Raw genomic sequence first — 144,179 nt, forward strand, 5'->3', positions numbered from 1 at the left:
CTCGCGCAAGAGGGGGGGGGGGAGGAAACACGTCACCGACTCGAGCTTAAAGGGGAACGGTCAAGCTTTAACCAGTTAGATAGCCCTATAGCCCATTAAAAACTAAAATTTATGGCGAAAACCGCCTCAAAAAATATTGAGTGGTTAATTTTTAATAAAATAAAGACATTTCGGGAAATCAAAAAGCGCGCGTTGGCTGCGACATCTGGTGAGAAGTCGGTGAGACAGAAAAACAACGTAAAAGCGCGCGCTGCTGAAGACGCGAAAAATTTGTTTTGCACGCGCGGCGCGTTCCAGTTATAAGAGACTTAAGCCTAAATTGCGCGATTTTAAAAGTTAGGATAGTCCGCAAATCGCTCATACGAGGTTAGGGGCGCTGGCGGTAGCCCCTAAGATGGCCGCGAAAATTCAAACCCAAACACTTGGCGTTATTTTTCGGTTCAACTTTTTGGGTCAAAAGCTATTTTTTCAAGACAAAAAAAGGTACGTGTTAGTATATTGAACGTCTTGTTAATCTTTTGATACGGAAATAAGGCCATATTTGGAAAAGCTTGGCCGTCCCCCTTTAAATCGCGTTGGGATACGTCAGATTTAGGGAACCAATGAGAAACCGGATTGATTTGATTGACTTTAGGAGGGAGGAGCTTACTTTTAGAGCATGCGGGGAATTTGCCAGTTTCCATAACATTACCGCCATCTATCGGTTCCAAGAATTTAGCACTGAATAAGGCAGCGCGTTCTTTAAATTCGTCTCGCGCTAAAGTACTGTCTGGGCCAATTGCGATAAAATAAAAGCGCCTATAAAAACTATTGAAGTTGACTGTACTTGTAGTATTGGAAAATTCGTCTCAACATTAATTATCTCTAAGAATAAATCCTTTTTGTGTTTAAAGTTTTGAGATTTCTAAAGACAACACAATTGTCATGGTCATTGTCTTGCCAGCAATGTTTCGGACGCGTCAAGCTATTTAAATAAAAAATATTCACGTGGAATATTATCACAAACTTGACGCACCCTACTCTGTCAAACAAAAAGGCTTAAAATTGGAAAATATTAAAATGTCAGTCTTCTAGAGTCGTGTACATTTCCATCTTCATTGTCACCAGTGACGTGTAACTACTAAAATGTCACAGTCTTCTCGACCCCTCTCAGGTATTTTACATAGTTTGAACCCTTCCCTCGAAGGATTTCTGGCTACGCCACTGATTGTGACGAAATGTATTTGTGTGTTTTGAAAGCGTTTGTTCTTCCAATTAACCACAGTGAACAATTTTGTTTTGCTCAATACCTAAATACTTTTACATTTCTCATCGGCAAACTTGTTATTTTATTTTAATTTTTTTGAAAAGTTTCAAAATAATTTTTAACTACGTCGTTTTAATATTTATATGTTTGTAAAATAAAATAAATGTGAATAAAATGTATATTTGATTCTTTTATTTTTCCTCATTTTCTCATATAGTTTATTTCTCAACAAATTCCAGTAAGTTTTTCAATTGAAGTTTAAATTATAGTAATTCTTAACAATTTATTTTATATGGAATATATAATTTAGGTTAAAGTCCGTTAATGGTTCTCTGATCTTGGATTAGGAAGGGGCCAACCGATCGCGCGATGGATCGAGCTTGTACTGCCCATCGGGCCGGTCGTTCACGAACGTCTACCACTCGCGGCGCCCTTGGTTTAGGACAACATCTTTGGCTCTGGCTTTCAAGGCAGCCTTAGTGTGTGGTAAGAAACCTTTTACAATCGGGGGACGAATTAATTCGCCCACATTTGCACAGCGGTCGGCGGATTCGTTGCCCGGATTGCCGACATGGGCCGGGCACCGCAGCAACTTTACCGACCCGGGATAGTCATCATAGTCGCGACAGAGACTCCGAAAGGGAAACACTCGGGGATCAGCACAGTTGACGGCGCGGATCATAGTTAATGTTGTCTTAGAGTCCGAGCAGATGAGGATGTCACCAAGACTATGAGTTCGCGCGTACAAAACCACCTGATTAATCGCGAACAATTCGACCGTGCTGATGGGTTGAAGTAGTTCGACATCGAAAGCGTCGCGTTTAGTAGTAGGGGTTCAAACATCTAAAACTAGTAGTCGCCATGTTAATTTGTTCAACTGGGAGCAAAAATTTGGCCATTTGATTTTTTTTAAATCATTTGGACAAATATTGCCACTTTTGTAAATACTTTTGATATAAACATAGAAATCGGATAACAAACTAGAACGATTTTTGAAATTTTGTCGCGGGTTCCGATTAGAACTTTTAAAAAAGCCTGCCTTTGGCCCATGCTTTTCATTTGGCTGCCAACGAAAGTTACGCCATCGGTGCCAAACTGGTGAACTAACACTCTATTTCGCCTAAAATTAAATGGCCGACTTTAGCTCGACGCTAACGCGGTTTTTTTTCCATCTTTAAAGTAACTTATGTTTAATTAAAGTAATCAAATCGTGTAAGAGTACATACTCTAAAGAAAACATATCTTTTCACAGGCTAGTGTTAGAAATAGTTTTCTTTTTACCATAATTTCCAATCACTAAGAACGCACTAGAAAACGCGTTTCTTTCAAATCATAGAAAGATAGTTTTTTAAATAAAAAATGAAGAATGGCTCAAAATTCCGTAACTAAATATTTAAGGAGTAATTACTCAAACAAAAACATATCTTTTCACAGGTTACTGTTAGAAATAGTTGTTTTACGAGCAATGGTTATGGGGAAAACCGGTGCACAGTAATGGTTTATCGCGAATATCTACGTTAGTATTGTATGAACGGCTATAAACCCAAGTATGAACATTAGGGTCCGGCTATTTCCTACAAAAAATGTTCTATGAACATTTTACATACGAGCAATCATTGTGTCGTATTCGCGGTTTTAACGTTGTACCCGAAACGCGTCTTACAATTTTGCGCCTTCGTTGACTTAAAACGCAACCGCCGCTCTTCATGTAACCGCGTTTAAAATTTACCACCCAGCTAACTCTTGTTATTTTTGCAATAAATCGCTTGAAAATGAAGCTATTGTGAAGGATGTGTGAGACAAAATGATGGGAAAGTCGGAATAATGGGTCACTTCAATTTAAGTTCATATTGACTGCCGTAAGGAATAAATCCAAAAGACCAGTATCAATGCTTTGAAAAGAAAACACGACAGCGATGAGACTGTTCGACATGTAGAACGGGAGCGAATCAACCTACCAAATGATATAAGAAATATTCAACATACAAATTTTCCCGTTTATATGAACTTAAATGTAATATAAAATCGTCTTGAAAAACCGTTTATTGCTTTATAACATTCAAAAATAATATTAAAATTATTAACATGAATAATATAATAAGTTTGCGTTGTCAACGCGCGTATTTTGAAACGAAAAAAAACCCGATTACTATTGTTAAATCTTGGATTAATAATATGATATTTTTAATACGAAACAAATAACGAAATACGTGGAATTTTTGGCGTTAAATAAGCTTAGAACGTATTTCGTTATTTGTTTCTTATTACAAGGAGCGTTCGCCATCATTTAACCAAGATTTAACGATAGTAATCGGGTTTTTCCGTTTCAAAATACGCAGTAGATTAAACCGAGGCTTAAGACTGGGCAAGATTCCGCGCCTTAAAATGTTCGTCTACTTTAAAGATACATTCTGAACGAACCAATGGATGAAAAGTTATGAAACTAGCTTTTAAATAAACCTTGAAACTTATTTCAAGTCATATTTATAATTCACCGATGTCAAAATTCGTGAAAAGTATTAATATCGTTCCGAATTACAACCTACTTTCTAAAATCTCATTTTTATTTCTAATACGCGCGTTGACAACACAAACTTTACCTAGACGAGCAGATACTCGGTTATCTACATGGTGCGGGAAAAACATTATTTTTTAATGTTATAAAGCGATAAACGATTTTTCAAGACGATTTTATATTACATTTAAGTTCATATAAACGGGAAAAATTGTCAGTGGAATATTTCTTATATCATTTGGTAGGTTAATTAACGTTTAATTATCGCCAACTTTACATTAATTTCAATGGGGTGGGGGAAAACTTTTAACCAAGTTACACGCGAGCGCGCCTCTTTAGGCAGCGCAGATGGCGTTACTGTCGTTTTAACCAAGAATCTAATCGGTACCTTGTCAGCCATTCGATTAAGCGTTCTAGTTTGTTATCCGATTTCTATGGATAGAAATGAAGATTCAAATGTCAGTGTTGCCACAATATTTTCAGATCGAAATTCCTTGACCACCTAGAGAGGTTTTCCTGCCCTTTTTCAGGCAAAAACTAAACAATTTTTAACTTCATACACTACTTTGATCAGAAATTAATTAATTTACTGATATTTTTATATTATTATAAGTAGAGGTTGGAGTGGATTGTCGAATTTCTGGACGTCTGGACCGCTGAATTTTGAAGGATTCCTCCTACATAGAACTTAGCTACTATCTTATAAACCGTCTGGACAAAATTGATTAATTTGCTGAAGTGCTCAAATTCTGGACCCGAAAATTTTACTTTATTTTCAAACCGTCTGGACAAAATTGACTAATTTGCTGAAGTGCTGAATTTCTGAACCGGAAAATTTATTTTCGGACTTTTTAATTTTTTTAAACCGTCTGGACAAAATTGACTAATTTGCTGAAGTGCTGAATTTCTGGACCCGAAAATTTTACTTATTTTCAGAATTGTTTCTTTAATTTTCCAACCGTCGGGATAAAATTGACTAATTTGCTAAAGTGCTGAATTTCTGGACCAAAAATTTTTCTTTGTTTTCGAATGGTTTCTTTAACTTTCAAACCATCTGGATAAAATTGACTAATTTGCTGAAGTGCTGAATTTCTGGACCAAATTTTTTTCTTTATTTTCGAATGGTTTCTTTAACTTTCAAACCGTCTGGATAAAATTGACTAATTTGCTGAAGTGCTAAATTTCTGGACCGAAAAACTTTACTTTATTTTCGAATAGTTTCTTTAATTTTGAAACCGTCTAGACCAAATTGACTAACCACAACAAGTTTTAATGGAAGGGGAAACCGAAGATCTCGTGGGAAAACCCCTTAAACCAGTTGGAAGAGAACTTGTAAACTCAACGCAAAAGGAGTTATTCCGAGTTTTCACCCAGTGCCACAAGTTGGAATCGAACTCGGCTCCTCTTGTTGCCAGGCGAAAGTGCTAACCACTCCGCCACCCCACAGTTGAAGCTAAATAACAGTTGTACAAAAATCCGCCAAAAATACAATAAGACACAGGTATTATCTAATATGCACAGCACAAAGTAGAGTAGTGAGTACAAAGGTCCGTGATGACAGGGAGTTCACCTTGCTGAACAGCCGTCTTTAAAGCAACTGTCGGCTCTATCATTGCCACCTGTATTATGATTTATGAAAAGGCCCCTGTTATTAGAGATGGCCATGAATCTATCCGATTCTTCGGAAAAAAAGCGACTTTAGTAGAGACCGTGGTGCCATCTATTAATGGTCAAGGAAGTTAAATACCAAATAGCCAAATGATAACGTCGTCAGAGAGCCATTGTAGAGTATTATATTTAAACAACTTATACTCTATTTAGTGGGCTTTAACCTCAATTATATATCCCATGTAAAAATATTGTTTATAATTGCTATAATGCATGTTATTGAACAATTTACGAACGATCCAATCAACGCGAGGGGTACCTATAAGTACCCGAATTAAGGGTCAAAATGTATCTTAAATATCTTGTTTTGATGTCGATGATAGCGACATCTGTTGAACAAATAGATACTTCACGTCGAGCCGACACTGTCTTGCTTTAACTATCTTGTTTTGATGTCAACGATCTATTGAAAAAAGAGGTACTTGACGTCGAGCCATGGAACCAATTAACTTTGTGACCTTTCACTCTGCCGAAAAATGAAAAATAACCGTTCCCCACGACACCTCTCGGAAAAATTGGCTAAACGGAAATTGTAGAATTTGTTTGGATTAACAAATCCACGTGCGAATTCGCGGCGTCGTGCTGTGTGTTTTTAAGAGAAATGTGATAAGGCTTAGGAAACTAGACCATTAATATTAATATTATCAATAACTTACGAATTTGATAAGGTTATTAGTCAAAAAAATTTACCAAAGTAATTAAACTAAATAATGATTAGAAGTAATCTTATGAAAATCAGTTAATTCTATTAAAAACCTTTAACTTATGAGCTTGAATCGATGAGTGATATTCAAATAAAACGACCGTTTAAACATAGCCTACTGTGCCTACATTAGTAGATAGGTCGCATCATATTGTCAAAACCCGTAGCGCAATAGAAATACGAATGGTGGCGCTGTAATCTATTTCCTAATGGGGGAGTAACTGGGGGAAGACAACCTGAAAATTCGAAACACCGGATGAAGCCGCGTTTTGTACGGGTGTTTACTGACTTCAGCGAAGCGTCCCTAAGTTAATTGGTTCCATGGTCGAGCCGACACTTGCTTTAATCCCGACACAAGGTTCGTAATATGTCAGAAGTAAACCCGCCACGAAGAAACCATGAGATGTAGATGGCGACACTACATTTATTAATTTTATTTTTTTTTAAATAGCAAAAAATTGCTTAAGCTACCTTTCAAGCAATCAAATGAATAGTTATTAACAAATACCAGATTATGACGAAACGTTATAGTGTACCAGAAGAAACATAGATGGCGAAAGTGTCGCAGCTTTAAAGCAAGTGTCGGCTCATCGACAAATGGTCGGCTCGACGTCAAGTAGCTCTATTTTCTACCCAAAATGGTGGAAGTGACGGGTTCTGAAACTAGTCGTGTCGTTTATTTTAAATAAAATATTGTTTTTTCACTGTGTAACAGTGGTTTTTAAATTAGATAGTTATAATCATTTTGCTATTTAAAATTTTAGTTTCCTTTGCCATTAATAGATGGCACCACGCTCTCCACTAAAGTCACTTTTTTTCCGAAGAATTGGATAAATTCATGGCCAATGAAAAATGTACACAAGAAAATCCACGACTTTTGACGGGTTGCGTTCTCCTTGTGTGGGCAGTGCTGTGTTTGCTGCTCGTAGGTTTCAGCTAGGAATATAATACTGGAATGGAAAATTGTATACTCCCAACCAGGACTCCGTATTGAAGGCTTTGACATACTTATGTAACGACCATGCTAGGATGGTTATAGCAACTAGATAGGGTGTGCATTAAAATGAGCCAGAACTAATAATTGAAAAGCTATTTTTCCTAGGAAATTGATATTTTCATATCGCACTGCACGAGCAGGGGAGTCATTAATTGATACAAAACTCAATGACTTTGAACCATGTCTTCAAGGTCATTCAACATCTAACTCGAGAGCCGTTGAGCTTAGAGACTGGATTCCAATGGGAAAGGTGTGTGCCATCACATTTTATGTCCGAGTGGCTTTAAAGCGATGTAAATAGGAAGCCAAAAAAATAAACACCAAAAATAAGAAAGTTATAAATAAAAATGTACAAGTGATCATGCTTAGGTGTTAATAATTTAGAAAGTACTTGTTCTACGGAATCGACATTTTCAGGACAAATCCACTCTGGTAAGGTATCTTATAGGCTTTAAAATTCGCTTTGAACTCCCAACCCACCACCCTGTGCAGGTCTGCCATTGTGGAAGGATAAGAAAGGTCAATAATGAAACGGTACAAAATTACCAAACCATAGTTATATTTAGTTAAGTGTAGGTAAAGAATAAATATTTATAATTTCTATTTGCAACCGAAACGAGTCTAGGTGGCGTAGCGCGTACTTTCTATTATTTTAACAAGCACTATATAAACAGTAACTTGCGGGTCCTGGCTCTCGAAAATATTACTTCTTTGCGATTTCCTTCAAGATGTTTTATTTATAGAAAGAGTCTGAACGACAATAATTGCTCACACGAGGGCTACCGATTTGGTTTTCTCCAATGGGATTATTGGTATGTTTTATTGTCGTCTGCTATAATGTTTCCAGTATGGAATTTAGAAATTAAGCTTAGCCCGTCAAAATTATTCATGGCTGCGTTCAACAACCTTCTGATTCATTCCCGATTATGCATCAGGAAAACCGTAACAGACGTTGAACGATTTTAGCTTTTTCCGCTTGTGACGTCACGATAGGTATCGGAAGGGTATCAAATTAACCTATTTCTACGAGCAGGTTTTACTGATACGCTTAATCATAAGACTATCAGGGCCCCCTAAGTTTGAATTGGGCGTAAGGACCCATGTATTCAGCACAGGCGCGTGAGAAATCAAAATAACGATCTACGCTACCTGGCGGAGAAAAAGAGCAAACCCCCTTAACCCGTACCACCTATACTACCTTTTTTCCTCTATCAACCTTGCCTTTTGCCATCTACGAAGCAGTTTCCGGTAGCATGAATTGGGGATTTGTGCATAACTTTCGGTTATTCACCACCAGATGGATTTATGTAGCCAATTTGGCAGTGCTGCCAGATTGTGGGAAATTTCCCATATTGTGGAAATTTTTGGGGTCCATTTTGGCTCTTTGGGAAAACGGAATTTTTTTCAAAAACGTTGATTTTGTGGGAATTTTCATGTCTGCGGGTATTTATCCTATGTTTTCTTTTTAAATTTGACTAGAAAGCTCAAAATTTTTAGAGCAGTGTATTTTCGTGAATCTTGGGATTTGAGAAATAATATAAAGGAGGCGCCTCCTAATACTTCAATCAATCACGGCTAGTAGAGGCAGTTTTAAATGTACAAAGAGCGAACAAGTAGAATAGGCTTCGAGCTTAGGAAATATAGCGCCATCTGTCTTAATATCCGTGAACTAAATATGTGAAGAAATGGCAGACGACTTTTGAATTTCGATTGCAACTTTCAGCTGTTGCGGTGCTTGCGCAGAGATAATTTTAAACGAGCAGACCGCTTTCATATAATCAATTTAAAACTTGGTCGGTATACGCCGATACTTGTGACCAAAATTTAAACTTCGCGCGAAGCTTATAGTCCATAATGAAACCCTTAGGGTTGGTTTTCACTAGCGCAAAACCGTCGTGACGGCGGGCGTGAACGCAAAAATTTTCTATTAGGCCTAACGAGGATTTCAAAAGTTAGCACCCGCCGTCACGGCGGTTTTGCTTTAGTGTAAACCAGCCTTTAAGCTGGTTTCACACTCGACGGAAAATATGCCGGAAAGATGATAATAAACGCCGAGCTGAAAATTGATTCCCATTCGATATACCGCTAACGTTCAACTTTACGCTGCTCATTTTCCGTCGAGTGTGAAACCAGCTTTAACATATTTGAAGAAATTTAAAAACTTACAAATATCTCGTACCAATAGGTATACGAGTAAACATAAAGACGCGAATCTCGGACCAAATAGATCTTCGAGTGAAAAACTAAATTAAATTAAATAAAATAGCCATAAATTCCAAAGGTAGACCGGTTTCGCCCTATTTGGGACTCGTCAGTACCGTCACTACCGTGCGGGAAATCTGGCTCCATTACACCAAAAAGAGAAACTAAGCCTAAACATTAAAAATTTCAAAATGCGTTGCGTAGGAACGGAAAGCCGAAATGGGGAAGAGTGGTGGATAATAAAATGTACGAAATGTTAAGTTAAGAGGAACCACCTACGGACTGCTAGCTCGCGCACGACCTTTGTATTTTTATTTCGTAAATTAAAGAATTTTCATGTGCAATTTTCTGTTTGCTGTAAAATAAAAGCCGCATCACTTTTGAGACACCTTTTTTCCAGGTTGATGCAAGTCCTTCTTGAGGTAAGTGGTCTGTGGATGGACATAGTAAATAAAAGGGCTTAAAGTTTTATTTAAACATTATATTTTTATTAAACAAAGGCAAATATATTTAGCACCGAAATTATGATTGGGATTTTAAAATAAATTTGAAGCTACGCCCAAAATAAATTTGATCGATTAATACTAAGTACATTGACAACCACGATAATGTTTTTAAAAAGCATTCGTAAATTAAGCGTATTAAAATATGATTATGTGAAGTTGAAAATACTCTTATGTACATGTACATTGATATATATTTTCATTTACTTTTAAACATAGAATAAACGTTAATTTTAAAGAATATTTGCAAAGTTAAATATTACAAATATGTTTTCTTTTGAAAAAATTTCCCAAGTTATATACGCACACAACAAATAGATAAATTTATAAAATAGACAATATTATGCCACATTTAAATAATAACGTGATGAATAAAATTATCATTTTCGGAAAACAAAATATTTAAACATTGCATTGATTGTTACCACATTGTTTTCTTTTGGAATAGTTTGCATTTAAACTAATGGCTAACTTTTTGTTTAAATTTACACATTTATTTTTACACCTTTACAAATACTACGTAAACTTTTAATATTTTAATAAAAATAAAAAATAAAAATAAATTTAGCACTTAGTGACCTATTAAATTAATTAATTAAGGTTAACAATTAACCCGATTAAATTTAAATTTAGTTAATTCTATATATTTCCTCTTTAACAAATATATATTTTTGATAATTTTTCTCTTTGACATTTTGGTCTAAAATATTCTTTTTAATGCACTATGTATCCAGTGCTAGGGGTGTTCTTTTGCAAAGAATTCATTTGTTTAACGGCTAAACTCGGTCTATTTATTGTCTATCAGAGTTTGAATTTGAAGAACTAAATCGCGAGCGATTTTCAAAACCGATTTGGCATCGTGACGTTCGGCCATTTCTGAAAAAAAAAACAAACAAAACACGTTTTTGAAAACATTATAATGATAGGATGAGGGTTATTTTGGTTGTCATTCAAATATTAGATAGCCTAAGTAACGTAATATCTCTAAGTATGACACATGCAACCTTGCGTGCATTTTTACTTACTACATCCTTTCTTCGCGAAAGATCAGTAAAACGACTAGCAACTTTGTAACCCGGAAGTTTAACACTCTTCGTTATTTGATTTTTTGAAAGGAGTCAGAGTTCAAATTGAGCCCACCAGCGGTGTGTCAAAATTCTAAGAAGGAATTCTTAAAATAATTTTGATAATTCTAATATTAATTGTTAACGAGATATAAGGTCCTAACTAAAGGGTAGTTTGTGAACTTACCCAACTTGTTTAGCTCCGGGGGCCCGAATTAAAACGTAATAACTTAATTACTTTTAAATTTAAATTTGTCAAAATTATTTTAAGCACTAAACAAGAGGCTTTTCTACACGTAAATATTAATTTTATAAGTTAAAATACAAAATTAAAAGAGTTCAGCTTGAAATGGCGCGAAAGTAGACAATGGCCACTGTAGTCTTCCCCCTTAACTAACCATTCTGTTTTCGTCCACAAATATATCGTAATGTTTATTTTCTTCGGCATCGAATAAACTGACTAGAATATTAGCTGACATTTTTATTTATAATTTCCCCTTTTTGGCCAAGTGAGAATGTTCGGATGCATTCTCAATTTCTCACTCTCCTCAAGCACGGCCAACTCGCGCCATAGCGGCCAGCCCATTCGTTGACGTTTCTATGTTAACCAAAAATATCTCTTGGCGTCGAGCGCCCCTAGCGGAAAATTATTTTTAGAATAGTTTTTGCATTGAAGCCAATACATGTAAAAAAAGAGCGTGGCGCTGAACGCCGATAGTTAATAGCTAGGTTTATAGCGGGAAAATGCTTGTTCATGGAATTTCGACGAATGGGTTGGCCGCTATTGCGCGAGTGTCAAAGTTGGCCGTGTCTCAAGAGAACTCGTGATGACGTCACTTCCTGCGAGAAGGTACGTCAAATTTTGAGAAGTGAGAATTCTCACCATCAACGGAAGAATTCTTAGAATTTTGACGCGCCCCATTTAGTGGCCCAAAAAAATTCGTCTGTCGCGTAACCACAGTGCGGCTAAATACGCATTAAGCCTAAAAATGGCGGTATGGACAATAGACCCATGTTGAAAGTTGGGGGGTCGAAAATTAACATTTTTACCTGGCAGCTCAGCATTTGGACGGAACATCCGTTTCCTTACTTCCGCCTGTATATTTCAATGGCGGTCACGTGGTTCAAAACGTCACAAACCGGATGTTCCGTCCAGAGGTCTCACTTAAGCCTCGTCTGCGACCCCTCTTTTGTTATGGGTCTATTGTTTGCCAAATTCCCGGAATATCACGTTAAAGGCCGACTACATAAATCTTCGGTTTACTCTGTCTTTCACTGGAAGTAGGCTGACTGCATGGCACAGGTGTATTGCAGTAAGCCTACTTCCAGTGAAAGACAGAGTAAACCGAAGATTTATGTAGTCGGCCTTTAACGGAAGTTGGGTTAGATTAGTTCAAGGCGCCGCTACCGAGGGGCGCTATTTAGAAACAAAATCGCGTCACTGTGAAGAAAGGATGCATTAAAAAAATTCCTAATGTCATACTTAGAGATATTAGTTTACTTATGTAAATAGTAGATGTAAAAGTTTTTTTTAGATAAATTAAGTTTGGAAAATTTCAAACATTTTTCAAAAACTATCAAAGTACTCAGATCCTATTCTGAGGCATCAGGAATAGGGATTTTATAGGCCCAAATTATTTAAAGACAGTTTGAAGAATAAATAGTTTTTAAACAATTTTAAAATTTGAGAAGAAAATATGTCTTCTTAGGTGACATGAGTATAATTTTCCAAATGCCTTCCAATTATGGAAAAATATAAGTGAATGAGGAAACACGATAAACAATAAATGTTAAAACAAAGCAATTTAGTGGATTTTAGTTATTGATTAGTAAAGCAGGGTACACGAGAACCATGACCGAGTAACTGTTTGGACAGTAGGGTAAGAAGAGTAAGGGTATGACGTCATTTTACTCCGATTCTGTGGTGGCGAATAGTTCGAGTCGGAGTAAAAACGTTCTTCCAAAATGGCTGCCTGTGGCCTTTTTAGCAGATAAATTTTGGCTAGTAGCCGGAGTAATTATCATCCCCGGAACAGGCGAATAAAACGTTTCAGGGTAAAAAGAGTACACTTTTAGTCCGAGAACATGCATCAGATTTATAGCCCGGTGTACCAGTAAGATTGAAACCACACCACCGGAGGTCCATCAAAACAGTCCGAGAACAGGGGAAAAGATAAATTCTGGCTAGCAGACGACAAAATCCGATTAACTCTCTTTACACCTCCTTTTCAGAAGGAGTAAAAAGAGTAGCCCTAATACTCCAGAGCAAGCGAATAGTTTATGGGCCGGAGTAATTCTCATCCCCGGAACAGGCGAATAAAACGTTTTAGGGTAAAAAAAAGTACACTTTTAGTCCGAAAACAGGCGAAAATAAACCACCTATTGAGAAAGATAAAAAATACTTGCCATTAAAAAATTTGATGATATCGGTAAAATCCATGTTGTTTTCTAAAATGATGTTTCGGTAGTACTCGACCAACGCCAGAGCGATGAAGAGTACGAAGTGCGAGCTGGCAATGTGCTGCGCCGCCCAGATCGTCTCCCACACGCTGAACACGTCGTCGTACACCAGTTCTGTGGACAATAAAGCCATTTAACGCTCGCGCACATATCGGTTTGGACTCGGAAGGGCGTACCTCTCTTAAAGTCCAACAAGAACCAACGGTAGCAGAAGTAGAAATGCGTGTAGTCCCCGTTTTGATGCATTAACTCGAACATTTCCGCATCCAAAATCTTAAATTGGGTATTTTGATATTAATTACCATTAAAAGCCGTAATCGAATAAATAGGGTTACGATTAATGCAATCGACTATACTGTTGTCGTTAAATGGGCTTAAGATGAATTTAATCGACTAAATGAGTACCTTTAAATAATCGAATAAATGGGCTTATGATTATATAATCGCCTAAATGAAGTTAACAAGCTATGGGGTTATGATGAATTTAATCGACTATATGAGTGTCTTTACGTAATCGAATAAATGGGCTTATGATGAATTTAATCGACTATATGAGGGTCTTTATATAATCGAATAAATGGGTCTATGATGTATGTAATCGACTATATGAGTGTCTTTTTATAATCGAATAAATGGGTCTATGATGAATTTAATCGACCATATGAGTGTCTTTATGTAATCGAATAAATGGGTCTATGATGAATTTAATCGACTATATGAGTGTCTTTATGTAATCGAATAAATGGGCTTATGATTATCGTAATCGACTAAATGTGGTTATGATGAATTTAATCGACTATATGGGTGTCTTTGTGTCATCGACGATATGGGGTCATTTAAACAATAATTCCTCATAAAACTCTTAAAAAAGGTGATTTAACATATAAAATTGTAGTCAAATAATTAATTTAAAATGTGTAAGTTTTTTGATCATATAAGTGTTTATCTAATTGAATACTCGGGATCTTTAGTCAATCGATTATATAGGGTCTTTCGTTAAGCGATCATATGGACTGTATATTTAATCGATCATATGTTAATTTATGTAATCGAATACTTGGGAACTTATGTAACCGACTTTATAAGTTACATCGGTACGGCTTTTAATCGATTAATCAAACTAACCTGTATCAAAGAGCGCATATTGGCGAAGTGTGTGTCCATAGCGCCCCCGTGCGGAAAGTTTGCGGCCATTCTTTTCATTAGCTCACAGAAACAACTGTAAGTTAGGACTTCTGCAAATAAACAATATGTTAGAGTTCATTCTAAACTTGCGAGTAAGATCTATGAATGCAATTGCTTAGCGAGATGTATTTGACTTTTGGATATTCTAACTTTAGGCTGCTTACCGTCGTCGAAAACGACCAGTAGGGGCGCCACTAGATCGCACATGCCCTGGACGTAGCCAATGTCCAAGTGCTCCCAGACGTAAGTGCACATGACGTTGCGTAGCTTCTCCAGATTTTCGTTGGTGAAGTAGCAGTAGTTGCGGTCGCAGCGTTGGACGTCCTTGTCGATTCGGTGCAGGTTCAACGAAAACAGGTCTAAGAGCTCCAGCTATAAGCGGAATGTTTCATAAGTGAAACCAAATTTAAGGATTAATCTAACAAAAGAATGATATACGATTAATGAACTCGTCTTGATCGCTTAATTTATTAGAAATTATTTGAAACTAACGTAATTTTGATATGATTGTTATAATAATAATTTATCAACTTAATCTATTAAGCTTTTTAGTATAAACGATTAATGGTTCCAGTATAGCCGGCTAATTATTTCAGCATATTCGATTGGTTATTGTTAAGTATAATCGTATCAATATTTTCACATAACTGATGAAATATAGCAGTTTTCAATCGATTAAATATTTAAGGATGTAAACGATTAAATATTGTAGTTTGCAATCGATTAAATATTTAAGGATGTATACGATTAAATATTGCAGTTTGCAATCGATTAAATATTGCAGTTTGCGATCGATTAAATATTGCAGTTTGCAATCGATTAAATATTTCAGGGTGTATACGATTATATATTTCAGTGTGTATACGATTAAATATTTTAGTGTGTATACGATTAAATATTTCAGTGTGTATACGACTAAATATTTCAGTGTATACGATTAAATATTTCAGTGTGTATACGATTAAATATTTCAATACGTAAATCGATTAAATATTTAACTACGTAAATCGATTAAATATTTCAGTGTGTATACGATTAAATATTTCACTACGTAAATCAATTAAATATTTCAATGTTATCGATTAAATATTTCAATGTATTCGATTAAATATTTCAATGTATTCGATTAAATATTTCAATGTTATCGATCAAATATTTCGGTATGTATACGATTAATCGGTTCATTACAATTGAATAATTATTTCGGTATAATCTATTAAAAATAGCAAAGTATATTAGTTGGTAATTATTCGATAATTTTAAAATAATTATTCGATAAAAATTGACAATTTACGAATATAAATCATTTAATTAATCAATTAAAATCGAGTGAAAATAGTTCTGACCGAATAGACGCCGCCGCTGGACGACGCGGGGCTGATGCAGGACGATCTGGAACTGGCCGACAGCTGGCTGCCCATTTCAATTTCCCTCGGATCCAGTTCCGATTTCTTCGACTCTTTCACTTCCGTTTCCGAGTCCTTCCGTTCCGATTGGACGACGAGCTCGTCCTTGCCATTCATCTCGTTTACCGCCTCCACGTCTTTTTTAACCTCTTTGTTGTTTAAATCCTCCTTGGCTTTAACTCGATCTTTCGTCGATACGTCCTCTTTGTCCTTGGCGTTAAGCTCCGCCCCCTCTTCCGTGACGTCATCCAAAGCGGGATTTTTGGCGTCGCCTGGCGTGTGACAGACAGGAAGGTCCAACGAAGGGTTTGTGACTATGATGCTTTGGCTGTTAACTGGGAGGATAATAATAATAATAAGCTAGGATAATACCCCAAATACCACCTTAGGCCTCAGCCATCTAGTGACGTTTCCCTGACTTTTTGGGGTCATTTTCAAACTCCCTAACTTTTCCCTGACTTTTTGGAACCGTTTTGAAACTCTCTGACTTTTTGGAATCGTTTTGAAATTCCCTGACTTTGGGAACCGTTTAGAAATTCCCTGACGTTTGGTACAGTTTCCAAAATTCCCTGACTTAGGGTACAGTTTAGAAATTCCCTGACTTTTCCATGTTTTCCAGGTCGTGTTCGAACCCTACCAGGGCTTGAAGAACCTTACCATTGTGTAGCCTTAATAATGGTCCTCGCACCGCAGAATCTTTCTCGTTTTGCTGAAATTAAATTAAGGTTAGCGTCGGTGTTGGTTAGGCAAACTGGTAAAGTTACGTACTTCCGTTTCCTTTTCGTTAACTTCCTCTTCCGGAAGTTCCGGGATGTCGTCTTCCGGTTGGTCGAAGGATTCTTCGGTGCTCAGGTCCTCGAAGACGTCGTTGCTGAAGTTGACGTCTTTGGGACCTGCGCGGATTTAAGGTTTTAGGGAATATAATAATTATAATCGATTTAACCAAATATTGATCGCCTAGTTTATTAGAAATCAATTTAAACTACCCCGATTCGTTTTTTTTTAATAATAATCAGCTAGGCTAATACCCAAGGCACCACCTTAGGCCTAAGTCGTCAAGCGACTTTTGAAGCCATTAATTCGGGTGGCCGGGTTACAACGCGTAGGAGGGTGGTGGCAAGCCCTGCATGCCACGCGATCGAGCCAACAGCTCCCTACACTAACTATTACCGTTAACCTCAACAAGTTTTTATGGAAGGGGAAACCGAAGAGCTCGGGGGAAAACCCCTTAAACCAGTGGGGAGAGAACTGGCAAACTCTACGCGGAAGGAGTTGTTCCGAGTTTTCCCCCAGTGCCACAAGCTGGGATCGAACCCGGCTCCTCTTGCTGCGAGGCCAAAGTGCTAACCACTCCGCCACCCCAGTATAATCGATTATATGTTCAGTATAGTCAATTAATCGTTTCACTATCATCGATAAATTGTTCGGTATAGCCGACTAATCGCTTTACATTCATCGATTAATTGTTCAATATAACCGACTTATCGTTACACTATAATCAGTTTAACCGACTAAATGTTTCACCATAATCGATTGTTCAGTATAGCCCACTAAATGTTTCACCATAATCGATTAATTGTTCAGTATTCCGACTAATCGTTTCGATACAAACGATTAATTGTTTCAGCCTAAACGATTAATTATTTTAGTTGTTTTAGCTCTTTTTTTCAACAGATAGTTGAACAAGATAGTTAATCTACATTTTGACCCAAAATGCGATAATTATAGGTACCCCTTGCTTTGATTGGATCGTTTGTAAATTGGTCAATAACATAAATTAAAGTAATTTTAAACAATATTTTTACATGGGATATGTAATTTCGGTTAAAGTGCACTAAATAGAGTTAAGGTTGTCTAACTATAATACTCTACAATGGCTCTCTGGCGACGTTATCATTTCGCAATTTTAATTTTAGCTTCCTTTTCCATAAATAGATGGCACCACGCTCTCCAGTAAAGTCGTGTTTTTCGAAGAATCTGATAGAGTCATGGCCATCTCTAATAACAGGGGCCTTTTCATAATACAGGTGGCCATGATAGGGCCGACAGTTGCTTTAATACTGTAGGGTTCGAAATTTCTCGAGGACGGTTAACAGAATGTAGAAAGGTTGGAGACACCCACCTACTAATGGTATCTCGCTGTTGGTGCTCTCGGAGGACAGTTTGGCGATGTTGGCGGCCATGATCTCTTTGTCTCTTTGCCGGACGATGGCTTCTACGGCCAACCACTCGGACATCGTAGTCTCGTAGCTCGTGTGCAGTTGCTTGTCGTGTTCAGCCCTCTCTTCGACCGTGCTGCCGAACTGGTAATGACCCAGAAGGTACGGCCAAATCTGACAGACATTCAAACGATATCAGCTCAAAACTATTCGCCTGTCCGGAGTTGGTATAGAGTAGTAGCACTCCGTAGCTTTGGCCATGGCCATGGACGTATATAAAGGGGGGGGGGGGTTTGGGGGTTCAAACCCCCCTTAGGACTCGATTCCTTTCTTACGAAAGGAGCGCAACATTAAGAAATAAACAGTAAGACGTAAAAATGAATTGAAATATCCGCAACGCAGCACAGTAAAATATATTAATATATTAAATATATTAATAGGATCATTAATATTATCATTTTCTCGCAAATGTATTAAAAAACTTCGTTTGATACACGTGCGGACCATGGCCACCATTGTGGGCGCGAATTTTTTATGAATAGGAAAAAGCATGGGTGACGTCGTGCAAAGAATATAAAGTCCCAGGAATGGAAGGATTGATATTATTGGCCGCGTGTTTTGGCTGAGTTAGAAACTTCCGGCAAAGCAAATCAGAGTAACCGGAAACGGTTATCGCAACCCGGTCTCTCTTTAAAAGCGAGAGGCGCCAAAGTCCAACTAGACGGAACTACCCCTTCCATTCCTGGGGCTTTATATTCTTTGCGTCTTGTGACGTAGCACTGCCATTACTCTATACTATCTCGTGACTGTGGTTTTCAACGGTTACGGTCGGCAAAACAACTTTAATTCATGGAATTAATTTAAAAAATTGCCATATTTCCCCGGGAAACACTTTGACCTTAGCCAAAAAAGTTTCTTAGTTCTTTAAGCATACACACGAAAAATGCTTCAATTATTGCAAATTTTTCCCCGGCATTGTGGCCAAGTTAGGAGATTTCCTCCTATTTCTAGGAGAAAGTTAGGAACGTTGGTGGAAAAACAGGAGGTAGACTCTCATAGGAGTTTTCGATAGTTGAAAGCAAATATTAAATAGGAAGTCGCAAAATTTTAACGTCAGATACAGTCAGACTCTCTGACCACCGTACAAAAGCTGATATATAACGGTCAGTTTACTTAGATGGCGCCACGTGCTCCATGAAGAATCATAATTTAGTTGTATATTTCTCAGTGATAGGCGCGCATGCTCAAATACCAACCAATCCGGTGTTCCCTCCCTAGCTAGCGTCCAGTTTTTCTAGTAATTTTTCGATAAGTATAGCGTAGGAGGATTTCTCTATCAGTTTAGGAGGAATTAGGAGGATTTCTCTATCAGTTTAGGAGGAATTAGGAGGATTTCTCTATCAGTTTAGGAGGAATTAGGAGGATTTCTCTATCAGTTTAGGAGGAATTAGGAGGATTTCTCTATCAGTTTAGGAGGAATTAGGAGGATTTCTCTATCAGTTTAGGAGGAATTAGGAGGATTTCTCTATCAGTTTAGGAGGAATTAGGAGGATTTCTCTATCAGTTTAGGAGGAATTAGGAGGATTTCTCTATCAGTTTAGGAGGAATTAGGAGGATTTCTCTATCAGTTTAGGAGAAATTAGGAGGATTTCTCTATCAGTTTAGGAGGAATTAGGAGGATTTCTCTATCAGTTTAGGAGAAATTAGGAGGATTTCTCTATCAGTTTAGGAGGAATTAGGAGGATTTCTCTATCAGTTTAGGAGGAATTAGGAGGATTTCTCTATCAGTTTAGGAGGAATTAGGAGGATTTCTCTATCAGTTTAGGAGGAATTAGGAGGATTTCTCTATCAGTTTAGGAGGAATTAGGAGGATTTCTCTATCAGTTTAGGAGAAATTAGGAGGATTTCTCTATCAGTTTAGGAGGAATTAGGAGGATTTCTCTATCAGTTTAGGAGGAAATAGGAGTATTTTTCTCTCAAGTATGGAGGTTTTTAAGTATGGAGGCGAAAGTACTAACCACTCATCCACCCCAAAATAATTGAACCAAAAATGTTGTCTCAGGTGTCGTAGGGTTGTGCAATACCTCTTTCCTGATGGCGTGCTCGACTCCCCCGAAGTAGGTGAGCCTGTAGAGTTCCATCGTGTACTCGGCCACGTTGCTTTGACCACTGGCCTCCTTGTGCTCGGAATGCGCCGCCTGCATCGACCGCCAGATGTCGGACGTCAAACCCGACGAGGCGTCCGTCGGTTCCGTGGCTGATATGATATTCTGGTGCACCAAACCGGACAAGTGCGTTCGCACTGTTTGTAAATGTCTGCAGTGCGCCAACCCTGATGTTATACGGTAAATAAGTTGGATTAGAGTTCCTTTAAGCGTGACGTCAAAGATAAATTCGACTTTGTTTGTTTACTATCCCTTTAACAATAGCAAATAAAGTTATCAGTGTTTTCCTATCCCTTTAAAAAGTTAAGTTATCAGTGTTTTCCTATCCCTTTAAAAAGTTAAGTTATCAGTGTTTTCCTATCCCTTTAAAAAGTTAAGTTATCAGTGTTTTCCTATCCCTTTAAAAAGTTGAGTTATCAGTGTTTTCCTATCCCTTTAAAAAGTTAAGTTATCAGTGTTTTCCTATCCCTTTAAAAAGTTAAGTTATCAGTGTTTTCCTATCCCTTTAAAAAGTTAAGTTATCAGTGTTTTCCTATCCCTTTAAAAAGTTGAGTTATCAGTGTTTTCCTATCCCTTTAAAAAGTTAAGTTATCAGTGTTTTCCTATCCCTTTAAAAAGTTAAGTTATCAGTGTTTTCCTATCCCTTTAAAAAGTTAAGTTATCAGTGTTTTCCTATCCCTTTAAAAAGTTGAGTTATCAGTGTTTTCCTATCCCTTTAAAAAGTTAAGTTATCAGTGTTTTCCTATCCCTTTAAAAAGTTAAGTTATCAGTGTTTTCCTATCCCTTTAAAAAGTTAAGTTATCAGTGTTTTCCTATCCCTTTAAAAAGTTGAGTTATCAGTGTTTTCCTATCCCTTTAAAAAGTTGAGTTATCAGTGTTTTCCTATCCCTTTAAAAAGTTGAGTTATCAGTGTTTTCCTATCCCTTTAAAAAGTTGAGTTATCATTGTTTTCCTATCCCTTTAAAAAGTTAAGTTATCAGTGTTTTCTATCCCTTTAAAAAGTTAAGTTATCAGTGTTTTTCTATCCCTTTAAAAAGTTAAGTTATCAGTGTTTTTCTATCAGTGTTTTTCTATCCCTTTAAAAAGTTAAGTTATCAGTGTTTTTCTATCGCTTTAAAAGGTTAAGTTATCAGTGTTGTTCTATCCCTTTAAAAAGTTAAGTTAGTGTTTTCTATCCCTTTAAAAAGTTAAGTTATCAATGTTTTTCTATCCCTTTAAAAAGTTAAGTTACCAGTATTTTTCTATCGCTTTAAAAAGTTAAGTTATCAGTGTTTTCTATCCCTTTAAAAAGTTAAGTTATCAGTGTTTTCTATCCCTTTAAAAAGTTAAGTTATCAGTGTTTTCTATCAATTTAAAAAGTTAAGTTATCAATGTTTTTCTATCCCTTTAAAAAGTTAAGTTATGAGTATTTTTATATCGCTTTAAAAAGTTAAGTTATCAGTGTTTTCTATCCCTTTAAAAAGTTAAGTTATCAGTGTTTTCTATCCCTTTAAAAAGTTAAGTTATCAGTGTTTTCTATCAATTTAAAAAGTTAAGTTATCAATGTTTTTCTATCCCTTTAAAAAGTTAAGTTACCAGTATTTTTCTATCGCTTTAAAAAGTTAAGTTATCAGTGTTTTCTATCCCTTTAAAAAGTTAAGTTATCAGTGTTTTCTATCCCTTTAAAAAGTTAAGTTATCAGTGTTTTCTATCAATTTAAAAAGTTAAGTTATCAATGTTTTTCTATCCCTTTAAAAAGTTAAGTTACCAGTATTTTTATATCGCTTTAAAAAGTTAAGTTATCAATGTTTTTCTATCCCTTTAAAAAGTTAAGTTACCAGTATTTTTATATCGCTTTAAAAAGTTAAGTTATCAGTGTTTTCTATCCCTTTAAAAAGTTAAGTTATCAGTGTTTTCTATCCCTTTAAAAAGTTAAGTTATCAGTGTTTTCTATCAATTTAAAAAGTTAAGTTATCAATGTTTTTCTATCCCTTTAAAAAGTTAAGTTATGAGTATTTTTATATCGCTTTAAAAGGTTAAGTTATCAGTGTTTTCTATCCCTTTAAAAAGTTAAGTTATCAGTGTTTTCTATCCCTTTAAAAAGTTAAGTTATCAGTGTTTTCTATCAATTTAAAAAGTTAAGTTATCAATGTTTTTCTATCCCTTTAAAAAGTTAAGTTACCAGTATTTTTCTATCGCTTTAAAAAGTTAAGTTATCAATGTTTTTCTATCCCTTTAAAAAGTTAAGTTACCAGTATTTTTATATCGCTTTAAAAAGTTAAGTTATCAGTGTTTTCTATCCCTTTAAAAAGTTAAGTTATCAGTGTTTTCTATCCCTTTAAAAAGTTAAGTTATCAGTGTTTTCTATCAATTTAAAAAGTTAAGTTATCAATGTTTTTCTATCCCTTTAAAAAGTTAAGTTACCAGTATTTTTCTATCGCTTTAAAAAGTTAAGTTATCAATGTTTTTCTATCCCTTTAAAAAGTTAAGTTACCAGTATTTTTATATCGCTTTAAAAAGTTAAGTTATCAGTGTTTTCTATCCCTTTAAAAAGTTAAGTTATCAGTGTTTTCTATCCCTTTAAAAAGTTAAGTTATCAGTGTTTTCTATCAATTTAAAAAGTTAAGTTATCAATGTTTTTCTATCCCTTTAAAAAGTTAAGTTATGAGTATTTTTATATCGCTTTAAAAGGTTAAGTTATCAGTGTTTTCTATCCCTTTAAAAAGTTAAGTTATCAGTGTTTTCCTATCCCTTTAAAAAGTTAAGTTATCAGTGTTTTCCTATCCCTTTAAAAAGTTAAGTTATGAGTATTTTTATATCGCTTTAAAAAGTTAAGTTATCAGTGTTTTCTATCCCTTTAAAAAGTTAAGTTATCAGTATTTTTCTATCCCTTTAAAAAGTTAAGTTATCAGTGTTTTCTATCCCTTTAAAAAGTTAAGTTATCAGTGTTTTCTATCAATTTAAAAAGTTAAGTTATCAATGTTTTTCTATCCCTTTAAAAAGTTAAGTTATGAGTATTTTTATATCGCTTTAAAAGGTTAAGTTATCAGTGTTTTCTATCCCTTTAAAAAGTTAAGTTATCAGTGTTTTCCTATCCCTTTAAAAAGTTAAGTTATGAGTATTTTTATATCGCTTTAAAAAGTTAAGTTATCAGTGTTTTCTATCCCTTTAAAAAGTTAAGTTATCAGTGTTTTCTATCAATTTAAAAAGTTAAGTTATCAATGTTTTTCTATCCCTTTAAAAAGTTAAGTTACCAGTATTTTTCTATCGCTTTAAAAAGTTAAGTTATCAGTGTTTTCTATCCCTTTAAAAAGTTAAGTTATCAGTGTTTTCTATCCCTTTAAAAAGTTAAGTTATCAGTGTTTTCTATCAATTTAAAAAGTTAAGTTATCAATGTTTTTCTATCCCTTTAAAAAGTTAAGTTACCAGTATTTTTCTATCGCTTTAAAAAGTTAAGTTATCAATGTTTTTCTATCCCTTTAAAAAGTTAAGTTACCAGTATTTTTATATCGCTTTAAAAAGTTAAGTTATCAGTGTTTTCTATCCCTTTAAAAAGTTAAGTTATCAGTGTTTTCTATCCCTTTAAAAAGTTAAGTTATCAGTGTTTTCTATCAATTTAAAAAGTTAAGTTATCAATGTTTTTCTATCCCTTTAAAAAGTTAAGTTATGAGTATTTTTATATCGCTTTAAAAGGTTAAGTTATCAGTGTTTTCTATCCCTTTAAAAAGTTAAGTTATCAGTGTTTTCCTATCCCTTTAAAAAGTTAAGTTATCAGTGTTTTCCTATCCCTTTAAAAAGTTAAGTTATCAGTGTTTTCCTATCCCTTTAAAAAGTTAAGTTATCAGTGTTTTCTATCCCTTTAAAAAGTTAAGTTATCAGTGTTTTCCTATCCCTTTAAAAAGTTGAGTTATCAGTGTTTTCCTATCCCTTTAAAAAGTTAAGTTATCAGTGTTTTCCTATCCCTTTAAAAAGTTAAGTTATCAGTGTTTTCTATCCCTTTAAAAAGTTAAGTTATCAGTGTTTTCCTATCCCTTTAAAAAGTTGAGTTATCAGTGTTTTCCTATCCCTTTAAAAAGTTGAGTTATCAGTGTTTTCCTATCCCTTTAAAAAGTTGAGTTATCAGTGTTTTCCTATCCCTTTAAAAAGTTGAGTTATCATTGTTTTCCTATCCCTTTAAAAAGTTAAGTTATCAGTGTTTTCTATCCCTTTAAAAAGTTAAGTTATCAGTGTTTTTCTATCCCTTTAAAAAGTTAAGTTATCAGTGTTTTCCTATCCCTTTAAAAAGTTGAGTTATCAGTGTTTTCCTATCCCTTTAAAAGGTTAAGTTATCAGTGTTGTTCTATCCCTTTAAAAAGTTAAGTTATCAGTGTTTTCTATCCCTTTAAAAAGTTAAGTTATCAGTGTTTTCTATCCCTTTAAAAAGTTAAGTTATCAGTGTTTTCTATCAATTTAAAAAGTTAAGTTATCAGTGTTTTCTATCAATTTATAAAGTTAAGTTATCAATGTTTTCTATCAATTTAAAAAGTTAAGTTATCAATGTTTTTCTATCCCTTTAAAAAGTTAAGTTACCAGTATTTTTCTATCGCTTTAAAAAGTTAAGTTATCAGTGTTTTCTATCCCTTTAAAAAGTTAAGTTATCAGTGTTTTCTATCCCTTTAAAAAGTTAAGTTATCAGTGTTTTCTATCAATTTAAAAAGTTAAGTTATCAATGTTTTTCTATCCCTTTAAAAAGTTAAGTTACCAGTATTTTTCTATCGCTTTAAAAAGTTAAGTTATCAGTGTTTTCTATCCCTTTAAAAAGTTAAGTTATCAGTGTTTTCTATCCCTTTAAAAAGTTAAGTTATCAGTGTTTTCTATCCCTTTAAAAAGTTAAGTTATCAGTGTTTTCTATCAATTTAAAAAGTTAAGTTATCAATGTTTTCTATCAATTTAAAAAGTTAAGTTATCAATGTTTTTCTATCCCTTTAAAAAGTTAAGTTACCAGTATTTTTCTATCGCTTTAAAAAGTTAAGTAATCAGTGTTTTCTATCCCTTTAAAAAGTTAAGTTATCAGTGTTTTCTATCCCTTTAAAAAGTTAAGTTATCAGTGTTTTCTATCCCTTTAAAAAGCTCAGTTATCAGTGTTTTCTATCCCTTTAAAAAGTTAAGTTATCAGTGTTTTCTATCAATTTAAAAAGTTAAGTTATCAGTGTTTTCTATCCCTTTAAAAAGTTAAGTTATCAGTGTTTTCTATCAATTTAAAAAGTTAAGTTATCAATGTTTTTCTATCCCTTTAAAAAGTTAAGTTATGAGTATTTTTATATCGCTTTAAAAGGTTAAGTTATCAGTGTTTTCTATCCCTTTAAAAAGTTAAGTTATCAGTGTTTTCCTATCCCTTTAAAAAGTTAAGTTATGAGTATTTTTATATCGCTTTAAAAAGTTAAGTTATCAGTGTTTTCTATCCCTTTAAAAAGTTAAGTTATCAGTGTTTTCTATCAATTTAAAAAGTTAAGTTATCAATGTTTTTCTATCCCTTTAAAAAGTTAAGTTACCAGTATTTTTCTATCGCTTTAAAAAGTTAAGTTATCAGTGTTTTCTATCCCTTTAAAAAGTTAAGTTATCAGTGTTTTCTATCCCTTTAAAAAGTTAAGTTATCAGTGTTTTCTATCAATTTAAAAAGTTAAGTTATCAATGTTTTTCTATCCCTTTAAAAAGTTAAGTTATCAGTGTTTTCTATCAATTTAAAAAGTTAAGTTATCAATGTTTTTCTATCCCTTTAAAAAGTTAAGTTACCAGTATTTTTCTATCGCTTTAAAAAGTTAAGTTATCAGTGTTTTCTATCCCTTTAAAAAGTTAAGTTATCAGTGTTTTCTATCCCTTTAAAAAGTTAAGTTATCAGTGTTTTCTATCAATTTAAAAAGTTAAGTTATCAATGTTTTTCTATCCCTTTAAAAAGTTAAGTTACCAGTATTTTTCTATCGCTTTAAAAAGTTAAGTTATCAATGTTTTTCTATCCCTTTAAAAAGTTAAGTTACCAGTATTTTTATATCGCTTTAAAAAGTTAAGTTATCAGTGTTTTCTATCCCTTTAAAAAGTTAAGTTATCAGTGTTTTCTATCCCTTTAAAAAGTTAAGTTATCAGTGTTTTCTATCAATTTAAAAAGTTAAGTTATCAATGTTTTTCTATCCCTTTAAAAAGTTAAGTTATGAGTATTTTTATATCGCTTTAAAAGGTTAAGTTATCAGTGTTTTCTATCCCTTTAAAAAGTTAAGTTATCAGTGTTTTCCTATCCCTTTAAAAAGTTAAGTTATCAGTGTTTTCCTATCCCTTTAAAAAGTTAAGTTATCAGTGTTTTCCTATCCCTTTAAAAAGTTAAGTTATCAGTATTTTACTATCCCTGGAGGTTAGAAGTGTCGTTAGGCCGTTTACAATCTCTATAATAAATGAAGTTACTCATTAGCAGCATTTGCTATTCCTTTAAATATGACATCAACACTATTTCACTGAGCTGGAAAAAGAAATGAAGAAATGGAATGAGCACTTACATCCGTAAAACGCCCGGGAAATGATCTGTCGTTTCATCGTATCACAGAGCATTTGAATCGACTGCCTGCTAAAGCCACACCAACATTGTTTGAAAATTGCGATTTGCATTTACCCGCTATCGGAAGTAAATGAACCCAGGTATATGCCTTATCATTGGTACCGAGAACGTATTTATATTTTCTGAACCGCCGCCGTTAAGTCATTTACTTTTTGGCGCGCCGCCGATAAATTTTGATCCCTCAACCGAATTGTTTTAGAGATTTTCTACCTAACCTTTTTTTTCATCAAAAAATTCCCAAATTTTCAAAAGGGGGGAGAAACTTTTACACCCTCACGCCGCCGCCGCCGAAAAAAAATAAACACACCGCGCCGCCCCCCATCAAATCGGCGCTATGCTCTAATCATGGTCTAAGTTTCCCCTGGAGCACGAGAGGGGGTGACCGAGCTGATTTGATTTCGATTTAAAGGGATGGATATTACTGTTAGCTAGGAGCAACAAACCCACACAAAGAGAACGCAACCCGTCAAAAGTCGTGGATTTTCTCGCGTACATTTTTCATTGGTTCGACGCTTTAGCGCCTGCTGCCGTCGGAAGCGGAAAATTCGGAAATTGTTTTCCCCCCGCCCGTAAAACGTTCAGCGTAAAGGCTCGTCCAATGAAATTTGTACACAACACTGCGTTAGAGTGTTTAAAAGTCGCATGATGACTTAGGCCTAAGGTGGTGCCTTGGGTATTAGCCTAGCTGATTATTATTATTATTATTATTAAAGGCTAGCTGCGTTCTCCTTGTGTTTGTTGCTCCTAGCTGTTAGTGTAGGGATCTGTAGGGTCGCGTGACATGAAGAGCTTACCACCACCCTCCTACGAGTTGTAACCCGGCCACCCGAATTAAAGGCATTAAAGGGAATATGACCCACAAAGCAATCTTTATGGAAGACCCCTTAAATTTTTTCAAATTTCCCTGTATAGTGGCGCCAAAGATTTTTAAAGCCAAAGGCAAGAGCGGCCATAGCTGCAAACGTTGGTGTTCCATACCAAATACCTGAGGTTATGTTCCCTTAAAAAGTCGATAGCTAAGGTCATGCCTTGGGTTAATTAGCATAGGCCTATCTTAAGGTCTACCATAGGGGCCCATGTTAACGGCGTTGTCCTGGAGAGAAGAAAATTAACGTACGACGATAGGGCAGTGTGTCAGAATTTATAGCCCGGTGTACCGGTAAGATTCACACCACACCACCGGAGTGCTATCATCATAGTGCCCTACGCCAGCGTGCACAGGGCAGTAATTTTCATCTAATTTCTCCATCTAAAATATTATCTTAGTTGGTAGAGCAGCCACAAAACGCGCGTCTAAATCTCAAATTTGAAAAATAAATACCTTCAGAAACACAATTCTTATTGAAAGTTTTTGAGCGATAAAATTGCGAATAAGGCGCTAAGGGCTCGCGCGGAGATTTATCCCGCGTGGTTCTTATAGTTTAAAAACGTTCGCGCACGGCTTGCGCGCATTCATCATGCATTTCGCGAAATTTATTTCAGAAATGCATAGTTGAGCCACTAGGATGTGCAGATTTTGAATACATACCTCAGAGATAAGTGGGTGTGTATACCGATAAGGGGCACCTGCGGGCGGGGGAAACGGGCCCCTATAGGGGCCCCCTTTTGCGGCAATATTCGGCGGGGTCAAAAGGTTAGCTGATTTACGAGGTCAATAGGTTATCTGCCCCTATGGACACGATGCAAACAATAAATAGGTGTGAAACGGACCCCCCTATAGGGGCCCCCTTTTTGCGGCAATAGTCGACAGGTCAAAAGGTCAATAGCTGGGGGCACCCCATTTTAGGGTCAATAGATGATTTACGATGTTACCCTCATAAAACCTGGGTCAATAGGTTATCTGCCCCTATGGACACGATGCAAACAGCCGTTAAATAAGGGTGAAACAGGCCCCTGTAGGGTCCCCCCATTTTGCGTACATTTTCGGCGGGGTCAAAAGGTTAGGTCAATAGGTTAGATGATTTACGATAGGTTATCTGCCCCTATTCCGCAGGTGGTGTGGACTGACACGATGTTATGCAAACAGCCGGCCAGTCATAGTTAATAGCTGGAGGCACCCCATTTTAGGTCAAAAGGTTAGCTGATTTACGATGTTATAACCCATAAAACCCAAGGTGTTAACCCATTTTAGGTCAATAGGTTATCTATGGCGGTGACACGATGTTATGCAAACAGCCTACCCGTCATAGTGAATGTCGAGTTGGTTGGTTTTCGCCGACAAACACTTTCGGCCCCCTAAGCGTACCGTAAAATAGCGGGCGGTCATCGGTAAAAGTGTTTTGGGAAAAAAGAGCAGAGTGTATACAAATTATAAGGTTTTATTAAGATATTTTTCGAGTACAGGCTGTATAATACGATTTACATTGAAAATACGTCTTTGGAAATGTATTTTATTTATATCATGGTAATTACGTCGATCTTCGTAGGGTATATACCAAAGTTCACTCAAAGGGTTGAAACGAACCATCTGAAATTAGCGTTTTTACGAGCATTTTCATTAAATGTTCTACCTCGAGGCGTTTGATGGTAAGAGTTACGTTGTCGCCGGGTCCCTCGGGGGTGGTTGTAGGTCCGCCGGAGATGTATTTTTCGGATGGCGGGATATCTTGGCCCTCCAAAGCGGCGGGTGACGGACAGTTGGGATAAAATTTGTCGTGTTCCGTTTGGGGTACGTCGCCGGTTTCCCAACTGCCTAACTGTCCGTGGCAGAGGTAGCATTCGACTATGCCGTCCGAGTCTACGGCGAAAAGTCCTGCGTGGGCCAAGTCTTCCTTGTTCACGTGTACGTTGTCCCATTGCTTGAACGTTTCTAGCCGACCGGTTACGGTGCTGAGATCCTCGTGACTAGCCATCCCGATTCTCTTTGAGCTACGGAATAATATTTCTGGGTCTAACCCCCAAAATGACGTAATCTATAAAAATGACTCACTAAAGATGACGTAATCTATAAAAATGACTCACTAAAGATGACGTAATCTACACCATGAAACGTAAAGATTACGTAGATGCGTTGTGGTTTTCATAAGCCAGCCGCTATGGGAAAGAGGAAGATGTCTCCGCTTAGGCTACCAAAGAAATGCGGGATATGCTCGGAAATATACCGGTCCGTGAGAGGTTTCAAACAACATTTAATGACACATTTATCGTGTAACACAATGAAAGAAGATTCGGATCTGGCGTGTGATTGTGATGAGAGTGAATCGCTCCATTACACGGAGGCCGAGGAAATGTCAGATGATAAAATTATCGATTATCTTAACGAACTTATTGGGACATGTAAAAAGCGCGGTGCCACAATGGAATCAACCGAACCAACTACATCTAACCTGCCAGCCGAATTAAAAATGCCGACTGAAAAGGAAATGGCTGCTCTGATTTATTTTCAAGAATATTGTAAAACTAATCAAATTCATAATATTAAAACCGCTGTAAAGAAAATGTGAATAAACGTTTTTATATTGAATACATTGTTATTTTTAAAGGTGACCGTATAAAATAATTTTTACATTGATAAATTGACACTTAATATTTTTAAAATAAGTTTATAATATTTTTCTACCGTGGGCGAATGAATGGACACAATGAACTATTAATTACGTAATCTAAAAAAAATGACGCGAGCAATGAGAAATAACGAGTCGGATTTATAAGATAATAAAAAATATTTATTTTATAAGATGATATATTACAAAAATTATTTTTCTTTTACGAGTCAAAAAAATATTATAGTGTGATACAAAAAAAAATTAAAATGGACATCGTAATTGACTGTCTATTTCAGCGCGGTTCTGGGTAATCCATTCGGCGAAAAGTAGACTTCGTTCCAAAGAACACGGTTGTCGGGTGTTTAGAGTTTGATGTCGGAATAGACATTTTACTGGCGGGGGCGTATCAAAAGTCGCAGCTCGGGGACAGTCAAAAGTTTCCAAATCGTATATGGCGGTCTCAGTATAATCGGCTAAAAATTTACACTTTACGTCTCCTTTTGTAAAAATCATATCCGCACTCGATACCGCTGATATAAGGCAGGCGGGTAGTTTATAATAGGGGAGATACCCCGCGGTCCAGCAAATACCGTGAAGGTTCCTAGACACCCAGCCGTTTTGTCTTTTAATGGCGTTCGGAAGTTGTTGTACTGGATAGGGTTGTTCGAAAGTCCAAGCTTGAACGGCGGGAGGGGTCGATACTGTTGATATAGCTAGTTCCTTCACGACAATGTCGGGGGGCTCTCCGCCGGAGCGCGAGGCGGATTTTCCTAGTAGAAAGTCAAATTCGACAACGGCCATTCTCGCCATGCCACCGACACGATACTGAGGGTTTAGTTAGGAATAAAAACGGGGTATAGTCGCGCGACGGGAATTTATACTCCGTTTATGATGACGTAACAGGTTGTTAAATTTTCTCGTGGCCATTATATCATTGTTGACGTCTCTTCGTGAAAAACCCTTAAAGAAGCTTTGGTGACTTCTACGTTTTGATCGGTGACGTATATAAATCACGCAATAATGTCCGCAAATGACGCTCGTTGTCGATTGAAGTCGCCGCTTGGTGGGCGTGATTTTTCTCGAATTTTGTTTTAAAAAAAGTTTAATGGCTGGCAAAATGGGCCGTAGCGCCAAAGAGTCAAAATACCAAGCCCGTTTTAATTTATCAAGGTAAATCGCGACCCAATGGCTGCCGGGTTCATCGTGGGGGTCCAGATTTACAACCAGTGACGCTGGAAAACTATTAATCTTATAGGGTAGACAATCGGAAGCGAATACGCCCATAAAATTGCGCGTACGTCTCAAAATGTTTAAAATCTCGGATCCGCGCATAATTACACGTTTTCAATAGAAACGTTACGATCTTTGTCTACGCTAAAGCTGGCTTGAAATTCGGCGAAAACTACGCAGCTTAACGTTTGCGGGACTGGTTTAGCGAACGAAAGCTCCAAACGCATCTGTCCCTGTCTGGAGGGGTTCCAATAATGACTCTCACCCGCGCTATGGTCGTTTGAAATGTCGAAGACGTAAAAAGCGTAGCCCCCGGCATAATCTCCCCGGGAAATATCGATCCCGGTGTTTCTATAATGAATTCCGCTACCCGTGAATAAAGTATGATAGGCTTGAATATATTGTCCCGCGTCGTAGTTTGGCGTAATAGGTTTCGAATCCACACCGTCAGAATCCACGTAAAGAGCTAAACTCGATAAATCTTGATGTTCGAAAGCGTACGGGTTTTTTGCCAGGGTTCCATTGTAGGCTTCGTGATCCACCAGCGCGACAATCAAGCGAACCGGGAGGGTACCCAAATATACGTTGGGAATAACGGTGTTTCGGATATTCGAGTTGATGGTGAATATTTTAGTTTCGGTGCGAGTAAAAGCGTACTTTGCTGCTGCTCGTGACAAGGCGTTTTCGTGAGCGATAAGTATTTTGGGTGCAATTTGTACACGACGTACCAACAAGCTCGCGTCCGTAATGATAATTTTATAGTCAACCCCGGGCTTCGGCGTACCCATTAACGCAAAACTCGCTTTACTTCGCGATAGTTTAATACGTAAATCTACGCCATTAATTAAATATTTTTCGACATTGAGCGCGTCAAGAAACAGCGGACCAATTAAATCTATTTCTTTCGACTGATCCGTGAATCCTTTCCGCTGTTTAAAACCCTCGTTGGCAGTGACCGAATTCATTTCGCCGGGGGTATCCTTGTACCACAGCGCGCCTGTTAAATGGGACGCTTTGGCACCCTTGTCAAAATTTAACAAAGTTTCAATGTACGCCCTATAAGCGTACGAACAAGCTGACGGAGACAGTAAGGTTCCGTTAAGGTAAACTTCCGCGTGATTAAATAGCGTGTGCAAAAAATTGTTACACCCCCCTACAACATCCGACGGTAATAAACTTTTGCCCGCGTCATCGGCGACGATTTTAGCTTTAACAAGTAGGTACGTAAGCGGTAAATCAATATACTCGTGCCCGCTTCCAGGAATATTAAACTCGACGGTATCGCCTCGCAGCGACGAGATGGGTTTGAAGGTGGTCCATTTTCCTCCCTCAATTGACGTTTGGATAGGCGCGGATTGAAAAATATCAAGTTCACTTTTTAACGCTTCGCAATGACCCATAATTTTAGGAGAAAATATCAACGACCTTTCTAGCTCGTTTCCTGCCTACTAATGATTTTTTTCCACCGCGTTTTGGTCTTTTCTTAATTGTTTTAGTTTTGCGTTTACGTTTCCCAGTCCCGTATTGTTGTTTGAGATCATCGTACTTTTCTGTAAGCCTCCGTTTGGTAGCTTCACGTATGGATGACCCCGTCGAGACATCAGCCAAAACTTGTTTTCCCGTGGAGAGGGCTTGGCCCCCCAAAAATTTCGCCCCCCGTAAAAGAAACGGTTTCGCTAGCTTGTACAAGCCGGAGAAGAAACTCCCAAACCCGCTTCCGAATTGCCCGTGCCCCCGCTGATACGGCGATCCCACGTATACGTCGGGAATAGCGCCACCCGCCTGAGTGGCATAATATTGAGCGTACGGGCACGCTACGCAGCGTCTTTTTTCAAGAACGTGTCTTAAGGGCATCTTGGACGCAAATGAAGTTTTACTGTTAGATTGCCAAACTCAAAAGGAGCTGGTTTCCCATAAACATCGCGTAGATCTATTTGGATAGTATCAAAGTATTTCTTCTCAATGGGCACGTAATGCGGCGAAATGTATGTTTTCTCGATATGAGTACCAAATCGGGCTGATTCGTCAACCGCTATTATTCTTAACAATTTGACGAGCGACGAGCCCACCACTTGATCAGCGACGATATCGGAATAAACGAAGATTTGGGGCGGAATGTGGAAATTTAAGCGAGCCGGGTTCTCGCTTCTGCCCGCGATAGTTTTAGTTCTTTCAAATCCTAGCGTGTTGCTCAGTCCGTCACTCATAAATACGCCATAGGGGGTAATATTTTTTCCAACCAGCGCCACGTGTCCGTTCAGCGGATCGTGGGTAAGACACACATTAGCGGCGGTGCATAGCGCGGTGTCGTTTACTACTTTAAGTAAATGGTCTATACTCAAGTAATGCCCCGGAGGGATTTCTCGCATCGTCCCGACCATTTTAGGGTCAGCCTGTCCCCCATGTTGGGCGGGATTAACTCGGAAATAGACGTAATTGTCATAGGGCAACACGTTGTAAAACGAAAAGGGATACAATATTTCCACCAACGCAACTTCCCACCCCCCCTTTAATTCGATAGGTTCGGGTAATTTTATCGTGAAACAGGCTACCGTATTATTCGGAAATATCTCGAGATTTGAATTACTGGGTATCGTTAGGTAAAAGGCTTCGGACATCTTTAGCAGAAACCCAAGAATTGAATGTAGCCGGATACCCTAACCAAGAAACGAAATATTCGACTTTACCCTTTGAGCGTCGCTTCTTTAATACTTTGTCAATTGTATATTCTTCCGGTTTTATAACTCGTTGAATTTCTTTGAAATAAAAATATCCCGTGATGGGTTCGTCAGCCAAATCAACGAGCTTAAATTGAAGAGGTCTTTTAGTATTCTTGAAAATAACTTTAAATATTTCGGCGCTCCAATTTTGATCGCTGTATCCTTTTAAAAACGGTCTGGCAGTTCGGGTAATCCTTACGTAATCGCCGACTTTGATACGGCATTTTCGGGGCTTGAGAGCGGCTGGCTGGGACTGCCCTGGTTTGTAAATATTTCGATAAACTTGAAGAATATTTTTGTCGTTTACATCGAAGGGAGCCATTTTAATTGTCGTATGATAACTGGCGTTATACGAATGAATTAAATTGGGCAGCTCGTCGAGATAGCGTCGCGTGTTTTTATGAGTAAAAAAACGATACATGCGCTGTTTCAGGGTCCTATTAAAACGCTCTACCATCGCGGCTTTAACGTCGCTATTTTCGGAATGGTAATGTCTAATGCCCTCCTCTTTTAGGAGTTTTAAAACAGTCGAATTAACGTACTCCAACCCACGGTCGAACTGTATAGCGCGGGGCTTGCCCCGCTCTTTAAAAATTATTTTCAGGGCGCGGGCAACCTCAGCGCCGGTCTTACGTTTTAGGGGGACGGCAAATGCCACTCTCGAAAAGCAATCTATACAAGTAAGAATAAATGTGTATCCGGAATTGTCGCTCGCTAAAGAGCGCATATCTGCCAAATCAGTCTGATAGAGGTCTAGTCTGTTACCTACACGAATCTTTCGTCTTTGGAATTTTCGAATAACGGGTCTATGTAACGTATAGGCGTCGTGAGTTTGCAAAAACGTTTCAACATTCTCCCGAGATATTCCGAGCTCTTTGACAGAATCGTATAATTTTTCAACACCCCCGTAGCTAGCTGGATTACGAGAATCGAAATATATTTTTTCAAGTCTAGTCGTTACGTTTATCGGTAACTCTCCCATTTCAAAATTTTGGCACTCGGCGTTTTTTTTTTACGTAAACGGTTCTTAATAGTAGGCGACCAAAGTTTCGGTGACTGTCGAGGTGTCGCGAAAGAATTGGGCCCGACCGCTGACGGCAAAGTTTTCTTTCGTTTGGAGGAGGCGAGCGAAAGATGGGGGCCCGGGGGGGCGGAAGCTGTTAGGAACGAAGTAGACGGTAATGGGGTGGTGGTGGGGAAGGCTTGAGGGGTGATTTTCCGTAGTTTACCCACCAGGTTATTAAATTTTGACCAACTCTGGGGTCTCGGCGCGTGGGGACTTATTAGATAATATACTAAATCAACAATATCAGAATCCGTTTGTATTTCACCGTCTAATAAAATCTGCCCCTGGCTGTCCCACCGCAGTCGACCGCTGTCCGAAATCAAATGATTAAATATAGCTCGGGCGCTCGCTCTGTATCCTAGCGGGAACAGATTGACTAATGTATCGTAACTGGGCGTATCGTTATTTTCAATCGGTTTATTTCGAGCGTGCTTTTTTAGTAGCATCTCTTCGTATATCTTCCACTTGGTCCTGTCATCGAGCGCTTCGCTTTTTAAAATATCCGCCATTTCCGTGTCAATATCCGGTTTGAGTTGTTGATGGGGTGGCGTAATCGGCGCTAAAGTCATTTTTTTCGAGTACCTTAACATTTTTTATGTTCAACCTGTTAGGGCTCCCACGAGCGACGACACAATAGGCAGAAGAAACGAGAAAAATCCGGCACCTTTTTGATTTAATAATATTCGTTTTTTAGTTTGCCAGCCCAATTTTTTCTGGGCAATTTTGCGTAACGTTTTACGGTGTATTTTTAATCGTAGTTTTTGCCGCGTGGTTAGACGTATATTCCCGATAAGAGTATTATACACGCAATCAGATATTGCTTCGATCAACTCTTTATTGGCGTTAATTAAAATATTACGTCTCTTAACGCCCTTTAATTTGCCGATCGATTCGAGCAGATGTTTTTGCGACCTGACTCGTCGAGACATTGTACATCGAATGAATTCGACTCGCTGGGGGGGTGTGTGGTAACTAACCACCCCTCGGAAAAGTATTATTTCGGAATGTATACCGAGACTTGCTCGCCTGGGAAAATATTAGTTCTGATCCGATGTGAGTCGGGGCAATCTTTCTGAAGGTCGATCAATACGTAAGAGTTTGGTTCCTTAGTCGCGTCAGAAATCGCTTCGATAACAAAGTTGGAATTATCAGGGGCCATTTGGCGCGCCAAGCAATTAATCTGTGTTTTGTCCCGTACATTTTTCGTTAAAAGTATGTAGTGCGCATTGAGGGAAATTTCGCGACACCCGCGACCCTGATGAAATAAATTTTGACTTATGTAGATAAAGCTAACATTACGATGATGCGAGACTTTGGTGAACAACTGGGCAACTTCTCCTTTTTGACCCGCCCCCATTAAATCGTCTAAAACGGCCAGTATCCGTTTCGAGCCGTCAAATAAGTCAGGATCGGGTAAACCCTTATGAAATATAACGTTATATTTTTTAAGTTTATCGTATCCTGGCTGATCCTCGCCGTAAAACCAGTGGATTTCTTCAATTTGAGGTTCAAACATTTGTTTTAAATGTTTAATCAGTTTTTCTACGAAATATGTCTTACCACTTTGGCTAGGCCCGCAAAGTATGATGTTACAACTGTGATAAAAAGGGTACATTATCACCGCGTAGCTGAAACCAGAATGAAATAAAATGGACATTTTGTTTTTATATATAATATTTTTTATTTTTGACAATAACAAAACACGTTTTCCCGTGACACACCCCCCTACCACGTGGAAAGCGGCCGGCGCGCTAGAGACACACCCCCCTCGTGACCACCGACGCGCGCGGATAGCGGATCGAGAGAGAGAACGCGCGCGCGCCTCTCTCTCTCTCTCTCGAACGCCGAGACGGCGACCCGCGGAGACCGGCGCCTCTCGACCCGCGGCTCGCCCGCATAAGAGCGAAGGTTTTTTTTAAGCGCGTATTTTATATCCGAATGGAACTGTTCGGTAATTCGATAAAACCCGAACTTTATCCATTACGGGCCGATACGCTTTTTCCAAGTCGACGCTAACGAGCGTATGATCCGGAAGTCGACGGATTTGTTTGGGCAGAGGCACGGCAAACGCCGCCGGTATTTCAGTTTCTTCGTCAGTCACTCCTAGCATAGTTTTTAAATTTTCGCCGTTAATGATATGCTGATTACCGACATTAATTCGAAATCCTTTCACTTTCGTAACGTTAAATTTTTCGCCCGTATCCGGATTTTTCACCCAAAACGAGTAATTTTTTGGCCCGCCATACGCGGCTTCGTAAATAAACGAATTCTTTCCATAACCGGATAACTCGCTGACCATATCGCCCAAATAATGGCCCGTAGTTATAAGGGGTTGTTTCGAGACGTACTGGAGGGCGTCAGTGTCCAAATATAACGCGTTCTCTCCGACTATTTCAAGATATTTTAATAAAACTAATCTCGCTTGACAGGTTGTATAAGCGGCAATCACGCAATTTGTATGTTTTAGAGGGATTTCCGCTTCCTTGATGGGGGCTGATTTCACTAGAAGAGTCGTATCGTTGACTGTCAAAACCGATTTTACGTTGATTTCCGGATTTGATAGCAGTTCAAAGAACACTTTGGGTTCGCGAACGATTTCAGTTTTGGTCACAATGGATCGCTGACCGAGTTTTCTGGAAAAAAAAAGTTTTAATATCTATCACGCTACCTAATATGATTTATAACCCCAATGGGGGGGGGGGGGTAATAAAATCCATACAGACCCCCACATGGAATTCAGCATTAATTTCGAGATGGCTCGAAGACCTTCGTTTTTGGAGACTTTGGTAGGGTCCAATTTGACCCCTTCATGACGTTCGAAAGCCGCAATGTATTCAGCCTGGGCTTCGGGGGTCTGACAATCTGACGGCCAGCCGCTCGCCTCCACCTTGGTTTTTAGGAAACAGTCAACGTAATCTCGAAAAATCCCTCCACTGTCCGTTGCAGGATCGTATTGCGTCACCGTGTATGACCAGGCCTCAATTTTTTTTGTAATTTTGTATCCGCGATTTACCGCCCATCTTAATTCGTCGATTACCCAAACGCCTTTAAGCATTCTTTCGTCGTCAGAATGCTCGCAGTCACCCTGATACCGTAAATCGGCACACGTCCGGCATAGGGTAAACGTTAACTTTTTGTTAACGGTCCGATACGGAAGAATAGGATGGAATAAATTGGTTGGCGGGAGCACGTTACATAACAATAATCCCTCAAAATCGTCAATGGCTGGAATATCGCTACCGAGCAGAATTGTCGGATGACCAACGGGGACTTTGCCACTATAAAAAGGAAAACACACTTAAATATTTGTTTTCGTTATATATATATATTTTTCGATATAATACCGTTTGTTTATAAAAGGGTACAGGCTGCAAATGTCCACGTAGAATATTTTATCGTCGGTCCCTTCAACGTTACAGTACGTTCGTAAGGCTGATACTCTGCCCCCGAAAAAAGCGGCTCGCGGGTCTAAACGTTCAGTTAAAGTTTCCGAAAAATTAGAATTTTTTAAAAATTCATTTATGGCTGGATTTTGTTGTTTTTCCAAAATCCAATCGCACCCCCATTGTTGAATGACGGTATAACCCATTTCTTTAAGTTTATTGGTTGTCCGCATCGTGTTGGAAAATCGTGTATTAAGGGTATCGCTCGCGTTAGCGTATAATGGCTGGTTCCTATTTACAGAGTCCCCGAAGCAAGTCCTACAACCGTGATACCTTTAATGAAAAAAAACCTGTTTATATTTTGTCTCTTCGAACTTTTTAAAATAATACTTACCAACAGCCCTGATATTGTAGAGCGTTTTTCTCACCGATTAGACCATCAATTTTAATTTTTCCAGCACGCGGTTCTCGACCATTCAGCGTTGATACGATGGTAACATTCCGGACATGCGCTTCCCAAGCCAGCCATTCTAAAGCCTCGGTGGATTGAGGCTCGGATAACCGATACAAATTAGCCGGTATTATGCCAATCGTTTCTGGCTCCAAAAATTTTTTCCTTAGCACGTAACTACACACTGACGCGATAGTCACGCCCACGCTAAACGGATTAACTTCGCACAAGTCTTGAAATAGTTTCATAAACTTTAAACAACCCTTAGCTAATATGTGGGTATCTCTAGAACAATAGAGTTTTAACGTTTCGAGGTAATTAAATCCCGAACTCTTTTCGGATTCGAGAGCGTACCATTTGTTAAAACTTTCGCGGTCTTTCGCCGTGAAATATTGGGCCCCGTAAGCTTCCAAGGGGGGCAGCGAGTTCTCCGAGACGTAGTTTGTTTGTTCGGGTTTGTAAATGTCAAAATTATTATCAACTACGTTGAATAGAAAATGAGGGAAAAAATCTTTCGTATATTCGCGACCCAGCTCGAACGTATCCGCGAATTTCGACAGAGGAATGGGTATATAATTATACGAATCCGATAGAGTTAAATTGTGTAGTTTCAGTTGCAAGATGCGAGTTCCATTTATTATCGGATCGGGCTCAAACGAGTCGGCACTCTCCATTATAACTTGTAATAGGAGTTGCGTATCATAATTACTCGCATTATGTCCCAGCGCGGTCACTCTTCTTATCCGAGCCAGTGTTCTTAAATATTCGAAAAAGTTTCGCGCGGAATCAGAACCCAGAAATTGTCGTTGGCGAACGCCGCAAAATTTACATGCTACGTCGGGGGTATCAACACACGCGACACAATAAGTTTCCGACACGCATAAAATGGGTTGATGAATATAACAGTTTTTCTTATCGGGGTGCCGTTTGGTTTGGACCGTTTCAAAATCGTAAAATATCCACATTTGAGTGGGCTGACCGTTGGAATCGAAACGGGGTAACGGGCGTCGCGGTTCTTTTATTACTTGGATGTAACATTGATGTCCCGAGGGGGAAAACTTACGACAAACGGTACAATACTGTTCGTTACAAGAATGCAGCTGGCCGTCGCGTTTAGTCAAATCGATTAGAATCGAACATTCCGTGCAATGAAATAAATTTTGACATAATGATAATTTATCGCCGGTTAATTTTATTTTATGATGAGCGTAGCAATCGACACCCGTAAACTTACGTAAACAGTCGGGACATTTTATTATATCTCCGGTACATTTTATGGCCCTGCAGCACGCGAAACAATAGTCTGAACACGCGTGGGTGCTATCTTGTCTGTACCCCTCGAGACACTTTGAACAAAACTTTGCTTTCCCGAATAAGGGAGCCAGCTTTTTAACTAGATTGAAATGCGCCCCCTCGTTTAAAAGTACAATACGTTTTCTGTCCATACCTCCCCGCACTCTAGAATCGTACACCAAGGTCGGCCAGCTGTTTTTAATTTGATAGATTAAAATATCGTATTCTTTGAGATACGTTCTAAATTTTCTAATCGACTCGGGCGACGCGCATTCTTTATTAGGTCGGACACCCGATTTGGAGCATAGGAGGAGCGCCTCGGCTCGCTGAGCCACATTGTTTTCTTTGGAATGCGACAAAGTTTCATAGACCGTTTTTAGTCTTTTGTTTTCGGGTTCATTCTGATATTTACACAGTGCCACACCGACGCAAAGAGCTCTAGCGAGACAGATTGAGTCGCTGTTCGCAATACGGACAATTGCTCGTCTATTTCTAGAAAACATGGCAAAGGTCTCTAGTCGTTTCCGTTTCGCCCAGCCACCGCCTTGGGGGAGACGGACAATGGAAAAAGTTAAATTAACGGGTGCCAGGAAAAACGCTTCTTCCTCATCTGAATATATAGATTCGGATATCTCGTCGAGAAGGGCCTCGATATCAATTTGGTCACGTCTCCTAAATGAAATGGTTATATCGGGATGCGCCGCACCCAGCGCCGAACTACGGATTACTAGTTGTACCATGTCAGCGGGGTTTACGTCGCGTAATACCCGTTCAGTGACCCTGGCAAGCCCTTCCGATATATTATTAGATATTTCAGCTTCCAATTCAATTCCCGTCATATTGAAGTTCGGGAACTGTTTTTCATTCTGACCCAAAATTACGCAATTCGGGTCCTCAAATTCAATATACCCCACAATTGGGAAATCTCCCTCCGCCTCCCCGTAACCGCTTTGGTTAAGTAGGTCGTTGAAATAGTCGTCCACCATTTCGGCGGATTCACGGGGTTCAGCATCATCCACCGGGACAATTTCAGGGGCGTCTATAAAAAATAAATATATATTTTAATTTCTTAGATATTTTTCGGTACGAGAAAAAAACTTACTCTTCAGGTAGTCCAACACAGGTTCGTCATATTCGGCACCCAACATAGCATCCCACTCGAGTTCGAGTAATTCTTTTTCCCGCTTATTATATCTCGCTTCAATAATTTCGCCTAACCGAGGCGGTAATGCTTGATTAAATAATCGGAGTTCGGCTACCGTTTGGCACGCTTCTGGAACGTGGGGGATAGCTTGAACAGTTTCAAAAATTTCAATAACCGTCAAAATTAATTTAAAACTCAGACGGCTAAAGATTGCGGGTAACTTATTTGGTGCAAACCCCGGCTCTAAATTTAAAAATAAACATATTCCGTAATAAAATTGCAGTAGTTGCGGTACGGACCAGGGTCTATTTACCTCCAAATCGTCTAGAAACCAACATAAGCTTTCGCTATCCATTTTTTCTAGGTGCTAAGAAAACGACTTCCAACTAGAGAATTCCGCTGATTAGTGAAGTTTCTTTGGCCGATAGGGCTCTATTTATACGTATCTTTTGAGGCTGTATAAAAATAATATCACGTCGTTAAGTCGAAACTCTATTATATAAAACTCGATTGTTTTCTAAAAGATGGACCCCAATGTTTTTTAAGCCTATTAAATTTAAGGGTGGATCAATGACTACTTTAATGATAGCCCCATAAATATGGTGGCGGTTCATCCTTTTATCGCTGACAAAGGTTGTTTTTCAAAAGAGCCGCAGAAAACTCTTTTCACTATTTTGACAAAGCTGGATGAATATACGAAAAAAACTTTTTGACTGTGCCCTTCTTGTTCTCCGAGCGGCCCCAATTTTTTTTACGAGCCGCTGTTTTATTAGACACCAAACCCTTAGTGTGGAATCCTTTGGGGGCCACGCCGCTCGAGTCTTAATTGAACAATGTAGGCCCCTACGGTCTTTTTCTTTGAAGGGAAAATGGTTTAGGGGCTCTTTTTTTGTGTCAACCCTAACCTTTTTTACGATGCAAATTAAGTTTGACCCACGCGCGACTCCTGAATTTAACTTGACGCGTCAAATCGGGTATTGTTAAAATAGTGTGCACCGAAATGTTTATAAAAAGCGATTGTTTTCACAGCTGTTTTTAAGCGTCGAAGGATGGTCATGGTAAAAAAGTTATATGCTCAAAAACTTTTTAAAAAAAGACGTTTCAAACTGTTAGATATTTTTTGGGGACAAACGTTTTGTCGAAAAATGGTTATAAATGAATGTTGTTGCGCGTAGAATTTTATGGAGCCCCATAAACTCTGTGGAATAGATCCTCTTAATTATTGTATATATTTTTTTCATTTCTCGTTTGTATTTTTCATTTGTAAATAATTCCTTTCTATATTTTAGTTTTTTGTCAATATTTCTTTTTGTATATTTTAGTCATTTGTTTATTTTAGTTATTTGTTTATTTTAATACTTTGTATGTCATTTGGTTTTTTATAAAATTTATAACGTTTAAATCCCTTTTTTGGTTTATTGATAAATTTAGTTTAACGATAACTTCCGGTATGGAAGGTTCTATCCCCGCCTCTCCCGTTAGTCGGCTTATCGCGAACAATCCTAAAAACGCATTACTAATCGCGTTGATTTTACTTTTAATGGGACTTGTAGAATTTCTATCTCTTTGGTTTACCAATATGGGCGTCGCTATACACATAACACCGCAAAATTTGACTAATCGCGTGAGTCATTGAGTCAACCCATTACATCATCCTGATTACGTCATCAAATTATTATCGCTATATAAGGGATTCATCCCCGTCATCCATCGGCAGTACACTACAAACCGTTTCTCGAGCATCATGTCTAAACGAAGCTGTGTAGATAACGTTCCTGGGCCCACTAAAATGTCTAAATTTGATCCGACTCAGCGGAAAGTTAACCCTCGGTATTCACTTTCATCCGAGCTTTTCGTTACTACGGGTTTTACGTCTGAGCTCGATATATCTGTAGCTCTATGCAATAAAATCACACACCAGGTCTTTGAAATGTCTTCGCGCGCCTGGGATGATTTATACGGCCACTGGGAACAAATAAATGATCCCCAACGGTTGCCCTTTCGATCACCGTTCCCGCTATCTGATGCGCTAGTGACCGCCGCCATGTCTGACCAAAAAGAATTAACCTTGCAAAGTACGATATCCGAAGCGTCGGTCGTAATCAAAGCGCCGGAAACTCGAGAATTGGACCGACTCAAATATTTCATTAATTCGCACATTCAACTCCTTAAAGTGAACCAAAAACTCTTTGAATTAATGGGTTACGTTATAACCGATAATTATCGTAAAATTTACGAAATATTGTATAAAGAACCATGTGCACCCAACAATTTATTTCTATCGGATGAACATGAAAGGTATGATACCGTTGTCCGCTACGCGTCCAATTACGTAACAGCATTTAAAATTATTGACGATTTTAAAGAAACAGTGGCCAACCAAAATATGTTTTGTGTATTTAACTTTTACAATTTGTTTAATATGGTATCTACCAACCATAAATATATTAAAAATAAATTGTTTTATCTTTAAACGTTTTCATCCGCTTAATGTACTGTAACTTTGAATGTATAAATAAAACCTTATAATTTGTATACACTCTTCTCTTTTTTTCCCAAAACACTTTTACCGATGACCGCCCGCTATTTTACGGTACGCTTAGGGGCCCGAAAGTGTTTGTCGGCGAAAACCAACTCGAATTGTGCCCGACATTAACTATGACGGGTAGGCTGTTTGCATAACATCGTGTCACCGCCATAGGGGCAGATAACCTATTGACCTATAATGGGTTAGCACCTGGGTTTTATGGGTTATAACATCGTAAATCATCTAACCTTTTGACCTAAAATGGGGGTGCCTCCAGCTATTAACTATGACGGGCCGGCTGTTTGCATAACATCGTGTCACCGCCATAGGGGCAGATAACCTATTGACCTATAATGGGTTAGCACCTGGGTTTTATGGGTTATAACATCGTAAATCAGCTAACCTTTTGACCTAAAATGGGGGTGCCTCCAGCTATTAACTATGACGGGCCGGCTGTTTGCATAACATCGTGTCACCACCATAGGGGCTGATAACCTATTGACCTAACATCGTAAATCAGCTAACCTATTGACCTGCCGAAAATGTACGCAAAATGGGGCCCCTACAGGGGCCTGTTTCACTCTTATTTAACGGCTGTTTGCATCGTGTCCATAGGGGCAGATAACCTATTGACCTAACATCGTAAATCAACCTCGTAAAACAGCTAACCTTTTGACCTAACCTTTTGACCTGCCGAATATTGCCGCAAAATGGGGGGCCCCTATAGGGGCCCGTTTCCCCCGCCCGCAGGTGCCCCTTATCGGTATACACACCCACTTATCTCTTACCTCTTTATAAAGGGTATAGGTGATCGTCAAAAATTTGGTAAGTAACATTATAAGTATGAAAATTAACGAGATTTACAACCAAACTGATTTTTATAGCTATTGCGTTATCAAGATGTGTTCTCAGCACAGAGCCCTCTAGTGTCTAAAATACGCGAGACTTCCGCTAAGCCGAAATATCTGGTTTCCGATAGAAAGGCGGAATATTAGGCTAAAATGATCAAAATTAAAAAAGTTTTTCTCGGCGCCACGAACTCATGTTTTTTCACGCGTGATTCGCTCGCGGGCTTTAAAACAAAGCCACGCAAAGCCCCTCGCGACTCCAGCACGTGCTCTCCGATATTAGGCTTAAATTTTTATCAAAACGTAGTCACCCAAAACGGTCAGTCGCGAGTCCAAGTCACAGCTTGAAAAGAGTATCAGTGCCGAAAAAAAGGTTCGGTTAGAAAATTAGCATTAAAGCAATAGTTAGTGTCATCTAGGAGCAACAAACACAACACCCCACACAAGGAGAACGCTAACCCGTCAAAAGTCGTGGATTTTCTTGCGTACAATTTTCATTGGTTGGACGCTTTAGCGCCCGCTGCCGTCGGAAGGGGAAAATTCGAAAATTGTCTTCCCACTCCCGTATAACGATCAGCGTAAAGGCTCGTGACGCTCGTCCAATGAAATCCGTACACAACCTTTCGTTAGCGTGTTTAAAGGCTAGCTGCGTTCTCCTGGTGTTTGTTGCTCCTAGGTGTCATACTTATGTTATTATGTTACTAATGGTATTAGCCAATGAGATACCGAGCTGATTTGATATCGTTTTAAAGGGAACATGAGAGGCCTGAATAAGTACTTGAGTTGATTTACTTCCGACGAACCCAAAACGGGAATTCCTACCCTGAGCTGGGACTGGTCGTCTCGGCTCTGTTGTTGGCCAATAAGACGGCGGCGGCCGCCCGGGCAGGCGAGGTGGAGGGCGTGCTCTGGTGGCTTTGCCCGTCCAGGCTGTTGCAGGGGGTGTTGGGGGGCGGGGCGTGGTGGGGAGTGGAGGCCACTCCCCCTTCGTCGGCCACGGACCGGGAACTGGAGGTGGAAGTCGATGAAGAGGAGGAGAACTTGTGTTTGAGGCGGGGCTTGGCGGCGGGCACGCCTATGGGCTCGGTGCCGCCCCCTTTGACCTGCCACGGGAACGTCCCTTGCGTCATTTTGGGGTCCATCATTTCCTGGGCTGCGAAATCAGTCGGCGTTAGTCTAAAGGCTAGTTCCCACTTGGCGAAATTTCGAGACGAATAAAATTTTCGCGCAACGAAAAAAGACGCGTTCTTTCGGTCGCTGGGGAAGCGGTTCTCACTTTAGCGCGAAAATTTAAAAACGCTGAAAACAACTCGCGCGGGTTTTTAGTAATGTTTTAGGCCTAACATAAAACATCAGTTCCAAATGAACCAAATGGATGTTCCTGTTGATAATTTCAATAAAATTAATTTAATTGTACTTAATGTCTTATTGGTTTATGCAATATACAATAAGTATATGTCCCCAAAAGATAGACGTTTTTGGGTTAAGGAAATATTTTAAATTACCTTTACTTCAGTATCTTGGTCAAGTTGGCCGAGCCGCTTTTCTAAAGACCTAGGCTTAATAAGTGACGGACGGGAGCGGAATAGATCGAGGGAACGCGTTTTCTGATTGGCTGAAGCTTTTTATCGCCTAGGTGTGGACGCAGGGTTGCCACAGTGTTTTCATAATCAAATTCCCTGACTTTTCCATGTTTTCCCTGACCATTTAAGGAGATTTTCCCTGACTTATTTTGGGCCAAGATTTTGTATTTTTTATCCTATATTTTAGTAAGTTTCCTATTTGCAACTGAAATAAAATTCCCTGACATTTCCCTGATTTTTAGACAATTTTTTAAAATTCCCTTACTTTTCCCTGATTTTTATACCCATATTCAAATTCCCTGACTTTTCCAGGAATTCCAGGTTTTCCAGGTACCGTGGCAACTCTGGGACGTCAAAAAATAGAACATTCGCTAGATACCGCGGAGACGCGACTTTAGCGGCGAATTTGAAAGAAATCGCGAATGTTATTCGCGAGCGTCAATTTTTAGCGCGAAAATTGGTTTTTTCGCTAACGAGGAGACTACCCGAGGTGATAATCACCGATTTTGTTGAAACTAGGTGGGTATGTAGACCTTATGGTAACATGAAATTTCACCAAGGGAAAAATTGCAATGGGCATTAGTTTTGCCATGGCAACCGAAAATGTTTTTGACAACACAGTATGTATATTTTCTCATTGGAAATAAAATGGGAATCTGAAAAATTTCAAAAAAATTTAAAATTTCAAAACCAAAAATAAATAGATCAAAATTGACAAATGAAATAAATTTTATGATATTTTGATGAATTTTGTTCAATTTGATCAAAATATGTAAAAATTTATCAATTGTTATTTTCAATGGGACAATATACAGACTGTGTTGTCAAAAACATTTTCGGTTGCCATGGCAAAACTAATGCCCGTTGCAATTTTTCCCTTGGTGAAATTTCATGTTACCATAAGGTCTACATACACACCTAGTTTCAACCAAATCGGTGATTATCACCTCGGGTAGTCTCCTCGTAAGTGGGAACAAGGCTTAAAAGGGACGATTCTGGCGGGGGAGGTTTACTTACAAATGGTTTCTGGTTTCAACGAGGTAATGATGCGGAAGACATAGTCGGACGCTTCTTCTTCACTCGGCTCGTGCGTGGTCCGTCCGTTGCTCAAGGGCGCCGTCCCTACTTCCTCCAAACCGGAACTTCCCAAGCTTTTACTTCCGCTTTCGCCGGAAGTGCCCGAAGTTTCGCTCTCGCTCGAATCCTTCACTTTGCGACCCGATCCTCTCCCTTTGCGACGCAGTTTGGGAAACACTTTGCCTTGGCGAGATTCAAATGCACGCGGAATTCATTCATTTACGCGTCATTAAGTAAGATAATTAATTAAATTATTAAGCATCAAATAATTAATGTTTTGCTTAATTATGCGTTAAGTAATTAAGCCTTAAATAACTTATGTTTTGCTCGATTATGTGTTAATTAATTAAGCCTAAAATAATTTGTTTTACTTAATTCTGCGTTAATTAAGTCTGAATTAATTAATATTTTACTTAATTATGCGTTAATTAATTAAGCCTTAAATTATTTAAGTTTTACTTAATTAGGCAGTAATTAATTAAGCCTTAAATTATTAATGTTTTACATAATTATGCGTCAATTAATTAAGCCCAAAATAATTTGTTTTATTTAATTACACGTTAATTAAGCCTAAAATTATTATTGTTTTACTTAATTATGCAGTAATTAATTAAGCCTTAAATTATTAAAATGTTTTGCTTAATTATGCGTTAAGTAATTAAGCCTTAAATAACTAACGTTTTGCTTGCTTATATGTTAATTAATTAAGCCTTAAATTATTAAAATGTTTTGCTTAATTATGCGTTAAGTAATTAAGCCTTAAATAACTAATGTTTTGCTTGATTATGTGTTAATTAATTAAGCCTTAAATAACTAATGTTTTGCTTGATTATGCGTTAATTAATTAAGCCTAAATTAATTAATATTTTACTTAATTATGCGGTTATTAGTTAATCCTTGAATAATTTACATATAGTTAATGAATATACGCAAATAATGGATTAACGCTTAATTAAATTACCACCGCATCTCCTGGTTTAAATTGCGTAAATCTGATAATTTAACCTGATTTAATTAATAAATTATCTACGTTATTATAGCATCTCGCGACATAATTAGTTATCGTATAATCTCGTTACTTCACTAATTAAGTCTTCTAGCATCTCGTTTATAAATTCATCAACCAAATAAGCAATCAATTGCCTATACTCGACGTTCTTGTTTTTAGCTTTAAACGCGAATAATTACGCGCGTAGTGTATTTATTGAGACGGGCAGTGGATGAAGACGTACCTTTTCCTTTTTGTGACCATAAAGGCGGGTCCAGTTGACCGTGGGGCAACAAGCCGTTCTCCAAACAAGACAAGAGCGCGAGCATGTGGCCACCTTTAGGGAAATGGATCGGCGGGCGTTGCACCCCATCCTGCCCGACCAAAACTATTGTTCCACCACTGTCCGCTACGAAAATAATTATTTTTCATTTCTAAATTAAATGCTATAATAAGTCATAATGGATACGAAATTGATTAATAATTAACGGCAAATTAATTCGTAATTAACGGGAAAATTAAGTCATAAATAATTATGAATCAATTCGGAATTATCGGTAACATAAATCATAATTAACGGTAAATTAATTCGTAATTAAAGGATATTCAATTCATAATAATTAAGTAATTATTTCAAAATAATTAGGTAATTATTTCAACATAATTAGGTAATTATTTCAAATAAATGGGTAGTTAATTCCTAATAAATAAAAAATTTCAAAGCGAGAGGCAATTAATACAAAATTAGTGGGTAGTTAATTCGTAATTAGTGAATAATTATTTCAAAATTAGTGGGTAGTGAATTCGTAATTAGTGAATATTTATTTCAAAATTAGTGGGTAGTGAATTCGTAATTAGTGAATAATTAATTCAAAATTAGTGGGTAGTGAATTTGTAATTAGTGAATAATTAATTCAAAATTAGTGGGTAGGGAATTTGTAATTAGTGAATAATTAATTCAAAATTAGTGGGTAGGGAATTCGTAATTAGTGAATAATTAATTAAAATTAAGTGAGTAATTAATTTACAATTTGGGGTAACTAATTCAAAATAAGTGCATAATTAATTCTAAATAATTGAGTAATAAAGTCAAATTTGTGAGTAATAAATTCAACTTAGTGGGTAATTAATTCTAAGTAAGCGGGTTTGTCATTAATTCAAATTAATTACAAATTAATTTGGATTAGTTTGTAAATTATTCAAAATAAGTGGGTTATTAATTCCAAATAAGTGGGTAACTATTTCGAATTAAGTGGGTAATAAATTCAAATTAGTGGGCAATAAATTCAAATTAGTGGGCAATAAATTCAAATTAGTGGGTAACCAATTCAAATTAGTGGGTTATTAATTCTAAGTAAGCGGGTTTCGAGAGGTAAGACACTCTGCGAACTCGGTGTACACGGCCGTACCTTTGACAGTGCTAAATGGAACTCGCTAACTCTTGAAAATATGTACCTTTAACAATGCTAAATGCACGAACTCGGTGTACAGATTATCTGAGACTGTCTTACCCCTCGGCGGGTTTGTCATTAATCCAAATTAATTTGTAATACATTAAATTAGTTCGTAATTAATTTAAATTAGTTTGTAAATTATTCGAAATAAGTGGGTTATTAATTCCAAATAAGTGGGTAATTATTTCGAAATAAGTGGGTAATTAGCTCGGAAAAAGTGGGTAATTAGCTCGAAATAAGCGGGTAATTCATTCGAAATAAGCGGGTAATTCATTCGAAATAAGCGGGTAATTCATTCGAAATAAGCGGGTAATTCATTCGAAATATTAAAAAATAAAATAATTGAGCAATAATTCGTACTTAATGGGTGCTTAATACTTAATTTAGGCCGCTTTTAATGAATTGGAAAACGCACCTTGCTGGTGGCAGTGCAGATAGACGATATCTTCAACGTGGAAACACATGGCGTATTCCCAATATATGCTAAGACGTTTTAATAACATTTGAGTGAACTGTCCAACACGAATTAAAATTGTAGCCTCACCTTTTGTCTTGTAGCGGACTGGACTTGGGCTCGTCCGGGTTTTCGCTGATGCTGCAGCAGCCGTTCATGAGTTGGTTCGGGGTCCATTTGATGGTCAGGCTCTCCGGGGTTTGGTGCAGCGACAGGTAGCCGGCCATTGCCTCCAAATGTTCACGCTTTTTCCAAAATAATCGAATAGAAACATTAATTTTTAAAGAGAGGTTAACCTACCCCTCGAAAACGTGTAGGGAAAACTTGTACCTTTATTACGTTCCTACAAGTTCCCCGTTCACGTAAACGTTTTCGAGGGGTAGTTTAACCTTAAACTTCTGTTTTGTCGGCTGAAGTTACGTCGAATAATTTACTGGACCGAAATAAACGAGTTTCAATAATTACTGACACACGCGCAGTTAGACGACAAAGCAGACGAAGATGGTACTTCGACGTCATAATTCAGCGTGACCTCGGTGACCTTTGACGTCAGCTTAAGTTTCCCTTAATGGCTTTAAAAGTCGCTCGATGACTTAGGCCTAAGGTGGTTATTACTAGCCTAGTTTTGTTGTGACAAGTACCACCCTAATAGTTACTTTTAAAGCCGATAGATGGCGGTGTGGTTATTGAAACTCGCTTATTATGATTATGAGCTTGGTTCTTTAAGAGCAGCGACGCCTGCAGCGCCACGGTGTTCAATAGTGGAATAATTACAACCCAAATATTCCACACGCGCGCAATATGACTAAGCGAACAACGTTAGGTCTAATATACAATCTACAGTTTTAACGTGCGTGTCTTGTAATTGGGTTGTATAGGGGTATTGGCTGGTAATAGTAGAATGTCCGTGGGCAGCCGAAGCAATTTGAAAAATGCGCTTACGATTCGCGTCAGGAATCCATACTTCTACTTGGAATGCTTATCGCGGCAGATTTTCGTCTCGATGTGGCGGACGGTTTTTTTGACGTCACTATGTTAAGTTCACAAACAACAACGTGGGAGGGGATTTTTTCTCTCGTAGGCGGGGCCAAAGCCGTCAGAGTGAACTTACCATACGCGATACGCCACGATAAGCATTCCAAGCAGAGGTATGGATTCCTGTTGGCGTCCAATAGTTTATTCGTCCAAGGTGGAAGTCAGACAGGGTCAAGTGGAACGTACCGGTTGCACGAGAACGTTGTTCTTTCCGTACAGTAATGTCGATTTGGCGTTTTGATGCAGCGACTCCACGTAGTCTCGGGCCACCAATGGGAATACGCGGTCTTCGGAACTCCCCGACGTTCTGACGTCACGACGATACTGAAATATGATTGGTTAATTTTTGCACAAGCTATATTTTTTCTAAAAATTTTAAATCGTGGGTTTTATTGAATAGACCGATTCACAAAGTGTGCTTACAAGGGAACAAACATTTAGAGCGAAGCCATTAGAGGTTCGATTTTAACGTTTTGATTTATACTAGATGGCGCAAATTTAAACTTACTGAAATCTAGGAGCAACAAACCCAGCACCCTACGTCAAAAGTCGTGCATTTTCTCGCGTACAGTTTTCATTGGTTAGACGCTTTAGCGCCGGTTGCCGTCGGAAGGGGAAAATTCGGGAATTGTCATTCCGTAAAATGTTCAGCATAAAGGCTCGTCCAATGAAATTTGTACACAACTCTGGGTTAGCGTGTTTAAAGTTATCCTTGTGTTTGTTGCTCCTAGCTGAAATATTAGTAAAACCATTTCTAACACTAAATAAGGCCCCGCAGAACCCGCAATGCAGGAGGGCCCTAATTTCCTATCAAATATTATGCTAGATACCGACCAGGCCCGGACTGGCCATAGGGCAGATCGGGCAAATTCCCGATGGGCCGGTCTGGGCAAATTCTTGGTGGGCCGATCTGGGCCGTCTAGCCAGCGTCTAGTAGGGGCCGGCGTCTCTACAACGCCCGAGCCGATTTTAGGTGCCAGTCCGGGCCTGATACCGACTAAAACCCCGAAAAGAGTTTCGCGGGGGGGGGGGGGGGTGTAAAGTGTCTTAGCTACGCCACTGGCCAAAACTATAACCAGAAGTTAAACCAAAAAAATATTTAATAATTTAGATAATTTAAAATTTACAAAGTTTTGGCAATCTGGCAAGACATCGGGTATTTAAAAATCTGCCTTTAATATTCAAATGTCTCCCTTGACCTATGGGTATCGGTCTATCGGGTCAGTCTTTGGTCATCTTCTTAATAGGCTTAACTGTGCTGAGCCCAAAATGCTTGTCATCAAAATCATTCGTAAAATAGACTAGTCTATAAAATACTACTTAAGTGGTTATTTACTTTTGGGTATTAGCCTAACTGTATAGAGAGGCTGAAGGTTTGGCCTAATTTTTCATGAACCAGGGCGCCTCATTATTATATTTTACCTGGCAAACATGAAACACGGGTTGATCAAGCCAATAATATAATATGTCTAGCCTGAATAAGGACCGAACATAAGCCAATTTTGAATTTTAAATTTTTTTTCCATGGTTCTATTTACAATTGTTATGATGATTTATAATAAAAAGTACTGCTACTTCATGGAATTTAAAGAATGATTTTATTAAAATAAAATGATTGGGAGCTTTCGGACCGTAGTCCTTCGTCAGCCACTTTCTTAAAACCAAAGAAAAATAAAAGTTGCCAGTAATACAGCAATGTCTTTAAAGTCTTTGACAAGAGCTTGGCCGGATTAGGTCGGATTTTATAGAATGGTCTATTTAAATAGGGAACGCTTAATTTTTTTTAGATGTCGAAAGATGGATTAATATTTTAAAGCAAGTGGCGGCTCTATCAAAAAAAGTTTGAAAAAAATGCTTCTAAAAGCGCTTCTAGGTGGCAGCACCTTCCGGAACCTAAAGCGAAAGGCGAGTTGTCTGCCATCTATTGGCTTCCCGGGACCACGTGTTTAATAAGTAATAATCACGTGATTCCGATAAGCCAATCAACGCGAGAGGCTCCCAATTTGTTACACCTTTTAAGCCAGATTTTGACACTTATTCAACTTGTTTTTATTATTACGCTAACGACATCTAGTGTTAGCGAATGGAACCAGACAGTTTCCACCACTGGCTTTAAAGGTGACGCTAAATGATTGGGTTCTCTAAAATACGGCACGTATTTTTCAAACGAATATCTGTCCCTTTAATAAAATCTGTGCACTAAGACACGCCATCTATTGAATCTTATATTTAAATATTAGAATATTATTGCAAATAATTAAGAAGACAAAATATTTTTCAATTTAATCCATATTTGTAGTTTGGGCTACCAGTATAGATGGCGCCAAACCGTGAAAATTTTCCCGGTCGATAACTGACGAACTAGTTGCCCAACAAACCCAAGATCGCGCCGACCTCTCAATTAAGAGATCCTGGTCAAACTAACCTGCAAACCGGGACGTTTAGCCGACGGGGGCGTGGATGGTCCGTTGGTCATCGGGTGCGCCTGGGACAATCTGTGCCTTTGGACCAGTTCATCCGCTGGAGGATCGGTCCAGAAATGGTCCTGGGTTTTCATTCTCGAGTAGTCCAACGCGCATGGCCCCACTAAAATATTCAAACCACACTAAAGTAATTAAATACTACGCAGTATCCAATAGTGTGCTTGTTAATACAGGGTTGCTACCAAATTTTTAGATTCAAATTCCCTGACTTTTTAAGGCCAAAATGTTTATTTGATATTTTACTTTTATCAAAAGTTAATAAATTTAAATGGACTTATATTTCAATAAAAAGGTTATCGCAATGTTGAAAAAATTAGCCAAACTTTGAAGGAAATAAATGATAATCATAGAATTTGTCATAGATCTAGATTAAAATTATCTTCAAAAAGTGTCAAAATAAAGTTGAATTCCCAGACTTTTATAGGACTTTTTGGGTTTTTTTGCTAAAAATATAGGAGTGTATAGGACTTTTTGGGTTTTTTGCTAAAAATATAGGATTGTATAGGACTTTTTGGGTTTTTTGCTAAAAATATAGGATTGTATAGGACGTTTTGGGTTTTTGCTAAAAATATAGGATTGTATAGGACTTTTTGGGTTTTTTTGTTAAAAATATAGGATTGTATAGGACTTTTTGGGTTTTTTTTGCTAAAAATATAGGATTTTATAGGACTTTTTGGTTTTTTTTGCTAAAAATATAGGATTGTATAGGACTTTTTGGGTTTTTTGCTAAAAATATAGGATTGTATAGGACTTTTTGGGTTTTTTTGTTAAAAATATAGGATTGTATAGGACTTTTTGGGTTTTTTGTTAAAAATATAGGATTGTATAGGATCTTTTGGGTTTTTTGTTAAAAATATAGGATTGTATAGGACTTTTTGGGTTTTTTTGTTAAAAATATAGGATTGTATAGGACTTCTTGGGTTTTTTGCTAAAAATATAGGATTGTATAGGACTTTTTGGGTTTTTTGTTAAAAATATAGGATTGTATAGGACTGTTTGGGTTTTTGCTAAAAATATAGGATTGTATAGGACTTTTTGGGTTTTTGCTAAAAATATAGGATTGTATAGGACTTTTTGGGTTTTTGCTAAAAATATAGGATTGTATAGGACTTTTTGGGTTTTTGCTAAAAATATAGGATTGTATAGGACTTTTTGGGTTTTTGCTAAAAATATAGGATTGTATAGGACTTTTTGGGTTTTTTTGTTAAAAATATAGGATTGTATAGGACTTTTTGGGTTTTTTGTTATAAATATAGGATTGTATAGGACCTTTTGGGTTTTTTGTTAAAAATATAGGATTGTATAGGACTTTTTGGGTTTTTTTGTTAAAAATATAGGATTGTATAGGACTTCTTGGGTTTTTTGCTAAAAATATAGGATTGTATAGGACTTTTTGGGTTTTTTGTTAAAAATATAGGATTGTATAGGACTGTTTGGGTTTTTGCTAAAAATATAGGATTGTATAGGACTTTTTGGGTTTTTCTAAAAATATAGGATTGTATAGGACTTTTTGGGTTTTTGCTAAAAATATAGGATTGTATCGGACTTTTTGGGTTTTTGCTAAAAATATAGGATTGTATAGGACTTTTTGGGTTTTTGCTAAATATAGGATTTTATAGGACATTTGTTAAAATATAGGATTTTATAGGACCCTGGTTAAAATATAGGATTTTAAAGGACATTTGTTAAAATATAAGATTTTATAGGACATTTGTTAAAATATAGGATTTTATCAGAATTATAGGACTTTTGGGGCCCTGTAATTTATTTAGCCTTGGGCATATTTAGATACTAGGGAGCTCTGTGCTAAGAACTAAACCTAGATTACGCCGTAGCTATGAAAATCAGTTTGGTGATAATTTGTCCCACTAGGGAGCTAACAGCTCTACGTCACATGAGGCCACAGCCAAAGCTACGGAGTGTCAGTTCTCTATTGACATACTTATTATAATTATGTTACATATCCTTGCATTATTTTTCCTTCAAAAACGTAATTTGAAAAGACTATGAAAAAGGTGCACGTTTGATGACAATAACACTAGCACTCTAAGGGGATACTTCTCTCGTAAAATACCGTTATTAACTTATGATAATAGCGAGTACTCACCCAACAACGACGCTAGTATTTGTCCCGTCACTGGATCGGCCACCAAGGCCTCCTTCTCGTAGTATTTGCTAAAAACAATTAACGTCAATTGAAAGCATAAGTCTATAATATTGTCACTTTGGGGAATATTTTACTGAGAGCTAGTAACGAAGTGACGTCAACACAAGAAGAAAATCTCCCCCTAGCGAGGCGCTGTCAAAGGCTACGTGTTACGGGCCGGAAAGACGATAATAAACGCCGAGTTGAAAATTGATTCCCATTCAACGTTCAACTTTACGAGCTGCTAATTTTCCGTTGAGTGTGAAACCAGCTTTAACAAGCGGACCCAAAACGGCGACGAAGCCCGTAATGCAGTCTGTCTTGTCAATAGCTCTCAGTAACACTTTTGCGTGTGAAGAATAGGAAGTGTCACACTTATGTCATAATATTATACACTTATGACTTTACGAGTAATTAAAAACGTACGTAATATTTTTTTACTTATGTAACAATGGCTGCGTTCAGTAACTCTAAAAAAGCTCAGCGCTGAGCTCGACGGTCAGCGGTTTTTTACTGAACGGGTGTTACGACTTCCGGTTTTGACGTCACGTTGCCCGTCCGTTGAGCAACGAAGTCATCGGCTGTAAGAGCAGGTTTTTCCGTTCCTCAACGGTCACTTGACGACGCAGCACGAGGGAAGGCTAGCTGCAGACGCCCCAACAGACGATATTTTACAAAATTAACGTTAGCAACGGTCTCAACGAAAACATTTTTTCAGATACTTCGTTGAGAGCTACTAAACGCAGCCAATATGATACACTTATGTTGAAACGAATGGAAGTAATTTTCCCTCCAGAGCGGTACCTGCTATTTTGAACAAGGTGATCTACTATTTTGGCTAGTTGCTTCTCGAACAGGGCGAGGCGGATCCACATGTATCTGGGGTTGACTGTGGAAGGGTTCCGCCTAGTCTGCGACGGCGAAGACTTGAGCTTGCACGTGCTGTCGCTACTCGATGACGACCGTCTGTCACGGAAGAACAAGGTGCGAAATTAACGTACTGCGCGAGGGTCCCTTTAAAGTAGTGCAGGGCCCCCACTCAAATCTTCAATTTTTTTATAGGACAAATAGGATTATATTTCTAAAAATATAGGACTTTATAGGACTATTTTTTACAAAATTATAGGATTTTATAGGACTATATATGCTATTTAATTTACTAACTTTATGCATTTAAAAACACAATCTATGTTTAGAGAAATAAATCTTTGATTTTCACTTGAAAAATAGAAACGATTTAACCATTTTATCACAAAAATATACTTGTAGCTAACCATGTTAACAATAACAAAAGTATAGACTAGAGTGACTTTGCAAAGGAATTTATCCTATAGCTAAATCCAGCAATTTCACTGCGTGGTTGGATTTGAAATGGGCAAAATATCAAAATTATAGGATTTTATAGGACTTTTGGGGGATTTTGCTAAAAATATAGGATGTTATAGGACATTTTTGAAAATATAGGATTTTATAGGAATTATAGGACCTCTGGGGGCCCTGGTAGTGTCACGGTTTATATATTTACACAGGTTAGACTACTTGTATACCTTCATACGTGCTAGCGCTTTGAGCCTCTTCAGTTCTTCTGACAGGCAACCCTGTTTCTACTACGCTACTGGTACGCCCTCTAATGTATATAAACAGTACTAATTTATTTATTATAAATTAAATTTTTATCAATTTGAATTATAAATACACTAATGATATACCGTATTTATAATTTGATAATATGTATTTTAAAATTTATTAATTATCTACGATACATTTAAATTTAAAATATAGGTGGCGCTCCATTTTTAAATATAAATATTATTTTAACAATAGTTGATTATAGTTCAGAAACTTTACGCAAGCCGGCGCTGTAGGCGCGAACTTCCGCGAAGTAGAATTTTTAAAATTTTCTAAAAGGGGGGAGTAGCTCATTAGCGTCCATCTCTGACCTGTGTAAATATATAAACCGTAGTAGTGTTGTAAGTCAGAAAATGTTCCGCAGAAAATGAACAAGGCCTTTTTTCCCGAAAATTTACCGTATTTTTCCGAATAAAATAAAAAAAATAATTCCATGATTAGTCTAATGTATGATTTGCAAATTTAAATAAAGCGGCATTTTCGCTTCCTTTTATCGAATCTAAAAGTAAAACTAAACCACTAGACTATCTTTAAACTGCTTAACAATGTAACACTATTAATGTTTTGTAGTATGTTTACTGTTATTAGACATTTTATATCGACAAAAAGTTTAGGAAAATTAAAGTAATTCATGTTTCAATTTTTTATTTTTCCAATTTGCCGAAAATTTTCCGCATTTATTTTTCCGGAAAATTAATAACACTACTTTAAAGTGCTTTTCAATGGGAAATATTCGATATTTTCTAAGCTTAGTTTCGATTGGGAGGTTTTAGTAGAAAAGATACCATAACTAGGAGGACATATTCTAAGCTTGGTTTAATTGGGGGTCAGTATTCCGAGGTGAACAAAAGTGTGGAAAATAGTGGAAAATTCCCGCCTGAGCAAAAGTGAATTTGGTGGCCAATCTGGACATAAGTGGCCAATAAATATTTTTGCCACAGAAAATTATAAAATAATAATAAAAAAATATTTTAACCCTGAAATTTAAGATTTGGACTACTTAAGGCAAATATATATTCATAGGAATGGTCAGATTCGGATTTTACATTAGAATAGTCTGTTAATTTTTTGGGATAATTAATAAGTTCAGCGTAAACTACGACATTTTTACGATACACTTCTTAAAAATTTAATTCCAATTACTTTTTTAAGTTTTGAAATGTAATTTTTCTTTATAAGCCCCTATTTGCCACTTTTGCCGATTTTACACTATTTTAATTCCTTTAAAGGAATTATAGGAAATTTATCAGTGAAATATACCAAAATATATATGAGGAAAATTGGGGGGAAAAGGAAAATATAGGAAGAAAATTGGGGGTGGGAGGGGAAAGGAACAAATAGGAGAAAATTAATTATACAATAAGAGAAAACAGTTGTCAAAATTATTTAAAGGGGGAAAAACATTCAAAATAAAGTTGATAACCGATAGAAATAGTCGAAAACTATCGGCAAACAGTGTTGGATTTAAGCATCTTTAAAAACTAGGACAATATGAAGACTTCTAAGGGTAAAATATCAACTATTTTCATTAATTCAGATGTTTGAGTTAAAATATAGGGTATTTTGGGAAATTTAATGAAATTATAGGAGAAAAAGGAAAGACGTAAATTATAGGAAAAAATAGGAAATATAGGAACTGTTGTCACCCTGGCTTTGTTTGGTTTGAGGTTTTAGAAGGAATGATACCGTAATTAGAGGGATATCTAATACGCTGGGTTTTGTTTGGGGTTTAGTAGAAAATATACCATAATTAGAGATAAATATTCTAAGCTTGGGTTGGTTTAGATTTAAAATTAAATGGAAATATTCGAAGAGCGAAAAGAGAGGAGCGCTTATTTTACTATCCAAAAAAGACCGAAAAAAGAGGAGCGCTTATTTAACCACCCAAAAATAGAGCGAAAAGAGAGGAGCGCTTATTGTACTATCCAAAAAAGACCGAAAAAAGAGGAGCGCTTATTTAACCACCCAAAAATAGAGCGAAAAGAGAGGGGCGCTTATTTTACTATCCAAAAAAGACCGAAAAAAGAGGAGCGCTTATTTAACCACCCAAAAATAGAGCGAAAAGAGAGGAGCGCTTATTTTACTATCCAAAAAAGACCGGAAAAAGAGGAGCGCTTATTTAACCACCCAAAAATAGAGCGAAAAGAGAGGGGCGCTTATTTTACTATCCAAAAAAGACCGAAAAAAGAGGAGCGCTTATTTAACCACCCAAAAATAGAGCGAAAAGAGAGGAGCGCTTATTGTACTATCCAAAAAAGACCGAAAAAAGAGGAGCGCTTATTTAACCACCCAAAAATAGAGCGAAAAGAGAGGGGCGCTTATTTTACTATCCAAAAAAGACCGAAAAAAGAGGAGCGCTTATTTAACCACCCAAAAATAGAGCGAAAAGAGAGGAGCGCTTATTTTACTATCCAAAAAAGACCGGAAAAAGAGGAGCGCTTATTTAACCACCCAAAAATAGAGCGAAAAGAGAGGGGCGCTTATTTTACTATCCAAAAAAGACCGAAAAAAGAGGAGCGCTTATTTAACCACCCAAAAATAGAGCGAAAAGAGAGGAGCGCTTATTGTACTATCCAAAAAAGACCGAAAAAAGAGGAGCGCTTATTTAACCACCCAAAAATAGAGCGAAAAGAGAGGGGCGCTTATTTTACTATCCAAAAAAGACCGAAAAAAGAGGAGCGCTTATTTAACCACCCAAAAATAGAGCGAAAAGAGAGGAGCGCTTATTTTACTATCCAAAAAAGACCGGAAAAAGAGGAGCGCTTATTTAACCACCCAAAAATAGAGCGAAAAGAGAGGGGCGCTTATTTTACTATCCAAAAAAGACCGAAAAAAGAGGAGCGCTTATTTAACCACCCAAAAATAGAGCGAAAAGAGAGGAGCGCTTATTGTACTATCCAAAAAAGACCGAAAAAAGAGGAGCGCTTATTTAACCACCCAAAAATAGAGCGAAAAGAGAGGGGCGCTTATTTTACTATCCAAAAAAGACCGAAAAAAGAGGAGCGCTTATTTAACCACCCAAAAATAGAGCGAAAAGAGAGGAGCGCTTATTTTACTATCCAAAAAAGACCGGAAAAAGAGGAGCGCTTATTTAACCACCCAAAAATAGAGCGAAAAGAGAGGGGCGCTTATTTTACTATCCAAAAAAGACCGAAAAAAGAGGAGCGCTTATTTAACCACCCAAAAATAGAGCGAAAAGAGAGGAGCGCTTATTGTACTATCCAAAAAAGACCGAAAAAAGAGGAGCGCTTATTTAACCACCCAAAAATAGAGCGAAAAGAGAGGGGCGCTTATTTTACTATCCAAAAAAGACCGAAAAAAGAGGAGCGCTTATTTAACCACCCAAAAAAGACCGGAAAAAGAGGAGCGCTTATTTAACCACACAAAAATAGAGCGAAAAGAGAGGGGCGCTTATTTTACTATCCAAAAAAGACCGAAAAAAGAGGAGCGCTTATTTAACCACCCAAAAATAGAGCGAAAAGAGAAGAGCGCTTATTGTACTATCCAAAAAAGACCGAAAAAAGAGGAGCGCTTATTTAACCACCCAAAAATAGAGCGAAAAGAGAGGAGCGCTTATTGTACTATCCAAAAAAGACCGAAAAAAGAGGAGCGCTTATTTAACCACCCAAAAATAGAGCGAAAAGAGAGGGGCGCTTATTTTACAATCCAAAAAAGACCGAAAAAAGAGGAGCGCTTATTTAACCACCCAAAAATAGAGCGAAAAGAGAGGAGCGCTTATTTTACTATCCAAAAAAGACCGGAAAAAGAGGAGCGCTTATTTAACCACCCAAAAATAGAGCGAAAAGAGAAGAGCGCTTATTGTACTATCCAAAAAAGACCGAAAAAAGAGGAGCGCTTATTTAACCACCCAAAAATAGAGCGAAAAGAGAGGAGCGCTTATTGTACTATCCAAAAAAGACCGAAAAAAGAGGAGCGCTTATTTAACCACCCAAAAATAGAGCGAAAAGAGAGGGGCGCTTATTTTACAATCCAAAAAAGACCGAAAAAAGAGGAGCGCTTATTTAACCACCCAAAAATAGAGCGAAAAGAGAGGAGCGCTTATTTTACTATCCAAAAAAGACCGGAAAAAGAGGAGCGCTTATTTAACCACCCAAAAATAGAGCGAAAAGAGAGGAGCGCTTATTGTACTATCCAAAAAAGACCGAAAAAAGAGGAGCGCTTATTTAACCACCCAAAATAGAGCGAAAAGAGAGGAGCGCTTATTGTACGATCCAAAAAAGACCGAAAAAAGAGGAGCGCTTATTTAACCACCCAAAAATAGAGCGAAAAGAGAGGAGCGCTTATTGTACGATCCAAAAAAGACCGAAAAAAGAGGAGCGCTTATTTAACCACACAAAAATAGAGCGAAAAGAGAGGGGCGCTTATTGTACTATCCAAAAAAGACCGAAAAAAGAGGAGCGCTTATTTAACCACCCAAAAATAGAGCGAAAAGAGAGGAGCGCTTATTGTACGATCCAAAAAAGACCGAAAAAAGAGGAGCGCTTATTTAACCACCCAAAAATAGAGCGAAAAGAGAGGAGCGCTTTTTGTACGATCCAAAAAAGACCGAAAAAAGAGGAGCGCTTATTTAACCACCCAAAAATAGAGCGAAAAGAGAGGAGCGCTTTTTGTACTATCCAAAAAAGACCGAAAAAAGAGGAGCGCTTATTTAACCACCCAAAAATAGAGCGAAAAGAGAGGAGCGCTTATTGTACGATCCAAAAAAGACCGAAAAAAGAGGAGCGCTTATTTAACCACCCAAAAATAGAGCGAAAAGAGAGGAGCGCTTATTGTACTATCCAAAAAAGACCGAAAAAAGAGGAGCGCTTATTTAACCACCCAAAAATAGAGCGAAAAGAGAGGAGCGCTTATTGTACGATCCAAAAAAGACCGAAAAAAGAGGAGCGCTTATTTAACCACCCAAAAATAGAGCGAAAAGAGAGGGGCGCTTATTTTACTATCCAAAAAAGACCGAAAAAAGAGGAGCGCTTATTTAACCACCCAAAAATAGAGCGAAAAGAGAGGAGCGCTTATTTTACTATCCAAAAAAGACCGGAAAAAGAGGAGCGCTTATTTAACCACCCAAAAATAGAGCGAAAAGAGAGGAGCGCTTATTGTACTATCCAAAAAAGACCGAAAAAAGAGGAGCGCTTATTTAACCACCCAAAAATAGAGCGAAAAGAGAGGAGCGCTTATTGTACTATCCAAAAAAGACCGAAAAAAGAGGAGCGCTTATTTAACCACCCAAAATAGAGCGAAAAGAGAGGAGCGCTTTTTGTACTATCCAAAAAAGACCGAAAAAAGAGGAGCGCTTATTTAACCACCCAAAAATAGAGCGAAAAGAGAGGAGCGCTTATTGTACGATCCAAAAAAGACCGAAAAAAGAGGAGCGCTTATTTAACCACCCAAAAATAGAGCGAAAAGAGAGGAGCGCTTATTGTACGATCCAAAAAAGACCGAAAAAAGAGGAGCGCTTATTTAACCACCCAAAAATAGAGCGAAAAGAGAGGAGCGCTTATTGTACTATCCAAAAAAGACCGAAAAAAGAGGAGCGCTTATTTAACCACCCAAAAATAGAGCGAAAAGAGAGGAGCGCTTATTGTACGATCCAAAAAAGACCGAAAAAAGAGGAGCGCTTATTTAACCACCCAAAAATAGAGCGAAAAGAGAGGAGCGCTTTTTGTACTATCCAAAAAAGACCGAAAAAAGAGGAGCGCTTATTTAACCACCCAAAAATAGAGCGAAAAGAGAGGAGCGCTTATTGTACGATCCAAAAAAGACCGAAAAAAGAGGAGCGCTTATTTAACCACCCAAAAATAGAGCGAAAAGAGAGGAGCGCTTATTGTACTATCCAAAAAAGACCGAAAAAAGAGGAGCGCTTATTTAACCACCCAAAAATAGAGCGAAAAGAGAGGAGCGCTTATTGTACGATCCAAAAAAGACCGAAAAAAGAGGAGCGCTTATTTAACCACCCAAAAATAGAGCGAAAAGAGAGGAGCGCTTATTGTACTATCCAAAAAAGACCGAAAAAAGAGGAGCGCTTATTGTACTATCCAAAAAAGACCGAAAAAAGAGGAGCGCTTATTTAACCACCCAAAAATAGAGCGAAAAGAGAGGAGCGCTTATTGTACTATCCAAAAAAGACCGAAAAAAGAGGAGCGCTTATTTAACCACCCAAAAATAGAGCGAAAAGAGAGGAGCGCTTATTTTACTATCCAAAAAAGACCGAAAAAAGAGGAGCGCTTATTTAACCACCCAAAAACAGAGCGAAAAGAGAGGAGCGCTTATTTAACCACTCAAAAATGCGTGAGTGTGAGCGTGAGCGGATATTAGGTTAGCGAGTGCGAGCGGTGAGTGAGCTGAGCGGCTCTTTGACGAAAATGCCCAAAACTGCTTATAAGAAAGAATGTGTGGCGGAAACCAGAAACTGGTTTCGTGATTCCCCTGCACAGACCGAGCCTTGGATCTTGGATTAATAACTAATTAATAATTCAAGCTTGGACCGGAAGTATGGGGAAAGGATTACGCGGGGAAAGGCGCAGGGGCGTGGTTTTTCTTCCGGGAATCACTGCCCTCATCTCCCCCGTTAAATTTGAATACATTATTGTTTGAAATAAATTACATTTATTACTAAGACGTTTGAGATCAAATTAATTCTGCAAAAATGGGTATAGGTTTTATTTCACTATTGTGAGAGTAGGAAGTGTTAGTAGTAGGGATTCAAGGTTGAGATCCTACATAATCCTACTGCAGTCCTACATTCGATTGGTACTTTCCAGTTGGTTTAGCGATTAGGTTTATTTTATTTCTAATTCGGGAGAAAAACTATTTCGAGACTACTTTTAGCGTTGTTCCTAATCCTAAATTCGCTCGAAAGTTAAATAATTATGAATTATTATTAATACATTACATGACATTATTATAATATATTAATATTATTCCCTCGTAAATACAATTAAATTTCCATTAAATTTATCTTTTTATCTATAAATTAAAAATTAATGTGCACGTAGAATCTAGTAGACTTTAAACGTTATTTTTTGTCCTATAAATAAGCATTTAGATTTTTACTCTATACCCCCACACCGCCCGGTAAGGGGGCCCCTCTTCAGTCGCTAGCCGAGGGCCCCAAAAGAAGCCAGTCCGGGCCTGTATAGTTGTAAAAGTCCTAAATAAGATTCTCATTTTCAATAATATAAAAATGCTTTTTGTAACCCTACGCTCCACTAAACTAATCTAGGTAAGCCATTATTACTTCGATTAAAAAGTCAAATGAAAATTCCATCTCAATCCATAAAGGTAATTAGCTATGATTAATTACCCCTACTTTCATAATCGAAAACCACGATCATTAATTTATCTTCTCGCATCTTCAAATATTTCAAAAGAAGAATCTGAAAAAAATATTTTTTGAGCCACTCCATTGATTATTACCCTTAATCTCTTTTCTAAGCTCATTAAATTAATTGAAATTTAATTATAAATATTTTTTTAACATGTCTGTGTAGTGTAGCGTGTTAAATCATGGATGAATAATATGTAGAGGGACTCACTACCAGTTCTATAAAACTTGTTTATTTTCGGTGTCGCTGTTGTCAATTTCGGACCACCTAGAGTAGCTATAGTTAAACTGAGTTCTTAAGGGGAATATAACGACAGGCTACTCACTTAAGTCATGAGGTGTTTGAATTATAATTATTTGAATTCGGTAATCACTTGGTTTTTTTTTGAGGGAACTCGAAAATCAAACGTCCGAGTAATCAATTATTTGAATTCGGTAATCACTTGGTTTTTTTTTTGAGGGAACTCAAAAATCAAACGTCCGAGTAATCAATTATTTGAATTCGGTAATCCCTTGGTTTTTTTTGAGGGAACTCAAAAATCAAACGTCCGAGTAATCAATTATTTGAATTCGGTAATCCCTTGGTTTTTTTTTGAGGGAACTCGAAAATCAAACGTCCGAGTAATCAATTATTTGAATTCGGTAATCCCTTGGGTTTTTTTTGAGGGAACTCGAAAATCAAACGTCCGAGTAATCAATTATTTGAATTCGGTAATCCCTTGGTTTTTTTTGAGGGAACTCGAAAATCAAACGTCCGAGTAATCAATTATTTGAATTCGGTAATCCCTTGGTTTTTTTTGAGGGAACTCGAAAATCAAACGTCCGAGTAATCAATTATTTGAATTCGGTAATCCCTTGGTTTTTTTTTGAGGGAACTCGAAAATCAAACGTCCGAGTAATCAATTATTTGAATTCGGTAATCACTTGGTTTTTTTAGGGAACTCGAAAATCAGTAGTATTTACCAGTAGTACTCAAATGTAAAAAATTATAATCATGTGGTACTCAAACGTAAGAATGTATAATCAAAGGTATTTAAATGTAAACATTTAGTATCAAAATTATTCACTTGTTAAAATTGAATACCGTAAGCAGTATTCAAGAGTATTAACGGGTATTCAACGATATTGGAGAGTAATAACTGAAATCAAATGTAATCGGCGTTGTTCTGGAGAAATCACGAGAAATCGTGAGAAGTCCAGATAAATAACGATAAATCATAAGAAATCCAGATGAATCACCATAAATCATAAGAAATCCAGATAAATCACGATAAAACATAAGAAATCCAGATGAATCACCATAAATCATAAGAAATCCAGATAAATAACGATAAATCATAAGAAATCGAGATAAATCACCATAAATCATAAGAAATCCAGATAAATCACGATAAAACATACGAAATCCAGATAAATCACGATAAATCATGTGAAATCCAGATAAATCACGATAAATCATGTCAAATCCAGATAAATCACGATAAAACATGTGAAATCCAGATAAATCACGATAAATCATAAGAAGTCCAGATAAATCACGATAAATCATGTCAAATCCAGATAAGTCACGATAAATCATAAGAAATCCAGATAAATCACGATAAATCATAAGAAATCCAGATAAATAACGATAAATCATAAGAAATCCAGATGAATCACCATAAATCATAAGAAATCCAGATAAATCACGATAACACATAAGAAATCCAGATGAATCACCATAAATCATAAGAAATCCAGATAAATAACGATAAATCATAAGAAATCCAGATGAATCACCATAAATCATAAGAAATCCAGATAAATCACGATAAAACATAAGAAATCCAGATGAATCACCATAAATCATAAGAAATCCAGATAAATAACGATAAATCATAAGAAATCCAGATGAATCAGAATAAATCATAAGAAATCCAGATAAATCACGATAAAACATAAGAAATCCAGATGAAACACCATAAATCATAAGAAATCCAGATAAATCACGATAAATCATAAGAAATCGAGATAAATCACCATAAATCATAAGAAATCCAGATAAATCACGATAAAACATACGAAATCCAGATAAATCACGATAAATCATGTGAAATCCAGATAAATCACGATAAATCATGTCAAATCCAGATAAGTCACGATAAATCATAAGAAATCCAGATAAATAACGATAAATCATAAGAAATCCAGATAAATCAAGATAAATCATAAGAAATCCAGATAAATCACGATAAATCATAAGAAATCCAGATAAATCAAGATAAATCATAAGAAATCCAGATGAATCACCATAAATCATAAGAAATCCAGATAAATCACGATAAAACATAAGAAATCCAGATGAATCACCATAAATCATAAGAAATCCAGATGAATCACCATAAATCATAAGAAATCCAGATAAATCACGATAAAACATAAGAAATCCAGATGAATCACCATAAATCATAAGAAATCCAGATAAATCACGATAAAACATAAGAAATCCAGATGAATCACCATAAATCATAAGAAATCCAGATAAATCACGATAAAACATAAGAAATCCAGATGAATCACCATAAATCATAAGAAATCCAGATAAATCACGATAAAACATAAGAAATCCAGATGAATCACCATAAATCATAAGAAATCCAGATAAATCACGATAAAACATAAGAAATCCAGATGAAACACCATAAATCATAAGAAATCCAGATAAATAACGATAAATCATAAGAAATCCAGATAAATCACCATAAATCATAAGAAATCCAGATAAATCACGATAAAACATACGAAATCCAGATAAATCACGATAAATCATGTGAAATCCAGATAAATCACGATAAATCATGTCAAATCCAGATAAGTCACGATAAATCATAAGAAATCCAGATAAATCACGATAAATCATAAGAAATCCAGATAAATAACGATAAATCATAAGAAATCCAGATAAATCAAGACAAATCATAAGAAATCCAGATAAATCACGATAAATCATAAGAAATCCAGATAATCAAGATAAATCATAAGAAATCCAGATGAATCACCATAAATCATAAGAAATCCAGATAAATCACGATAAAACATAAGAAATCCAGATGAATCACCATAAATCATAAGAAATCCAGATAAATAACGATAAATCATAAGAAATCCAGATGAATCACCATAAATCATAAGAAATCCAGATAAATCACGATAAAACATAAGAAATCCAGATGAATCACCATAAATCATAAGAAATCCAGATAAATAACGATAAATCATAAGAAATCCAGATAAATCACCATAAATCATAAGAAATCCAGATAAATCACGATAAAACATGTGAAATCCAGATAAATCACGATAAATCATAAGAAGTCCAGATAAATCACGATAAATCATGTGAAATCCAGATAAGTCACGATAAATCATAAGAAATCCAGATAAATCACGATAAATCATAAGAAATCCAGATAAATAACGATAAATCATAAGAAATCCAGATAAATCAAGATAAATCATAAGAAATCCAGATAAATCACGATAAATCATAAGAAATCCAGATAAATCATAAGAAATCCAGATAAATCACGATAAATCATAAGAAATCCAGATAAATCACGATAAATCATAAGAAATCCAGATAAATCACGATAAATCATGAGAAATCACGATAAAATAAGGCGAAATTACAGGAAATCAAAAATATTTTTCGCTATTCACCGGTAGCTACTAGGCCAAAACTATTCGCTCGCTTTGGGACGAAAAGACTACACCTTTTACCCCAAACCACCAACTTCTTCCATACAATAACAGCCGAACTGTATTTTGAAGTTGCTCGCTACTTCCTAAAAATTACTCCAAAACTAGCGAATAGTTTTCGCCTACTATCTGGAGAAAAAACAACGTAATACAGTAGAAAAAATGGTATTCACCATAATCACAGGAATAATTTTGGGCCCAGTAGAAATAATGGAGTCTATGGAATTATTTAGTTAACAGTAATCAGATGGGTAACCCCTCGGAATCCAACAATGATAACGTCCATTAAGTAGCGCCAAAAATATCAAAGTTTAATGAAGGGAGTGGACGATATTTAAATCCTTTTGGATAAGTCGACAGAAAAACTAGGGGTTATATTCCCTTTAAAGCGTTTCTTGAAAAACTTCAGATTAAGGCCACCTCTACAGTGTCCAAAAAGCGAGAGCAGCGAGTCCCTTATATTATTGGTCCATGCTGAAACCTTCTTACATTGATTTCGTCCTATTTAATTACCTTTCGGTTAATTGATAGCGCTGTTAAAGGCGGCGAATATCTGTTAATTACACCACCAAAAATATAAGGTGGTTTCGACTACCTCTCTAGTATAGAATAGGCGCTTCCATAAACAGGGTTCGTACGAAAATTTCTGATCTAAAATCTCTGACTTTTCCAGGTTATCCCTGACCAATTTTTGCCAATATTCCGGACTTTTTTGGTTATATTTTTGGACATTTTTTTATTAATTTAGGTCAAAAATTCTTTGTTAATTTGTGGTTTGGTTGGCTAACTAAAATCCCTGACTTACCATTGACTTTCTACGAAATTATTTAAATCCCTGACTTATCCCTGACATTTTTCCTCCATTTTACAGAACCCGGACTTATCTAGGTTTTCCAGAATAACCAGGTTCCAGTGGCGGACTGGGTCTAATATTTTGGGCTGCCAGAAGACAAAGGGCCCCAGCTTTAACAACTATAACTATATCATGTTTGAGGGGCCCACTTCATGAACGGTCCGTGGGGCCCACCTGCCATCGGGCAGGTTCACTCTATGGCCAGTCCGCCACTGCCAGGTTCTGTACGAACCCTGATAAATGCCACTCTCTTTTCTTACCTTCCCTACGAGCTAAAATGAACTACAATATAGTGTCAAGTGCTGTTAATGCAATTAATTTGCAAATTAATGAAGTTTTCGGAGACTCACGTTCTAAAATAAATTTGCATTGTCAAATAAAAGAAGCAGGTTTATTGGTAAAAATATTTGAAATTCAGGTTGAGCTTTTCTGGCGCATCTACAAGGTTGGAGTCTTTGCAGATTCATTTGAGCCTAGGTCTAACTCTTCTAGGCTTGATATGGGTTTTAATAACGCTGGTGGAATATCCCACTTCGACGACTTGTTCCATTTTCGGAAACCAACCACTTATTGGGCATTTTCCCCAACAGTTTATTTTTCTAAACTACTCATTAATTAACTTCATCCACACAAACAGAGCGAGTTTATAAATTTCGATAAAACTACATTGGACGGATAGAAATTCCGACAACAAAAATTCTTACACAATTTAGAAGTTTTCCATTGTCTTAAATATAGTGTTGTAAATCGGAAAATTTTCCGTATTTTCCCGAAAAAAACAAAAAAGATTTCATTCCATGATTAGTCTAATGTATGATTTGCAAATTTAAATAAAGAGTCATTTTTTCGCCTCTTTTTTTCGAATCTAAAAGTAAAACTGAACCTCTACACTAGTTTAAACTGATTAACAATGTAACACTATTAATGTTTTGTATTATGTTTACTGATATTAGACATTTTATATTAATAAAAAGTTAAAAACATTTATATTTAAATTTTTTATTTTTCTGATTTGCGAAAAATTTTCTGGAAATTCTTCCACATTTTATATTTTCGGAAAATTAGCAACACTTCGGCTGTGCCATGGCAAAACCTTTTAACCAACACGAACGTAATTTTTACCTGAAACTTTTACAGTACTTTTGTACATGCCTTAGCATGGAGGAAGAGATAATTTTTGACCTACATTATAATAGTAATAGTAATAATAGTAATAATCAGCTAGGCTAATACCCAAGGCACCACCCTAGGCCTAAGTCATCGAGCGACTTTTAAAGCCTTTAATTCAGGTGGCCGGGTTACAATGCATAGGAGGGTGGTGGCAAGCCCCGCAAGCTACGCGAGCCAACAGCTCCCTACACTCACTATTACCGTTAACCTCAACAAGTTAAAAAAAAATGTCCAAAAATATAACCAAAAAAGTCAGGAATATTGGTAAAAATTGGTCAGGGATAACCTGGAAAAGTCAGGGATTTTAGATCAGAAATTTTCGTACGAACCCTGTTTATGGAAGCGCCTATTCTATACTAGAGAGATAGTCGAAACCACTGGTGAAATTAACATATATTCGCCGCCTTTAACAGCGCTATCAATTAATTGAAAGGTAGGCCTTAGTAATACTGATGCGTAAAAATCTAATTTTTCAAAAATTTGTTGGTTACAAGGTTTTGCCATGGGGCAGCCAACTTCTTAAATACATATCTTAGTAGCGAATAGTGTGACTCCCAAAATTACTAGGATGAATAAAGAGGTTAAAATCTAACGTAGTCAACCTTTTTACTGGTTCGTGGTGAAACAAACCGTTCGTGAAGATTTTTGAATGGAATAAAGGTACAGTGGCATACTTATGAGTAATTATGTTGCATATGGTAAAAGGCTAGGGTTAATAGCGCGCGCGCATTTTTTTCGTTCAGGAGGCGCGTGCGAAATTGTAAAGAAATATTAGGCAGCGTGCGCTTTAGCACATAACGCTTTTACAAGAATGCCGTGCCTCTCTGTATTACTACTTCTAGGCAAATCGTTGAACAGGTTTTATTTAAGAGTCTATTGTTTCAATTCTGCGAATATATGACGCCATTATTGAATAGCCGAGAGTGATAATGGCTTAATTATACTTTGAATTAAAAGCCGTTTATTCAGTCCGTTGTATGCAAATTTCATCGTGGCGCTGAAACTTCGTATCTTTTGTTCTGATTCATTATTTGTTTAATTAGGCTAATTTGACGCTGTTTATGCAGTTTTAACAAAAGTTCCTCAATTTTTTTACCCAAAGCTGAAACAGTTTTACCAGACAGTTCTTAGAGAATATTAATGACGTGAAATATTTATTTATTTCTTAAATTAAGGATTATAATATTTTATTAATATTGAATAATAGTCTTTGTTACAAGTACGATGTATTTATAGTCATGACTGAAAAAAATTAAAATCGTTTAATTAAAGCAAGTGTCGGCTCGACGTGAAGTAGCTCTTTTTTCAACAGATGTCGCTATCGTCGACATCAAAACAAGATAGTTAAGCAAGATTTTGACCCAAAAAGCGATGATTATAGGTACCCCTCGCGTTGATTGGGTCGTTTGTAAATTTGACAATAACATGCATTAGAGCAATTATAAACAATATTTTTACATGATATATATAATTTAGGTTAAAGTTCAGCTAAATAGTGTATAAGATGTTTAAATATAATACTCTACAATGGCTCACTGACGACGTTATCATTTGGCTATTTTGTATTTAACTTCCTTTGCCATTAATAGATGGCATCACGGTCTCCACTACAGTAACATTTTTTCCGAAGAATCGGATAGATTCATGGCCATCTCTAATAACAGGGGCTATTTCATAATACAGGTGGAAATCATAGAGCCGGTAGTCAGTTTCAAAATTATTTTAACGTTTTTAAAATAATTTTAAATTATTTTTAATCTCTGCACATTTAGGAAATATTACTTTCATAGTACACTGTATATTTGTTTTACTGTTAGCTACAGTTAAAAGATAATTTATTAATTTGATAGTGACTAAATCGTCAGCCAGCAAGTGGACTTTTTGTATATAGTTAAGATAACCTACGTGACTAGACTATAGTTCAAAATATAGTAATATTTATGAATGAAATATTTACACAATCAGTGACATATACATAGTTTACATACTGCATTTTATACAAAAGATTGTTTAAAAAATAACTCGATAAATCCGTATGATTTCGTAATAATATTTAAAATATAACCAAAGCTTCGCCAATACTTACTAACTTACTAAAAAAAAGGACAAAACACAAAAGTATGAGCCCGTAGGGAGCTGTTCGCTCGCGTGGCATGCAGGGCTTGCCACCACCCTCCTACGCATTGTAACCAGGCCACCTGAATTAAAGGCATCAAAATTCGCTTGATGACATAGGCCTAAAGTGATGCCTTGGCTATTAGCCTAGCTGATTATTATTATTATTAGATCAATTCTTGCTAATTATTTTACTAATTAATTTATTTTATAATAACTCAGGCTTTTCATGATATTTTGAAAGCATTATTTCATATTAAAAATTGCTTTGTTAAAAGTGCAATGTTACATTTCCTTAAAATGTAGTATCCTTTCTATAGAAACCTCTAATACAGTGTGTCAGAATTTACCGCCCGGTGTACCTAGTAACAGAGACCATACCACCGGAGGCCGATCATCATAGTGCCCTACGCCAGCGCAGCATCCCCAAGCCCGGACAGGTGACAAATCCAGCATGGGTAGTTGTATCCTACTACTGATGGTCGCACCTTTGACGCAAGCCACTCAACCCAGCAGAAAGAGCAGCAATGGGTGGACCAATCCCCACTTCGCACACAGCAGTTGGATTAAGAATGGATACTGTAGCAACTCCAGCCGACACCCCACCCATAGAGGCAGGGAGCCAAGCCCTTTGGAGAGAGCGCCTAAAGGGGAACGGCGGGCACACAGCAGCCCGCATAACCCGGCACAGCTGGCACCGGATATCCCGGCGGAACTCCAAAAAGCCGGGAAACAGGACCGCCGTGCCCTCATACAGAGGCCCGCCGCCCCACAGCAGGCTACTCAATCCGCCGAGGCGGCCAGTTTGCCTGGACCCTCTCCGTTAGCCTGGGCCGAAGCCCAGTTACCAGCCCACACCGGACCGTAGTCGGAAGTGGAGATGGGACCATTTGGACGGAGCTAACATCTCCCAGTGCGCCACCACCCGTTACGGGTTGCAAGAGCCGGACCCCTACAAATAAATATTAGAATATTTCCCTCTAAATATGGTGTCTTTCTTACCAATACAAGAAGCAAAATAAAACTAGAAATATTTAGTTGGCCAAACATTTTGCAATTACTTTTATTTAATGAGTTTGCAAAAAATTATTTTTAATTAACTTAGTAAAGAATTAAAAAATTAATCAAATAGTAACATTGTATCCCGTTAGGTGTCGCTGTATAATCGAATTAGATCCTTAGACATTATTTGTAGATTTGCAAAGCCGCAACAGCTAATTACCCCGCGTTTTAATTGTCCACCAAAGCATCAATTAACGCGCATCTAATTAACAAAAGAACTAATTAGTTTTTTTCGCTAATTACGGCCTAATCTGCGGCTCTATTCTACCGTCGAATGAAAATGGAAAAGTCTTAAAGGGACAAGCGACGTTGTCCTCGCCGTATAATTGCGTTAGAAAAGACCATCTTAAGTTGTCAGTACGAAAAAAAACCGTAATTCTTATCCAAACGCCAATCGCTTCTGTCTACGGAGCATCGTACATTATCGCGAAGAGGTAAGGTAAACAATACTGCCAGCCGCGAATAGTCTTTCTTTTGCAAACTTTATCTACGGCGTAACCATGGAAACTTCCCCATTTTTGCTTATCGTTTGTAGATTTGCCGGTGCAGAGTTGGGCTGAACCTAACGTAGTTATTCGGGTCGTTTATCAAGGTGAGGGCGTAGCGTCTTTGAAAGCGAGATCTTTCGGTCGTTGTCATGGCAACGTCCTAAGCCTAATTTCGAGATCAATATGGAAATTGATGCGCGGGAGGGGGATTCGCCTTGAGTGGCATTTCGCCGCAACGGCACCTGCAGCTTAAATCAACGCGACGCGAGCGCTCTCTGGTGGCAGAGTTGCGTAATATTATCTCCTCGTGGGTCACGTGATACCATCATCATGCAGTAATACCGTTAGTGCAATTGGAAACAATTTCTACGATTAGAAACTGAACTAGAGAAACACAGTATTGGTAGCAATCATATTACGTAAAAGGATAAAATATTCTATGTAGGTTGTCGAAAGACATTGTTAAAAATTATCAACGAACATAATCCATAAGTATTCCAAATTTAGTAGGAAAACTACTATGTATAGTAGAAAATATACGAAATTTACCTAGAGTCTTAGGTTTCTGCAAAGCTTCGTCTTTAATAAGATGCTCAGATTCAATAGTTTAAAATGGTTTTTTTGTAACCTTACGCCAAAACCCCGAGTGGTAAATCCCATCTCGTTAGACTACTATATTAAATTTAAGTAGCAAGGTAAAAGGAGATGGGCTACAAATTTTTGTTGTTATCACGTATAATTTTGTACGTAAAAAGGGAACTCTAAGGTTGCCTCGATCGCACGGTTTTTTATCAAAATATTACGGCTTTTGCGTTGCTAGGTAAAATCGTGACGTCACCCAGATGAGATCCTATTGAAAATCAACGGAGGCTCATCTGGGTGACGTCATCAATTTTAACTCATACAGAAATTTTTTCAAACATCTTCTTGGTCGAGACCGCCTTGGCCCAAAACTCATTCTTAGGCATTGGCTGAACTATTCCAGGGCAACATTTCAACAAGTTGGGCAAGCGTAAAGACATTTTATAAAATCAACTAATGGGGAAAATTTTCCGCAAGTCGGAAAAATAAAAAATTTAAAAAAATTAATTTTAAAGGGTTTTTAATATCTAATAACAGTAAACATACTACAAAACATTAATAGTGTTACATTGTTAATCAGTTTAAACTAGTCTAGGTGTTTTGTAGATAGACTCTGGTTTTACTTCTAAATTCGTAAAACTGAGGCGAAAATGCCGCTTTATTTAAATTTGCAAACAATATTAGACTGATCATGGAATTAAAACTTTTTTATTTTTTCGGAAAAATACGGAAAATTTTCCGACTTACAACACTAAATAATAGCAGTATTTGCTTAATAAAGTGTTAAGATTAGACTGAATTCCCTGACGTTTCCCTGGCTTTTTACAAATTCTTTAAATTCCCTGACTTTTCCCTGACGTGTGCCAACTTTACCAGATTATTATTTACTATTTTAATTTTTTTAAATGTTTAAATAATTATGAAATGCAATATATAAAGTTTTTCAACCCACTTAAGCGGGTCCAGGGTTAGGGGCTTTGGGTGGAGAAAAAATTAAGTCAATTTTGGGGATAAATTTTAGAATGAAAGATAGTATTTTACGGGTAAAAATATGTTTTAGAAGTAAGAAAAAAAAGGGGGTGGCGGTAACGATATTGAAATATCCGATAGAGGTCGCTTTTTTGGGTAGGGAAAGTGGGGGAAATTCAAACGTACGCGAAAAATTTAAAAGTTAATAGCGAAAACACACTTTAATAATGTCAACATTCAATTTATAGGACTTTAATTTCTCTTAACAAATAATGAAATAGATTTATTAAAAAAATTATTTAAAAATAAGCTTGGATCTTCTACAGGTTTTTTAGCCATTAAAAAAATACATTTATTGTTTTGAAGCCACCAGTGACAGGAGTCCGCAGCCGTTTAACCTTTTTTACCCCAAACCAAAAAAAAACAAGAGAGCGACATCTAGCGCGAAAATAATGTCAGTTTGAAAATGTCAATTAAAAAATCGACGTAGCTCATTTCTAGGCCTAGTATTATAGAAGGCAGTGGCATGGCAACTAACTATAGATAATGTTGGAATAAATTAAGAGGCCAACCTTCAGTAATCATTAAAGATTTATTAAGCAAATCATATTAAACATAACGGTTAAAATAAAACTAAACGTTTAACAAAACATCAAAGACTAGACTGAACTTTTTACAAAGAGATTCATACATCAGCTGATTAACAGGGCTGCCAGTTCTGTATGTTGAATATTTCCCTCTTTTACAATCTGGTACTTAAAGTTTATCATACGATATCCAACAGATAAGACATTGGCCAACTTGGATGACGCTCTGTTCGCGCAACAGCGCGTCATCCAAGTTGGCTGTGATAGGACAATGATGGGGGAGTAACCGGAGCCCGTAAAAATAAAAAACAAGATAAGCAGAGTATGTTTATGTTTCAAAACATAAGGACGCTTTTTCAAATTTAAAATGAATATATTCAATTAAGAACTTTAAAATTTTTAAAATAGGAACTTTTAAATTTTTTTTAAATATTATCAAGAATGTATTTATTTATTATTAGGAAGAATGATTATGTTGCGACAATCGCCGGGCACGTTGAACGCCTTTCCCCCGTCTCGCGCGGGGGGCGGGGGGAAAGACAAAACGTCACCGGCGTTTGATCATGGTCATGGCTTTGTCTTCAAACTCATTTTACTTCTAAAAGGACATTAATGAACTTTTGCCACTTGTTATTAAAGTTTCCCGCCTCACGGATAAAAAACAATTGATAGTTTAATGAAAACAATTTGGTTCAAGGAAGAATATTGTTTGCCAGATTTAAGGCTGTGTCCGGGTTTTGGGGGTAGTTTTTTGGGAGTCCATATCTCTGAAACGAAGCACTTTAGGACCCATGTTTATTAGACATTTTTTACTAATAGAGACCCATAGAATGCATATAGAAAGTTTCGGTACTCTTATCCGTAACACCCTGTATAGCGCCATATAAAACGTCTTAAAAAAATTTATAACAATTATTTTTTGGGATAAAAAATAATTTTGATCTACAATAGTTATTGACAAAGGCATAATTCAGACATATGGAACCAATTTTCTTATGTATATTCGAAATACTATTTTTACAACGGAAATTTTAACAAACGCTACTACTCGTCCGGACAAATTCGTACAAATAAGTATTCGGACATTTGCAACACATGCCCTTTAACGACCTTATTAATATTCGATTTTTAGTATACCAAAAATAAACAGAAATCTCTTCATTAATATTCAGGTGAAGTAGAACACACTAAGTAAATAAATGATAGCAAAACGAGACCATTGATAGACATTTGAAAAGAAAAAATTTATGACCTTGAACCGTGTCTTCCATGTCATTTAAAATTATCTCGAGAACCATTGAATTTAGAAACTTGGTTCCAATTAGAAAAGTGTGCTTTGACCTCATGCAAATTGGCCAATCTGAGGCGATATATTTAAGGCAAAATCAAGAAGGTCGTGGCGATAATAAATCCCAAAGGACGAAGTGTAAATAAATAAGAAACAAATTAATTTTCGTGATAAAATTACCATGATAGGGGCGGTTTGACAATTAAATGTCAAATGAAAATGACCTAGAACCATGTCTTCAATTTCATTTAAGAATTGTTTCTAGATCCGTTGAGTTTATAAACTTAAATATCAGGGTAAATGTATATAGAGTAAAAATAAAATATCAGGGTAAATGTATATAGAGTAAAATAAAATATCAGGGTAAATGTATATAGAGTAAAATAAAATATCAGGGTAAATGTATATAGAGTAAAATAAAATATCAGGGTAAATGTATATCGAGTAAAATAAAATATCAGGGTAAATGTATATAGAGTAAAATAAAATATCAGGGTAAATGTATATAGAGTAAAATAAAATATCAGGGTAAATGTATATCGAGTAAAATAAAATATCAGGGTATATGTATATCGAGTAAAATTAAATATCAGGGTATATGTATATCGAGTAAAGATGACACCCGGACCAAGCAAGATTAGCCTATTTAGGTGGCGAATATATTTAAAATGAGATATCTGTTTAGCACCCAGATTTCTACCCCGGAGCACGGCCCTAATGAAGCTTACTTGTTCGGGTCGGCGTTTTCAATGTCGGCCACCATTTTGGCGATTTCGGCGGCAGCTTCGTAATTTTTGGCAACTTTTTGAAGCAGAGCCGTCGTCGAATTCGTCTTGAAGAGACCCAGAGCCCTCCTCTTCAGCCCGTGCGACAGGCAGGCGTCCACGGCGGCTAACGAAGAAACACAAATTCAAATGATCCATAATAACAATAAGCATATCAATTAGGAAACATTATCACCGGACTGATTTTCACTTCCATTTTGGGTGCGTCTTAATCATAGTAAAATGATTAAATCGGGGTAATCAAGATTAAAAAATCTAATCATGATTTAAACTAGATTTAATCATTCTAATCATGATCTAATCTTTGTAATCAGGATTTAATCATTCTAATCATGATCTAATCTTTTTAATCAGGATTTAATCATTTAAACGAGATTTAATCATCCTAATCATGATCTAATCTTTTTAATTAGATTTAATCATTTTAATCACGATTTAATCAATATAATCGGGCGAATAGAGAATTTATCATGAAAATCAAAACTAAAGTACGATTTAATCATACTAATCACGATATAATTTTTTTAATCAGGATTTAAACATTTTAAACGGATGTAATCATTTTAATTTAATTAATTTTTTTTATCATGATTAAATCAGATTTAAACATTCTAATCATGATTAAACGTGATTTCATCAACTTAATCGGGATTAAGTTGAATTTAATCAAAATAATCACGATTAAATCGGATTTAACCTTTTGAGGGGTGCGTCGTTAATCAAGGAAGTGACCTGCTCCTCGGTTTAGTTCTCAGCACAGAGCCCCTAGTGTCTAAATATTTCCAAGGTGAAATATACCACTACCAAGGACAATATAACGCTACCCAGTTCGAGCACGAATCCAAGTCGGAGCTTCTCGAGTAGGTCAGTGTCCGAAAAAGGTTCGGTCAGGAAATAGGAACAATAGGAAGAATTTCACTATAAGTTGCAATGTACTGCTCACATATAGGGCACTCTGAATGTTTATTAGTTTTACTGATATCGGCAGATTTCCGAGGATTGCCAGAGTTCCTACACAGTACTGATGAGCCCCAAAAGGGCGAAACCGGTTTACTGTTGGAATCTCTGACCTAATTTTGACTTTTGATGTAAAATGAAAAGAAACATATTCGGATATACCGGGAGTAGTGGCGTACTCTGGTAATCCCAAGCGTCTGGGAGGCAGAGTTTGTAGATAGACGTGTGAGGACGACCATTCGGTCAGAAATTTATATACCGGTGCTCCAAGCGATCAAACAGCCTACTACACCGGTGGTCTCATCAGAATGCCCTGCGCCAGCGTCCACAAGCGCGGACAGGTGACAAATCCAGCATGGGTAGCAGAACCCTACTACTGATGGCCGCACCCTTGACGCAAGCCACTCATCCCGACAAAGGCGCAACAATGGGGCGACCAGCTGTGGGATAGAGAGTGTAGGCTATAGCAACTCCAGCCGACATTCTACCTACGTAGCGAGCCTCACATACAGGGTGTTTCAAAAGGTTATGCAAAAATTAAAGAGATCCCGGACGGACCCCCAATTTGTGACCAAATATAAAATAAAATATTATATATACAGGGTTTTGTTTCAAAAGGTTATGCAAAATTTGAAGGAGTTGTAGGGGGTGAGTTGAGAAGCATGCCTGTTTTTCCCATTTCCTTACGATGAGTGAAAAGAGCGCCAGAGAGCTTCAAAGTGTGGCCTGCTAGCCCCTGCAACAAGCGCGAAACCAAGCAGCAGGGAAATGCGAACATCAAGGATTCGGTTCGTGTGATAGGTGAAAAAGGACTTTGTAAACAAATCGAGGTAACCAGCGTAAAAAAAAATAAACTTAAACAGTATTTAAAGTCCCTGCTGCTTGGTTTGGCGCTTGTAGCAGCCTCCTTCCAGGGGATAGTAGGCCACACCTTGAAGCTCTCTGGCGCCCTTTCAACTTATCGTAGGAAAATGGGGAAAAAAACAGGCATACTTCCCAACTCACCCCCTTCAACTCCTTCAAATTTTAGCATAACTTTTGAAACACCCTATATATATGATAACAAAAATATTAACAAATATTTTAAAATTTTATTTCATTTTGACCATTGTATGATTTGCTGAAAAACTATGAAAATGGCAAATCCCTACTAATGCTATGCTGGAACTAAGTAGGCGAAGTTGGCGCTCCATTATTTAAATGGGAATTTTATCATTAAATGCTATACGAATTTAAAGGGCTTAGGAGCTGTGTTAGAGCAGAGAGGTGATAAGGGTATGACCCCTATAGCCTTTGTAAGCCGGGGACTCGCACCAGCGGAGCGTAATTACTCGACGACCGAATTGGAGTGTCTTGCTGTGGTATACACCCTCATGAATATCCGAATGTACGTCGAGGGTACTGACTTTGTGATCGAAAAGGATCACCAAGCGTTGTAGCGGATGCTTTATCCAGGGCCCTTCTCGATTCCGAGAATGGTCAGGGCTGGACATAAGGCACTGGTCACGGCCTTTGACTACTAAAATAAATGCTCTGATTACTAAAATTAATGGAAATCTGGGGCTCACTAGTCAATTTGACTTGTGAAAAATTTATCTAAATATTCATAAATAATGGCGAATATGGCGTATCATAAATTCATCATTCATCCATCCCATTTTATTTAAAAAAATCACAACACGCTTGTAGATATTGTAGAAAAAGTTCTGATTCAGAATCTCGATCGCAATTGAACGCGTCATTGGATGATATTATCAATGAAAGGTTTTGAAACTAGTGATCGGCCTATTTTAATTCTGACGGGTAAAGCAAAATGTTGGCTGTCCTTCTTGTTTTCATACTCCCATTTTTACCCACACTAGTCAGTGACTACTAAAATAAATTAAGATAGGAGGCTCACTCTTGGATGAATAATTACTGGACTAGAAACTTAAGCCAAATCCTCGGTTCCACAAATTGCATCGCCCGTCACTGCTCCTACCGAGAGAATCGCGAAATATTTATATCCAAACACAAAACACGTCCGTAAAAATGTCAGATGACCCGCTCTGCTGTTTCAAATAGAAGTGAGGCTTTTGGAATTTTAATAGACTTTAGATAATTCAGTAATAATTGTATTTAAATAGCCAGTTCGCTTTAATTTTCTTGCATATATAGTTTGTGTGAAAGTTTAAATAGATTATAAATTTAAAAATGCATAGTCAAAATGGTGATGAAGGTGTAAACTTTGACGACAGTGACGAGCTAAGAACGCTAGGCCTAACGGCGTCCGCTAATATTGGGCACGTGTTTAGTATTTGGATTGAAATCTTTCTAATACTTGACACTACTGCCGTTAAAACACCAAGCGCACCATTTGCTTTCGGGTCCAGTAATTATTCGTCTAAGGCTCACTAGTCAGGCTGACTACTAAAAAAAATATCCTTTTTTAAAACTCTGGTTGTGACGTTGGCGGTTTCATAGGTCAACGCCAAGAGCTGGGCTCGAGCTCACCTCACCGAATTCGTATATGAGCTTACGGAGGGTCTCGGGCTCACCTTGGTCTCACCAATTATTAGCCGGGTTCGGGCTCGGGCTCGCAATCTAAATTTCCCCGCCGATGTGAGGTCTCCAGCTCAGTAGATATAAAACCTACAAACCGTCTGTGGAGAATAGCTCACAGTTCTGGGAGAGCGTTAATAGCAGAGAGTGTAAAGATTATGAGAGGCGTCTCTTCCTATTCCCGTATCGTTAAAATTTCGTACAAGATTTTGAGAGCGCGCGCCCATAGGAGAGGTTACGATACTATCCGACACACGATGTCGCTACTGGAAAATTTTTAAATTTTGTAAACATCCGGAAAGTTTTTCATCAGTCATGGCTGTTAAACATAGTTGAATTATGCTAATTTAAAATTAATAAAATTCAATTCCATGAAAAATAAAGAAACGTAAGTACAAGAAAGCGGACTATTTATAATATTTTGATACTAAAAGAATTAATTTGTTTGATTAACCAAGGAAATTCATTGGAAATTTTATGAAATTGCCGAGGCTTAACGAGAACATAGCGGTATAAGTTAAAAAATACGAGGAAACATTGAAGTTGGTAAAATGTGATTAATATTGTATTTTTAACAGTTTCCTAACTTATCTTTTCTGGGTTTTCATGTATTCATGGTTGAGATCTTGTTTTTTAAGGGAACTATGTATGCAGAATTCTATGAAAAAATATATCATGTTTTGGTAAGAAGTTGCACATGGAGAATCTTCATTAGCTTTAAAATATTTCTTGTCAATTCTTTGAATGATGAATCTCTCCAAACGTCCTTTAATATTTGTCATGTGCGATAAAAGCTTAAAACTGGTGTCAAATACTTCATTTGTCTCCGTTACAAATTTGAAGAAACTATCAGTTGGTACGATGAGGCTGCTGAACAGCTGATAGAAGAATTCTTTGCTGGTTTGAAAGCTTAAAAGTAAAAGAGCAGATTTGTTGGGTCAACAATTGGATTGTATTTTTTGAGTTGACTTATGCAAGAAGAGCATTGAAGGTTTGAGTAGCAGCGGTGAATTAGATATTCTGAAATGTAACTAAGAACATTTTGTTTTAGCAGGTTTGGACTTTCAATAGATTTACAAAATTCTAAGTCTTCATCGGAACATTGCCCCTGGCTTTGCGAGACTACAAGATTTTCAAAATTGGTTTTAAAAGTGTCAATGTTTAAAATGAACTCATCCAAATCATCAATGCAATTAGAATCCGGTGGTTTCAAGAGATTATTACAGAGGCAGCCCTGTATGCAGCTCGAAATTGTTGTCTATTGGGATGATCACGGTTGCCTCCTTTCTGTCTTATAGATCCAAGAAAATTATCTACAAAATCTTGGCTAATCCTGTCCGTTAATAAAAACTTAAAACCAAAATTATCATTTAGATCTTCCCAGAGGAGTAGCAAGGCTTGAATTGAAATTACCATTTTCTGAAATTTCCAATGGTGTAGAGTCATTAAGACTGAAAATTGTTGGCACAGCGGATGGTGTGAGCCTATTTTTAGTTCTAATATTCATGAAACTGGCATCAATGAAATGATTCGCGCAAATTCTATGGTTAACGTGTAAATATTCCGTAGTTTTATTTGTAAGTCCATCATTATTTACAATTTTCAGCCACAAAAAAAAACTAAAATTTATATTAAGTTAATATGCCAATAAGCCTATCTAATGAAAATGCGAATTTACCAGTCTTTTTCCTTTGGAAACTTAAAAAAAGATAAACAAGGATTTCTTGTTTTCGATACTTTACAATTTAAAACAAAAGAATATACCCCAGACCTACTAAATTATTTAAAAACCTTGTAAAACTAGCATTAAAAATCTGGAAAGTTTTAGCGTCTCTTTTAAACCTAACATCGAAACGCACGCGCTGTGAGAACGGCGCCACTGGTGGCGCCATCGCTCTAACGGTAGTAGTGGACATTTTTGGGAAAAAAAAAGTTAGTACGCGAGTTAATAGCGAGTTTAACTATTTAAATTAATACGACTAAAATAATGAAAATGAACTTGGTTTTATTTGGAATACATATACATGATTCGGAGGCACGTCCTCCGTCTCTCCTTTTCTTACAAGGAACTGTTCTTTTTCGGGCCAAGCCCTTACAAACTGGTTTTTCCCATTGCGCGTTTTTATTCCCCTTTAACCCCCTTGGACAGTGTCCGAATTCTTCGCAAAATTTTACTGGTGCAGTATCGCCATCTAGTTACAAATATTCAAGACAAAAAAATAACTCTATTCATAACACCGTCTCAGGCTCGAACTCACTTTAGTTATAAATACACGGTCAGTCTTGGGCTCGCGCTCACTATATTTACAAATCGACGGGTGGTCTCGGGCTCGCGACAATTACAATTCGACATGTGATCTCGGGCTCAAGCTCACTATAGTTACTTACAAATAAAATGTTGGCCTCGAGCTCGGGGTCACCTTAGATATGAAAATTACCAAAATCAGTCTCGAGCTCGGGCTCAAGTATTATGTCGAGCTCAAGGTTGAGCTCTTAGTACGTTAATTTTTAATACGGCCTCGGGCTCGAGCTCCAAGTAAGTAATGTGAATCTTGAAATGGGTTCAAGCTCGAGCTCGAAGTTATTTGTATTTTAACAGGGGCTTAAGCTCGGGCTAACTAGTTACAATATGCATTCCACAACACCTCAGCTCGGGCTCGGTTTTAAAGTGGAAACTTATCGGCTCACAACATTTATTTAAAAAACCCTGAGCTGGGTCTCAAATTGAGCTCGGGCTCACAGGGTACAAAAGAGTCTTAGAGTACCTTTAAGTATTTTCATGACGATGCGCTTGCCGGCCGCAAGGGGGTTTACAAGACGTTTAAACGTTTAAAAATCCGAGTCACGTGGTCGGGGATCAAGTATGTGAGGGGTTGCGGGGTGTGCCAGAAAAGTAAGCCATCCCAGCAGTTAATCCCCGGGCTACTTTCTAGCGTCCCCAGAGAAAGGCCTTTTGAATTGGTAACCGTTAATTTAATGGGTCCCTACACTCGAAGCGCCGAGGGAAATCAGTACCTACTCGTCATAGTAGATCATTTTACAAAGTGGGCAGAGCTCTACCCGCTTAGGAAAATGACTACGGATAAAATTTATTTAAGTTTTCTATCGGTATGAATTCCCACGGCAAGTGATAACTGATAATGCTGCCGTATTTTCTAGGAGAAAGTTCAAAAGGGCCTGTTCGGGTTTCGGCATACGCCCTAAGACGATGGCCCTAAGTCCTTTTATTCTGTAATTTTGCCAACCGTCGCAGACTATAAATACACGTTCACCGACGTCGGATGGCCTGGAAACGTCCACGACGCGAGAGTATTTGCCAATAGAGTGCCAGAAGCTTGAAACCCTGCGACGTCACCAATGTTTAACGTCTATTGAGAAAAAACACGAGTTTTCATGACAACCATTACGGAAGCTACGGCTGTGACGTCACTAACTTTTAAAAACGAATCAACTGCTAGCACTCTATAGCCCCATATACGGTAGATCTACGCAATAGATCTCTGAATTCGCCGCAAACCAAAAAGGAAATAAAATAAAATAAAAGGGGTTGATGTACTTTTAACGGTAATTGGAGATGCCGCATACCCACTTACTCGTTGGTTGATGAAACCATTTGCAAAGAGAAATCTAACCCCGGACCAAGAAAAATTCAATTACAGACTTAGTAGTTTGTAGAAGCTAGGAGCAACAAACACAAGGAGAACGCAGCTAGCCTTTAAACACGCTAACGCAGAGTTGTATAGGAATTCCATTGGACGAGCCTTCACGCTGAACGTTTTACGGAAAGGGGGGGAAGACAATTTCCCAATTTACCCCTTCCGACGGCAGCAGGCGCTAAAGCGTCTAACCAATGAAAACTGTACGCAAGAAAATGAAAATCCATGGAGAACGCAACCCGTCAAAAGTCGTGGATTTTCTTGCGTACAGTTTTCATTGGTTAGACGCTTTAGCGCCGGCTGCCGTCGGACTCGGAAGGGGAAAATTCGGAAATTGTCTTCCCCTGCGACAATTTTTTCTCGACTAAATTGCTCTCTAAAATGAAATTTTGGAAATGGCAAATAATTTTGGGTTTATAACATTTCTTTTGTGACGTAAGCAGGGCTGGCAATTTTTTTATTTAAAAAAAAACCCGGTGTACCGTTGGAATTTCTGGATATTTTATTTAATTTTATTTAGTTTTCCACTCGAAGATCTATTTGGTCCGAGTTTCGCGTCATTTTGTTTGCTCGAAGACCTATCGGTACGATAGTAAGTTTTTAAATTTTTTCAAATTTGTTTAGGGTTTAGCTTTATTATCCCTTTTCATAATGGACTAATCTACTTATTCGCTAATTTTATCATCCTTTACAATGCAGTCCATAGGTGGTTCCTTTTAACTTGTTCGCGTGAACCTACATGCAGGGGTGGCGGAGTGGTTAGCACCTTCGCCTCGCAGCAAGGGGAGCCGTGTTCGATCCCAGATTTTGGTACTGGGTCAAAACTCGGAACTACTCCTTCCGCATTTTCGTTTCAGGGGTTTTCCCCCGAGCTCTTCGGTTTAATCTTCCGTAAAAACTTGTAGAGGTTAACGGTAATAGTGAGTGTAGGGAGCTGTTGGCTCGAGTGGCACGAAGGGCTTGCCACCACCCTCCTACGCGTTGTAACCCACCCACCTGAATTATGGCTTTAAAAGTCGCTCGATGACTTGTGTCTAAGGTGGTGCCTTGGGTATTAGCCTAGCTGATTGTTATTAAAATGAAATAATACAAAAAATGTATATATTTAATAAAAATAAACTAGTATGTTTATAGGGGTCTGACATGTTTCAAACTGTCTGGCAGTTATCATCGGATTATTTCAAAAATACTTTTGAAGAACTGCTGTCAATTTTCACAGTCATCCTTCTGACTGAGCAAAGTATATGAAAAAATACCTCTTTTATTGACATAATTTGGAGTAGACTAACAAGGAAACATCCCGAAGTGTAACCCACCGATTTTGTTCAAACTCGGGGGATTTGGTAGACCTTCATGTAACTTGAAAAGTCCTAAAGGGAATTTATTCAATGGGCAACCGTTTTGCCATGGCAACGAAAAATGTTTTTGACAACAGCAAATGGAAATTTCCCCATTGAAAATAACACGGGATTCTGACCGATTCCTAGGACCCCCCTGTGATAAATTTGAACAAATTTCAAAATTTTGAAAATGCCAAAACTAGAAAAAATAGATACAAATTGACAAAAAAAACATCAAAATTGATCAACTTTTGATCAATTTGAGGTCAAAATCCCATGTTATTTTCAATGGGAAAATTTAATATTTTGTGTTGTCAAAAACATTTTTCGTTGCCATGGCAAAACGGTTGCCCATTGAATCAATTCCCTTTAGGATTTTTCATGATACAGGAAGGTCAACCAATCCCCCGAGTTTGAACAAAATCGGTGGCTTACACTTCGGGATGTCTCCTTGTAAGTTACCAGTATTTATTTGTTATTTTAAGCATTACGAATAATTTTACTCGTGGAGCGTATGAACTAAAATACAACGTGTTTTACAATCTCAAGTGGCAAATTGTATTTACAAAATGTGCCCTTGTAAATAGGTGTTTCCATAAAATAAAAAATTAAATTATAAAATGTTTTTATCCGCGTCACGATCTTAAAGGAAAGGTTCAGTTACTATTTTAACTGTTATTTTGTCAAGATAGTAAATCGACTACTAAGAAATTATCTTTAATTATGTTTCGTCCTTTCTTGGTTTTATAATAACGAATTGGAAGTTAGCTAACATTCACATGACAGTATTTTTAGAAATTTTATTGGTCTCCGACATTTACTACAACCCATCTTGTCATGGCAAAAAATGTAAATTCTTACGAATTAGATCCTTTATTCACTGATGCGGAGAAACCCTCGGAGTCCACAATATTCAAAACGAAAGTATCGAAGACGTTAATAATATCGACGAAATTAAAAAAACTGCCAATGTGGTAATTGAGTGCCGGAGTAGTTAGGCCTTGGCTCTAACGACGTCATCATAGACTCCGACGCCGCCGATGTAGGAGCCGACTCCGATCGTTTTTTTGCACCGTTGCCGCCGAACGATTTTATACTGCGCGCCACCGAGGCTAACCTTTTTTTTGCGCCGCCGCCGCCGAACGATTTTATACTGCGCGCCACCGAGACCGATCGTTTTTTTGCGCCGCCGCCGCCGAACGATTTTATACTGCGCGCCACCGAGGCTAACCTTTTTTTGCGCCGCCGCCGCCGAACGATTTTATACTGCGCGCCACCGAGACCGATCGTTTTTTTGCGTCGCCGCCACCGAACGATTTTATACTGCGCGCCACCGAGGCCGATCATTTTTTTGCGCCGCCACCGCCGAACGATTTTATACTGCGCGCCACCGAGACCGATCGTTTTTTTGCGTCGCCGCCACCGAACGATTTTATACTGCGCGCCACCGAGGCCGATCATTTTTTGCGCCGCCATCGCCGAACGATTTTATACTGCGCGCCACCGAGACCGATCGTTTTTTTGCGCCGCCGCCGCCGAACGATTTTATACTGCGCGCCACCGAGGCCGATAATTTTTTTGCGCGGCACCGCCGAACGATTTTATACTGCGCGCCACCGAGGCCGATCGTTTTTTTGCGCCGCCGCCGCCGAACGATTTTATACTGCGCGCCACCGAGGCTAACCTTTTTTTTGCGCCGCCGCCGCCGAATGATTTTATACTGCGCGCCACCGAGGCCGATCATTTTTTTGCACCACCGCCGCCGAAAATTTTTGAACGGCTACCAGATTTTCCGTTGATATCAGTCTCTTTGCAGCTTTTACAAAAATGTAGTTCATTTAAATTATTAGTTTGCTAGTGCAAATAAAAGACGAAATTTCATGTAAACGCCGCGCCGCGCCTACACCGCCGTTAAATTTAGGTTCTACGATTCCGCCAGCCAAAAAGATTGTGCCGCCGCCGCCGATGGAAATCACCAGATCGCCGCCGCCGGTAATAATTTCGCCGAGTCGGGGAATACAAAAAGAGATATTTGTCTCTTCAAGATGTTAGAGAAGGCACAATCGAGCGGGCGCCATATGTTGTCAAAATGTTAATAGAACTAGAATGTTCCTACAACAGCAGGCTGCAGACACGACTTGCATTAATCTTCTTCGTCGAGTTAACACGTTGGTATTAGACCACCTTTCCCTCGTTAACGAAGTTGAAACAGAAAAGTCTGAAACAGCCAACAATAGACCAGAATTGCCACAATATTATCAGATTCAAGTTCCCTGTTTTCCATGACCATTTTAAGTGATTTTCCCTAACTTTTTAAGGTCAAAATTAGACAGTTTTTAACTTAACATTTATCAGAAGTTAATAAATTAATTAACTTATATTTCAGTACAAAAATTAAAAAACCTTTCAAGGATCTAAATAATAATAGCAGAATTTGCCATAGATCTGGAGTAAAATTACCTTCAAAAAGTGTCAATTTTAAACCGAATTCCTTGACTTTTTACAAATTCTTAAAATTTCCTGACTTTTTAGGTCTGTGTATAAATTCATCGAATTTTCCTTGACGTGTGGCAACCCTGCAGACGCTAAAAGAAATTATTCACGTGTAAGTAAAACCGTCAAAAGGAAGACCTTTAAATTCAAAACGCGTGATTCTGATCATAAAATCGAATCCAATAAGATTATCCTTTCCGAACCAGTGCCCGCCAATTTATGAAATGAACCGTTGAAGTTTTTCAATTTGTATTTTAAAGGGCCACATCGGCCTTTGAATAATTCGGCCCGAATTTTTTCAAACGCCGGTGTGGCCCTTTAAGATCTATTCTAAAAATACTGTCACGTGCTAACTTTCCATTGGTTATTGTCTTAAAAAGGAAGAATTCTAATACATAGTAGATTTCTTTGAGCCGGAGTCAAAGGTCAAAGCCAATCAAAGATCTTGAGACTTGGTGGTATGCGGAGAAGTGGTAAATACAAATATCACGGCTGCTATCAGTATCCTTGATTAGAAATTGTTTGAATACATTTTAAATTTAATTTTTATTTTTTTAATAAGTAATTGGAAAATATTCGTCGATTACTGAATACCAAAAAATTGCATATTCGGGTACCCGATTACTCGAATAAGCTGCTCTCTAAACTCATCGAGTATTTTTTTTTCTATCCTCGTTGCTTCAAAGTTCAGAGAAGGGTTTTTACTACTTTTTTTGGGCGGGGGCAATAAACGGTACCTACAAAGTTGGGGAAACTGTGGTTCATTTAAATTAAAGGAATGTTTATCAGCTTTGCAAGTTACTTTATACTCCTTTTAAATTTAATTGCAAAATTACTATAATGAAATCAGCTCCTAATCAAGTACTCGATAACCCGATTCGTTAAAAATATTACTCGAGGTTTTCCTTTTAGTTACTCGACTCGAAAAAGAGAAAGTTTCCCCTTAATCAAGTACTCGATTACTCGACTCGACTTCAATATTACTCGAATACACGATGAGAAAAATTGATACTCGATTGCCGAAAACCACTAATCGCACAGTAATATCGGTCGGGATACGCAGCTAGTTCCTTCGGTTGTTATGGGACGGAAAAATCTAGTGTTGTAAGTCGGAAAATTTCCCGCTCGGAAAATTTTCCAGAAAATGACCGAGGCCTTTTTTCCGGAAAATTTTCCGTATTTTTCCGAAAAAAATAAAAAAAGTTTGCATTCCATGATTAGTCTAATATATTGTTTGCAAATTTAAATAAAGCGGCATTTTCGCCTCCTTTTTTCGAATCTGAAAGTAAAACTAAACCTCTAGACTAGTTTAAACTGATTAACAATGTAACGCTATTAATGTTTTGTAGTATGTTTACTGATATTAGACATTTTATTTCGATTAAAAGTTAAAAAACCCTTAAAAGGTAATTTAAGTTTCAAATTTTTATTTTTCCGATTTGCGGAAACTTTTCCGGGAACTTTTCCGATTTGCGGAAACTTTTCCGGAAACTTTTCCGCATTTTATTTTTCCGGAAAATTACAAAACACTAGAAAAATAACTTCTTTATAAATATTGTTTACATCATCCGAAAACACTCAACGCGCAAATTCAGACATCAAATGTGACAATAACAATTTAGTTTTCTCTTCGAGCCCCTAAAAAATTAAAGCAAGGGTCAAGTCCACAACGGAAACCCTGGGCCTTGGCTACTCCGCGAGCTGAGAAGGACAGAGCGGAAACCAACCTTCGAACCTTAGGTTCCCGGGAGTTGGAAGCGCGTGAGGGTGGGGAACATTAAAATCAACCGTAGGAGGCCCGCGAACCAGTGTTGCCAATGTAATTCGCATTGCTGGATGCCCACACACCAATAGGCGAAACTATAAAGTAAATTTGGTCTTAACCAACTTGTTAAAATTGGAAAACTAAATCACGTGACTACCATCTCACAGCCAACTTCGATTCGGTAACTCGTGTTCATAGTTGGCCGTACGACGGTATAGAAAAAAATATTCCTTCCAGATACCGCAAACAGCTAATTACTTACCCCTTTCTATTACAAGTTGTTTTAAATAATAATAATACTGCGATAATTTTGATGAATCGATCAAAATTTAAACCGCCATTAGCAAAATATAATGAATAATAGTTCGTATTTCTTGGGATAGTTCTCCACAGACAGACAGACAGACAGACCGACAGAAATGTATAGTAGATATCTATTCGCGTAACGGCGCTAGCTTCTGCGAGGTAGCGCCTATGATCTAGCGTCTGCTACAGACAAATTAAAATGTCATAAGAACGTTTTTTATTCAAAAAAAACTTATCAAAATATAATCAAACGATGCAAAAAATATATTAAAATGCAAGTATCATTATTTATAAAGTCAAATTTACGAATAACGACGAGGAAAAACTAATAGCGTCTGCTTTAGCCGCTACCTATCTAGGTTTCAATGGCGAACGAAAGGGGGCGTTGCGATAGTTTTCGGTCTCGAATAGCTTGTGAAGTAGAAAAAACATTTAGACGTGCACTCCACTATTTTATAAAAACACCTATTGGCATTTTTTGTATCGATTGGCAGAATTTTTTCCACGTTAGGTTGTAGAAAAATAGTTTCAAATTAGGAAAATTATTATCTTCTAAACGTCGTTCCGTTGCCATAGTAACAGTTATTTCTAGTTTTGAAATCAATTTAATTTTCCCATTAAGACTTTGCTGAAATATCCACAAGCTGGCGAAGGGGATTTAGTATATCTCGGAGATAATTGCAAATAACCATGCATTCTTGGTTTATGGTCCCTTTAAGAATAGCGTTTACAACGGTTATTCAGATATCTGAAGACAATCAGTTAGCCAGATCAGGTTCTTCTATATCTGATTCCAAATTGTATCTGATTCCAAATTGTATCTGATTCATTCTCCCAAGTAATCGATCTGATCTACTAACCAAATCCCATTAGATTTTCACTCATACGGTAAGTAGTTACATAATCTTGTGGAATGCCAATTAAAGCAAGTATCAGCTCGACGTGAAGTAGCTCTTTTTTCAACAGATGTCGCTATCGTCGACATCAAATCCAGATAGTTAAGCTAGATTTTGACCCAAAACGCGATAATTAAAGGTACTCCTCGCGTTGATTGGATCGTTTGTAAATTGGTCAATAACATAAATTAAAGTAATTTTAAACAATATTTTTCATGGGATATATAATTTAGGTTAAAGCCCACTAAATAGAGTATAAGTTGTTTAAATATAGTACTCTACAATGGCTCACTGACGACTTTATCATTTGGCTATTTTGTATTAAACTTCCTTTGCTATTAATAGACGGTAAAATAAATTCCAACGGCTTCCTAGCCTCTGAAGGGTTTTTGAATTTGGGGGTACGAAAAAAAGGAAACGTTTCGTGACAGCATGGCTGCCAGCCTCCCCGCTTCGCACCTTTAATTGTCACTGAAATCATTTCAACCGTTTTTCACGTCTATTACGATTGATCTCAGTTAATAATTTGTATTTTAATTTAAAGAATTCAAGTTATAGGTAAATTTACAGTTAAACAACCATTTGGTCTAGCTTTTATTCCCGAAATATAATGGTCAGTTTACTTAGATGGCGCCACGTGCTCTACGAATAATCACGATTTAGATTTTTGTTACTCGGTGACAGTTAAAAATTGGTCTCTGCGCATGCTCCAATACCAACCAATCCGGTGTTCCCTCCCTGGCTAGTGTCCAGTTTTTAAGTGGCAATGACGGTTTAAAATTCCACCCCCATTTATTTTACCGTCTATAGATGGCACCACGGTCTCCACTAAAGTCGCTTTTTTTCCGAAGAATCGGATAGAGTCATGGCCATTTCTAATAACAGGTGGCAATGATAGAGCGTTAATTAAAGGTACCCCTCGCGTTGATTGGATCGTTTGTAAATAATTCAATAACATACATTACAGCAATTATAAACAATACTTTTACATGGGATATATAATTTAGGTTAAAGACCTCTAAATAGTGTATAAGTTGTTTAAATATAATACTCTACAAAGGCTCTCTGACGACGTTATCATTTGGCTATTTTGTATTTAACTTCCTTGGCCATAACTAGATGGCACCACGGTCTCCACTAAAAGTCGTTTTTTCCCGAAGAATCGTATAAATTCATGGCCATCTCTAATAACAGGGGCCTTATCATAAATCATAATACAGGTGGCGATGATATAGCCAACAGTTGCTTTAAAATAATCAGGAATTAAAATTCCAAAAGGAATTTAATCGGAGATAAAATCGATAAGAGGCTTTGGGTTTAAACCATTTTTTTTGTTGCATTTCGAGCCGTATCAACTGATGTGATAATATAAATGCGGATAATCTGATATCTGCTGTGTTTGGTTCACAAAAAGCAAATTATGTTATCTGGAAATTGGCTGGAAGCAATATTTAAGAACAGACTTTGTCCAAGCAATAACAACAAACTCGGATAAAAGACACGACGAGAAACCCGACGAAATGCCAGAGGTGAATTTCTAAATCAAATAAGATCGAAACGTTCAAGCCAAAATAAAGGACATGCCTGGAAGAAGCAACTCCCAAAGGCCTGGCTAGTCTCTAATGCTTGTTCCTGATGCTGCAGTCCATAACATCGCTCTACCTGAGAGATGGAGTCATGTAAGTCCGAGATACGTGATTTTCGAAGTGGGAATAGTGGAGTATTTTTACATTACGTAATTTCAGGAGAAAATGAACCGAACTTGCAGTATTTATTTTATTGCTTTTTCGAAGTTTAACGAGTGCAGGGCCCCCACTCAAATCTTAAAATTTTTTATAGGAAAAATAGGATTATATTTCTAAAAATAAAGGACTATTTTTACAAAATTATAGGATTTGATAGGAATATATATGCTATTTTATTTACTAACTTTATGCATTTAAAAACCAAATCTATATTTAGAGAAATAAACCTTGGATTTTCACTTAAAAAACCGAAACTATTTAGCCATTTTATCGCAAAAATATACTAGTAGCTAACCATGTTAACAATAACAAAAGTATAGAATAGAATGACTTGGTTCATAGGAATTTATCCTATAGCTAAATCCAGCAATTTAACTGACGTCGTGAGTGGTTGGATTTGAAATGGGCAAAATATCAAAATTATAGGATTTTATAGGACTTTTGGGGGATTTTGCTAAAAATATAGGATGTTATAGGACATTTTTGAAAATATAGGATTTTATAGGAATTATAGGACCTCTGGGGGCCCTGGTAGTGTTATTATTAGTTTTAATATTGACCGCAAAATAAATGAAGTAATAGCTGAAGTAAATGAACCGAAGTTATCGAAAGGGCGCTCAGAATCGGAGGGCGTTTTCCTGATGAAAATTATGAGAAAATCGAGTCAAATAAAAGCTAATTCCCATCCCCGGCTTTAGACGCGATAAATTGCGCTTGGGAATTGGGGGTATAGCTATTTTTATGTATAAATAATGGTTTCATAAAAACCAAAACTTTTTTTTTCGGCCTAAAAGCGAGCAAAATTTATAATTCGAGGTAAAAATGTAACTTCGTAAGGAAAACGCCTCCAACATGCCATAGGGAGTATAGCAGTCTGATAACTTCGGTTCATTTACTTCTGGTAGTTTGAAAAGTTGATTTAACCTTATTTTTAGTATATTTCCAATTATTATACTATTATTATACATAACAGAGCTCCCACCAAAAACTGGAATTACATTAGGGACCCAATTTTTCAAAATAGGAACCAAATAGAGATCAATTTAAAACTAAAAGTTAAATTCTGTGGCGCCCTCTTGTGTACTATGTTCGAACTATTTTATCATCCAATTCTCAGCTTTGATTATTTTGTAAACTGTCCTTGAGAAGATGTATAAATATATTTAAAGATTAAGTTAGATGCCCTGGATTACTTGAAAATAGGGTACTTTAAGGACAAAATCTCGATTTTAAGGTAGATTATTGACCTTGAAGAAAAATAGGGACTTTAGGTATTTTAAGGACCTGGTGGGAGCCCTGAATTAAAAAACTAAACACTCGTTTATCTCAAAATAGGGTTTTTAGACTCGCTTGACTTTCGCTCTCAGGTATTTTTTCATTTTAGTTCTACAAATTAGTATTGATAGTCTCCAGCAGGTGTCGTTGTAAGATTGCGCGGTATTCCCAGGGGAGTCAGCGCGGATGACTTCGATTTCGCGTTGTTTTCCAGCCCTCCGTTCTAATTGGACGAAACTTAATGCGATATTTGCTCCCAGATTGTGTTTTGGGATCGTATTTCACGCGGCAAAAACAATTTCGCTTCAAACAATCGCTTCAAAGACATTAATGTATTTTTATAGTGAGAGATATGATACGATAATAGGCGCTTCGATAAAAGAACCTTTCGGTGAGCGCCCCTAGTGGAATATTTTGTTAATAATAGTTTTATAAGGACTAAAGGCGGGGAATTCAAACTTATCTATATTAATATTGTATTATTGTCATTTTTACGCAATTACCTTCGACAAAACTTGTAAATATTAATAAAATAACATGTATTATTACCATTTAATTGCAAAAGTTGCCGATATATATGTGAAATTTTAATTTAAGCGTATAAGACGCGATAATAACACCCGTTTTGCATTGAAGCCAATATAAAAAAATCTGTGAGGTTGAAGCACCAAAATTCACCTAGCGGGGAAATCCTTTTACATGAAAATAAAGCGATTGGGTTGGCCGCTGTAGCGCCAACAGCGCGTGATCAAAGTTGACCGTGCCCCGACGAAGCGAAAAGCGAATCGCGGTTTGAAGTATTTAGGGTTGGTCGGTAACCAGATTCACCAATCCATACTCAAGTCAAATCAAGTCATCTAGGTTCGACATTCACTTTATAAATGCAATTTTTTCCTTATTGGTGGTTTTAAATTTTCTAAATGAAAAAATGGTGCGATTACGAGCGTTGACGCAAAAAGATGGGTTACGCCTAAGCCTTGGTTTCCACTAGCCCGCGTAGTGGCGCGTCGTTCAACTTTGGAACATACAAATGTTTTAAGCCGTGTAGAGAAAAATGCATTTTGACGCGCGGTTATGGAAACCAAGCGTTAAGCTTAGCGTCATTATGCATTTTTCTAGAGGCGTTGTTCATGCCATAGGTCAGTGACGCGCTGTTACGCGCGCTAGTGTGAACCACAATTTTTTTATCGTCCACGCAAAAAGGTAAGTTAAGCCTAACAGCATTTTTTCTCGTCGACGCAAAAAAAACCTCGTTAGGCCTAACACCATTTTCCCCCGTCGACGTCAAATATGTCCATTAGACATTTTTTTATCGTCAAAGCACAAAATCTTCGTTAAGCCGGCTGCACACATGAGACGCGAAGCTAGCGACGCGCTGCGAAATTAGAAAAAATCCTACTTTCGCACACGCTTCGCTCGCTCGTGCGCGAAGGTTTTTGAAACGACGCATGCATGGGTGCTCAAATTTTTCTTGCGACCTTTATGTGTGAAGCCGGTTTTAGGCCTAACACCATATTTCTCGTTGACGCAAAAACTCTCCGTTAGGCCTAACACCATATTTCTCGTTGACGCAAAAACTCTCCGTTAGGCCTAACACCATATTTATCGTTGACGCAAAAACTCTCCGTTAGGCCTAACACCATATTTCTCGTTGACGCAAAAAATCCCCGTTAGGCCTAACACCATATTTCTCGTTGAGGCAAAAACTCTCCGTTAGGCCTAACACCATATTTCTCGTTGACGCAAAAAATCCCCGTTAGGCCTAACACCATATTTCTCGTTGACGCAAAAAATCTCCGTTTGACCTAATACATTTTTTTCATCGACGCAAAAAATCCCCGTTAGGCCTAACACCATTTTTCTCATCGGTCATGATCGGTGCAAAAAATCTTCGACGCTCTTACCATCGCAGCGTTTTAGCCCTTTTGAAAACCAGCCCAACACAAAGACCATATAAAGAGTAGATTGCACGTCCAGGATCTATGTATTAAAACTAGTACTAAATGACTTTTATTGAAACGTGTATTGAAATTTGGTTGTTTGAAAATTATATGCAACCAAAACGCAAACGCTTTTGTTAGCTTAGTTTGGAGGAGTAGCCAGAATAATAAGGCCAATAATTTTCGTGAATTACCTTTCGATTCAACAAAACGTAAATAAAATATTAATCTTGTACACCATTATTAATTTAAATTAACATATTTTGTAGTAGAAAGTTATTTTCTTCGGCGGTTAACAATGTTTCGTGTTGCGAGTGAACGAATATGGACCGTGATTTGCCACTGTTGCCAGGGTTTGCAAATTTTTGATTTAAAAAAAAAATCAAATAAATCGATTTTATTTATTTAAATCGGATTTTTATTTTAATTAAAATTTCAAAGTTTTATATAATTTAGTATAATAATTTTACCTAAATCAAATATGTTTTAATTTTTAAAGACTAATATGTATAATGAATTTATTAAATTTAAGCTAATAATCATACAGAAGTTTTTATTTTTTAAAACCTATTTTGGTACTTCACAAAACAAATTCGGCGGAATCTCCACCCACAGGTAGAATCAATGCAACATTAGGGGGGGGGGGGAAGTACAAGAAAGATTATAATTAAACCTAAATTATAGCAATTGGCCAGGTTTTTCTTTTAAAAAAATACTATATAAAAATTGATTTAAATCAATGATTTTTTTTTAAAAATCATTGATTAAAATCGTGATTTAAATCGTGATTAAAATCAAGTTGATTTAAATCAGCCAACCCTGTGATTTGCAAATTGCAAACTAGTTCACCAGTAAATACCATCGAATAGGCATTTAAATGCGCAGTGTTCACTTAACAAAGTTAGGCAATCAATTCGGTTCGAGTCAAGAACCGATTAACGCGAGGAAGAGCTTGTAGCCGACCCAGTTTTCATTTCCATGTAATACTACTAATTTTTAAATTTATTTTTGTAAGACGCAGATGCTGCCATCTATTGACCGAAATAGAAAGTATTAATAATATAAAGCAGTGATTCTCAAATCAATAAAAATCCGATTTAAAACCAATCAATAAAAATTCGATTTAAATCATATCAATAAAATTCCGATTTAAATGAAGTCAATAAAAATCTGATTTAAATCAAATCAATAAAAATCTGATTTAAATCAAATCAAAAAAATCCGATTTAAATCAAATAAATAAAAATCCGATTTAAAACAAACAAATAAATAAAAATCCGATTTAAATCAAATAAATAAAAATCCGATTTTAAACAAACAAATAAATAAATAAAAATCCGATTTAAATCAAATAAATAAAAATCCGATTTTAAACAAACAAATAAATAAAAATCCGATTTAAAACAAACAAATAAATAAAAATCCGATTTTAAACAAACAAATAAATAAAAATCCGATTTAAATCAAATAAATACAAATCCGATTTAAATCAAATAAATAAAAATCCGATTTAAAACAAACAAATAAATAAAAATCCGATTTAAATCAAATAAATAAAAATCCGATTTTAAACAAACAAATAAATAAAAATCCGATTTAAATCAAATAAATAAAAATCCGATTTTAAACAAACAAATAAATAAAAATCCGATTTAAATCAAATAAATAAAAATCCGATTTAAAACAAACAAATAAATAAAAATCCGATTTAAATCAAATAAATAAAAATCCGATTTTAAACAAACAAATAAATAAAAATCCGATTTAAATCAAATAAATAAAAATCCGATTTTAAACAAACAAATAAATAAAAATCCGATTTAAATCAAATAAATAAAAATCCGATTTAAAACAAACAAATAAATAAAAATCCGATTTAAATCAAATAAATAAAAATCCGATTTTAAACAAACAAATAAATAAAAATCCGATTTAAATCAAATAAATACAAATCCGATTTAAATCAAATCAATAAAAATCCGATTTAAATAAAAAATCAACAACCTTGTTGAGAGCCACTTAGGAAACTTATAGGAGTATTTCATACAATGTATTTATAAAAATAACATTTATTAATAAACAAAATAATATTTCATATTTCTTCCAAGAGATGACGCTCTAGACCTAAAATCAAGATGGAGCCTGAGATTGGACAGGGCATGGGCAAACTACTGCAGGACTCGCAATTCTATACTAAGCTCCCATAGAGTAATTATCTTCGAACTGTCGCGCTATTCGACTGGAGCGCTACCTTGCGTAATTCACGAGAGTTAAAAATCTGGTACAAAATGGCGAGTATCTCCCTAGCCTGATTTACGAGTTAATAAATAATTTTTTAGCTATGGCTCCGAAAAAATGTTATTTGAAGATTATGATTTTGAAGAATAATGCCCTTTTTCATAGAAAATTTAGCTTTACCAGTAATTAATGAAGTTAATATTACGTTTTGAGCTGTTCTCTTTCTATTGAATATCCATTCGATATTATGTAATTTAACAGCCTTTTGGAAAGATCCATTGCGCGGGCTATTTTGCGCATCATCTAGTTTTTCAACCGTTTCGCAAAGAATATCTGATATTCAAAAATACGTATAATATTAGTTAATAAAATAAATTAGTATAACTTAACATGAAAATTCGCCGTTAATTTTACCTTCAATATCTAATCTCCAACTCCCTGGACGCTGCCATCTTGTCCCAAATTTTTAAATTCAAAGAACTTCAACGCGACATTAGGAAGACGAAGTTTTATAGGCTTACATTACATAACATTTTTTCGTTAAATGTGTTTTAAAACTTCCACGTTTATAAATTGGTTCGTTACCACGCATTTTGCATTTCAACGAGAAGTTAGAAAAAGCTTGTAGCAAGAAATAATCCAAGTATGTATTTATTTGAAATTAGGAATAAGGACTACATTGAGACCATTTTTTTATCGTTGCTGGCAGCTAGGAGCAACAAACACAAGGAGAACGCAACTAGCCTTTAAACACGCCAACGCAGTGTTGTGTACAAATTTCATGGGACGAGCCTTTTCGCTGAACGTTTTACGGCGGGGGAGGAGACAATTTCCGAATTTTCCCCTTCTGACCAATGAAAAATGTACACAAGAAAATGCCGCAACCTATCTAGGTTTCAATGGAGAACCAAAGGGGGCGTTGCGATAGTTTTCGGTCGCGAATAGAGTTCTATATTAGCTTTGGCGGAAACCAGCGTTTTAATTTTCAGTAGACACAGCGCCGAGCTACCGTGCGGCGCCTAAATTAACTTCATAATCAGGTCAATAAAATTTTTAGGTTTAACAGAGGCATAGGGTAACTGGCGTTAGTTACGTTTAAACCAAATCGTAGAGCGTTATTGCAGACGACTCTTCTATATAGTTTCTGGTCTCTTGAAGATCGAAATTTCACTTTTTCGGTGTTTTTAAAGGCATTTTGGAACGATTGGAAATTTAGTAGAACTTCTTTCAAAACCATAAAACGATGAGAAAAATAACTTAGAGAAGCTCCTAACTTGGTTTGAGACTCGCATATTCAATGTTACCAAAATATGATTGTTCCCTATTTCAATTTAAAGCAACTGTCGGCTCTATCATTGCCACCTGTATTATCGAAAGGCCCCTGTTATTAGAGGTGGCCATGACTCTATCCGATTCTTCGGAAAAAAAGCGACTTTAGTGGAGACCGTGGTGCCATCTATTAATGGCAAAGGAAGTTTAATACAAAATAGCCAAATGATAACGTCGTCAGAGAGCCATTGTAGAGTATTATATTTAAACAACTTATACTCTATTTAGTGGGCTTTAACCTAAATTATATATCCCATGTAAAAATATTGTTTATAATTGCTGTAATGTATGTTATTGACAAAATTTACAAACGATCCAACCAACGCCAGGGGTACCTATAAGTACCCGCCTTTTGGGTCAAAATGTAGCTTAGCTATCTTGTTTTGATGTCGACGACAGCGACATCTGTTGAAAAAAGAGCTACTTAAAAGGGGAAAAATACTGCGAAAAAATTAATTTAAGCGCCATCTTTTGAAATTTTTTGATACTAAAATCAGGGTTGTAGAGAGGTTTAGTCTATGATCGAACTCTGTTCTTTATGATCTCTAAATTAACAATTTATTTTTTAAAAATTGTAAACAATCTAATCAAACCTAAACTAATTAAAAGCCAAAAGGAAAAACTATTACCAGTGCTATTTCTTTATCAATTCTAGAACAAATTTTGTATTTCAGTTCAAATAAATATTTTAGAAACCAAAATTAAATGTTCGCTGATTAATTATAAATATTTAAAAATTAATTTCTTTTAAATCCGCACGTGTGAAAACGAAACCAAATCCCAGTTAGCTTGTACAATTTTAATTTTCCGTTATCTCATATAAATTAGGCTGTACCTCCGTACTTCTGTGTATTGGGGGTAAGGCCATAAGTATCCGAAGGGGCTGCACAGTGTCGGGCGCGTCATCTATTTGCCACTTTTTGTTTAGCCAATCTCTCCTATGGTAGAATAGGCGAAACTATAAAGTCCAGGGGGGCTGAAAAGATGGTAGTCACGTGACTTTGCGGAGAACTGCAGCGCAATCTATCCTAAGAAATACGAACTATTTTTTTCATTTTCATTTGCTAATGGCGATTTAAATTTTGATCGATTCATCTAAATTATCCAATTATTATTATTATTTTAAACTTCTTGTAATAGAAAAGTAAGTTAATTAGCTGTCTGCAGTATCTGGAAGGAATAATTTTTTTATTTGCCGTAGCACGGCCAAATATGAACACGAGTTACCGAATCGAAGTTGGCTGTGATATGTTAGTCACGTGATTTTGTTTTCCAATTCTAACAATTTGGTTAAGACCAAATTTACTTTATAGTTTCGCCTATTGCTAAGTGATCGAACCATATCTCTACAACGCTGCTAAAATGCATTTTTTTTTGTTGGTACAGAAATAGGTGACTCCCTGTTTTCTTACATCAAAAGCACGAGAAGTACGTTTCCGTATTATCTGAAGGTACATCCAGAAAATGTCTATAGTCAGTTGCAGGCTAAGAAAGACAAAATATATAGTACAGTCGGCGCAAGGATACCTCAGACCATTTCCGGCCAGTCGACCGCGCGTAATTTAAATTTGACCACTTTACGGTCAATTTCAAATTTCGTGAGTTTCATCGTTTTTTCGCGCCATCTAGGAACCGAAATAGGAATCTATTTTTTAATTTCATGTTGTCATGAGTTTCATTACTGAATGCAGCTAAAGAAGGTTCGATAATTGAAGCTCCAAATATTTTAAATAGCCCAAGAGGTTTCTATAAAAAGCATGATAAAGGTTTATTGTTAACAGGTAAAGATAAAAATATAATTTTAAACGTCTATAGCTCATTAAGACAACGTTACCCCCAAGAAAGCGTGGTAACTATTTTAAAAGAAACTGCCGATTTAACTGGTAAGACGTAGAAATAAATTTACAAAATTAAATAATTATACATACTATTTTAAATTTAAGAATGATAGGAATGCCTTATCTTTTAAATTTGCTCGCCACCACAATTATAAAATTAAAAAATAAAGATTCCAATTTCGGTCTCTAGATGGCGCTAAAAGACGACAAAAAGAGCAAAATTCGAATTTGACCGTAAAATGGCCAAATTCAAATTTCGCGCGGTGGAATGACCGGAAACGATCTGAGGCATCCTTGCGCCGATTGTACTATATATTTTGTCTTTCTTAGCCTGCAACTCACTATAGCGTCAACACCAACCGAAATCTGTTGTTTATCAACTTGTTCGCAAATTCACGTTCTTAGTTTACAGACGAAATGAAAACCCCAAAATAGAACTTGGTATTTAACGGCCCCAAATTCCTCGAATCCAAAGAACAGGCATGGCTCTCTTTAAGAAATAATGGTCCAAACACCTTCCAAACTGCCAAAATCGGTCCAATATCGTCCGCATAAAGCCAAAAATCCATGCCAAGGCTTAACAAAGACGCGTTTTCCTCCCCTCGAACTAGCGTCGGGCAAACGATTTATACGGCCCCTGGCGGAGACCATAAATACCTGACCCAGAGGAAAATGGGGGAATCTAGGTTAGGCCTAAAAGCGTCTTAGATTTCCTATTGATTTTGGCCCGGGCCAACAGGGAAGAACCAGGCCTGGCCCCATCAAAGGTAAAAAAATAAGGAAAAGACAGCCTTGGCGGAATGAAATGCTTCAGCCGTTTTCTGCCGTGGAAAAATGCGTTCTGGGTTTTTGAAGTTGACATATTGCGGTGAAATTGGGTGACGTCACTACACAGGCGGCTGGAAATCAGCGATGGGCATTTTCACGAAATCTAATCTCAGCTCGCAAGACGCTCACCTCAGTCACCTGACATATTTGACTCGTACACTCTTTACAATAAAACAAGTTCGGTAAGCGTAATGACTTTATTGAAAGGCCTAATTCACCAACAAAATAAATTATAGAATCAGGAAAATAATTTAAAATTATAAAAACACAACGCTCAAAGAAACCAAGTATTTATTTATTCTTACTCGCGAGCATGACCGAATTGAGACGAATCCACGGACACCATGGAACATTCTCAATATCAAAATACATTTCGATTTTTGAGAATCTGACTCATATTAAGAGGCAGCCCTGCTCGTCTCCAAACGCTCAGACCCGCTCTAAAATGAGCTGAGCCTGCCCATCACTACTGAAAATCATCCCGAAATAAACGTCCATAACGACTTGTCAATATAGCTTCTCAACTTTTCTCAAGGAATGCTCTTTTTTTCTAAACTACTACTACTCCCGGGAGATGCTGCTTTCGCGGGTTTTTATTACTTTTGACTAACATTGCCTGCAGATGGCGCTAGTTTTGACTACCAATTGAATGTTTGCAACGTGGACCGGGAAATATTTCCAGGGACTCGCTGATAGCTTTTACAGGGTGACCACTGAAAAACCCCAAAAAATTGATAGGAATATAGGAAATTCATCAGTCGAATTATAGGAGAATATAGGAGTATTTTCTTTGATAATATAGGAACATATAGGAAAATTTGCATAAATTAAATTTAAATTTGTGTTAATATAAAAGGAACTTCTTTTGAGCAGACGACGATATTCTTAATTCCGTTCAGTGCAGTTCTTAAGAGAAGCAGTTTACATTTTATCAAAGGGAATTAGTACATTGAGCGCCATCTGTATTACGAAAAGCGAACTGGGCACGCGGGAAATTCGAAAAAACCAAGTGAAATACAAAATAATATCTAATTATAGGAAAATATAGGAAAAATGGTTAGACTATAGGAAAATATAGGAAAAATGGTTAGGCTATAGGAAAATATAGGAAAAATGGTTAGGCTATAGGAAAATATAGGAAAAATGGTTAGACTATAGGAAAATATAGGAAAAATGGTTAGGCTATAGGAAAATATAGGAAAAATGGTTAGACTATAGGAAAATATAGGAAAAATGGTTAGACTATAGGAAAATATAGGAAAAATGGTTAGACTATAGGAAAATATAGGAAAAATGGTTAGACTATAGGAAAATATAGGAAAAATGGTTAGACTATAGGAAAATATAGGAAAAATGGTTAGACTATAGGAAAATATAGGAAAAATGGTTAGACTATAGGAAAATATAGGAAAAATGGTTAGACTATAGGAAAATATAGGAAAAATGGTTAGACTATAGGAAAATATAGGAAAAATGGTTAGACTATAGGAAAATATAGGAAAAATGGTTAGACTATAGGAAAATATAGGAAAAATGGTTAGACTATAGGAAAATATAGGAAAAATGGTTAGACTATAGGAAAATATAGGAAAAATGGTTAGACTATAGGAAAATATAGGAAAAATGGTTAGACTATAGGAAAATATAGGAAAAATGGTTAGACTATAGGAAAATATAGGAAAAATGGTTAGACTATAGGAAAATATAGGAAAAATGGTTAGACTATAGGAAAATATAGGAAAAATGGTTAGACTATAGGAAAATATAGGAAAAATGGTTAGACTATAGGAAAATATAGGAAAAATGGTTAGACTATAGGAAAATATAGGAAAAATGGTTAGACTATAGGAAAATAAAGGTAAGCATTGAAATATAGGAAAAATTAAAAAATAAAGGAAGAATGGTCACCCTGCTTTAACCGACACGGTAGGCGACGTTAAAAAATCAGAAGAATATTTGCCTCTGCATCTTGGCGCAACAATGACGCGCTCGACTGCAGCGCCGTCACGTTTTTCCGAAATGAACTAAAAAACTTGTGTTTCGTCTTAACACTGTTAGAAACCGGCGATTCAGTGGTTTCAGTCTCACGTGACACGACGTCACCAATGCTTTCTTGCATAGATAAATAAAACCCGCGCAAAATGGCGGCCATAGCCAAGGCTTCGATGTGAAATTACTCTATAGGGAATTTGGTCCGTGGTTACTGCAGATGTATCGTATCGATATTTATTTTTTAAAGGGAATATAACCTGCAAAGCAATCTTTACGGAAGACCCCTTCAATTTTTACAATTTCCCTGTACAGTGGCGCCAAACATTTCCAAAGCCAAATGCAAAAGCGACCAGAGCTGCAAACGTTGGTGTTTCACACCAAATACATAAGGTTATATTCCCTTTAAGAAGTGAAGTTATCAGTATTTCACTATCCCTTTAAAAAGTTAAAGGGGAACGGCCTAGCTTTTCCAAATATCGCCTTATTTGCATATCAAATGATCAACAAGACCTTCAATATACTTACACCTACGAGCAACAAACACAATGAGTGAATGAGAACGCAGCTAGCCTTTAAACACGCTAAGGCAGTGTTGTGTACAAATTTCATTGGACGAGCCTTTACGCTGAATGTTTTACGGAAAGGGGGAAGACAATTTCAGAATTTTCCCCTTCCGACGGCAGCAATCGCTAAAGCGTATAACCAATGAAAAATGTACGCAAGAAAATCCATGACTTTTGACGGGTTGCGTTCTCCTTGTGTTTGTTGCTCCTAGCTTACACGTACCTTATTTAGTTTTGAAAAAATAGTTTTTGCCCCAAAAAGTTGAAACGCAAAATATCGTCAAGTATTTGGGTTGGAATTTTCGCCGCCATCTTAGGGTGTATCGCCAGCGCCAGCACGACAACAGTGAGCGATTTCCGAACTAGCCTAACTTTTGAAATCGCGCAATTTAGACTTAGGTCTCGTATAATTGGAAAAATAAAAACAAACCTAAAACCTTTCGAGTCTCCATATATATATTTTTTCAATTTTAATCAAGCAGGGAGTGTCTCACCGGTCACCGGTTTCTCACCAGGTGTCGCAGCGGACGCGCGCTTTTCGATTTCCCAAAATTTCTTTTATTTATTAAAAATTAACCGCTTAATATTTATGATGCGGTGTTCGCCATAAATTTTAGTTTTTAACGGGCTATAGAGCTATCTAACTGGATTAAGCTTGACCGTTCCCCTTAGCAGCGATTAACTATCCCTTTAATAGGGGTGTTCGAACAAAGAATATAAAGCCCCAGGAATGGAAGGATTGATATTATTGGCCGCGTGTTTTGGCTGTCGTAGAAACTTCCGGCAAAGCAAATCAGAGTAACCGGAAACAGTTACCGCAACCCGGTCTTTCTTTAAAAGCGAGAGGCGAAAAAGTTTCACTAGACGGCGCTACACCTTCCATTCCTGGGGCTTTATATTCTTTGGTTCGAATAACCAAATTTTCGAATATTATTCGGATTTTCTTAAACGATTAATCGAATCGAATGCCGATTATTAAATTTCAAAAAAGCGACTAGCCAAATTTTAAAATGATAATTCGAAAACAAAGTTCCACATCAAATACCAGCTCAGGTTATTTTCCCTTTAAATAGACGTTTTATATTTTTATTTCCGAACGACGCTTTCAAATCGGTCTGATAGATGGCGCCTCGTATATTTATAGAAATATGAAATATTTATATTGCCAAAGAAGCAATTCCTCTCACAAATATTTCACTGAGAACGACACCTCATCCCCTTCCCCTCACAAATATTTAACCTCATCCCATTTCCCTTTTTCGTTCCATCAAAATTATATTATATTACATAGCATTGCCGAAACTATAAAGTAAATTTGGTCTTAACCAACTTGTTAAAATGGGGAAACAAAATCACGTGACTACCATATCACAGCCAACTTCGATTCGGTAACTCGTGTTCATAGTTGGCCGTGCGACGGTAAATAAAAAAAATAATTCCTTCCAGATACTGTAGACCAGCGGTTCCCAATTTCCTTTTGCGATGGAACCCTAAATTATTTTCCTAATTCTAGCGGAACCCCAACTCATTTTTTTTACTTCTCTTAGAAGACTGTTGCCACGACCAAAGATGACCGCGCTGCGAATTCTCAGAACTCCTGTGACCCTTCCGCGGAACCCTGGGGTTCCGCGGAACACCTTTTGGGACCCGCTGCTGTAGACAGCTAATTGACTTACACTTTTCTTTTACAAAATGTTTTAAATAATAATAATAATAATTAGTTAATTTAGATGAATCGATCAAAATTTAAACAGCCATAATTCGTATTTCTTAGGATAGATGGCGCTGCAGTTTTCCACAAAGTCACGTGACTACCATTTTTCAGCCCCCCCCCCCTGGACTTTATAGTTTCACCTATTGGGATATTTATTAACCGGAAGTAGCCAAAGATACAGTTTAAAACATCGTCAGGAGCGACAGTTTCCATTCCTCTTCTATATTTACTATATGTCGAAATTTCAAAATGAATACTTAAAGGGAATATCACATCCAACGCAGCACCGGAAGGGAACAGAACATGATGTCGAATCAACGTGACGTAGTCGGGTGGCGGAGTGGTTAGCACTTTCACCGGGAACGTTCTCGGAGCACTCCGAGATCGATCTGGAGGTGTTCTCAGAGCACTCCGAGATCGATCTGGAGGTGTTCTCAGAGCACTCCGAGATCGATCTGGAGGTGTTCTCAGAGCACTCCGAGATCGATCTGGAGGTGTTCTCAGAGCACTCCGAGATCAATCCGGGAGCATTCTCAGAGCACTCAGAGATCGATCCGGGAGCGTTCTCAGAGCACTCCGAGATCAATCCGGGAGCGTTCTCAAAGCACTCCGAGATCGATCTGGAGGTGTTCTCAGAGCACTCCGAGATCGATCTGGAGGTGTTCTCAGAGCACTCCGAGATCAATCCGGGAGCGTTCTCAAAGCACTCCGAGATCGATCTGGAGGTGTTCTCAGAGCACTCCGAGATCAATCCGGGAGCATTCTCAGAGCATTCCGAGATCGATCCGGGAGCGTTCTCAGAGCACTCCGAGATCAATCCGGGAGCGTTCTCAAAGCACTCCGAGATCGATCTGGAGGTGTTCTCAGAGCACTCCGAGATCAATCCGGGAGCATTCTCAGAGCACTCCGAGATCGATCTGAGAGTATTCTGAGACCCCTTCGAGATAGAACCGGGAACACTCTTGGGGCAACTCCAAGATCGATCTGGGAGTATTCTGAGTACCCTTCGAGGTCAATCTCGGGCGTTCTCAGAGCACTCCGAGATCGATCTGAGAGTATTCTGAGACCCCTTCGAGATAGAACCGGGAACACTCTTGGGGCAACTCCGAGATCGATCTGGGAGTATTCTGAGTACCCTTCGAGGTCAATCTCGGGCGTTCTCAGAGCACTCCGAGATCGATCTGAGAGTATTCTGAGACCCCTTCGAGATAGAACCGGGAACACTCTTGGGGCAACTCCAAGATCGATCTGGGAGTATTCTGAGTACCCTTCGAGGTCAATCTCGGGCGTTCTCAGAGCACTCCGAGATCGATCTGAGAGTATTCTGAGACCCCTTCGAGATAGAACCGGGAACACTCTTGGGGCAACTCCAAGATCGATCTGGGAGTATTCTGAGTACCCTTCGAGGTCAATCTCGGGCGTTCTCAGAGCACTCCGAGATCGATCTGAGAGTATTCTGAGACCCCTTCGAGATAGAACCGGGAACACTCTTGGGGCAACTCCGAGATCGATCTGGGAGTATTCTGAGTACCCTTCGAGGTCAATCTCGGGCGTTCTCAGAGCACTCCGAGATCGATCCCGGAACACTCTCGGGGCAACTCCGAGATCGATCTGAGAGCGTTCTTATAAAGCATTTTACATAAGAAATGGAAAACCAAAACCGATTGTATGATGGAATTCCTCCGTTGGTACCTAATAATAGAAGTCCTGTAAAGTAACTTACCGCACAGTGAAGTAATGCTGCTGCTTTCCTCGTGGACGAACTTCCTCGTGACCGCTTCCTCCATGATTTGTTTAACCTGCGGAAAGAGTACAAAGGTCAAGAGTGGAAGTCCGTTCTTATTACTTCAATTATCGGACTCCTGTGCATTAGACAAATTGGCCAGCGTGGTCGAATTTCCCCGGGGAACCCGTCTTCTGTCCACGCGCTTAAACTCGAAAACCTGTACGTGAAACCTGTAGCTTTATCCCCTACACGTTTTACAACTGAATTACGGAGGAGATATTCAGCACGCACGATAAAAACGCCTAGGGTGAACGCCGAGATGATGGCGGAAAAAAAATCATCGACCTTCTGACTAGTGAGATTCCCATCTTATTTTATTTTATTAGTCACTGACTAGTGGGGGCAAAAATGGGGGTATAAAAACAAGAAGGACAGCCAATATATTGCTTTACCCGTCAGAATTAAAATAGGACTTTATCATCACTTGAGTTGCGTTACTTTGGCCGATCACAATTTTGAGTCTTTGACTAGTTTAAAATATGTTCATTGATAATATCATCCAATGACGCGTTAATTTGCGATCGGGATTCTGAATCAGAACTTGTATGAGGTGAAGTGGACTCTCTGGCCTCTTGCTTTTCTACAAGCTCTACAAGCGTGTTGTGATTTATTTAAATAAAATGGGATGGATGAATGATGAATTTATGATACGCCATATTACCCATTTTTTATGAATATTTAGATAAATTTTTCACAAGTCAAATTGACTAGTGAGCCCCCAGATTTCGATTAATATTAGTAGTCAGAGCGTTTATTTTAGTAGTCAAATGCCGTGACTAGTGCCTTATGTCCAAATCTGCTAGTGACGATTTTTAGCCTTGCTGGCTCTAACAGTAAGCTCCGCCCCCCTGAACCAAACCAAATCAGCCCAATATCTCATTGGTTCCTTGAAACTGACGTCTTGCGACGCCATTGAAGCGCACACCGGTGACGTTTTGCCTTCCCCCTCTCGCGGTAGGGATAACCTGTAGCATGATGCCTCCTTACTTATAAACATTTATAAGTAACATAACAAAAATAAGTTCGAAAATTAGTATAAATTATCACCAAACGGATTTTCATAGTTATTTCCAAACGAGATTAAGTTCAGCACATAGCCCCTAGTATCTGAATATGCCCTAACCAAAATATTAGTGTTCGTACGGGGACCCCGACCCCCACCCCGAAAACCCCCGACATTGACCCGGAAAACCCCCGACATTTTCCCCGACCCCGACTCCGGTACCGAAGATAAAAAATAACGTCGAAGGTGTGATGTTTCGGGGTTAAGTTTGAACTTTGGAATTACTATAAACCTTCTTCCACGAAATTATTAGGTTCTTTTAGTTATAAATAAGCCAGTATTATTTTTTTTCTGCGGTGGCCTCACCTGATCCCAACTTTTTTTCGGGGATAGCTTAGCCTCGACCCCGACCCGGACTATTTTTTTACGGGGGTAGCTTAACGCCGACCCTGACCCTGACTTAATTTTGACCACGTACGAACACTACAAATCGGAGCTGGGCGTGGATGTCAAGGTCGAAAAAATGTTTGCTAAGAAAATTATCATTAAAACAATAGTAACTTATAGTTATTACGTTACTTCTGATATATATTATCTAAAATAATCGTGATAATAATCCGTTAATGGAAAAATACTAAAAATAAAGTTAAAGAAACGTTTTAAATAAATTAATCGGTCCGTCTAATGTACAGTCACGTATCTCGACTTGATTGATTTTTTTCCCATGTAGCGACTTAAACTCCACGCGTTGCCCCTACACGTTCCATTGAACTGACTTAATCTCTCTATTATTTCTCCTTTACGTTTTAGTGGTCTTGGTTTGAGTTGCAGTATTTATTTTATTGCTTTTTCGAAGTTTAACGAGTGTTATTATTAGTTTTAATATTGACCACAAAATAAATGAAGTAATAGCTGAAGTAAATGAACCGGAGTTATCGAAACGGCGCTCAGAATTGGAGGGCGTTTTCCTGATGAAAATGTTGAGAAAATCGAGTCAAATAAAAGCTAATTTCCATCCCCGGCTTTTGACGCGATAAATTGCACTTTTGAATTGTGGGTATAGCTATTTCTATGTATCAAAAATTGTTTCATAAAAACAAAAACGTCATAAGGAAAACGCCTCCAACATGGGGAGTACAGCAGTCTGATAACTTCGGTTCATTTACTTCTGGTAATAGATGTTTTAAAAAAAATTAACGTGGCTTTCTTGTTTGAAGGTAGCTACTTCGTCACAGCTTTAACTTTGGTAATATAACGAGCGCGTGCTTAGGGCGCGAGAAACCGCGCGTGTCAAAACTATTCTAATAAAGCTATGACATCGTGACGTAAGAGCCACCTAAAAACAAGTTCGGCAAGCGTAGCTGAATTTATAAAAAGAATTATTAAAATAATAATGTTAAAGAGGCTAGACGTTCCGGTTATGAACGTCGGCTGCTTAACCTCGCTAGCATAAGGCCTCCGCCCAACTTGTTGACTCAGATCGCTGTACATTTTATTATTCACTATAATATAAGCCATTGTTACCTAAAATTATAAGCTTAGAAGTCGGAAGGGTCGCTTAGTATTTATAGCACTAGCCGGTCAGATTTATTTCTGGTATAACATAACCTGAAAGCACCGTCGAAGGATGCAGTAATGCAAAAGTCAATGCGGTAGCTGTAACCCTTCTGCCACCTTTCCCAGATACTATCAGGTAAAGGAAACTTTTCTGTGGCTTTTAGCATTTTCATCAGCTGTGTTATGTTTCTAACGTAACTTGAATACGTGCTCTATTTTGTTAACTATTTTAGTCGGGGCTAGCTACTAGTACTATTCAACTCATGTCAATGCAAACGGTACCCTATTTAGGACTTTCAACGAACCGTCAGGTGTTATCGAATTTCCAAAAACCAAATCTAATAAAAATAAGAGATCCATCAGTTTACTCAAAATGCGAATCAAAAATTTCATTATGTTTAATTATTTTATAAACGGGAAGAATTATGTTTAATAATTCTTACATCCTCCAAGTATAATTTCCAAACATTTTTTGTAATTATTACACTTAATTGATTTTTTACATAGTAAACAATGCAAATTAAAATTTGAATTCGGAAAATTATCGTACAATATCTATCACAAAACCTTTTTTGAACTTATAATTCTGGAGAAAATTATTTACTTTATTAAAATAATAATATTAAATAATAATTTAAATTTTAATATCAATTCATCTAATTCAACATCTATTTTTGATCAACCAGCGCCTGTAGAAGTGCTCTACACGCCGGGCTTTTAGGCCCCACAGATATCTCAACATATAGGGGTAAAATAAAACATCGTTTTTCGTAATTATCAATTAAATAATAGTTAACAATCATACCCACATTTTATCTATTTTTAGAAATAATCAAAAATTTACGTAAAATATCTGCATAAGCCGTAACGAAAAGAAGTCGAAAACATATTAATTTGGACGGAAACGCAAAAATAAAGGCTAACATATGATTCACAGTTCCTTTCGGAGAATAGTGGACACCGTTAAAACCTACCTCTTTTTTGACCATTCGCAGTAGCTTTTCGGCATATTCTTTTTCTGCAACGAACATAAAACCTAAACTGAGTGATAAACGTCGGGCCATTCCTTAATTAAACTTAATATAAACTCAATTATGCTTTTATTAAAGCCTAAACCCATAGAGAGAACCGTTTTTCGGGCGAACCGGCGTCCGGAACTATACCTGCATTATCGGCCATGTTAGTAGCCTCGTTTTCGTTATCGACGCGACGATGGCACCTCTAGCGGAAAGCGCCGCAACTAAGACCCGTTTTAGAAAAATTAAAAAAACGCGTCCTACGTACGTTTCGCAACGTTTTCAATCTGATTTTACGTTCCTAAACTATTCCCCTATTGAGTCTTCAACACCTGATGGATTTGAATACGTTTTCAGCGGCGAAAATTACCTCAAATCGAGTAAAATCGCTAAGCCTAACCGAGGACTATTCCTGGACTATTCCTCCCGGCGTATTTCGCGATTCTCGTTAGACTTTTTCAGTTTTTCTCTCAGCCAACTTCCGGTACTGTTAGTACGAAAACGGAAGTTCTTTTGTTAACGGTTTTTATGCGGGCGCTCGCTACACACCTACTCTTCTCTCGAAGCCAGATGGTGCGATTATTTCGGAATTAATTAAGTGCAAATAAGAGATTTCGGAGCGTGATTTATAGGCGTAACTTTCATTAAAGTTCGGTATCATGCTTTTATTATAGTAATTTACCTTTTTTGAAGCTATATTCCGTTTAATGTTATTACTATAATAAATATATATATAATAAAATAAATATAATGTATCACATGGATATCATTATATTGTATTTAGAGTGTGTAATTTTGAAATTTCGGTTTCGTTTAGTTGAGATAAATTCGTAGCTTTTAAAGTGGAGATGACTTGAGGGTATTTGAAAAGTGTTTGAAACGAAGTGGAGGATTTTGAAAAATTTCTGAGTACCCTTTAAATACCAAGGTTACTTACTAATATTACTATTAATATAAATTGAAATATGTATTTCCTCGGGAATGGCGTTGTAGCGGTCATTGAATTGGGAATAATACTGCTAGAATTACAATTACGATTTCGGTTGCCATGGTTACGCGGGACCTGGGGGGCGATTCTGTAAGAAATTGAATGGGAATTCGATCTCGATACCCTATACCATGTCGAGATCGACTTCGACAATTTACATTGATTGAATAGGCCCCCTGTTCTGTTAATACTGTACGAAATTCATCTTTATCCTAATTTTCGGAGCAAAGTGTAATTGCTTTTCTTAAATTAGGAAAACGGTTTTTTCCAAAAGCGCCCTCTTTTTGTCATTGGGTGTATTATAATTTTCTTTTGCGAATTGTGATTTTACGTGAAGAATCATCGACGTTAGGGACGGACCGAATGCTAAGGGTTACGGTAAACGTCTCAACGTCCAAATGGCAGGGTTCCCACCAAAAACTATATATACGCTTCGCTTACTAGACAGGCGTGTTCAATGGCCCAACTTGCATACAATAGCAGACGCTGGTCCAAATTTTCCCCGCGCTTCAGCAGTGCAATTAGTGGTGCCTCTAACGGCTGGTCAAAGGCTTCTCTCACGTCTCGAAAGTGTTAACAGGTTTTGTGTATGGACACGCCTGTATAGTAAGCGAAGCGTATATATAGTCTTTGGTTTCCACCACATGTTCACGGTACGCCATAGTATCATTTTGCGATTGCATCGGGCGGGTTTCGAATCCGAGCCCTTCTGCATGACAAGTCGAGTATTCTACCACAGAACCACCGATACATGTTGCGCTTCATTGAAAATTATGAACTCAGCTTAAGCGGAAGAGTATATTAATAGTTTTTAAGTGCATGTGTAATTTTTTCTTATATGTGAATTGGTAGGAAAAGACTGAAAATTAAACACAGTTGTGGTTCTACAAGCTTTATATGCGTTTAAAATGAGCATTTGAGCCTTTTGAAGATTTCAACAGACCAAAAAGTTGGAGGGGGCAATAACATTAGTTGCCCCTCCCAGCAAAATTCTAGGGAGGGGCATTGCCCCCCCCTGCCCCCCCTGGTTCCTACGCCCCTGCTCTGCAACCAAATCTTATATTACCGCTGATATTGAGACTGCCTGTGCAGAATCTCTCTCCACTATTTCTCGACGTAACAATGTCCTTCTATTTGGACTTGCTGAATCTTCTACCGAGGATGACCATAAAGCTGTTTCAAACCTCCTTTCTGCAAGTGGCATTCTCAGCTTCGTTCGTCTCTTCCGTTTGGGCACAGTTTTACTTCCTGAGGGTGCTCGCCCACGCTTCATCAAAGTCCTACTGGAATTTCCCCATCACAAATCAAAACTATTCACCTTTATCCGGCAACAGCGCCTCATTGATCACGACTTTCCCTACTCTGCACGTGATGACTTCACTACCTTGCAACGTGATTGTTTTGCCAAAGCTAAAGAGGAACTCAACGCTAAAATCAATACTGGTGACTACACTGAGAGAAAAAACCGTAGTTTTAACAGAACATTTTTACATGAAAATATGATGCAACACGTTGACAAAATAGTCCTGTAAATATTACCGGGTTTTTGGTATTTTTTAAAGAGAATATTTACAGGAATAACGTGTATTCTTTAAGAAAGGTATTTACCGTAAAAAGTACCGAAGAGGTACGTAAAAACCTTTAGCACACTTTAAATCTGTATAAATTACAGGGTAAATGTCTGTGAAATTGTCAGTGCACTTTGCAAAATTAACATAAATATAATGCTTTCGCTAAGTAAGTTAGCTTACGTTAAAAGTACAGTTTGATGTCGTAAATACGTTTTATGGTATTGAAAACTGTAAGTTTTACATATATGGGAAGCTAAAATATACATGTTTGAAGGGAAAAATTCACAAGTTCATAACGAGAACTTTTAATGAAAAATCAATTTTAAATATTTTAGATCACATTTATTACATAACACCATAAGTTTATTTTCGCAACGCTATTTTTAATGACAGTATGTTTTTCTAATAAAAATATATTTTAAAGGTAAAAGTATACTCTTACTTTTACCAAATAATAATAAACTATTCAGTTGGAACCAGTGGCGTAGTTAGGGGGGCACAGGTGGCACGTGTATATACAATTTATGTATTTTATTTGTTTCCATTGTGTGCCCCCTCCGAAATTAAATCCCGGCTACGCTACTGGGTGGAACGTTACATTTATTATTATAAGCGCTCACTTAAAACCCAAAATCGTCTGCTAAAACTCGTTTTTAGGTAACTAGCACCAAACACTCCTAGCTTTGTTAAACCTGGTGGTAGAAATGCGGAACTCGTTTATCCACCATAAGCATGGAACTACGTACTCCCTTTATCGTACTAATTTTTATCTCTCCAAAGGTACATTCTTGTTACGCAGTATAAAAAAATCTCTAATATTTTATTCAATGACGTTTTCGTCACTCTTTAATCATCAATATTTGAATTATTGCTGTGATACGCTAATGTTTTAAGTTGCTGAATTCCAGGCAAAAGAAGGAACTTATTGTACTTTTGTTGACCTTTTTGTACTGATCGACATAACTATTAATTTTCTTTTATTTTCGGCGTCGGACTCTACCGCATACGATGGTCGACGTTTGTTCTGCACTTCAGCAGTGCTACTACTGGCCCCTCTAACGGCTGGTCAGAAGCTTCTCCCGTGTTTCTAATGGGGTAACAATTTTTTTGTAGGGCGACATCTGTCTAGTTTGCGAAGCGTATTAATAGTCTTTGCAGGAAATGTAGATTCTTAGATCGTAGAACTTCGTTTCTTCAAACTCTCGAACAATGTTGCCACTCCTTGGAATTTATCCAGGATCTTGGAATTTGGAGGTCGATCTTGCCATCAGGGTATATATTTTCAACACTTAGGGGTTTTTTTTGGCCCAAAGATCTTATATTATCCGTAGGATTTTCCTTTCGAAAACGTTACAAATTGGGATTTTACTATAATTTACCTTATTTAAGTTGGGCTTCTAGGTCACTACGAGGCCGTGCGAACAGGGTTGCCACCTTGCGTACGAAGTATAAGTCAAACTATAACCATAGAAATCAAAAAGTAACTTCATGTAGAACGATTTTTGCAAAGGCGGAATGCCCACCGATAAGAACCGTAGCTTTGTCTTTAATAAAACAGCACGTCCAACTGTATATTTTACACATTCTTCAATATAAAAAACATGAGTACCCGTAAATTATACAATACTTCCAACTGTATATTTCACACATTCTTCAATATAATAAACATGAGTACCCGTAAATTATACAATACTTCCAACTGTATATTTCACACATTCTTCAATATAATAAACATGAGTACCCGTAAATTATACAATACTTCCAACTGTATATTTCACACATTCTTCAATATAAAAAACATGAGTACCCGTAAATTATACAATACTTCCAACTGTATATTTCACACATTCTTCAATATAATAAACATGAGTAGACGTAAATTATACAATACTTCCAACTGTATATTTCACACATTCTTCAATATAATAAACATGACTACCCGTAAATTATACAATACTTCCAACTGTATATTTCACACATTCTGAAATATAATAAACATGACTACCCGTCAAATATGCAGTACTTCCAACTGTATATTTTAAATATTGTTAAGATAAAAATAACATTTAGACCTTTTACCTGAAAATATAAATAACCTTTGTAAATATATTTTTTAATATATTGTGTGCCCTGTTCCGTTCCCCCCCCCCCCCCCCGCTGCGCTCTCACTCGATATAAATAGCCAGTGTAAATGGCGATAGGGCGCAGAGTACCGACGCCTTCGTGCTCAAACGATTCAATCCCTAGAGACAGGGCCTGATGTCCATGCCTAAGGTTGTTGATTAGTTTCACGGGTACGAGTGCGGTGGGGAACAAGATCACAGGGTTCTTCACAGTTAAACTTAGACACAATCTCATAATTTCTTAACAATATTCTGCAATGTAATAAACGTGACTACCCGTCAAATATGCAGTACTTCAAATTGTATAATTTACATATTCTTCGATGTAATAAACGTGACTACCCGTAAATTATACAGCACTTCCAACAGTATATTTTACACATTCTTCAATATAATACACATACGAACCCGTAAATTATACAATACTTAAAACTGTATATTTCACACATTCTGCAATGTAATAAACATGACTACCCGTCAAATATGCGGTACTTCAAACTGTATATTTTATATATTCTTCAATGTAATACACATACGTACCCGTAAAATATACAGTACCTCAGACTGTATATTTCACATATTCCTCGATATATTAAATATATCTTACTGTACAATATACGGTAATTTGAGCTGTATATTTTACAAATTCTTCAATATAATAAACATAACTTACGGTAAAATATACAGTACTTCAGACTGTATATTTCACATATTTTTCCATAAAATACAAATAACTGTAAAATATACTGAGGGGCGAACTGTAGTTTAAGCATTTTTAGCTAGAAACTGTACTATAGTGTATGTAAAATTTATAGAGTAACCTACTGTTATGTTTACATATTGTCCTGTAACAACAAAAACCTCTACCGTAAACTTTTAAATGTAAAATCTACATTTTGTTTATGCACATAAATTTCACGAAAAGATCCAGTTCAATCTACAGTAACGACATGGACACCCGTGGGTCCAAAACATACCTGTAAATTCGACAGCATATTTTTCTCTCAGTGTATGATTGGGTTATTCGCAACTTTCAAGTTGTAAAAAAACGGAAACCACCGCCCTCGCACAGTGCTCATCCGACCCTTGGTGAATGCTTCCCTCCCTCTTTTCTCCACACAGAGTCTTATCGCTCCTCTGGAGATGCTCGTGTTATTAATCCGGACCACCATCATATTCCTTCTCCTGCCTTGTCTTCAAAATCGTCGAATTTTAACGGTACACTGAGAGAAAAAACCCTAGTTTTAACAGGATAATTTTACATGAACCGTCTGCACAGAATAATCGTGTGATATTTACTGTTATCCTTTAATTTAACAGAAGATATTTACATGAAACGTGTGTGTACAACTTGTACAGAATAATCATGTACAAATTACACGTATCCTTTATTTTATACAGGAACATAAGTACATAAATGGCCTGTATTCTATAAAAATGGGTTGGTCTTGTAAAATGTACGGAAGGACATTGTTAAAATGTTCAGGAATATTTGCAGCTGTATTTATTACACACATCGAGAGTGTAAAATTAACAGTTCATTATGTAAAATTTACTTGAATAACAGATATGTACATAAACAGCTGCTTCAGTAAGATTAACATTGAAGTTCCTTAAAAACAATTAGCATATCTGACACTGTAGATATACTGGAATCCAATAATTTCAATTTACAAACTTCAAACGTATAATTCATCAGAGACGCATTATTTTTGAAAAACTGGTTATTTCAGCACACAAATGTTTTAAACAGAACTTTGTATTTATTTGTTCATTGCTGTGGGGGCGCGCCCCGTACGATCACCCTTCATCTACTTAATTAATAGCATCTGAACCCCGTAAATTTAATTACGCATAATGCATGGTAATTTCTTTGATAATCCTTCACCCTGCAGACCAAGAAGTTATATGGAAATGTTTTCGATTCAGACATTGCCCAAAATTATATTTTTGGGTGCACTGCCCAAGGCGGAGATTGACTAAACTTTGACTTTCAATAGCTCTATTTTGAAATCTATTAATGACAGAGTGATGATATGTTTTGTGGTTATAGCCATCCATTATCGGCCTCAAATGGTTTTAATTAAATATTAATTAATACGTTATGCAAATTGTACGAAATAAATACGAAAAATGAATAAATATAAAAACCGTGAGATATTTGATACAACCTAAGCGAGTGTTTCTGTCGGACAAGAGCGAGCGTTTTAATATTTAGTCGTTTGTCGAATTGATTTACAGCAATAAACAATTCGGTAAAATACTACTTACGTGATTATTTACTTTGGTTAATAGAGAGGCCATAGGCTTGGCCCGATTTATCTTGAACCAGAGAGGCTCACAATTAGATTAGTACCTATCTGGCAAACCTGAAAACCCAGTTGCCTCGTAAAACATGTAAATTTTTGTTCAAAAGTCTTCTGATTTTATTGTTATTTTTTAAACAAAAGCATTTTTACTAGTGAATAGCTGTGTATCAGTGATTACGTAAGCATGTAAATTATAATCGTGCTATATTTTGGATTATAGTCTCTTTACGTAGGCTACCTTAGCTATATACTAGAAATCAACCTTACGCGTGAAACTTTAAAAAATACTAACCTAAAAGGACTGAACAGAAGCCGAATTTATAAAAACCAAAGAACTGGTTGTGCTTATTGGGTCTCTCTGAACGATAAGACCCATTTAGCCCCGAATTGTCTGTTCGGATAACCTTGTAATTATATTTAATTGAAAAATGTGAGATTGGCCTTGCAGATTAGCTGGTTTTTTCCTAGCTACCACGTCAAAAGTTCAGTTTCATATTCGTAAATTTGACTAAACGTGTTAGTGTATTTTCTACAATATTGTGTGTTGAATTAATTATTTGCTACTTATCGAATTTACTGAGATGTAAAAAGTATTTTCTACCGACGGATGTGTAAAACCAACTTGAATATGCCAATAAAATTACGTATAAGGGTCACGTACTCCAGACTGTTATTCATGTTGATTTGACAGACTTTATTCCTGTGTTATTTACAGCTATTTCATCATGCTAAATTAACATAAAATTACTTGTAATATTATAATACGGAATAAGCTGTTATATTTACAGAAATGTCTTGGCATCCCCTGCTTCCAACACTTTCATGTCATTTGAACAGGGTTTTTTTTCTCTCAGTGTATACCATTCCGAAAACTTTTGCTCCCCATGCACCGCGCCTTCGTGGCCCCCCACCTCGTTTGAACTCACGTGCTCCAGACCTTTCTGGTCACTACCATTTTCCCTCCTCTGGACATTTGCACCTTAACACTCATGGTTCTGTCGGAGCCAACTATACTCTCCCCGGTTCAGCCATTCGTGATCCTCTCAACCACTCTAACGATTTGAACTTTCCCCCTCAACTCTACCCTCATCAGCCCTTTCAATAGTGATCACTCTTTTAACGTGCTTGCTAAACATTTTCGTCCATCTCGTGCCACTTATACTCGCGCCGTTATCGCGAAATTTTTTCCTAGTTCCCTCATGACTCCAGTCACTCAACCACCTACTGCCACATCAACTCCACCGTCCTCTTCACCAATGCCGCTGGTCTCTCGCGATATAAACTTGATGAACTTGCTACTATTATTTGCAACTACAAAGTATCTTTCATTGCTATCACCGAAACCTGGTGGAACTGTGATATTTCCGACTCTGAACTCAGAATCCCTGGATTCTCTTTATTCAGGTTTGATCGTAGGCGTGATCCCCGTGGAGGTGTCCGTAACCCTTATGGGGGTTCTGCCCTCTTTGTTCTCGACACCCTGCGTGTTCGCCCTTTTGACCTCAGTACTATTGGTATAGACTGTCTGGCCGGAACTGACCTCCATGGTGTTGAATCTATCGCGGTACAAATTACTTCTCCAACCTTAAGTACGATTGTCTGTGTATTAAACCACTCTAACAATGTCAACTATACAATGGAAACTATACAATGTAAACTATACAAACAATCCTTTTGTTATCTCCTTAATTAATGCTCTTTTCTCCCACTGTGATATTAATCGCCTTGCCCTCCTTCTCCTCGGCGATTTTAATTACTCATTTATTGACTGGTTTAACTCCTCTACAGCAATCGGTGCCAATACTCAAACCCAACTGTTTCTTGACTGTATTAATGAAAATTATCTCACTCAATTTGTGTCATCTCCCACTAGAAATGGCGGTGCCAGTAACGTAACTAGGAACTCCCTGGCCCCCCCGCGAAAAACGACTCGGGGTCCTTTCAAATAGCACTGATTTTTATCATAAATGTTTGGGGGCCCCCTAGATCTCGGGGGCCCCCCACGCCGCGGGGTCTGCGGGGCGCTATTTACGCCACTGGGCGGTGCATTGTGTCGTGACAATATTCTAGACTTAATATTCTCATCGGACCCTGATCTTGTCTCTAATGTGACAACCCTGGCCCCTCTTAGCTCCATGTTATTCTTTGTTTTTCCATTGCCCTTGCTTGTGACTCTCCCATTTTCGCCCTAAGCCCAATTTTTTTAAAGGTTATTACTCTTCACTTAATGCATTTTTCTTAACAATTGACTGGTTACTCGTGATATCCAGTAGTTCTTTAACAGACTCTTGGACCACTTGTCTCTCTATTCTCCAATCTGGCATTTGCTCCTGTTAACTATGTTTTTATGTACGCGCAACTATTGCCAGATGGCGCCAGTGTTCCTATGCTTACATGTTTATTGCTTTTTCTCTTCCCCCTCCCTTTACGGGTGATTAACGGTAATCCAGGGGCAAGGTATCGCGCTTCTCCCTTACGTGACCGTATCGTGTAGTCTGTAATGTTTCATTCCGAATAAAGCCTTTTATATTATCTATTAACCTGACAACGTCTTCATTTAATAAGTATACCAACTTCACTAAGAAGCTCCTAATACTCCTTTATCCCGGCTACCAGTCCCAATCGTAGGTCCATTCTCCCGCGCCGTACCGCCTTAAGTACCGCCTGAAGCCGTAGAACTAAAATCCAAGCGTGGCATCGCTTATCTCTATCAAAAAAACGCTTAGCTACCCTTCCCGTTATCTCTCGTCACCTTGATATTTATTGGAAAGCCCGCAATGGTCATTCAAATCATTTACGCACACTAAGACGGAAGTCTGAGGTTAATCTGTCCAAACTCGTCATCACCAGTAACCCCAAGTCATTTTACTGCCACATAAATAAATTCCGCGTGACACGTTATAAACTTTTTGAGATCCAAAAACCTGACGGTTCCTTTACAGTTACTCATAAGGAGGCTGCTTATGTTTTAAATAACTACTTCGCCTCAGCAGTCCAAACCCAACCGATCGTCCCTAGTCCCCCTCCCATTTCCCTGCCCGTCTCCTTCGTTAAATTTAGTTGCGAGCCGTCGGATATCCTTTATCTATTAACCAAACTTAAAACTGATAAATCCCCTGGCTCTGATGCTGTCCATCCTCTGCTCCTTCGCAACTGTGCTGAGTCTCTCGCTTTCCCCCTTTACCTACTTATCGCTCTTTCCTTCTCGTGTTGTACCCTGCCCCCGTCATGGAAGGAGGCCAATGTGACGCCTATTCACAAAAAAGGTTCACGTTCTCTTCCCTCTAATTTTCGCCTTATTATAGTGTTCTGAACCATGTCGCTAAACTTTCTGAATCTCTAGCCCACGACCAGTTAAGTACTTTTTTTGCACTCCTCCAACTTCTTTTCCACTGCCCAACTGTGCGTTGATGTTATTTTTCTGGACTTCGCCAAAGCCTTTGATTCCCTCCCCCACCCTGCTATTCTCTCAACTCTTCGCGATGCCGGTGTTTGTGGCGACGCGCTTGCTTGGCTCAGTTCCTACCCCTCCCACCGCAAACAGCGCGTTGTTGTTCATGGCCACTCAACATTACTAGTCCGTTCTTACTAGTCAGTTTTATGTTGTACTACCATCTATTCATTAATTGTAATGTATATATATTTTAACGAAGTTGTAAATAAATCGTTCATTACTTTTAACTGAAGTCATTGGATTCATTTCGGTATCTGCGCTCTGCTCAGTGTTGCTGTTAAAAACTTCAACAGGTTATGGGCCCAGCACGCTCCCACTGCGCCACTCTGATGCCGATGATCCACTGACGGTCGCTTCTCAACTGGTTCCTGCTTCCTGGTCCACCGAATCCTGACGATGGACAGTCTCCTGCGCCAAGACATAGACAGACTGTCTGGTCCCGAGAACTGGCGTAGCTGGAAAAGACAAGTCAGTGATGTCCTGATAATCCGAGATGTCTACGGTATTATCACAGGTGATTGGACAGAACCGATCCGATCCACGTTGACAGAAGCGACGTACTCGGCTACCTTTAAGAAATCAAGTAGCGGTCAGCGTAACCCGTACGGTCATTTGGTCAGCGTTATCTCGAAAAGTCCAGAACATGATTGCCGATTGCGAGACGCCCAAAGAGATGTGGGATAAGCTTCTCGAGATTTTCGAACAGAAGTCATCGAACCGGTTCCGGAAGCTTCTCGCTCAGTTAATGCGAGCCACAAAGTCCTCTGACGTTGATATGGCAACACACCTCGCCCAATTGCGTTCACTGTGGGCTGACATTCTGACCACCGCTAAAAGAGAGAAAGATATCTCTTTTGATGACTGTATCCTGATTGCATGCATCTTCGAGTCCCTGCCACATGATGAATACCGTGAGTTCAGTATGCTGTGGGACACACTGCCGGACGAAAAGCAAACTGTCGCTGAGCTTGAACGTATTCTAATTGGTCGCTCAACCCGAGACGACAACGCTTCGGCAGATTCATCCGGGCTAATAGCTCGTCGAGAAGGCAACGGTAACTCCGGACGGGCAACGAACCGAAATCCTCGGAAGCAACGGCCGAGATGCTACAACTGTAATCAGCCAGTTCATTTGTCAAAAGATTGCAAGAAGCCCAGGAAATCTGCCCGAGGCAGCCGCAACACCACAGAGGTCAATAGTAGCGACGGTTACTTCGCAGCAAATGGTCTGATGGCGGTGTCATCCACCGAAAGCCGCTGGTACTTTGACTCGGGAGCAACACAGCATGTTACGAATGATGCGACCAAGTTTATCAACTTCCGACCCTTCGATAGCCCAGCTTCGCTGCAAGTTGGTAACAAGGCACACATGACAGCAGACATGGGGACATCCGAATACGTTACAAAGTTAGCAATACCGTTCACTGCAACATTATCCATGATGTCTGGCATATTGGAGACTTTGCATGTAATGTCTTCTCACTCAAGGCTGCCATGAAGCGCAATCCGAAGCTGGAGTTTCTAGCATCATCAACTACCTGTGGGCTGTACGACGTAAAGAGTGGCTGTAATAGCTATACGCATGTTAGTTTTATATAGGAGAAGTCTTATCTCTTAAAAGATAACGGAAAGATAAGACTTGTTACAAAAAATATCTTCATTGTTTTTTTTCATTTCTTCAACACTCGCCCTCAATGAAGATATCGCAGGAGTGGTAAAGACTCAGGGTCTGGCGGTTTTGTTTGAAGGTTTGATCAGGTAGTGGCTTTGTGAGGATATCTGCGACTTGATCTTCGCTAGGCACGTAGGCTATGTTCAGGATACCCTCATGGAGCAGTTCTCGAACGTAGAACTGCCGGACCTCAATTTGTTTCGTTCGGCGATGAAACTCTGGATTGTGGATTAGTTTGATTGCCCTAGCGTTGTCAATTTGCAAGACTGGAATCTGGTCTTGATCGTGGGTGCTCAGGCTTGATGTTATACTTTTAACCCAGACAACGTCCTTGGCAGCTTCGGTGGCGGCAACCAACTCTGCTTCGGTAGTGGAAAGCGCAAATGACTGTTGCCTCCGACTAGCCCAAATGACTGGAGTGGATCCAAGTAGACAGACAATGCCGGATGTGGATTCGTCTGGTTTTGTCACAGCCTGCGTAATCTGCGTCACAGTAAGGGACCAGGATTGAAGTATCGTCAGACCGGAACAAGAGGCCCATCGTCGTTGTTCCTCGTAAATACCGGAAAATACGTTTGACGGCATTCCAGTCAGTCTTCGTTGGGTTAGCCATTGCTTGCGAGGCACGATTGACGGCGAACTCGATATCGGGCCGTGTGCCCATAGCAGCGTAACGAAGGAAGAATAGACTGCTGGAGTTTCAAATTTATCTTGACTCACTTCTCTCAGGTATGAAGTGACAGCAGGGGTCTTGACGGGTTTACAGTCACTTATATTGAATCGCTCCAAGATTCTCTCGAGATAGGCATTCTGGTGAAGGAAAATTGATCCGTCGTTAGTAAAATCAATTTTCAGCCCTAGATACGTTGCGGCGTCTCCTGCAGTGATCTCGAACTCATCAGCGAAATGGTCGAGGAAATTATCAACGGCCTTAGTTGAATTTCCGGCAACTAAACCGTTATCTACATACAAAATGAGTATCAAGTATACGTCACCATCGGTGTATGTGTACAGGCAAGGATCGCCGTCAGCTCGTTCGAAATCGTTATCTCGTAAGACCTGGTCAATGCGCTTGTTCCAACACCTTGGCGACTGTTTTAGACCGTATAGACTTTTCTGGAGTCTCCAGACTCTCCCGCTTCCATCATCAAAACCCTCTGGTTGGCGTAGGAAGATTTCTTCTGTGAGATGACCATGGAGAAACGCTGTCTTCACATCAAACTGCTTCATATGCAATTTCTTCTGGGCGACTGTACTGAGAAAAAGTCTCAGCGTCTCAAAACGGGCCACTGGAGCCAACGTTTCTTCAAAGTCAATGCCTTCCCGCTGGGAATAGCCCTTTGCGACGAGTCTGGCCTTGTGTCGTAGTACCGTGCCATCTTCGTTGTTTTTAGTCTTGAAAATCCAACGGTTCCCGATGGTCTTTCTTCCTTGTGGTAAGGCGACCACTTCAAACACCTTGTGTTTCTCCATTGAAGCTAGTTCGTCTAGCATTGCAGTCTCCCATTTGACAGAGTTGTGACTAGATCGCGCCTCCGCTGCAGTCTTCGGAAGATCATCGCAGATAAGGAACACCTTGGCGACTGTTTAAGACCGTATAGACTTTTCTGGAGTCTCCAGACTCTCCCGCTTCCATCATCAAAACCCTCTGGTTGGCGTAGGAAGATTTCTTCTGTGAGATGACCATGGAGAAACGCTGTCTTCACATCAAACTGCTTCATATGCAATTTCTTCTGGGCGACTGTACTGAGAAAAAGTCTCAGCGTCTCAAAACGGGCCACTGGAGCCAACGTTTCTTCAAAGTCAATGCCTTCCCACTGGGAATAGCCCTTTGCGACGAGTCTAGCCTTGTGTCGTAGTACCGTGCCATCTTCGTTGTTTTTAGTCTTGAAAATCCAACGGTTCCCGATGGTCTTTCTTCCTTGTGGTAAGGCGACCACTTCAAACACCTTGTGTTTCTCCATTGAAGCTAGTTCGTCTAGCATTGCAGTCTCCCATTTGACAGAGTTGTGACTAGATCGCGCCTCCGCTGCAGTCTTCGGAAGATCATCGCAGATAAGGAACACCTTGGCGACTGTTTTAGACCGTATAGACTTTTCTGGAGTCTCCAGACTCTCCCGCTTCCATCATCAAAACCCTCTGGTTGGCGTAGGAAGATTTCTTCTGTGAGATGACCATGGAGAAACGCTGTCTTCACATCAAACTGCTTCATATGCAATTTCTTCTGGGCGACTGTACTGAGAAAAAGTCTCAGCGTCTCAAAACGGGCCACTGGAGCCAACGTTTCTTCAAAGTCAATGCCTTCCCACTGGGAATAGCCCTTTGCGACGAGTCTGGCCTTGTGTCGTAGTACCGTGCCATCTTCGTTGTTTTTAGTCTTGAAAATCCAACGGTTCCCGATGGTCTTTCTTCCTTGTGGTAAGGCGACCACTTCAAACACCTTGTGTTTCTCCATTGAAGCTAGTTCGTCTAGCATTGCAGTCTCCCATTTGACAGAGTTGTGACTAGATCGCGCCTCCGCTGCAGTCTTCGGAAGATCATCGCAGATAAGGAACACCTTGGCGACTGTTTTAGACCGTATAGACTTTTCTGGAGTCTCCAGACTCTCCCGCTTCCATCATCAAAACTCTCTGGTTGGCGTAGGAAGATTTCTTCTGTGAGATGACCATGGAGAAACGCTGTCTTCACATCAAACTGCTTCATATGCAATTTCTTCTGGGCGACTGTACTCCTGTTACTGCGGTACGGAGATCGCAGATGCACTCCACTACCTAACGGTCTGTCCTCTCACCGAGGGACACCGCAAGCACATTCTCAGCCCACAAGGGACTGTTTTCATCACTAAGAACAATCTAAAACATTTCCGTTCTCTCATGCGACGGATCATCATTAATTTTGAGGATATCATCTCTGCTCACGCTCCAATCGACAATATGTCCTCGGACTCATCCTACCACAGTTTTAGCGATACTGATGCGTAGCAACTGTCTGACGACGCTCTTCCCATTTCTTGCTCGCCACTTCATATTATTATGGTCTTCAATCGCTCCCCGCTAACTTCTGCACCTCAACTTTTCCCGCCAACTTTATGCACTGAATTTCTACATTACCACTAAAATATTAGATAAGGACTTTCTTACCATCTTGATACTGTCACCCCTGTAGTATGAACATTGCTTCTTGTTCATGGAGCAGGGGTCTACAAATACAACACCAACTGTACGGAGAAAAACCACTGGATAGGAACAGTGTACCTGTGCAAATCAGCCGCAGGTTATTAGCCATACGTGGTTTGATGGGGTCACTGGAGGCTTTGGGGGGCTCCACACCCGGCGTTCGGAGTCGCTGGGCTCTTGGGGGTGGTCCACACCCGGTTTTCTGGGTCACTGGAGTCCTTGGGGGTCTCGCGCTCGGGGTGCTGGGTCACTGGAACCTCGGGGGTGTTCCATACTCGGCATTCAATATCCTACAGGGGAGGATAGTTGGCGGTGGAAGAGGAAGCGACTCTAGTCCTCAGCTGTGCGAGGGTGGGAATTAGGGCAGCCCATGGTGTCGCCTTTTGTTGGGCCATGATGAGGGCGTTTGTTTGCCATATGTGAGCCTGTCTTTATGGCTGTCTCACTGACCGAACGTTTGTTTCGCAAAGTGCATTTTTGTCCCGGCATGACTCTTTGTCTTGTGTGCCGCCGTAGTGCCCAGCGGAACGGCGGGGTACAAATACATAATCTTATGTACTGAGAAAAAGTCTCAGCGTCTCAAAACGGGCCACTGGAGCAAACGTTTCTTCAAAGTCAATGCCTGACTGGTCCGAAGTTCTATCCGGGGTCCCTCGGGGATCTATTCTTGCGCCCCTTCTCTTCAATGTTTTAATTAACTCTCTCCCTGATGCTATTCATGAGGAATTTACTGCACTCTTTGCTGATGACACCCAAACTTTACCTTTGTATTAAAACTACTGCTGATTGCCTTAGGTTACAGTAAGATATTGTCGCCGTAGTCTCCTGGGCTTCTTCTAAGGGTCTCTCTTTCAACTCTGACAAATGTTCTGTCCTACACTTTGGATTAAAGTTCAACTTGAATCCATTCTTGGTATAAATAAATAAATAAATATAAGGCCAAGGTTTAATGTGTGGTTTTGGTTTTCAGGCTAGCAGGAGCCGGCTTTTAGGCCTGTTTATAGAATTGAACCTGGATACTCCCTAAAATGCATAGGTGGCATAGGTCGATTTCCTACCGTAATCATTGCTACTATAGCAAGTAAACCAAGGAGCGGAATCACTATTTATAAGGCATTGTTGTTTGGTATCAGGCATAGCTCTTTTTGCAGATCGGCATTGCTCTGACATAACTTTTCGTATTATATATCTTTATATATGTATTCTCTGTCATAGCTCCCTAAAATCGACCGACGCGACATCGTGAAACGTGGTGGTTTGGATTCGCCGGACTTAGCGTGCGATTCCGAGTGGGGTTTCGAAGTCTTCGCAGAGTAATGTCGCCTGACGGTGACGAGGCTGCTATGGGCCATCTATAACGCAACCTAGAGGACAGCACCAAGCCTTACGCACCAGGTAAAATCGGGCGTGGAATGTATTCTAGATCTACGAATCTCGACAAAAAGAGCTATGCCTGATGTAACATAATTACTCATAAGTATGCCACTAGCTCTATTTCTTCACTAACGGTTTGTTTCACAGATATTGCGTCATCCGTACCCTACGTAATATTGGACGTCATATTTGATGTAATGTTTGACGTCATCGAATATCAAATGCTGATTATGCCGTCGCTCAATTAGCTCTACTTCTGATAAACCGACGGCCATTATTTTAGTAAACAAACCGGCTTGAACAACCAAGGCTTAGGAGCTAAAATGAACTACAATATACTGTCAAGTGCTGTTAATGCAATTAATGAAGTTTTAGGAGACTCAGGTTAATAAAAATTAATAATTGAAATTCAGGTTGAGCTTTTCTGGGGCATCTACAAGGTTGGAGTCTTTGCAGATTTTTTTTAGCCTAACTCTTCTAGGCTTGGTATGGGTTTTAAAAACGCTGGTTAAATATCCCACTTCGACGACTTGTTCCATTTTCGGAATGTGATCTCTGAACCTTTTCTTTTTTAAACCACTCATTATTTAACTTCACCGCACAAACCGAGCGAGTTTATGAATTTCAATATAGCCACATTGGGCTGACTAAAATTTCGACGCAAAAAATTCCTTCTCAATTTAGAGGTTTTCCATTGGCTCCTTGGTTTACTTGCTATAGTAGCAACGTTTACGGTAGGAAATCGACCTACGCCGGAACTATGCCAACTATGCCACCTATGCATTTAAGGGAGTAGTGATGTTCCAGGCGGTACTTTTTTAATACATTTTTGATTTTGAAGTACAAAAATACATTTTGAGATTTTTCATACTTATTTAGTACATTTTGTAAATTTATGATACCAAAGTAAACTTTTAGATACGTATTTAGTACATTTTGAAAATATATTAAACGAAAATACATTTTAATATTTTTGACATATATTTAGTACATTTTTTTTAATTTGGGGGATTGTTTTAAATTTAACCATCACAAATTATCTGCTTATCTTCGAATTTCCATTGTAAATCCCCGCTCTCTCACCCTCCCCACCTCAGCCACCTGTATAGATAGCGAAATTCCGCTCATAGCTCCGACCATTGAATTGGGAATAATACTGCTAGAATTACACTTACCATTTCGGTTGCCATGGTTACGCGGGACCTGTTCTGAGAAGACTGTACGATATTCATCTTTATAATTGGGCGGTAGCGCCATCTATATTTTGTAAAGTTATATGATTCGCGCAAAAATTCAATTGCAATATAGTTGCCACCACTAGAGACAGATGCCGCCACGGTTGAACGATATAGTTTAAAAAGTCTCCATATTGAAAGAAATTGGTCCCGCGCTAGCCAGATTTATTTGTACCTCTATTTATTCCCAACTCAATGGCTCCGACTTACTGGAATACCGTTAATCAATAGGGGGGGGGGGGGTGTTCAAGCCCTTTTGCAGACATAGAGCAGCTTTAAATGAGGGAAATGAAGTGAATAGTGAAATCTACTTGGCCGCTCTGAATCGCTCGCGGGGTAACAGCAAAAGTGGATATATCCACTTTTGGTAACAGGTGCAGGGCCGGCGTAAGGGGGGGTAAGCGGGGCAAAAATACCCCGGGCCCGGGCCTCCGAAAGGGACCCGCCGGAACGGGTGCCTAACTAAAACTATCTGACTATTTCCAAAAAAAAAATTTTGGAGTAAAAATTACTTGGGGCCCGAAAATCCTACCGCCAGCCCTGAACAGGTGTACATTTGTTTTGTGGAATTTTTTGTGTACTTACTACTTTTACTGTTTATTTTCGGGTTTTCGCCACACAATAGAGGGGGTGGGTTTTTGGAAACTTTGGACAGTTGGGCTTATCAAAATCAAGGTGACTGTAAACAAGTTTTTGAAAATATTTTAGCACATTTTTGTTTCCACTCATTTCTTGTATTTGCAATTTTCAGGCGCATCATCTAATTTTGTGTAATGTAACATCTGAGTTCTACCTAGGAACATATACGTTATTAAAGTTTGTTCTTTTATAGGCTTTGTCGGTTTCAAACGAAAATGACACGCAGCTCCTCTCGTGGTGAGATCACGCGCAGGGCCGGACTGGCTAGTAGTTGGCCCCACCGGTTATGCAATCGTGTTGGCCGCATTTCCCATTAATGCTAAATTCTTCCTCTTTGGCCCCCAATTGGAGTTGGCCCCGATCGGACCGGTGATCGCCGGTTAGCCACCTGGACTAATCCGGGCCTGATCACGCGTAACTTGGTTAAAAGTTTTTACCCACCCCCATTGAAATTATTGTAAAGTTGGTGATAATTAAACGTTAATTAACCTACCAAATGGTATAGTAAATATTCCACTGACAATTTTTTCCGTTTATATGAACTTAAATGTAAGATAAAATCGTCTTGAAAAATCCTTTATCGCTTTATAACGTTCAAAAATAATATTTTTCACGCGCCATATAGATAATCGAACATCTGCTCGTTTAGGTAAAGTTTGCGTTGTCAACGCGCGTATTAGAAAGCAAAATGAGATTTTAGAAAGTAGGTTGTAATTCGGATCGATATTAATACTTTTCGCGAATTTTGTCATCAGTGAATTACAAATATGACTTGAAATAAGTTTCAAGGTTTATTAAAAAGCTAGTTTCATAACTTTTCATCAATTGGTTCGTTCACAATGTATCTGTAAGTGTAAAGTAGACGAAAATTTGAAGGCGGTGACTCTTGCCCAGCCTTCATGCTAGCTGGTAGCGGATAAAAATTGTCAAAATTCGCATCCGCTACTCGCAAGCGAATTTTGATGATTTTTATCCGCTGCCAGCGAGCATGAAAATGGGCCTTAAAAGCCTCGGTTTATTCTACCGCGTATTTTGAAACTCAAAAACCCGAGTACTATCTTTAAATGATGGCGAAGGCTAATTGTAATACGAAACAAATAACGAAATACGTGGGATTGTTGGCGTTAAATGGACAACGTTTTTCCTTATTTGTTTCTTATTACAAGGAGCGTTCGGATTTTTCCGTTTGAAAATACGCGGCAGATTAAACCGAGGCTTAAAGGCCCATTTTCATGCTCGCTGGTAGCGGATAAAAATTGTCAAAATTCGCATCCGCTACTCGCAAGCTTGAAAATAAAGCTAAAATATCTGTTTGAAACAGATCGACGCGGAAAGTGAAAAAGTGTGTAGCGGAAGCGGATTTTGTCAATTTTTACCCGCTACCAGCGAGCATGAAAATGGGGCTTAAGACTGGGCAAGATTCACTGCCTTTTATTTGCTTTCTAATACGCGGGTTGACTACGCAAACTTCACCTAGACGAGCAGATGTTCGATTATCTACATGGCGCGGGAAAAATATTAATTTTGAATGTTATAAAGCGATAAACGATTTTTCAAGACGATTGTATATTACATTTAAGTTCATATAAACGGGAAAAATTGTCAGTGGAAAATTTCTTATATCATTTGGTAGGTTAATTAACGTTTTATTATCGCCAACTTTACATTAATTTCAATGGGGGTGGGTAAAACCCTCGGTAAAACCTTTAAACCAAGTTACGCGTGATCTCGCCCCTAGAGGCGCTGTGCGTCAATCGCTCGTACTCTATTAGGTGGTTTTTTTTCGCCTGTTCTGGTTTTTTTGAGCAGGTTCAAAAGTGTAGCCCTATGACGTCATTTTACTCCAATTCTATCTTGACGAAAAAAACGAGTTGGAGTAAGAAGGGAGTAGTTAGAGGTTAAAGGTTATATATTTGTTTTGTTTTTAAGATGGCGACCGGTGGTGAGATCATCAATATAGGACTCATTTTTCTTATTTATTTAATAATAATAATAATCAGCTAGGCTAATACCCAAGACACCACCTTAGGTCTAAGTCATCAAGCAACTTTCAAAGTCATTAAATAGCATTTAACAATTGGATATTCGTTATTATAAGCTTGCCACATGTGAAGATGTTCAAAACCCGTTATGTTTTCGTGAAACGAAATTTAAGCAGACGAATTTTCTATATAAGCTAGTTTACTCCCTCTACACCTCCTTTCGAGGAAGAGTAAAAAGTGTAACGTTTGAGCTCTGGAACAAGCGAACAAAATTCGGGACAGGGTAAATCTTACCCCGAGAACAGGCGAATAAAACGTTTTAGGGTACAAAGTTTACACTTTTTGTCCTGGGACAGGCGAAAAAAAACCACCTATTATAGCAATAAAAAAGTTAAAAAACTAGAAACGTTTTGAAATTTCCCGCGCTTTTTGGTAATAAAACTCATAGATGGCGCACGCCGCTTAGCTTATAAACGAAAAGTACATTTTATCCTCCAAAAGTACATTTTGACCTATGTGGAAAGTACATTCCTAAATCGCGTTGCCACTTGACATTAAATGGCGAGCAGTGTAGTGTGTGCTGTAGGACTGTGCGATAATACGTTTGACAAATGTCGTGGGTTAATCTCATTTCATTCATTTCCGAAAGATCAACAAATAAGGGCGGTATGGCTTAAAGCTCTAGGAAAATCAGATGATTATAAATCCCCTCCAAATTTGAGAGTATGTTCTGCTCACTTCACATCAGATAGTTTTCATCCGCGTACTGCTAAGCTACGCCGGATAAAGAGAAATGCAGTTCCAAGCATTTTAAATCCAAATGATTTTAAAAGAGCCAGATTAGTTGACTTAACATTGCTGGGAATCTTGCCTGGAGAGGAAAGAATTGAGTTAGGTGGTTCATCTTCAGAAGCACCAGGTGCTCCCGAATTAGTTTTAAGTGAGGGACCAACCCTGTTTCATACCTATGCTACTAAAGTAAGTGGTTATAGTTATTTGATGTTAATTGTTCGTAAGAGCTATCTTTTGATAAATTTTTATTTTAGAAATTCACTATGGAAACTGCGTCACAAGTCAAACCTAAAACTAGGGATATTGCTGTTCAAGTGAATACAATTGGTAAAATATTTAGAGTATTAGAAATTTGCATTGTAATCTTAATTTTTTTATTAGATTTAGGATAGTCGCATAGTACCCAGTGTAATATTTTGAGTAGCTCAACTTCCTCTCCTACATCTTTTATGATTCAGAGGATGATGAAAGTCTGTTTATAACTCCTAGACTCACTTTTGAGTTTTAGTGAAGTTTCTCACTCTCCTGACATTGGTTCATCTTATGATCCGTCGAGTGAAAGTGTGGAATTTAGTCAAGAAAACTAAGATCTTGAAGCTCAAGAGTGAGTACTGAAAATAAAATCCAAAATTTTAGGCTCACTAATATAAAATAATCTACTCACCTAGGGATGATTATAAAATAGATGACCGGCCCCCACACCTTCAAGAAAAATATATAGTTTTTCATCTTGCTTGCTTCCCCTTATCCGCTGCTACTGTACATTTTCACAGAGATTCTATAATGTCAAGGTATGAAACCCAAATATCAACTAAATTTACACTCTTATTTACAAAACATTTATCCTGGAAAAAGAACATATTTAGCAGTACTGCATTTCAATGAAAATGACAATAAAGATCCAGCAATTAACGCAGGAGAAGAGGAATACTATCGCGCTTATGCCAAAGCTAAACACGGCCAACCAACAGTGAGAAGAATTCTCGTTCCCAACACATTTGGTAAGATAAGAAAAATTTATATTGAAATTTAAATATTATAATGAAACAATTGCAAATTGATAGCTTTTGGACATAACATCTAAAAATACAATACAAGCTACTAGCGCTGAACAGCTTATGGCCCCACCATGTAAAGCCGACACACAAGCAGCTAAACATTCAGCTGATGTCAGTAAAAGTGATGTTGTGGCCAAAAAAAACAACTCGTTTTCAATAAAAAGATTCTGAAATTTATTTCATTGCCTTGGATACTTAAATCCAGTAAAATCCTATGATGGAAATTAGTCTCGTATTTTTGAGACTGCACAACTAGGAATTGGTGCTCGATTTCTCCTTCCCATTCTACGGAATGTAATGTAAACAAATTTCCTATATGCAATATATCTATATTTTCTGTAAAATAGAGCTTTATTAGCAATTATCACAAGTGAAAATAACTGTAAAACTTAAACCAGAAATCTATTATAAACCCTTTTCGGGGAGAAGTATCCAACCGCAAAATTTCTAGAAATGTTGTTTTAACAATTTACAGCTTGTGCATGTGCACAATTTTATAAACAATTGAAGAATATTAAATGTACGCATTCCTAACGAAAATTTGACATTAGGGCAATGTACGTTTTTAGGTTCTTTAAAAACTTGCTTATATATTTTAATCCATTCTCCTAAATTTATTACTTTCATTATTGTAATTTAAAACATTGGTGTAATAAGGTTTATTATAAACTTTTATTAAAACCAAATAGTATCTTACTCGTGTATTTCTTGTTCATTCTAATCATCGGCCATTTCCTGTACGTAATGGAGGTACGCTGGCTCGACAACATCAATTTCTAAACAATTTAATCGGAATTTTCTCCAATCGAGACAGCAGCGTAAACCAGGGGTTTCTCGCACTAATCTTCCTATCTCTCGACAACAAATACTCTCCGTCGCTGTAGGCATTGGCCTGCAATTCCCGCAAGTACACCTAAAAGAAATTGTTTATGCTTAAATAGTTCTTTCTATAAATTTTTTACGCTTACCCAACTTGTTAAAAGTAGAAGTATAACATGTTGCTCTTACGTCACAAGACTGATTTGGTGGAATTATCTTAGCACGCGCGATTTGCACGAGCGTTAGAAAATAGGAAGCTCCTCGTGATGCGAGCGCGCGCTCGTAGTGTTGGAGAAGGTAAATACAGTGACGTAAGAGCTACATTTAAACAAGAAGGCCATGTTACTTTATAGAAAGAACTATTAGTAGAATGATTCATGAAAAATATTCAGAATTAATTTATACCAATTAGTATTTCCAATACGTTCATTATTTCCCGCTACTACTGGCTGTTCAAGCAAAAGCGACATAAGACCCAAAAGTGTGTCAGTACGGTAAAATGTTTAATGGGAACATGGAGCTTTTATAGAAGCTCCATGATGGGAACTTGTCTCGAAGTAAAAAGGGGGAGTGGGAGAGGGGGTTGAAAATACGTCATCAAAATTTGAAATTTTCTCCACTCCAGCGCCGCCGAGTGAGGCGTTTTAGAACGTATGTCTACGGGCGAGTTAATCGAAGAGAGAAAATCGCGCCAGATCATAGACTAAATTTACAGCAAGAATGTATTTATTTATACTCAGGGAGAATGAATATGTCGAGACAATCGACGGACACGGTGAGGCCCTAACCCCGTCACGCTAAGGGGGGGGGGGGGAGGAGGCGGTCTTATTTTTTGCGTCCTCGCAGCAGCGTTAGTCGCGTCGACAAACGTAATTTTTAAGAACCAATGAGATTGCAGTATTATTTGATTTTATTAAAGCGGAGGAGCATACCGGGGGCCCCAACGGGTAGAATTGGAGAAACGCTAAAAATAATATCGACATATTCATTCTCCCTGAGTATAAATAAATACATTCTTGTTTACAGTTACTAGTACTATTCCAACTAGTAGGTTATGTAGTCTATTGTGAGACTAGCTCTCAGTAAATATTTTAACGGACGCAAAGGTAGAGTTGACACACTTTTGGTTCAAGTGACACTATTGCTATAGACGGAATGTCGTTAAGTGTTAGTCGTGGAAAGCGACGACACTGTAGATGGAGCTGCGAAAAATAATTTCTAACATTGACGACCCTGGGTTTTGAACCGAGATTTCTGACCGCGTACTGCCGTAGTCTCCAAAACCGACGCCTTATTCAAGTGAGCAACGCCGTCCTCTTCTATTACATAGCTTGAACTTTTACCCTTGAACACTTTCATAGTTTGTATAGTTGGTCCAGAGATGTCACTCTTGTCCGAAAGTTTCGGCGTGTTTTTTTGTTTGAGTATTTCATCAAGCAGTTAGTTGGCGGGAATTTTGAATTAAACCCGGGTCTCCTGAGGGTGGGCGGGTTGGTCTCATTCGATAGAACTCTTTTTTCCGCCCCCTCCGACCCGCCCCCTTAAAGGGAGCGTGACCGGAAAAAAAGGTTGGTCTCATTCGATAGAACTCTTTGACGCGCACGCAGTGCCGTTAATTTCCGCCCCCTCTGACCAACCCCCTTAAAGGGAGAGTGACCGAAAAAACAAGCTGGTCTCATTTGATAGAACTCTTTGACGCAGTTGGTCTCTCTTTTTTCCCGCCCACTCCGACCAACAAATATGAGAGCATAACATTAAATCGTCTACGTCAGCGGTTCCCAAAAGGTGTTCCACGGAACCCTAGGGTTCCGTGGAAGGATCACAGGGGTTCCGAGAATTCGCAGCGCGGCCATCTTTGTTTGTGTCAAGAGTTTTTTAAGATAAGTAAAAAAATTGGTTGGGGTTCCACCAGAATTAGGTGGATAATTTAGGGTTCCATAGCAAAATAAATTTGGGAACCGCTGGTCTACGTGAAAGAGTGAGAACAAAAAATCCAAAGCAGAAGAACTTAGGGCCTGTTGCAAAAGTCGGCTTTGCTAGAATCGCACATGTTAAATTCAATGGGCTAGCACTTTGGCTAGGGCTTTTGCAACAGGCCCTTAAGCTGCAAAGTATGCGACCATGGGGACAGAATCTCCGTCTTGCCATATTCTTAGTACATAAATACATTCTTGCAATAATATGATTCATGCAGTTGTTAATAATCCATGTTAAATATCTGCTCTAAGAAAATACCAATTTAGTCACCGAGATAATAGAAAATTCGAGAATGACACATTCTATTAATTTCTGTTCTGCAAAATTACATTCATGGGTATTTTTTTTATGAATTTGCGAATTTACATGACTTTAGGTGCCTAAACTACCCAAATGTTTGATATAAATTTCCTAAAATAAACGCATTTGAATCCCAGTTTAAGAATTTCTTTAAATCATATTTCCACTAATTTCAATAATTTAAAAGAATTATGTTCGTCGTGTTTTGCTTACCTATTTCACCTTTGATAATTTCCGTCTATCTAACGATAGGAAGTCGCATGGCCTCAACAGCTTTTGTATTGGTTTGCCCACTCGGGTATCCTGAGGGTGGGCGGTGGCCACTCTTGAACATAGGATGGTAAATTATATATCAAACGATAGGAAATCACATGGCCTCAACACCCTTTGTATTGGTTTGCCCCGAGGGTGGGTGGTGCCCACTCTTTAAATTATACAGTGTGTATTAATTTGATCGGCCCAGGCATTTTTCTCAAAAACTATAGTTGCTAGAAATGTGAAATTATCCGAATATAATCTCTCGGGGAGGACCCGTTTCTTTTGGATTTTCAGAAAAATCGTGAAATGTTTCACCGTTTGGGAATTTTTATTTTTTGAACGATAGGTGGTTGACGAAAATGTTCAATCAGCAAGTTGTAGAGCGTACTCGAAAACCTTTAATGAAATTAGTTTGGTCAAAAACGGACAATTTTTTATTGAAATAATACGTCGTTAAAAAAACAAGTTGGTACTACCCAAAAAGGTTTACGTCCCATGAAAAAGAAAGTTAAACCTATCTAATTTGAAATGATCGTATGTTTGTAAAGATAAAAAATGGACTGTTTTTTAAGCCAAATCATTTTAAATAAATTTTTAGAGAAAATACAATTTACATAGTAGAATTCCAGAATTCACGCGTCTTATTTGGGGCAAGATCCGCAAGAATGTTGCAAGAAGTCCACGAAACCGTCTAATTTATGGAAACTGAATTTCCCACGTGTTTTTTATTTTGCACTACTCTGTCGCTTAAAGTGTGGCTCCATTTTAGTATTTAAAGAGACACAGCTTCGTTTTAAAATAATTCTCTGAACGTACTCCAGTAAAATAAAAAGATGCCTCGTTATACTTGTGAACAGCGGTCCAGGATAGTCGAATTATACTACGGAGATGGTCAACGAAATGCACGTGAAGTGAGTCGATTATTTCAAATGTTGTATCCTGACAGTCGTCCAAATCATCACACTGTTCTCCCGTGCTGTCCGTGACTTTGAAAACGAAGGCAACGTGAATAACAGATTCCGCGGACCTGGCCATGACAACATCAACATGGAAGACACAGTCATCGCCTACTTTGTCGCGTACCCTCGAGCAAGCGTAAGAATGGCCTGCTCTGTTTGGACTTGTCAAAGTACTACGTTTGGAGTGTCCTTGACCGTCATAACTATCACCCATTTCGTGCCACGCTCCACCAAGCACTTTACGATGTTGATCAGCGACTTCGGCTGGATTTCTGTAACTGGTTTTCTACTATGGCCGACGGAAACGAAGATTTCCTCCGTTTGATTCTTGTGTCCGACGAGTGCTCCTTTGGGAGAGACGGCCTGTTTAACAGCCAAAATAACCACATGTGGAGTGATGAAAATCTGCACTGGGGATTTCCTCACCACAATCAGGTACGATTCCGCTGGTCTTCTGGGAGATCGCGTTATTGGGCCATTTTTTCTTCCGCGTCGACTCAATGGGCAGAACTACTTGGCCTTTCTACAAAATGAAGTCGCAGACGAGTTGGAAGATGTGCCATTAGTCGACGTCCCACGCCTTTGGTTCCAGCATGACGGTGCACCTGCCCACCAAGAAAGACACGTCGTGCAGTACCTTAACAACGAGTTCCCTGGGCGATGGATAGGCAAGAACGGTCCAGTACGATGGCCTCCGAGGTCCCCAGATTTCGAACAGCCGGACTTTTTCAAGGAGGAAGTGTATAAAACGCCTGTCACTAACGAAGAATATCTACGGCAGAGAATCATCGCAGCGTTCCAACTCGTAACTCCCGAGATGGTCCGTGCTTCGTTTCAAAATATGCTTAATCGCGCACGGATTTGTATTGCAGCGGACGGTGGAATTATTGAACGTCATTTAAAATAAGACGCGTGAATTCTGGAATTCTACTATGTAAATTATATTTTTTATCTTTACAAACATACGATCATTTCAAATTAGATAGGTTTAACTTTCTTTTTCATGAGACGTAAGCCTTTTTGGGTAGTACCAACTTGTTTTGTTTCACGACGTATTATTTCAATGAAAAATTGTCCGTTTTGACCAAACTAATTTCATTTAAGGTTTTCGAGTACGCTCTACAACTTGTTCACGACTTTTCTGAAAATTCAAAAAGAAAAGGGTCCTCCCCGAGAGAGTATATCCTGATAATTTCACATTTCTAGCAACTATAGTTTTTGAGAAAAACGCCTGGGCCGATCAAATTCAGACACCCTGTATATCAAACAATATGAAATCAGATCGTAGGCAACGCATAAAATTTATTTTTTATTTTTCTGACATAATATTAAGTTATTTAAACAGCTTTAGGAAAATCATAAAAATCTCACGAATCTACTATATACACGTAAACGCCACTTTTTAGAACATTTACTGGCCTTGAAATAAAATAAGCTTAGAAAACTTGTGCCTTATTGCTGTGCCTTTCATTTCCAGGTTTTTGTCTCTGGCAATTTTGTGCAGGCGAACTTTGGCATATAACATTATTATAGTCAGTTGCAGGCTAAGAAAGACAAAATATATAGTACAATCGGCGCAAGGATGCCTCAGATCGTTTCCGGTCATTCCACCGCGCGAAATTTGAATTTGGTCATTTTACGGTCAAATTCGAATTTTGCTCTTTTCATCGGCTTTTAGCGCCATCTAGAGACCAAAATTGGAATCTTTATTTTTAATTTCATAATTGTGGTGGCGAGCAAATTTAAAAGATAAGGCATTCTTATCATCCTTAAATTTAAAATAGTATGTATAATTATTTAATTTTGTAAATTTATTTTTACGTCTTACCAGTTAAATCGGCAGTTTCTTTTAAAATAGTTACCACGCTTTCTTGGGGCTAACGTTGTCTTAATGAGCTATAGACGTTTAAATTATTTTTCTCTCTTTACTTGTTAAAAATAAACCTTTATCATGCTTTTTATAGGGACCTCTTGGGCTACTATTTAAAATATTTGGAGCTGTCATTATCGAACCTTCTTTAGCAAAATAATTCCGCTGTATTCAGTAATTAATGACAACATGAAATTAAAAAATAGATTCCAATTTCGGTTCCTAGATGGCGCGGAAATACGATGAAAATCACGAAATTTGAAATTGACCGTAAAGTGGTCAAATTCAAATTTCGCGCGGTCGACTGGCCGGAAATGGTCTGAGGTATCCTTGCGCCGACTGTACTATATATTTTGTCTTTCTTAGCCTGCAACTCACTATAGTTTTCTAATTAGACTGTTGCGGTGATGGCCCATTCCCAACCCAAAGTCAAACACATGGTCTTGAAGTTCACTGAAAATTTTAATATCGCTTGACGGCTGTTTCGATAGTTAAATTAATGTTTTTACATTTCATGTCTACTGATACATTTTGCCGAATGCAAGATTCTGTCAAAGTGCAAACTTGCAAAACACTTTGGGATGGATGGCGTAACACATTATCTTTCAGCTGGGTAAATCTGGAATTCCTCATGAATTCATAATTGTGATCATTTGGCCGTGCTCCCACACAATTTAATTTACCATACAGCTTTGGAATTACAAAGCCTGAAATATAGTAAACTGCATTTTCATGAAATATTGAGGATTGTTCTTGAGTTATTGAAAATTCTGCAATTTCTTCAATGGATATAATTTCATTAGGAGCCTCATATTCTGATACATCTTGGTTGACAGAGTATCGACTGCTGCTACAAATATTATTAATGACAGTCTCGTCTTGAGATGTTACATTGCCAGTTGATGAAGGAGTGAGACGAGCCACCAATGATATACGATACGGAGTTGTAAATTGCCTAGTGGTGGGGTTGTTATTCCAACCGCCTTGCCTCCGGATAGTGTTGAAATACAACTCCTTATAGTCTTGGGGAAATTTATATGTCAGTAAGTACCTTTGAAATTGAGAAATTAATGTTAATTGTTTTTAATTTAAATTTTCATTTTGAACTTACTTCATAGGACGATTTGGCACGAGAAGGTATTTCTTGGTAATTTCAAGAATACTTGAAATCGATGATGCCAATCCTAAAGGGCCAGTTTTTCGATTTCCTCTTACTATAGTCGCGTTCCTTCGCTATCCTTCAATTGCAGAAGTAGGCTCTGGGTTTCTAGTAAATAGCCTCTCTTATTTTAAGTTACGAGTTATTAGTAAGTGTTTTAATTTCTTTTGAAATTTTTAATGTTTAGGCTTAGTTTCTCTTTTCGATATAACAGTCGCCAGCCAGATTTCCCGCACGGTACTGATGAGTTCCAAATAGAACGAAACCGGTCTACCCTTGGAATTTCTGACTATTTTATTTAGTTTTTATGTAGTTTATTACTCGAAGATCTATTTGATCCGAGATTCGCGTGTTTTTGTTTGCTCGAAGACCTATTGGTACGAGTTATTAGTAAGTTTTTTAATTTCTTCAAATTTGTTTAGGGTTTAGCTATATTATCCCTTTTAATTATGGACTTATCTACTTTTTCGCGTATTTTATCACCTCTCTTATTTTAGCTTTGTACCTTTGGCGAATGGAGATCGAGAATTCAGTACACTCTGTTTGAAAAGTCTTCGACAGCTGAAATTTTTGCCCTCTTTTTAATTCTGCTAGAAAACTATCATAGATAGCTCAATGAAACCAATTGCAACTTTTATTTATTTTCCAATATCTTTCGTTATTTATTGGTTTCGTCCGCCAAAAATTAATAGTTTGGCGGGAACCGTCAAAACTCATTTTTGACAACTATTTAAATATTGGTTCTACGGCACTGACTCGCGCGTTTTTGAATTCACAATGGCCGGTTCATATTTAGAAAGTGGAAAAATTATCCCTCTACAACCAACGGTTGAGAAGTTATCGCGTTTCCAAATTGTCGTCGAAGTTGCGTTATTT

At 37.8% G+C, this 144,179-nt stretch overlaps 6 protein-coding genes and 1 long non-coding RNA gene across 9 annotated transcripts; 4 read left to right on the top strand and 3 right to left on the bottom strand.

Annotated features, from left to right (window-relative positions):
* Nucleotides 1–10,422: 10,422 nt before the first annotated feature.
* On the bottom strand, nt 10,423–114,010 carry LOC149958445 (small G protein signaling modulator 1-like). Of its 3 annotated transcripts, none has more exons than XM_090165853.1 (24): nt 113,959–114,010; nt 113,547–113,590; nt 109,950–110,025; nt 78,754–78,916; nt 57,007–57,168; nt 56,164–56,231; nt 53,999–54,159; nt 51,760–51,897; nt 50,629–50,783; nt 50,500–50,567; nt 48,875–49,039; nt 47,583–47,825; nt 45,805–46,135; nt 26,777–26,841; nt 20,193–20,440; nt 18,072–18,282; nt 16,718–16,842; nt 16,607–16,658; nt 15,890–16,284; nt 14,708–14,915; nt 14,484–14,593; nt 13,535–13,631; nt 13,305–13,472; nt 10,423–10,710 (listed from the first exon to the last, which is right to left on the bottom strand). In XM_090165853.1, the coding sequence occupies exons 2-24, from the start codon at nt 113,559–113,561 to the stop codon at nt 10,622–10,624; spliced, it is 3,513 nt and encodes a 1,170-aa protein (XP_090021979.1). In that variant the 5' UTR covers nt 113,562–113,590; nt 113,959–114,010; the 3' UTR covers nt 10,423–10,621. The 3 variants fall into 3 exon arrangements, with proteins under 3 accessions (XP_090021979.1, XP_090021978.1, XP_090021977.1); XM_090165852.1 differs by lacking the exon at nt 113,959–114,010 and adding an exon at nt 113,736–113,907; XM_090165851.1 differs by lacking the exon at nt 113,959–114,010 and having other exon boundaries at nt 113,547–113,907.
* LOC149958446 (baculoviral IAP repeat-containing protein 3-like) lies at nt 29,098–29,736 on the bottom strand. Its single transcript, XM_090165855.1, has 2 exons — nt 29,373–29,736; nt 29,098–29,302 (listed from the first exon to the last, which is right to left on the bottom strand). Exons 1-2 carry the CDS (start codon nt 29,685–29,687, stop codon nt 29,144–29,146), a joined length of 474 nt encoding a protein of 157 aa, XP_090021981.1. The 5' UTR covers nt 29,688–29,736; the 3' UTR covers nt 29,098–29,143.
* LOC149958447 (uncharacterized) lies at nt 37,051–39,939 on the bottom strand. Its single transcript, XM_090165854.1, has 4 exons — nt 39,114–39,939; nt 38,681–39,052; nt 38,060–38,614; nt 37,051–37,969 (listed from the first exon to the last, which is right to left on the bottom strand). Exons 1-4 carry the CDS (start codon nt 39,842–39,844, stop codon nt 37,252–37,254), a joined length of 2,376 nt encoding a protein of 791 aa, XP_090021980.1. The 5' UTR covers nt 39,845–39,939; the 3' UTR covers nt 37,051–37,251.
* A 10,666-nt stretch (nt 114,011–124,676) lies between the features above and the next one.
* Nucleotides 124,677–125,531, top strand: LOC149958448 (uncharacterized). Its single transcript, XM_090167185.1, has one exon. The coding sequence runs from the start codon at nt 124,677–124,679 to the stop codon at nt 125,529–125,531; it is 855 nt and encodes a 284-aa protein (XP_090023311.1).
* Nucleotides 125,532–134,635: 9,104 nt separating this feature from the next.
* On the top strand, nt 134,636–135,295 carry LOC149958449 (THAP domain-containing protein 2-like). The gene is made up of 3 exons (XM_090167186.1): nt 134,636–135,089; nt 135,158–135,230; nt 135,285–135,295. Exons 1-3 carry the CDS (start codon nt 134,670–134,672, stop codon nt 135,293–135,295), a joined length of 504 nt encoding a protein of 167 aa, XP_090023312.1. The 5' UTR covers nt 134,636–134,669.
* A 104-nt stretch (nt 135,296–135,399) lies between these two features.
* On the top strand, nt 135,400–135,898 carry LOC149958450 (uncharacterized). Its single transcript, XR_016478293.1, has 3 exons — nt 135,400–135,507; nt 135,572–135,694; nt 135,759–135,898. It is a non-coding gene; the product is annotated as an uncharacterized LOC149958450 (long non-coding RNA).
* A 4,605-nt stretch (nt 135,899–140,503) lies between these two features.
* On the top strand, nt 140,504–141,181 carry LOC149958451 (uncharacterized). Its single transcript, XM_090167187.1, has 2 exons — nt 140,504–140,709; nt 140,783–141,181. Exons 1-2 carry the CDS (start codon nt 140,566–140,568, stop codon nt 141,179–141,181), a joined length of 543 nt encoding a protein of 180 aa, XP_090023313.1. The 5' UTR covers nt 140,504–140,565.
* The last annotated feature ends 2,998 nt before the right edge of the window (nt 141,182–144,179 follow it).

Source organism: Leiobunum rupestre, chromosome 2 (assembly GCF_980474605.1).
Source record: "Leiobunum rupestre chromosome 2, qqLeiRupe1.1.hap1, whole genome shotgun sequence".
Classification (NCBI taxonomy): domain Eukaryota; kingdom Metazoa; phylum Arthropoda; class Arachnida; order Opiliones; family Sclerosomatidae; genus Leiobunum; species Leiobunum rupestre.

Coding starts and splice junctions, on each gene's coding strand:
- LOC149958446 (XM_090165855.1), bottom strand. CDS start 29,687: ATGGCTAGTCACGAGGATCTCAGCACCGTAACCGGTCGGCTAGAAACG. Junction 29,303..29,372: donor CCGAGGGACCCGGCGACAAC/GTAACTCTTACC, acceptor CGCTAATTTCAG/ATGGTTCGTTTCAACCCTTT.
- LOC149958451 (XM_090167187.1), top strand. CDS start 140,566: ATGGCCGACGGAAACGAAGATTTCCTCCGTTTGATTCTTGTGTCCGAC. Junction 140,710..140,782: donor GATTTCCTCACCACAATCAG/GTACGATTCCGC, acceptor CTCAATGGGCAG/AACTACTTGGCCTTTCTACA.
- LOC149958447 (XM_090165854.1), bottom strand. CDS start 39,844: ATGGAGAGTGCCGACTCGTTTGAGCCCGATCCGATAATAAATGGAACT. Junction 39,053..39,113: donor CTACAATATCAGGGCTGTTG/GTAAGTATTATT, acceptor TTTTCATTAAAG/GTATCACGGTTGTAGGACTT. Junction 37,970..38,059: donor ATGCTGAATTCCATGTGGGG/GTCTGTATGGAT, acceptor TTTTTTTTCCAG/AAAACTCGGTCAGCGATCCA.
- LOC149958445 (XM_090165851.1), bottom strand. CDS start 113,636: ATGGCCCGACGTTTATCACTCAGTTTAGGTTTTATGTTCGTTGCAGAA. Junction 46,136..47,582: donor GTTGAAACCAGAAACCATTT/GTAAGTAAACCT, acceptor CTGATTTCGCAG/CCCAGGAAATGATGGACCCC. Junction 16,285..16,606: donor ATTATTAAGGCTACACAATG/GTAAGGTTCTTC, acceptor TTATCCTCCCAG/TTAACAGCCAAAGCATCATA.
- LOC149958448 (XM_090167185.1), top strand. CDS start 124,677: ATGATTGCCGATTGCGAGACGCCCAAAGAGATGTGGGATAAGCTTCTC.
- LOC149958449 (XM_090167186.1), top strand. CDS start 134,670: ATGGCGAGCAGTGTAGTGTGTGCTGTAGGACTGTGCGATAATACGTTT. Junction 135,090..135,157: donor TTCATACCTATGCTACTAAA/GTAAGTGGTTAT, acceptor TTTTTATTTTAG/AAATTCACTATGGAAACTGC.